The 108,735-nt window shown below is 41.3% G+C and overlaps 1 protein-coding gene across 1 annotated transcript; it reads left to right on the top strand.

Moving 5' to 3' along the window:
• Nucleotides 1-1,619: 1,619 nt before the first annotated feature.
• On the top strand, nucleotides 1,620-58,215 carry LOC136886747 (uncharacterized). Its single transcript, XM_068230939.1, has 13 exons — nucleotides 1,620-1,697; nucleotides 8,397-8,551; nucleotides 15,732-15,900; nucleotides 24,141-24,270; nucleotides 28,974-29,103; nucleotides 30,874-31,023; nucleotides 34,138-34,161; nucleotides 44,913-45,047; nucleotides 48,750-48,966; nucleotides 50,477-50,606; nucleotides 52,702-52,831; nucleotides 57,841-57,987; nucleotides 58,074-58,215. Exons 2-13 carry the CDS (start codon nucleotides 8,420-8,422, stop codon nucleotides 58,113-58,115), a joined length of 1,536 nt encoding a protein of 511 aa, XP_068087040.1. The 5' UTR covers nucleotides 1,620-1,697; nucleotides 8,397-8,419; the 3' UTR covers nucleotides 58,116-58,215.
• The last annotated feature ends 50,520 nt before the right edge of the window (nucleotides 58,216-108,735 follow it).

Raw genomic sequence — 108,735 nt, 5'->3', positions numbered from 1 at the left:
ATCTTAATTAAATTCTCTCTTTTTTTGGTTCGTTTTGGCCTACTAGGGACCACGGGGCTCGTCTTAACTCTTAGCTAAGGTCTTCTGCTTTTTCTTGGTCCAGTATGCTTCATTTTCTGGCTGTGTGCATGCTTCCTTCCATCCGTCCACTTTGGACTGGTGGTCCCTGTACTCTTTTTGCTTGTGAGAGACAGTGGAAAGACTCCCTGTAGGATGGCCTGTCGGTACTAAGATCAGTTCTCTATGGTCTCTAATGTGATCTGCAGTTCCCCTAGGTCTGATTTTACTGCGGTGATCCACTTGGTCTTGGAGGCCTTTCCCCTACTGTGAGGATTCTGTGGGTGAACCTTCAGGGTTTCAGGCGGGTCATGTGCCCGTAGAAAGTCAGTCGCCTTTTCCTCATAAATTCTATCTATATATTTAAAAAATTATGAAAACTAAAGTCAGTCAGTCCGGCCATTCTGTCCGGTCGATTTCCTTCATTCTTTTTTTAACTGAAAGGTATTCATGCACAGGTTTGTTATCAGGTACTATAAATCACTTAACTTATGCCTTCTTCAAATTATTTGCTTTTTCAATTTTTTGTCTCTTCGAAGCAATCGTATCTTTGGTTCTAATTGAGGTATGGAGTTCGTTTTGGCCTAAGAACACTCAGTGGATCAAGCTCTTTCATTTCAGCTCTTAACTATTCAAATTGGTTGATTCTGAGGAAAGTTACGAGTGCACATTCAATTTGACGTGGCATTTCTTCAACATTCTTTCCCATTGAAGCAATCATATATTTCGTTCTAATTAAGGTACACCGTTTGTTTTTGGTCTAAAAACACTCAGTGGATCGACCGCTTTCTTTTGAGGTAACAACTACTTAAATTAGTAGATTCTGAGAAAAATTACGAGTACATTTGTCTCCATGATGAAGATCATTGAAGGACTTTTTAACAGTTCGGCGCGTAGTGTTGTTCCAAGGAACGTTTAATTCAATTTCTTTGTGTGATGTATTTTCGAGTGTTTTGTTGACATAATATTACATTCTATTACCACAGCATATCATGTGCTTTATTTCATTAACTCGAAACTTTGCAAATACATCCGTGAAGATAGTAACGAACAACACCATACTTTGTACATTGCGGGCGGAGCCAGCGGGAAACTGCTAGTTTTAATTAAGTTGATTCCTTTTCAACTATAATAGTGTCACTACCATATGTGTTAGTTTCGGTAGACTGAAGAATCTACAGTAACAGTTAGAAAAAAATGGTCTGTACAAACATCAGGAGGAAAACCATTATTGTCGTCTACAGGGAAACCCTATGGTGTCTGTCACCATTATTAAAAAATGCTCCCGTGCAAAGCCACCAGTCGTTTTATAAACGTCAGTCTTTCACTCGAATAACTCTTTGTATGACCAACATCTTATACGGACGTCCAGTTTTCATGCGTGCCTGGTCTACACTTACATTATACTGTAGGTTTAATGTGATCCTGTGAAAAGACTTTCGAGATCTGCTCCGTTAGTTTTTTTTTTTCAACTCATCGTGGATCACTCTGTGTGTTCAGTAAGCCTACAAAATTGCGAGACCAAGACTGTATAGTTGACATGGGTTATCGTAGAAGTCAAGGTCATGAGTTACAATCTAGTCAAGTCACCCACAGCACTGAACAGTCAGTTCAGTGAAGATCGCAGCGTCTATCACCAAGTAAGTCATAACTTCTCATATACTTCATTCAGTGTCGGTTATATCGTAGGATATTTCTGTGGCTTGGTTCTAAAAGAGCCAATGTCAAATAACCTGTTTTCGAGCTATGAGCATTTGAAGTTTTGCTTATCGTTTTCCAATTATTTTTTTCAACAACTAATTTTAAATAACTTTATCCTTTCTTTGTGGAAGTCGCCTTATTAAACGCTAATTTTTTCTATCGTATTCTTTAAAAATTGCCAGGTCTCTAAACTTTATTGGTAATCTAACATTATTGGCAAGGGCTTATTTAATTAAACTAGTACTTAACAGAGACATTGGCCCTTTTAACATGTTGCAAGCCAGGATAAAACGCGTTTATATCAGTTAATATCTCAATTTCGATAAAAAAAAAAAAAAAATGGCACTGGCCCTTTTAGAACCAAGCCACAGATTTAACCCTCCACTCATTAGAATATCAAGAGCTCTAACTTCCTTTTTTGACATAAATATGACTTACGGCCGAGGATTAGGGTTGCCATTTTTGATATAAGAAAAGAGTCATTTACTTAAAAATACGGGATTTTTCACAAAAATAAGGGACAGCTCATAAATACTAGAAAATCAAACGTTAGGTACCAATTTCAATTAGATTTAGGTAATTAGTTTCATAAACAGAATAAGATAATGATTAAAATTCGTAAAAGAAACTAACTTACACTCCTTTTTTTTTTTTGCTAGTGGCTTTACGTCGCATCGACACAGATAGGTCTTATGAAGACGATGGGATAGGAAAGGCCTAGGAGTTGGAAGGAAGCGGCCGTGGCTTTAAGTTAGGTAGCCCCAGCATTTACCTGGTTTGAAAATGGGAAATCACGGAAAACCATCTTCAGGGCTGCCGGCAATGGGATTCGAACCCACTATCTCCCGGATGCGAGCTCACAGCCGCGCGCCCCTAACCGCACGGCCAACTCGCCCGGTTACACTCTTTTAACAGTACATACAGTGCAATGCATCTGGCATCTTAAGACAGATGTCTTCGATGAACCTTGAAACTTCTCACTTTACGTAGATTTATCTCAAACAGCATGAACAATAACGTTGAAAATTTGAGTGGAAGACCTACGGAAGTACGCGACAGAAGACGAAGTAAAAATCCCAGCAAATGGACATCACGAGCTTTCCTTCTTCTGGGCTAAAAAAAGGGGGAAAAAGAAACGAAAAAAAGGAAGTTTGAAATTCAATGGTGCTCAGATCTAATACGGATTTTAAACGGAATTTATTTTTTACGGCCGCCTCTGTGGTGTGGTGGTTAGTGTGATTAGCTGCAACCCCCGGAGGCAGCGGTTCCATTCCCGGCTCTGTCACGAAATTTGAAAAGTGGTACGAAGGCTGGAACGGGGTCCACTCAGCCTCGAGAGGTCAACTGGGTAGAGGTGGGTTCGATTTCCTCTTCAGCCACCCTGAAAGTGGTTTTCCGTGGATTTCCACTTCTCCTCCAGGCAAATGCCGGGATGGTACCTAACTTACGGCCATGGCCACTCCTTTCCCCCTTCCTTGTCTATCCCATCCAATCTTCCCATCCCCTCGCAAGGCCCCTGTTCAGCATAGCAGGTGAGGCCGCCTGGGCGGGGTACTGGTAATTCTCCCCAGTTGTATCCCCCGACTCAGAGTGTGAAGCTCCAGGACACTGCCCTTGAGGCGGTAGAGGTGGGATCCCTCGCTGAGTCCGGGGGAAAAACCGACCCTGGATGGTAAACAGGTAATGAAGAAGAATATTATTTTTTACGGGACAACAGTTCATAATACGGGATGCAAAATGTTCACCTCAAATACGGCATGTCCCGTACAATACGGGGCAGGTGGCAACCCTACTGGGGATCATCCAAAATTTTGTGTAACGCGACGAGGCAAAATGTGTGGCGGAAGAAGATCCATAGTAACCGTGCAGGCTGTGATGTAAGGCAGCGGTATTCAAAGTGTGATACGCGGACCTCTAGGGGTACTCAAATTTATAGCGGCTTCAAACGTTTTTCAGCTAATAATTCAGAAAAGCCTGCTCATTGTCCATAAAATCTTGTTTTGATTTTGTTTTTGTCTGTCACTTTTCATTCTAAAATATGTGTCAGTTCGTACCTCCCGTTGACTAGGAATTTAAAAATACTTATGCTGTATTGCTTTTTCTTACATTTTTTTGTAATTATTCCACTCACGAAAAAAATAACAACACCTTTCTTCCTGCCTTATGAAGGCTTGCTGCGATGCCTGAGAGGTCGGCAGATGCATCACAAGTAGTCACGGCTAGTCCGTGGCTCTACGCCTCTGCATTCGGGAGACGGGACAGGGCTGGACCTCACAGCTGGCCCCAACCGTTGGCTGTCCTGAGAATGGTTTTCCGTGGCTTTTCATTCTCCACTAAGGCGAATGACGGGACAGTTTCTAGTATAGGCCACGGCCGTCAAACCCCTCACCTCTTTCAGCGTAACAAATCTCCTGGCCTGAGAGACGGCGTTACCGTCTAAAAAGCTCGCCTCCCCCTTCAGGGAAGGAATGAAAAGATTTTAGTAGTTGTAGTTGCCTGAGAATGGCCGTGTCATTAAGCAATGGAAATGTCAGGAATAGTTCTCCGGCCAATGGTGACCGCTCACTTTTGTATACTTCCTCTATGAACTTCACTCCGAAGGGGTTACGATTTCCTTCGCCCAGTGACGTTACATTATTGTTATTACTGGGGAAAAATAAAATGGTGTATGGCTTTTCGTGCCGGGAGTGTCCGCGGACAAGTTCGGCTCGCCAAATGCAGGTCTTTTCATTTGACTCCCGTAGGCGACCTGCGCGTCGTGATGAGGATGAAATGATGGTGTCAGCGAAATTAACCAATTATGGTTAAAATTCCCGACCCTGGCGGGAATCGAACCCGGGACCCCTGTGACCAAAGGCCAGCACGCTAACCATTTAGCCATGGACATTACTGGGGAACAGGGTAGTTAGCCCGGCTGATTACCTGTCATGATTTGATTCCTGGTGTTGCTGGGGTGGAATTTTCAGTTGGAAATCCCGTGGTGTCAGGAGGGGCAAGCGACCTTAAATCCTACGCCACAACTTTTTCATGTCCCATTGTGCGCAGAGACCCTGAGCAAGTGGGATAAGCTGTGGAAGGTGATGATTATAGTTGGTATTATTTGACATCCGGTCCGCCTCTGTGGTGTAGTGGTTAGCGTGGTTAGCTGCCACCCCCGGAGGTCCGGGTTCGATTCCCGGCTCTGCCACGAAATTTGAAAAGTTGTACGAGGGCTGGAACGGGGTCTACTCAGCCTCGGGAGTTCAACTGAGTAGAGGTGGGTTTGATTCCCACCTCAGCCATCCTGAAAGTGGTTTTCCGTGGTTTCCCACTTCTCCTCCAGGCAAATGCCGGGATGGTGCCTAACTTGAGGACACAGCCGCTTCCTTCCCTCTTCCTTGTCTACCCCTTCCAATCTTCCCATCCACCACAAGGCCCCTGTTCAGCATAGCATGTGAGGCCGCCTGAACGAGGTACTGGTCATCCTCCCCAGTTGTATCACCTGACCCAGAGTCTGAAGCTCCAGGACACTGCCCTTGAGGCGGCAAAGGTGGGATCCCTCGCTGAGTTCGAGGGAAAAACCGACCCTGGAAGGTAAACACATTAAGAAGAAGATTATTTGACATCCAGCAACAAACATTTGTTATTTCTGGTGTATGGATGGCCATGAACGGAAGACATATTTAATTTGATTTTCGCAAAGGAAAGAGTGTTTTTTTTTTTTTTACCATTTGCATTACGTCGCAGAGACGTTCTTATGGAGTTCTTAGTTCTTAGTTCTTAGTTGTTATGGAGATGATGGGACTGGAAAGGCCGAGGAGCAAGAAGGAAGATATCGTGACCTGAATTAAAGTACAGCCTAATGTGAAAATGATGCCTCCGTGGCTCAGACGGCATCGCGTCAGCCTTTCCCTGCTGGGTTCCGTGGTTCAAATCCCGGTCACTCCATGTGAGTTTTTTGCTGGACAAAGCGGAGGTGGGGCAGGTTTTTTTCTCCGGGTACTCCGGTTTTTCCTGTCATCTTTCATGCCAGAAACACTCTCCACTATCGTTTCATTTCATCTGCTAGTCGTTAATCATTGCCCCAGAGGAGTGCGACAGGCTTCGGCAGCCGGCACAATCCCTATCCTCGCCGCAAGATGGGGGCTTCATTCATCCCATCCCTGACCCGATTACTGACTGGAAAACAGGTTTTAGGTCTTCATTTCTAATGTGAAAATGGGAAATCGAGAAAAACCATCTTTAGGACTGCCGACAGTGAGGTTCGAACCCACGTGACTCAAACCACTCAGCCAGTCGCTCGGATTCCTTTAACGTAACTGGTATCTCGTCAGAATCCAGATATTTACCATTACCGGTATATTAAAATATATTTTTAATATATCTTGGTATTTATTGATCTGGATTACTTTAAAACACGTTTTCAATCACATAACAGCAAAACAGAGGTCGCGCTGGGCCCTTTACTCTGGGTTGTTTCAAATGACACATTACGATATTTCTTTCTTATTTCTTATTCTGTTTACCCTCCAGGGTCGGTTTTATCCTCTGACTCAGCGAGATATCCCACCTCTACCACCTCAAGGGCAGTGCCCTGGAGCTTCAGACTCTGAGTCGGGGATACAACTGGGGAGGATGACCAGTACCTCTCCCAGGTGGTCTCACCTGCTATGCTGAACAGTAGGATGGCTGAGGTGGGAATCGAACCCGCCTCTACTCAGTTGACCTCCCGAGGTTGAGTGGACCCCGTTCCAGCCCTCGTACCACATTTTAAATTTCGTGGCAGAGTCGGGAATCGAACCCGGGCTTCCGGGGGTAGCAGCTAATCACACTAACCACTACACCACAGAAGCGGTCTGGAATGTGAGTTGCGAGAGAATTCCTAAGGAGACGGCTCGCAACTCCTTCCCCGCCCGCTTTCTTACCGTAGCAGGCAAACACAAAGAGCTGCGTCCTCGACTACCGTTATAAGTAACCTTCAAGGAAGGGTAGAAAGAAAATCTTTCACTTTGTAATCAGTAGCAAGTTCCGGTAGTGATAATTCACCGCACACAATGTCAGTTGTACAGAAGAGATTTCTTTACGACTTAGCATACAAATTAAAAGTTATGAAATACGCAAAATTACATGGTAATAGTACAGCGGGTCCGCCTCTGTGGTGTAGTGGTTAGTGTGATTAGCTGCCACTCCCAGAGACCCGGGTTCGATTCCCAGCTCTGCCACGAAATTTGAAAGTGGTACGAGGGCTGGAACGGGGTCCACTCAGCCTCGGGAGGTCAAATGAGTACAGGTAGGTTCGATTCCCACCTCAGCCATCCTGGAAGTGGTTTTCCGTGGTTTCCCACTTTTCCTCCAGGCAAATGCCGGGATGGTACCTAACTCAAGGCCACGGCCACTTCCTTCCCTCTTCCTTGCCTACCCTCTCCAATCTTCCCATCCCCCACTAAGGCCCCTGTACAGCATAGCAGGTGAGGCCGCCTGGCCGAGGCACTGGTCATTCTCCCCAGTTGTATCCCCGACCCAATGTCTTAGGCTCCAGTACACTTGAGGCGGTAGAGGTAGGATCCCTCGCTGAGTCCGAAGGAAAAACCAACCCTGGAGGGTAAACAGATTAAGAAAGACGGAAAGACAATATTGTACTTTCCTACTGGTAATTTGTGTTTGTACACAAATTTATTATTTCTGTAAAATTTTGTTTGAAAAGAAGTGAAATTGTATTTTTCCTTAAATTTTCATTATAATATCAAGGCGTGTCGTATGGTCCGCAGCGTCTTAAGGTCCTAAAAATGCGGTACTTTCTAGCCAGACAATATTGAATGTTATGTCTTCTAAATAAAGTACGCGATGGCCCAAAATTCTGTTAACATTTGACGAGGCCCTACTTCACGGAATATTGGAGGTAGAGAGGTAATAACTGGCACATATGATTGGCATGACATGGGGTTTTATGGACACCAAAAATACATAAAATGACCAGCAGATGGTGCTGGTCAGCAACACATCAGGTACAAATGCCACACACGCTTGATATAACATGCAGTTTTATTGCCACCAACAACGAGTGCACAAACAGGCCAACAGATGGCGCTGGACAGCAACATGTCAGTGATGCCGTAGGAGATCTGTGTACGGTATAACAGGAGCTGTCGTGAGAGGGCGCGTCAGATGAGCCTGAAATCGCGGCATGTCATGCTTGGCCTCTCCGGTCTCCTGACCTCAATCCATGTGGGTTGTGGGGTTACCTGAAGTCGCAAGTTTACCGCGATCATCGGACCTCATTAGTGATGCTAAAAGACAACACCAGACGGCAATTTCTCACCATAGCTACGGATATGTTGTACAGGGCTGTTCGCAATATTGTCTCTTGACTACAGGTGTTGATGAACGACAGCCGATATATTGAGCATGTATTATAAAGAAGATCGTCTTGTTTGTAACACTAATTACTGTTTGATATTGTATGAAGCGCCATCTGTTGGTCATTTTGTGTACTTTATTTTGTTTCCAATAAAACCCCATGTCATGCCAATCATGTGTGTCAATTATTTCCTCTCTATATCTAATATTCCGTGAAGTGTTGCCTCGTCAAATGTTAACGGACTTTTGGGTCACTTGATCTATTGTGCAAGTACCAGTTTTATATGTGCTCTGTTTTTCAGTTAAGACTTAACCAAAGCAGGCCATGGATCGCTGGAGGAATCGTGTTGCTATAGTAACGGGAGCTAGCGCAGGCATTGGAGCTGCTATAGCGAAGACATTGGTGCAAAAAGGAATGAAGGTGGTTGGTGTCGCTAGAAGAGTGGAGAGAATACAGGTAAGATCTTTGTTCTCTTACAGACTGGTCGGAAACTACGAGAATCAGTTATAGCAGCGTTAGAGGGTTGGTCATACTTATAAATAATTTGAGAAAGATAGATAATTAGATACCTCCTGCTGTTGTCATTTTTTCAGTTGCTGAAGTTAGCCAGTCAGATCGCTTCGAGGGCGAATTCAAATGGAGTTTGCGGAGCCGTGTTGTTAAATCTATACGTGGCTTAAAACGGGCTTCACCGGGTGAGTTGGTCGTGCGGTTAGGGGCGTGCAGCTGTGACTAGCATCCGAGAGATAGTGGGTTCGAACCCCACTGTCGGCAGCCCTGAAGATGATTTTCCGTGGTTTCCCATTTTCACACTAGGCAAATGTTGGGGATGTGCCTTAATTAAGATCACGGCCGCTTCCTTCCCATTCCCAGGCCTTCCCTGCCTCATCGTCGCCATAAAACCTATCTGTGTCGGTGCGAAGTAGAGAAAAAAATCGGGCTTCAGAGCACCGATCCAAAAAATACACACATGGCGGTGGCCTGTCACTATTGTAACGGCCGCAGTGTTTTAAGGGTTTCGTAGACTTACTTATTAGAAACTGTGCACGATATATTCACAACGACAGCTAACCTCCAACTGACCGCGTGATTCAACACAGCGCCATCTTCTAACAGAGTATGCGTGTGACGTCATATATTTAGCACAAATTTTGCCTTACTTTGAAACGCTATTTCAAGATACTACGTTTCAGATTTTCATATTTTTCTTGCAACAAGTAGCCTTTTTTTTCTTTTACAATTTGCTTTACGTCGCACCGAAAAGTGGAAAAGGGCCATGAGTGGAAAGGAAACAGTCCCAGCATTTGCCTGGTATGAAAATGGGAAACCACGGAAAACCATCTTCAGGGCTGCAGACAGTGGGGTTCGAGCCCACTATCTCCCGGATGCAAGCTCACAGCTGCATGTCCCTAACCGCAGGGTATATTCAAACACTAAAAGCGTCTTAAGAATTATTTCCATGCACCTGTTGTCGAGGAACCTAAGTCTGTGTTAAAGGAACTTCTCCAGGGGAGGCATTTGAACACGGATCTTCACAAGCTGACAGGGTCGCGCCATGGCAAGTACGCTACGGTGACACCTGCTGAACCCCAGAGTGTATTTGTTTATGATGTTGACTCTCAAGCCACGCGCAAATTTAGTAACATCGCCTCGAAAAGTCCATTCCCAATTGGCCCGCGCAGCGATCTGATTGGCTAAATTTATCAATGGCGCTAGATATCGGTTTTTCTTAATTATCTATCAGTATGACCAACTCTTTTACGCTCATATGCCCTGCTCACTTTGTTTCCCACCGCTCTATGTAATTATTCTTTTGACGTGTATATGTCTGTGGTCTCGTTGAATCTGGCACGAAAATGATAGCCTTTACATCTCAAACGCTTATACATCGACAACCAAACAAGGGTTCTTGAACAGTTTTCAGTCTTTGCCCTGAAGGGGTGAGGCAGGCCGTTTATTCCCTCACTCAAGGGACGAGCAAAGGGCTACCTGGCGGGAGACAACAGCTTCTTTGTCCCATTCTCTGCCCTGTAAGGCTTTGTACTTGAACTCCTGAGATACGTGATTTCCTTGACGCGCTCAATTGAAGACCTTCCCGTAATAAGGATGTAACCAACAAATCAGTATTTTTTCAGGAGAGAGGAAAATTATTTGGGGGGTTTATTTCATGGTATACGTCCGCCTCTATGGTGTAGTGGTTAGTGTGATTAGCTGCCACCCCCCGGAGGCCCAGGTTCGGTTCCCGGCTCTGCCACGAAATGTGAAAAGTGGTACGAGGGTTAGAACGGGGTCCACTCAGTCTCGGGAGGTCAACTGAGTAGAGGGGGGTTCGATTCCCACCTCATCCATCCTGGAAGTGGTTTTCCGTGGTTTCCCACTTCTCCTCCAGGCAAATGCCAGGATGGTACTTAACTTAAGGCCACGGCCGCTTCCTTCCCTCTTCCTTGTCCATCCCTTCCAATTTTCCTATCCCCCCCCCCCGCAAGGCCCCTGTTCAGCATAGCAGTTGAGGCCGCCTGGGCGAGGCACTGGTCATCCTCCCCAGTTGTATCTCCCAACCCAGAGTCTGAAGCTCCAGGACACTGCCCTTGAGGCGGTAGAGGTGGGATCTCTCGCTGAGTCAGAGGGAAAAACCGACCCTCGAGGGTAAACAGGTTAAGGAGAGGGAGGGGATTTCATGGTATACACTACCGGTACTTGAAGCAATTGTACTGTATATGTCAGTGTAAAAATGAGTTCATCTATTAAAAACAATATTTTATTGTTATGACTTAAGATTTAAAATAACGTATGGATTGGAAGTGATTCAATGGAATATAATCTGCAAGTATGTCTTACATTTGTATATAACAGAAGAGAAATCCTGAACATGCAATTGGAACAAAAATGATAGCAAATAATATTAGTGTAATATCAAATCAAATCAAATCAAATCAAATCAAATCAAATCAAATCAAATCAAATCAAATCAAATCAAATCAAATCAAATCAAATCAAATCAAATCAAATCAAATCAAATCAAATCAAATCAAATCAAATCAAATCAAATCAAATCAAATCAAATCAAATCAAATCAAATCAAATCAAATCAAATCAAATCAAATCAAATCAAATCAAATCAAATCAAATCAAATCAAATCAAATCAAATCAAATCAAATCAAATCAAATCAAATCAAATCAAATCAAATCAAATCAAATCAAATCAAATCAAATCAGAATCTCTTTATTTGCAAATGAGGTGTCTACCTCGGTGGCAAATGGTACACTAAAATACATTATTGTCAAGCACTAAATATTAAATATTAGTTGTAGTGTCATATGGAGCGGAAACATGGACATTAAGAAAGAAGAAAAAGAAACAAAGTATTTGAGATATAGTTGTGGAAAAGAATAGAAAAAGTGAAGTGGACACATAGGGTAAGAAATGATGAAGTGCTAAAAAAAGTACGAGAGAAGAGACACCTAATGAAAACGATAAGGAAGACGATAATATCCTGGTTGGGTCACATCCTGCGTAGGAATTATCTGCAGCAGAGGGTGATGGAGGGAAAAATAAATGGAAGAAAAGGAAGAGGAAAAAGGTTTGGAATGTTAACAGATGTCAAACAAGGGAGAAACTGAAGAAGAACAACTGAAACAAGATGCTCAGAACAGAGGATCATGGAGGATGTCCAGCTGACACCTGTTTCAAGACAGATTCACAAAAGAAGAATATTACAAATAACAACAATAGAAATGTCAAGAAATGTTTCAAAATATAGATGTAATTTCGTCTATGGCCCATATGTAAATGATGTATTATACCAACACAATCACTGTCCACCATCTTGACTGATGTTCCACGGAGGTCAAAGCTCTTTTGGCTGTAAAAAATCTTGAAGTTCAAATGTAAGACATAAGATTACACCACAGCATAGAGACGTGATGATACACCCTCTTTCTACTAAATTCTCATTTTAAAAAATTTGTTGGTTACATACTTATTCAGAATATAATACTCCCATCCCCTAGTTCCGGATCGCCAAGAACTGGGGGGGGGGGGAGTAATCATTTATTGCAATCCAGATTATTTGATATATGCATGATTTTATTACAACAATTTATCTATTACTACCTTAAAGATTACAATTACGCCTACTCACTACTCACTACTGATCTCTAAATTGGAGTTTCTAAGATTTTTATTTTTGTCTTAGACGTTAACATTGTTCTGTAGTCTTGGACAACATGTATCTTACCCTTATTAATTCGTGTTAGTACAAGTATTTAATTGTGTCACAAGTATGAATAGTGTTATCCTTACGGGTTAGCTTACAATAGACATATGAATGAATGAATGAATGAATGAGTAAATGGATGATTTGTCTGATTGGGCTATATAAGTACCAGTGGCGTGCACTGAACCCCAGCTACCCCAGCGAAATTTAAGGTCGCTTGGGTGACGCATGCACTTGAAGCTTCATCGAGGTGGAGCTATGCCCCCTCCCCGACAGCAATTTATGGCGACAGGCCAGCTAGCTTAGGTAAGGGGTGTTAGTTTTAATACTTGACACTCGAAGTCTTCAGCGCCACACACTAGAGACTGCAAGGAAAATATCAACAGCTTAACAGTATAGCCACTTGTACATCGTCTTGCTAATAAAAATAGAGCCAGTATATGAAATAAATTGTAATATAGAAGAATATATTTTAGTCTTGGGTTTCGGCATGTATACAGTTTTTTTCGAGCAATTCATTGATGGCACGAGTAGAGAATGTGTTCCTATAGCCGCAGAAAAATATTTACCTTGCCCAGCATGAACACAGAGTTAAGCGCGAATGGTTGTCTCTGATGGTGGTATATAGTTAATTTTTCTAGTGCTCCTCTTGGATTATAGGCAGTGCCGGATTAAGGTGTTTGGGGGCCCTGTGCTATTTAAAAATGTGGGGCCCCTTCTTCGTAACATCACATAAGACTAGCATACTGAAGTCGTTATAGAACTACTTCCACTTAAATTAATGAACAGGGAAGTGTTGAAATAGACTACAGTTTTTCTCTGTTCTTCATGTTAATATTTCATAATGCCAAGACATATTTTACATTTGTCTCATCACTATTAAATCGACATACAAAACAGAACTTACGTTTTTTGGCACCACTAGGATATTTTCTATCCATTTTACAAGAACATTACAGTTGTAACTTAAGAATGGTTCAATAATCAGAGGTGAACTGGAAGTTCTCTTACTGATGCAAAGATATAGTACAGCATGCGCATTCCGCCATGCTTCCCCTGTCCCCTCCCGCTCACTTCCTAGACCTCTTCCTCATTTCCCCTCTGCCCGTACTCGCAAGCTGCCAGATTTAAATTTTTGGCAACAATAACCTTTACAATAATTACAGTGCGTGAGTAGCGAGGATTCGTGTCTCCGGACGGTAACTGATTCTAGCAGTGATGAAATATTAACGCGGACAGCTGATAAGAAGGAAGGAAGGAAGAATGCGTGTTCGATATTTTGCGAGCATAAATATTCATATACATCCACGGAGGTGGAGCAGCAGGCCTCTTTATACAATTTTAGGTTCGGCCAAGGGCCGGGGCCCCTTAGCACGCGGGGCCCGGGGCTGCAGCCCCTTTAGCCCCACCGTTAATCCGGCCCTGATTATAGGTGAAGGTTTCGCGAGTTCTGTGGCATTCTTCATGAATATAACATGTGTTATACGTCGTGGCAAATATTTTCCCTCGTTTGTCGTTGACGCACACTCATTATGCGAGTGGAACTATAAAACTTCAGCGACGGTAAAATACCAGGGAAATTTTTCTGATTAGTCTAGATTAGGCTTTTTAAGTAAAAAGCAAATAGTGTTGTATGTCCGTCGCTCCCTTCTCGATCCACCAGCCAGCTACACGCGTGCCAGTGTGTTATTCTTCGAGCCTCGACGCGCAGCCCTCAGTGCGCGTGCCTGGAACGTCGTGTGTGCTATAAAAGGGAGCTCCTAGCCTGTCCAGACGCCCCACTGACCCCGGTGTCCAGCTCCAGAATACACCCTACGTCGAGCACGGAGGCTACTCCTCTTGAAAATGTGCTTCGGCCAGGTGGACTGAATTTCTGGCAGTAAGAGGTCTCACCTCGGGTCACCGCTCCTCTTGCCTGTTCCGCTGTCCATGCTCAGTCTTACCATTATATGCCACTATCATTCCCTAGCTAATGCAAGCTCCCATTATAAACTTAGTTTCGCTAAGTAGGAACTCTTCAGTCATTGAACTTACGTTAATGAACTCAGACACTTCAACAAGGAAGGACTCTCTGAGATATTTACGTCAGTGCTTCTGATAGTTTTCGACTATCAAGAACTTTTCATGTCACAAGGACTATCTTTCCGAAATAGTAGTGAACGTGAATACTCCAACGTGTATATAGTGTACAAAGACAGACTCTTTCTCCAAATTCATAGTTCAATTTGCTTCGAGATAACTTTCAGTTTTGTTAGTGTAAATATTGTAATTTTACATGTTGAAGCAAATAAAGAAGTTGTGTTTTTTGTAAACCCAACCTTGTTTACAACAAATAGTTAGTCCCAGTGTATGTTTGCGAAAACCATGACTGTACTATCACGAAGCGTCACCGGATGAAGCTGTAAGTGCATTGTTTAAAATCTGCTATAGATTAAGTTATGATTGTGTCGTCACTGCTGTGGATATCAATTTTGAAGTATGTGCGAGCGTGTGGTTCAAAATATTCTTGAAAGATCTTGCTCAGGTAGACCGTTCCACGAAAAATGCAGCCTTATAAAATGGTTATGTTGACTTTAGAGAATGTAGTGAGGCTACGATTGTTTACATTTAAAACACTTTTTTTTGTAGATGGGGTAATGAATATGTTCACCGCACGCCACTGATTAGTACACTCCATGATGAAAGAAGGAATGAATACATGAATGAGTAAATGGATCATTTGGCTGATTGGGCTATATTAGTACACGTTATGATGAATGAATGAACGAGCTGAATGCTTTTAGCCTACATCTACGGAACTCCAGCACATAAGGTGAGAACATTCCATATGGATGAACGCATGACTGAAGGAGTGGATCTATGATTATAGCATGAATGCGGGAGTGAATGGATGAACATCTTTATTTCGGGGAGATCTTCAATTATTGTGATTATAAAGAACACAGTAACAATATTATCCATCAGGGTTAAGTACACCATTGGGTAGCGAGCATTTATTGATGAAACATATATTTTAAACAAATGAATCGTGTGCTAGGTGTGTGTGGAAATATTGAAAACGATCTTCGGACAGTTCTACAGCGGGAAACAATAACGTACGACCAGACTTTGAGGACATATTCCTCACTCATAGAAGAAGAAATTGCATAATATACGATACTCATCGGTCCGGAAACGCCTAATTTCCGTGTTAGAACTCATGTTCTACAACTATACATTAATCTTGGGAAACACACAGGAACAGAACATACACATAAAACTCTTTCTTATGTTTAAAATGCCCTCATTTGCACTGATAACAGGCTTCAACCGGCCGTCACAGTGAATCCCCAGATGCGCTGATACATACTAACGGAGGGCGTTTTGAATATTTCATGTGATTTTAAAAAACTCTTAACTGGATCTCTTTCGTCTTCAGGAGATGGCAGAAGAACTTAAGGACGCGCCAGGAAAGTTACACGCGATTAGATGTGACATCAGAAGAGAATCCGAGATCTTGGAGGTTTTCAAATGGATTGATAACAATCTGGGTGGAGCTGATGTTCTTGTCAACAATGCTGGAGTGCTGGGAGACTCCAGTTTAACAAGTAGGTTAAATGTTCTATTTTCTTTTAAATTGTAACATTTCGACATTAAAACCCCTTCAATTTATAACATTTACCTGCCATCAATTACGATTGATGTATGTATATTTTATAAAGTGGTATATTGGTATTTTATTAAATATTGTACATGTTAGAATATGTTTAAGTATCGTAACTGACTGAGATCAGACAGCATATTATATGTGTATTATTTTTGTAAGGGGTTAGGAATTGTGCAAATTATTGCATTCTGAGACGAAGGAAAGCACGTACTGCTTGGGTTATTCTATGACTCAGATGGAAAATTTGTCTGCAAGAAAACATGCACTAGACAGTTGGGTTGCACTAGATAGCTCTGCAAACGTAGGGCGTGGCCGAGTATATAATGGGGGAGATGTAACTTTTCAAAATTTGCTTTACGTCGCACCGACACCGATAGGTCTTATGACGATGATGGGAAAGGAAAGGCCGAGGAGTCGGAAGGAAGCGGCCGCCACCATAATTAACGTATGCCTGGTATGAAAATGGGAAACTACGGACAGCCATCGTTAGGGCTGCCGACAGTGGGATTCGAACCCACTATCTCCCGAATGCAAGCTCACAACTGCGTACCCCTAACCGCACGGCCAACTCATCCGGTGGAGATGTAATAAAGAAGAGACTTAAGATATTGCAGCAATGAATGGGTGAGGTGGTAATGTTGCTCACACAGTATATTTTTCTTTGTAAAACAGTGCAGGAAAATGTGAGGCGATGATAATGTCTAAAATCTATTACAGTATTGTGTGAATTCGTATTGTTTTTAAAGCATCTTTACGTATAATCTAATTTCACAGAGTGGAGATTAGTTTATTGTGAACTGTTCTCATTTATTGAAATGTATAGTGTAACGGCAGTGTTAACGGCGTTCAGAATATGCAATTAATCTTCAAGGCTAATACCTAGTTCTGGGACAACTTAACAACAATTTAAGAGGAAGATGTTCGAGTCAAGCAGGTGGAACGAAATGCCAATTATTGTGTATCTGGTGTAATACAAATTACTAGACGACTCGAAGATCGAGAAATGTGGGAGAACAAATGTGGGTCTGCAACACGTGAGTTAAAAGATGTCAGGAATCTACGACGCAAGTACAGAAGAGAAGTATACGAAATTTAATACGTATTATGACTGCCATTGCGATTGGATTCTGTTGATTATTATTTATGGTATGCATTTTGAAATGTTCATTTTAATATATTTACTTTTCCAAGCTTGTTTCTCAATTCTTCATGGAGAAGTATTTGTGGCATGCTATTTTTCAATTCTATCGTTTTTTGGGAGGTATCTGGTAAGGCCCAACAACAGACTAGATTTGCAGTTCTTGAACGCAACCTGCGATGAGATTTTCATTTGCTCTACCACAATTATTATTATTATTATTATTATTATTATTATTATTATTATTATTATTATTATTATTATTATTATTATTATTATTATTATTTAAATTTTAGGGATCCCCTGTTGAACTCCGGCGCCCATTTACACGCATCTCTGGATAATCCATACCTATAAAATCAAAAGTAAGTTTGCTTCTTGGTTATACACACCTCCACAGATCAGTATCAACATTTGCATCAAGCTTCATGAGGCATTCAGATAGGTCGTAGAGGAAATTACGAAGGGTGATCAAATTTAAACGGGATTTTTGTTCCTGAACATCAACAGCTGGTAGGACAGGCCCCGCGCTTCTGCTATGCTTAGGCGGAACCGTTAGGAGTGGAGAGAGCGTGCTGTCAGATATTTCCCACCGTTTCGTCAGTAACGCTCACGATGTCGGATCAACAGTTGCACCCCTCCGCTGCGCAACGCATAATTATAAAATTTCTTGCTCGTGAAGGAGTTACAGCGGGGAAATTTACCAGAGATTGACTGCACAGTTCGGTGATCAAAGATTGTCAAGGATGCGTGTGTGTAAGGAGTGGTGGAGGAAAGCAGAGGCAGCAGCCACAGAAGCCAAGACTCGACTGTCAGCTGACAAGGTACTTCCAACCGTTTTCTTCGATCGGCGAGGCATTTTGCTGATTGATTTTTTTTTTGCATAAGCAACGCACAATCAATGCTACTTACTACTAAGAGCAGTTGGACAAGGCGAGGGTTGCATATCGCCGCAAAAAACGAGATCAACCGATTCGACAATGCGCGGCCTCATACAGGAAATGCACTGGACTACACTTGATCGTCCTCCTTACAGACCGGACTTATCCCCCTGCGATTTCCATTTGTTCGGACCGCTTAAGAAGCTCTAGGAGGGCAACGATTTGAAGATGACGAGAGTGCGTAACTGGCTAGTGACACGACCCTGTTCTTTTTACGATGAGGGCATCAAAAAACTGGCCATACACTGCGACAAATTCATTTCCAAAGCAGGAAATTATGTGCAAAAATAAATTGTAATTGACTTGAGTGTTTTTCAATAAATGAATTTAAATACAAAATAAAATTCCGTTTATATTTGATTCCCCCTCGTATATAGTCAAAGATTTAATAATATAAATTTGGTCATAATATGTGATATGCGGGTAGAATGTTTTATGTGTTGACGCCATTTTTCATACCTAAACTCTTAAACGGATAGACTAGACAAACTAATAGCATGGAACTTAAAATAGCAAGAAACGAAATAAAAATTAATGTGAAGAAGGCAGAACTAGTTATTACTGTTAATAAGTATTGCCGTTATATTATAATTAAGACACAAGCGAGGTGCTAATAAAAGTAATAGCAAACGTAAGGTGTTGCAAAGTAGCTTAAACCATTCACAAGTATGCAGTAGGTTATTATTATTATTATTATTATTGTTATGTCCGACTCGTTGGCTGAATGGTCAGCGTACTGGCCTTCGGTTTAGAGGGTCCGGGGTTCGATTCCCGGGTGGGTCGGGGAATTTAACCTTCATTGGTTAATTCCAATGGCTCGGGGGCTGAGTCTTTGTGCTGTCTCCAACATCCTTGCAATTCACACACCACATATAACACTATCCTCCACCACAATAATACGCAGTTACCTACACATGGCAGATGCCTCTCACCCTCATCGGAGGGTCTGCCTTACAAGGGCTGCACCCGGCTAGAAATAGTCACACGAAATTAAATTTGAAAATATTATTATTATTATTATTATTATTATTATTATTATTATTATTCCGGGGTTTCCGTGGCTCAGAGAGGAATAGGAAGCGCCTGGGTTGAATGGCTGGACAGGGAATTACTTACAGCAACTTTTAGTATAACAAAGAACAACTGAAAATTTTAACAACGAGCTCGTCAGGTCTAACAATGCCTTGGACTTAGAAGTCCTAAGTCAGGTACAAAATAACTTGGGAGGAAGTCCCAGTCGCCAAATTTACAAAAGAAAGAGCATAATTGCTCCTGACAGTCACAGTTCACAGGAGTCTCATTTCCAAATTACAAAAGTACAGCCTCAAACAGGCAATCAGATGCTTCTGACACTCTTAATTACACTAGGCAACCCATAGGATGACCCCATTTCAAAGTGTTCATTAGCGTTTGCCCCATGGTGGGCTCATCAATTGCAAGCTTCCACAACAAGTTTAATTACTGTTCCCTAAAGGGAACCAAAACGAAGACACAGTTACCCTGAGAATAATTAAGAATACACAGGGGCATAATTACCCATACTATAAGGCCTTAATAATAAAAAGGAAAGGTTACAATAGCAGGACATTAACAAAAGGCAAGGAGGCGAAACACCTTATAGAAATTTCTGGAAGGACGAGAACCTAAGTAGGCTTAAGTCCCAGTAACGCAGAGGCTAATGCCATACTAAAAAGGGGGACTAAAGGAGGAAACTGTAAAGCCGAGACAAGATATTAAAAACTTAGAGGTTGAAAATTTCAGTCACCCAACTCAAAGGTTGAGGAGGAGACAACTGAGGTTCACCACAATTTCCCAGTAGGGAATAGAACTAGAAACCGAAGGTTGCGCCTAAAGTCCTACATTTCAACCGCCAAAAGACAAAATTATATTAAGAAACGGTTCAAACCTTCCCCTCGAGCTACCCGCAGGCACGATCACATGTTTACGTAAATTATTCCATTACCTTATATCGCTGGACTTCTTCAAGCAGACCGCGCCCCTGCCTCCATAGCCCTTTGTCAAATCGCACTCTCAAGCACTAGAGCAATTCAGACAAGACGGCCCTAAAGTAACCTCCTTATATAGTTCCATAGGGGAAAGTTCTAGATTAAAGTAAACTACAAAATCCTGATAGGCTGAATTTCCATACACATAGTTACAAGCATGTGATAGACGGATTACAATAGAGAAAGGACCAGTTGAAGTGTTGACAAATTCAGTACATCAAAAAAAAAATCCTTTAAAAAGTTTACCAACTCCCAATACAAAAATTTATCTGGCAATTGGTTTGTTTTTATTCCACCAGATATAATTAGCAAATAGATGGTAGAGCCATCTCACCATCGAAGAAGAAAGTTTTTAAAAAGTTCATGTCCGCTGGCATAGATGACCATAGAAAAGGCGCGCAGTTTCAGTATCTGGGAAAGGTGTATCCCTGGTACAATTATTATTATTATTATTATTATTATTATTATTATTATTATTATTATTATTATTATTATTATTATTATTAGGTGGCCATGACTATATCATTACATATATGAGAAGCTCTGTATTAGTACTTTTATAATTCTGTTTTTTTCTGAATTGATATAGATTTGATGCTGTTGTTATGAAACTTAAAAGTCATCTTTGTAATATACACTTACTGGTGTCCTGAATTTTATAGTAGTTTTTTTTGGAAAATATGAAAATTATGGTGCTGTGAAGGATTAGTGACAGTTGCTATGGTTATTATAAACAAGTCTTTTATATTCTTTGAAGATTGAAGTTTCCTTATATGGTGAATATTTTAAAATTATGATATTTTATACACTTTATATGTATTTTATCTATATCATGAAGAACTTGGCATATTACCTATTTGTTATTGTTCTGTATATTATCTAAAATTAACTTTATGTGGAATACATAACCTCTCCTGGCATTGAAAAGGACAGTGAAATGGACAAAGATTGGAAGAAGAAAAATACTTTTAGATGTGCTACCTGGAATGTACAAGGTATCTCACACAAAGATGACCAGATGGACGACATTCTCGCAAAAAAAGACATTTTAATTGCGGCAATTTCAGAAACAAAAAGAAAGCTTCAGGGATCAAAAGAGACAGTAAATTATTTACAGTTTTACAGTGGGGTTGACAGAGATACTAGAGCACAGGCGGGTGTACTGCTCATGGTACACAAAAGATTAAGATCAACAATTGATAACTACACTTTTTGGAATGAAAGGATTATCCAATTAAGACTAAAACTATTCAGGGGTTATCTTACAGTTATAGGGGTTACGCTCCAGTGGAGGGCAATTCAAACGAAAGTGATGGGTTCTATAATGATCTGCAAAAGATAGTCAATAAAATTAACAAACAAGATATGCTACTATTACTGGGAGACTTCAATGCCAGAGTTGGTAATGAGAAAATTCAGAATCACATCGGAATCCACGGAGAAACAACCCGTAATAACAGTGGAACGAAATTAATAGATTTCACTGTCTTCAATCAGTTAAAGATTATGAACACAATGTTCCCACACAAGGACACCCACAAGTATACGTGGTCTGCACGAAATCAGAAATCGATTATAGATTATATAATTTGTAATAGTAAATTGGCAGATTTAGTCTTGGATACAAGAGTCTATCGAGGCCCTGAATTGGAAACTGATCACTATCTATTAGTAGCACCTATTCGTCTGAGGCCTAGATGGTATAAAAGAAACACACAAACAACACAAGAAATTAAAACTTCTTATAAGGTTAACCTATTAAGAGACCCCAGTATAAAATGGCTGTACCAGAACAGACTTAACGAACTTACACAGATGACACCAGTTAGTGACAATGTGGAAATGGAGTGGTCTAATTTGTGTTCAATTTTAAAGCAGTCTGCTTTTGAGAGTTTGGGAGTTAAGAAAAAATGGCAGAGGAAAAAGGGTTTAAGAATCTGGGATGAAGAGATTGAAAAGGTTATTTCAGACAAAAGAAATGCTTATAAATTTTTTTGTCAACTGGCAAATTAGAAGATAAAATAGAGTATCACCACAAGAGAGCAATAGCAAAAAGGGAAGTGCGGAAAAAGCACAGAAAGAGTTGGGAAAACTTTGTTTCACAACTGGAGACTGATATAACAAGACCACAACCACAGACCTATAAAATACTCAAGAAACTAAATAATGATGTAAAAGAAGACATACGCATTAATGCAATACCTCTAACGGAGTGGCTCATTTATTTTTGGAACCTTTGGAGAGGTTCAAATATTGAGCCATTTCTTCTGCCAACATCTCTTAACAAGTCTTCGGAAATCATTACACTCGAAGAACTGGAGCTAATACTCAGAAAACTTAGAAATGGAAAAGCATCTGGAGAAGATTCAATAAATGCAGAATTATTCAAGTATTCCAGTGACATCTTCAAGCAAAGATTTCTCAAATTCATCAATTTAATTTAGAATGGCAACAGACCACCAGAGAATTGGCAAAAAGCTATAGTTATTCCTCTTCATAAGAAGGGCAGTGTGAAAGATTGTGGAAATTACAGAGGGATAAGTATACTCAACTCAGGTTACAAAATTTACTCAAATATTGTCAGAGAAAAATTATTCAGGTATTATAAAAATGTGATTGGAAATGAACAACATGCATTTCGAAAGGGACGCTCATGTGCTGATGCTTACTTTACCTTGAAAATCTTAGTCGAAAAACGCAGGGAATTTAACTTGGAAACTCACATAACATTTGTTGATTTTAAGAAAACCTTTGACCTAGTTAATAGGAACAGACTTCTTAATATCTTAGCAGAAGATAATGTCCCACAACAGTTAATAGATAACATATACAACATGTACAGTGACAACCTTATTGCAATAAAATTAGGTAATCATCAGACTGAATGGAAACCGATCAGCAGAGGTGTGAGACAAGGTTGTGGACTTTCTCCTTTGTTGTTCATAATCTATATGAACAACATAATACAGGAATGGAGGCATGAAAGGCATGGATCAATCCCAGTCAGCAGATATCTCACACATCTAGATGCCATACTCTTTGCTGATGATGTTGCATTGGTAGCATCATCAGAAGATGATCTTCAGTGGTCAGTATTTAATCTCCAGAAAGTCTCTTCAAAATTCGACATGATCATTTCACCACAAAAGAGCAAAATAATGGCCTTTAAGGGGAAGGACCCTATCCCAAGTAAAATCTGCTTAGATAATAAAATTTTGGAAAGAGTCAACGAATTCAATTATCTGGGATACAATTTATCTTACCAAGGGGAAATTGATATCTCTGCAAAAATAACCAAATTTACCAGAACAACAGGAATCATAAATCATATCATGAAGCCATCTCTTGTCCAAAAACACACTCGCTTACGTCTTTATAACACTTTAGCCAGACCAACGCTTTGCTACGGCAGTGAGGCATGGACAATAAGAACTCAAGACATTTCCAGAATTACAGCACGTGAAATGACATTCATGCGCAGAACAGCAGGCTATACGAAATGGGATCGTATAAGAAATGAAGATGTGCTTAAGGGACTGAATGTGAAATCAGTAATCAATTACATCTATGATTACCAAGAAAACTGGAAACGTCATGTTCAAAGGATGGAATCTGGAAGATTACCAAAGGAGATCCTACGCTATCAACCAAGAGGACAGAGATCTATAGGACGTCCAATGAAGCGATGGAAAGAAAATGCAAGACCGTAACAGGCCACATGGCCCAGTACTTGGAAGGATGATGATGATGATGATTATGACATAACCTCTCCTGCCCAAACGCCAACCTCACCTTCCCGAGATGAAAAAACCTGTTCCCAGCCCTGTTGACAGAGTCACGGCGGTATAACCGTTACATCCATTATGGAGAAAATGCTGTGATTTCAGCTAGTCCATTAGCTGAGAGGTGGCAGCCCCACCAATGGTCTTACTTCCTTCAGGCTAGCAACCCGTCGGAAGGACATTTGATTGCTTTCAAGTCTTGCAAAAAGTAAAATGCAAGACCGTAACGGGTCACATGGCCCAATACTTGGAAGGAAGATAATGATGATGATTATTATTATTATGTCGCCTGCTTAAAATATGGTTTATTTCAGCGGCGAAAACTGAAGAGTGGAGGAAGCAAGTGGACGTGAATATCATTGGACTGTCGATTTTCACAAGAGAAGCAGTACAGAGCATGCGCAGTCGAGGTGTAGATGATGGACACATCATTCATATAAACAGGTAACGAACATCTTCTTGTAGTTATAGGAAAATTAACTCATTTACTGCCAGTTTTTTCCTGTAATTGAAAACGTATCCTAGTTTTCTTAAAGCATCTAGTAAGGGAGGAGTGAGGGGGGGGGGGGATAGTTCCAAATACAGCATGTTATTCAGCACAAAGAAGACGATTGGCGAAGCATCTAAAACTGTTAATAAATACAAAAAATGTGGGTTACCGCATTTCACCGATCAATATATTTGATTCATTTCAGGCGTAACCCACTTCACAATAATTTCCTTTAACACAAATAGCATACACTTAAAAACATTCTCATATACGGATGTTGTCGATAATCAATCAATCAATCAATCAATCAATCAATCAATCAATCAATCAATCAATCAATCAATCAATCAATCAATCAATCAATCAATCAATCAATCAATCAATCAATCAATCAATCAATCAATCAATCAATCAATCAATCAATCAATCCACTACTGATCTGCATTTAGGGCAGTCGCCCAGGTGGCAGATTCCCTATCTGTTATTTTCCTAGCATTTTCTTAAATGACTGCAAAGAATTTAGAAATTGGTAAGTTATTCCACTCCCTAACTCCCTTTCCTATAAATGAATATTTGCCCCAATTTGTGCTCTTGAATTCCAACTTTATCTTCATATTGTGATCTTTTCTACTTTTAAAGACACCACTCACACTTATTCATCTACTAATGACATTCGACGCCCTCTTTCCTCTGACAGCTCGGAACATACCACTTAGTCGAGCAGCTTGTCTCCTTCCTCCGAAGTCTTCCCAGCCCAAACTTTGCAACATTTTCGTAACGCTACTCTTTTGTCGTAAATCACCCAGAACAAATCGAGCTGCTTTTATTTGGATTTTTTCCCAGTTCTTGAATCAAGTAATACTGGTGAGGGTCCCATACACTGGCTCTAGTTGGGGGTGTTACCTGAGATTGATACGCCCTCTCCTTTACATCCTTACTACAACCCCTAAACACCCTCATAACCATGTGCAGAGATCTGTACCCTTTATTTACAATCCCATTTATTTGATTATCCCAGTGACGATCTTTCTTTATATTAACACCTAGGTACTTACAGCGATCCCCATAAGGAACTTTCAACCCATCAACGCAGTAATGAAACCAGAGATGACTTTTCCTATTTTTGAAACTCACAACCTGACTTTTAACCTCGTTTGTCATCATACCATTACCTACTGTCCATCTCACAACATTATCGAGGTCATTTTGCAGTTGCTCATGATCTTGTAATTTATTTATTACTATATACAGAATAACATCATCTGCAAAAAGCCTTATCTCTGATTCCAATTCTTTAGTCATATCATTGATAGGCCTATATATAAGAAAACATAAAGTTCCAATAATACTGCTTTGATGAATTTCCCTCTTAATTATTACAGGGTCAGATAAAGCTTCGTCTACTCTAATTCTCTGAGATCTGTTTTCTAGAAATATAGTCACCCTTTCAGTCACTCTTTTATTATATTTTAAGAAGAAAAATAATACATAATTGTATTGAAATGTAACATATGAGACCAGGAATTTTTATTCAAATTGGGCCTTTCGCTTGCATCCCGCGTTTTGTGAGGTTTGGCAGCCGTGAATTAGTTTATTTTCGTGCGGAAGATTTGAATGAATGAGTTGATACTGGTCAGTAGCAAAGAAAGAGTTGTGGGGGAGAAAGTATGGCCTGGCCGCCCCCTCTCCCCGCCACCTGAGAGTCCACCGGCCGCCAATGCTTCACAATAATTTCGCCTAACACAAATAGCATACACTTAAACTCATTTTCATACACGAGTGTTGTCGATACTCTATCGGTGGTGGAGAATATAACGTGGAGTATCAGTGAAATACTGCTTCCAATTCGGTAGTAGTTGTAACGGTATAATAATTACTTTATTAATTAATTAAGACATTAAACAAAGTTATACATCACAGCAAAATTAGTTCTATAATTTTGTTTCACTGAACATGAAATTCAAAGAGAGGTGTGAAAAAGGGTTCGGAAGTACGTAAGTGCTACCGTAAAAGTGTCTGACGGGACGTCGCGGCAGCTTGTAGGTACGGCACGACTAACAGAAACTACACTTTTAGCTACAAACATTAGTCGGAATCAAGGCACATTCCTTATTAAACTGTTCATTATGCACTACGTATTCATTATAGATAATGTGTAACTAAAGCACAATTGCACTACCACTTTGAAACCATTTTGATTCGCTAGGGCCACCACGCAGGGCTTGAGACTTGAGACACGCGCATGCCCGGCAGCCATGCAAATGTATTTGAACAAGGCGCTGTTATCTACCCTCTCTACAGTTGTACCGGTGAGTTGCATAAATTTTAGGGGGTTCTGATAGTTGAAAACCTCACTGCAGAACCGTCATGCGGGTAGCAGACACTTACGCCTTGATTGAATACGTTTGCACTCTAACTCAGGGCCTCTCAAACGCCCAAAATCTCACGCGTGCAAACTGAGGCGCAGAGTTCCTGTGCAAAGTGCATCGGTCCCACTCGACTCGGTTCGGACCAGCGCCTCGTCTCGGGGTGACTCGGCTAAGCTCGGCTCAACTCGGCTCGGATTTGGAGCGCTACAGAGCAAGTGACGAAGAGGGAGACAGCGGAGCGAGCGAGAGAGGCGTGGAGAAACAGAGAGACAGCGCTATTGTTCCAAATCGAGGAGTCGGGGTCTGCATTCTGGTCAACCAAGCGAAGTCGTCTTTTGTACCGTGCACAGCGCAATTCACTGGTGCATGCACCCTGAGAGGCCCTGCTCTAACTTATTCGTACCTGTAATTCCCATCTCTAATCATTACTCGGCAATGTTATCCACGTCTTCAACTCCTTCGTCCGTTTCCATCACCTCGTCTGACACATTATTCGTCCTCGGAATCCCCGATATTCCTGATGATAATGTGAAGGACTTCTAATAGGGTTACGCGGAGTTATCGCGAAATTATTTGGATCGTTGAGGAAGAAATTCAGCAGATTACGTCAACATTTACGGTGCGAAATTGTCACAGCAGTGCTGAAGAAATCGTCATCATCATCATCATCATCATCTGTTTACCCTCCAGGTTCGGCTTTTCCCTCGGACTCAGCGAGGGATCCCACCTCTACCGCCTCGAGGGCAGTGTCCTGGAGCTTCAGACTCTTGGACGGGGGATACAGCTGGGGAGAATGACCAGTACCTCGCCCAGGCGGCCTCACCTGCTATGCTGAACAGGGGCCTTGTGGAGGTAGGTACCATCCCGGCATTCGCCTGGAGGAGAAGTGGGAAACCACGGAAAACCACTTCCAGGATGGCTGAGGTGGGAATCGAACCCACCTCTACTCAGTTGACCTCCCGAGGCTGAGCGGACCCCGTTCCAGCCCTCGTACCACTTTTCAAATTTCGTGGCAGAGCCGGGAATCGAACCCGGGCCTCCGGGGGTGGCAGCTAATCACGCTAACCACTACACCACAGAGGCGGACTGAAAGCAAAGTCATCTCCGTATAGGCCATGAAGGCCCTTGGTGGAGTGGAAGGTAAAGGCTTCCACTATTGTTAACCTCGGCATGTGATGGGGTAGAGTGGTCAACTCTACGCCCGGCCGCCTTTGCCCCCAGGAATTAACCTGGTACTCATTTTTTGTGCAGGCTGAATGAACCTCAGGGCCATATGCACCTCCGGAAGTGGAAATCTCGTTTCTTAAATGTTACGAACTGATTCGAACCCACGTCCTTCCGGGCGAGCCGAGCACGCCTTTACCGCCTCGGCCAGGCAACCCCTTGAAGAAATCGTACCAAATTATAGTCCATCACTTTTAATAATAGAAAGAAAACTACTATTCGTTATAAACGATTTTTTTTTTTTTTTTTTTTTTTTGCTATTTGCTTTACGTCGCACCGACACAGATAGGTCTTATGGTGACGATGGGATAAGAAAGGTCTGGGAACGGGAAGGAAGCAGCCGTGGCCTTAATTAAGGTACAGCCCCAGCTCGTATTTGCCTGGTGTGAAAATGGGAAACCACGGAAAACCATCTTCAAGGCTGCCGAGAGTGGGGTTCGAACCCACTATCTCCCAGACGCAAGCTCACAGCTACGCGCCCCTAACCGCATGGCCAACTCGCTCATTAAAATATATTTTTGAGATTATAGTGAGTCAGATGGGACTATCTCCCATGTGAGACAGTTTTCAAATAAATAAACAATATTTCACAGTTGGAATCGCTATCCGTTCTGTGTACGCACCTGATATTTATCTGGTTGGTCGATTGACGTCTTGTATCGCTCTGTTAGGCTTACAGCATACAAGCAACAGGGTTGCAGCACTTTACTAAAAAGTGTAGAAATTCATGATGCTTCCAAGGATGCAAAACTCTCATTTCCTAAAAAAATGAGGCTTACAGCCTTTTTTTCTGACAACATTCAATATATTTCCACTCATACTGACAGGAGATATAAATGAAACGCACTCACAGTTAATTACTGTTTTTAACTTACTCCAGACCCAAAAGCAATAACACTAATTTCTCCAACTAATGCACACGCTCTTATGACGGGTAAAGTTTTACCAGATCGTACCGCTAGATAGTGCTCACATCTCGCAGAATGTCATGTATTGTCACTACTGTATTTACTTTGTCAACACTAACACAAAACACGATTTACTCTGTTTTTTTTGTGTTCTAGTGTATTTGGGCACAATTTCCCCAACGAACACCAGTTCTCCATGTATGCAGCCACCAAACACGCCGTGATTGTCCTGGCAGAAGGGCTCAGGAAGGAGCTTGCGGCTTGCAAGAGTGGCATCAGAATAACAGTAAGTTACCAGCTGTATATAATAAAAGTCTTTTGGGCTATTCTGCCGTGGTCTACTTCTTTCATTCCTACCAGACGTCAGCCGGACACAGTAGAGTGCACTTCGACGACGACACAGAAGATGATTACCGCAAAAGTAGTTGAAACGTCTGGTAGGAATGGGAGAAGTAGACCACGGCAAAATAGCCCAGAAGACTTATCATATTGACTCCGGCCGTAAAAGCCTTTATACTTTGATTTACCACCTGCAGTTCAATTCTGAACGAAAGGTTTTGATCATCTTGATGTTTTCCTTTTGGTGTTATAATCTGCCTCTCTATGTTATATTAGTTCTTGAAAACACTACAGATGATCATAACGGATGTAATTGAAATAAGGAATGTCTTATGAATTGGTGGTGGAATATGCTATTCTAAGAAAACATCTTCAAAAATTGTCCTCCTATCTTAATTAGTGTAGGATAAAACTTCGGGTAATGTTTTTGAGAAGTCCCGGCACTGGATACTCTCGTCTGCTAAACAGAACGTCAACACAGCTGTGATTTCCCCAGGTCGCCTTCTCCTCCAAGGCTGTGCAATATTCTAGGTCAATGTGTCTTGAGGTTCAGTGCTCTGCGATCTGCAGACGGGTACGAGCTCTGAGTAAAGGCAAAATGGCTTTACCAAATAACGAAATGTGTGATATGATTTTAATTTACAGTAAGGCAAGATGTAATAGAGCAAGGGTGGGACGAACGCATCAGAAACGTTTTTCCAACCGAAGACATCGAAGATACCGAAGTGATTCGGCTTTGGTTGCTGTTGTTCACAGACTTCACACCAGGACTGTCTGTCGAAATGATTTTGTCCTATAAATAAATAAATAAATAAATAAATAAATAATTAAATAAATAAATAAATAAATAAATAAATAAATAAATAAATAAATAAATAAGTCAATCTTTCTTCTACCGCTTTTTCCACATCTGTAGGGTCACGGGTGCGAACTGTTTTACGACCATTTTACGACCGAATGCCCTTCCTAACGCCAACCCTAAATGGAGGGATAAAATCACTACTGTGTGTTTTTCTGTGGTGGTTGTCTGAATATGAAGAGGAGAGTATTGGAACAAGCACAAACAACCAGTCTCTGAGTCAGACGAATCAATCACACGCTATTAAAATCCCTGACCCAGCCGCGAATCGAACCTGGGACCCTTTGCACAGAAGGCCTCAACACTGACCATTCGGCCAAGGGGTCGGACAAATAAATAAATAAATAAATAAATAAATAAATAAATAAATAAATAAATAAATAAATAAATAAATAAATAAATAAATAAATAAATATATTAATTAAATAAATTAACCTATCTGTCTATAATTTCTGCACTTACTACGTAGGCTACAAAGTACTACCGGTATAAATATTCCAATTCGTTATATGAAGTTGCAAAAACAACAACAGCAATAACAACACCAATACGTTTACGTAGGGATTTCACAAGACGAGCACTGCTGTTCTCTACACTTCAGATTCCCATTCGTTGTACTGTAAACTACAATAGATCTTTCCTCTGCACAGCATCACGACTTTTTAATACTTTTAATCTTCAGCTATATATGAATTCTGCCCACATCACGTCTCTCAAAAGATACTTAACGGCATATTAATTAATATAGACCTCATTTGCATAGTATGTTTGCTAAATCATTGATATTATTATCAATGTGTAACGTCATTTGTTAATCACTTCTAGTAATTCAGGGTGTAACACTTTTTCTTTTTTCAGTGTGTCAGTCCTGGAATGGTGGATTCAGAAATCCTCGACACCTGTTCTCATTTTTCTAGGGAGAGCAGAGTTCTGACCAGTCCCCATCTGGTAGGAGAAGATATCGCTGATGCTATCGTCTACGCACTCTCGGCGCCACCAAAAATACAGGTAACAATACAATCATGTAACAAATTTCTTAAATTGAAAGTCAATCCATCTACTTACAGGCCGTTAAAGCGCCTGGAGAAGAAGAAAGTAAATGCACCCACTATTCATAAACTCGGCAGTAAGTGGACATAGTCGTTAGTTGTATATCTTTTCCGTGGTTTCCCATTTTCACACCAGGCAAATGCTGGGGCTGTACCTTAATTAAGGCCACGGCCGCTTCCTTCCAACTCCTAGGCCTTTCCTATCCCATCGTCGCCATAAGACCTATCTGTGTCGGTGCGACGTAAAGCCCCTAGCAAAAAAAAAAGAAGTTGTATATCTGGCCGCTATTCTCTCCTGGAATTAATCAGGTGTTCATTTTCGCTGCAGGCCGAATGAACCTCAGAGTTACCTCGTTAGAAGTAAGAATATCTTGCGTAAATTTCTCAAATTCCTGTTTGAAAATCGAACTTTACAACATCTAACTGGAAGTACCGAATTTGTTAAATACACAGTCAAAAGTAACTCCGAGTTTTGTCTCATACTCGAGGTCCCTTGTTTGATTCTCAACCTGGAAAATATTTCAATTAGGTCTGAATGGAGTTCTCTGAGTTTTGTGAAGAGCTATTTGATATGAGAACCAACGGTTCTAATTCTCAAAGAGCCATCCAAAACGACTGAGCTGCAGGTCAGCTAGTTGGACAGTAAATGCCCTGAATTGACTTCTCTTGTGCTTTCATCTGGTTTCCTGTGTGCCTTCTCGAAGACGAAACGAGAATGTTCCGTCTCTAATCGAGCCCCGAAGATTTTTTACCCCATTACCAGGATATAAAAAGGAGGTTAGTCGCGAGCAGATGGTAGCCGAAGTGGGAAGGCAGCAATGCTATCTGTCGTCAGTGTCCCATTAGAATCAGTGTCGAAGTACCGTTATATTGGAGTGTTGTTGGAGTACTGTGTGTGTACTGCCCTGGAGCACTGTGTGTGTACAGCTCTGAAGTACTGAGCCGAGTACTGCGTTTGTAATGCCTTGAATTACTCAGCGGTGCACTGTATATGCACTGCCATCTGGTACTGTGTGAAGTACTGAGTGTGTACTGCGTGTGTGTACAGCCTTGGAGTACTGAGTGGAGTAGTGAGTGGGTATGTACTGCCTTGGAGTTCTGAGTGGAGTAGTGAGTGGGTGTGTACTGCCTTGAATTACTGAGTGAAGAACTGAGTAGGTACTCTGTGTACTGCCTTGGAGTACTGAGTGGAGTAGTGTGTGTGTACTGCCTTGAAGTACTTAGTGGGGGCACTGTGTGTACTGCCTTGGAGTACTGAGTACTGGAGAAGTAAGCTGGTGCATACTACCTTGGAATACTGAGCGGAGTACTGTTTGTGTACTGCCTTGAAGTACATAGTGGGATACTGTATTTGTACTGCCTTGGAGCACTGAGCGGAGTACTGTGTGTATACTGCCTTGAAGTACTTTGTGGGGTACTGTGTGTGTACTGCCTTGGAGTACTGAGCAGAGTACTGTGTGTATACTGCCTTGAAGTACTTAGTGGGGTACTGTGTGAGTACTGCCGTGGAGTACTGAGTACTGGAGAAGTAAGCAGGTGCGTATTACCTTGCAATACTGAGCGGAGTATTGTTTGTGTACTGCCTTGAAGTACTTAGTGGGGTACTGTGTGTATACTGCCTTGAAGTACTTAGTGGGGTACTGTGTGTATACTAGCTTGGAATACTGAGCGCCGTACTGTTTGTATACTGAAAGATCACTTTTTTCGCTATCTGCTTTACGTCGCACCGACACAGATAGGTCTTATGGCGACGATGGGATAGGATAGGCCTAGAAATTGGAAGGAAGCAGCCGTGGCCTTAATTAAGGTACAGCCCCGGCATTTGCCTGGTGTGAAAATGGGAAACCACGGAAAACCAAGATCACTTTCAGTGACAGTTTAACAAATAACTATTTCGAGGGGAAGTTCAAAACCACTGTCCATTCACTTTATGTACTACCACCAAATTAAGTGTTTTTCTTAATGAGAATCAGTCACTTCATTCCAGATGAGAAGTTTTTAAATTCATGCACGGTATATTAATTGTTAATATTATTGTAAGGTTAATTTGCTCAAGTATCACACATGCAACGGGCCGACACCTATAACGTTAGCGTCCGCTCCTGAATATAGGTCGGCAGGGCATTCTGTTATGACGTCTGTTATGAGGCTGCCATGACGTACACGCATGCACAGAAATGGTGTCTATACATAAACAATCAACACTGCCCCACTCCAGTACTGAAAACGAGGGGACGGAGTGAAGGGGTAGTGTTGAAGGCCACTCCAGTACTGAAAAGATGGGGAGGGAATGAGGGGTAGAGCTGAAGGCCATTGCAACACCGAAAAGGAGGCGACGGAGTGGAGGGATAGTACTGAAGGCCATTCCAACACCGAAAGGATGGGAGGGAGTGGAGGGGTTGTGTTGAAGGCCACTCCAGCACCGAATGGTGGGGAGGGAGTGAAAGGGGTACTGTTGAAGGCCACTCTAACACTGAAAACGAGGGGACAAAGTGAAGGGGTGGTGTTAAAGGTCACTCCAACACCGAAAGGAGGGGAGGGTGTGAAGTGGTTGTGTTGAAGACCACTCCAGCACCGAAAGGATTGGACTGAAGGGGTTGTGTTGAAAGCCACTTCAACACCGAAAGGAGGGGAGGGAGTGAAGTGGTTGTGTTGAAGACCACTCCAGCACCGAAAGGATTGGAGTGAAGGGGTTGTGTTGAAGGCCACTCCAGCTCCGAAAAAGATGGGACGGAGTGAAGGGGTAGTGTTGAAGGCAACTTTTGCACCGAAAAGGAGTGAAGGGGTAATGCTGAAGACACAGTGTGTGTATTGCTATGCATCTGCCACTGCGCCCATTTCAATCACAACAGTCTTGTAGCGGGCTGTCTACCTGCAGCAATGTGTTAAGCGAGGAACTTTGTTTATATCGGGATACCATTTCTGTGCATGCGGGTACATCGTTGACATGTCGAAAACTGATCTGATAGCGAGTTTTATGAATAAACTTTACGAACCCTCTCCCCCAATAACTAAGAACCACCTTATCATATAAGAATGAGTTTTTCTCAGTTTTCCCCTCTGTCTCTTCCAGATCCATGAAGTCATAATAAAGCCAGTGGGTGAAATGTTTTAGAGAAGATTTACGGAGATCGTCCACTGCAACACGGTTCTCCAGGACAGCGTTCGAGGACTTTCTTCAGAGATCAGATTATTATAAATATGTTATACATGTTACAATAAATGGAATCAAGCAATACGCCTAAAAATACAGTACAATGTATTTGTTTCTTCATCTTACCCATCCTTGACTACAGTGATACAGTATTAATAAATAAACATATATCGAGACCGTAACACGTAGGCCATTTTTTAAATAGCTACATTAGATTCTTTTTACGTCTGTGTTGTAACGTACAAAATGCCAAGGAGGGATTCAGTTAGGTGGAAATGTATTAAGCAGATTGGCCTATGCCGACGACTTTGTCTTAATAGTAGATTGTGCTGAAATCCAACCTGCAGTCATTTCTTGGAACGTGAAAATTGGTACTGCGAGTATCCTGTGAAAATGAGCATTTCGAACGCCGAAGTGATGTCAGTAGGGAAGAAACCTAAGAGAATTGAATGCAAAGTCAGGACTACAGAAGTGGAACTGGTAGATCATTTCAAGCATTTAAGATACTAGGGGCGTGCTATAATGTTTCACAGTGCACTTTGTTTTTTATACGTCCAGGTATAGTTCACATATCACTTTTGAACGTGGTGACGTGCACCTAGTGTCTTGTTCCACCGTTTGGTAGCAGCACGCGCACAGGGGCCAACGAATTCGGTCGTCATCTCCTTTTCATAACAACACTGTCAGAGTAGGAGCTAGTGCTGGGGACGGAGCGGAGCGGAGCAGTTGTTGTGACGTCATCACGCGGTAGTACCGAGTGAACTACCGAGTGAATGTCCTGACGCGGGACGTTTAAACACGTTATAGGTATGGCACTGCGAAGGTATTGCATCCCCCTATTAATACCCTTCTCTCACAACGTAACAACTGTAAATAACTGCATATATATTCACTATAATTGTTATATACGTAACTGCTAGGGAGTAGGAGGTAGTATGTGGAATAAATGTTAGTAATTCGTATAGTTAAATCATTCGAATAGTGAAACAAAGTATGGCGCATACCTACCGAAAGGGTTTGTATACGAGGGGATTGGAAGTTAACAGAAAAGTAATGTATTAACAATTATTTCGTAAGTTTATGTGATACGGTACACTGTTAATGAGAAGAATAACCTGAATATAAAGAATCTTATCAGAATATAATGAAAAACACTGACATAGTTTCATCTACAGGATGACAAAAGTAATTTCGTAAATGAACGTTGACTGGAATGTCCTTCTTTGCAAATGTGATTACAAAACGTATCTAACAACATACTACTACACGTCCCAATGCCAAGCAGCTATCAGTAGCATGCTTCTATAAATACAGTTATTATATTATATTATATTATATTATATTATATTATATTATATTATATTATATTATATTATATTATATTATATTATATTATATTTGATGCGCCACCACCCGTCACGTATGTGCGGCCACAAAATTTTCATTTTGCGTGTTTCCTATTATCAGTGATGTCAAAAACTGCCAGGCATCCGACGGTTTTCGTGGCATTTGTGGAACAACGTTCTGTAAAAATGTATTTAAATTCCTTTAAATGTTCTAAAAATATAACTACTATCTACGAATATGTTTAAATATCACACTAACACCACAAATATAATCTAACAGACTTTACATTATCTACAAAACATAAAAAGCGTAGGAAATATATACGTACATTCGAAACACACAGATTGAATACAGGTACTTTCGTACGTGTGTTGTGCGCTACACTGTGCTCAGGTCCTCCGCGAGTACTCGCAGTTGTAAGCGGAGGGGATCGGTGGTGCGCTCTACCGCTACAACCGGATTACTCATCGGTATTACTCGCTCCGTCCCCACCTCTAGTAGGAGCAGACAACATGGAGAGTAACCGTCAGGGACAGCGCTATACGAGTTGGTTCCTATGGAAAGAAGGCGTGACCACTGTAGAAGTTCATCGGCGCTTGGTGGCAGTCTGTGGACAACATGCGCCGTTACAGAAAACAGTTTACAACTGGGTGGAATGTTGGAAAACAGGGCGCACATCGGTGGACAAGGGAACCAGTTATGGAAGGAATGTGACAGTGTCAACACCAGCCAACATCGCCTGGGTCGAACGGGCCATCCAAGGAAACAAATGCATCACATTTACGGAAATGGAGGCAGCCACGCAAATTAGCCGAACTACCCTGCATCGGATCGTGCACGACCACTTACAGTTGGAGAAGGTGTCATCCACGTGGGTGCGTAGACTCTTGTCTGCAGACGAAAAGCAGAGGCGTGTGGACGCGTGCAGAGAAGTTTTGCAATGCCATGATCACGATCTAGGCTAGGCTTGTGACTGGTGATGAGACATGGCTCCATTGCCATGATCCACAAACGAAACAACAATCGATGCAGAATAGGGGCAGTCCACCGCCCTAAGTGCAGAGCAGAGGTGGTGCGACGTAAAGCCCCTAGCAAAAAAAAAAAAAAAAAAAAAAAGATCAGAGGTGATGGCTCCAGTTTCAGCCTTCTCGTTTTTAGCATCGTTCTGGAAGGTAAAAGAACTCGCACTTGGGCGTAGCTCGAAATCATGTCGATCGATCGAACTGTCCGCGTCAATATGACGAATATGGTACAATCAATTCTTTGAAACAAAATATATTTTTCTTTTGATAGTATAAACATTGTGGACCCGAGAAATTCGTTGTATTTTAAATGTAAATGGGAGGTAGGTATGCATATTTGGTGATAATTTCAGCTTCTGAAACGGTGTTGTTTTCTCAATATCGCTGTGAAAGAGAAAAAGAATAGCGATTATATTTAATTCTACTTCCAGAACTTCTTCCAATAATCTGGGATCGCCACATGGCCTTTATCTCCTCATTCTGAGTACCCTCTGACATTCTACTCTGACTACTCTTGCTACTTTCACGTCTGTTACTTCTAACTACCGAGCTCGATAGCTGTAGTCGCTTAAGTGCAGCCAGTATCCAGTATTCGGGAGATAGTAAGTTCGAACCCCACTGTCAGCAGCCCTGAATACGTTTTTCCGTGGTTTCCCATTTCCTCACAAGGCAAATGCTTATGCTGTACCATAATTAAGGCCACGGCCGCTTCCTTCCCACTCCTAACCCTTTCCTATCGTCGCCATAAGACCTATCTGTGTCAGTGCGACGTAAAGCAAAAATAGCAAAAGAAAGTTACTTCTAACTTATCAATAATACACTGACTGACACGGCAAATGCAACACCAAGAAGGAGTGGTCAGAACTTTATGCCAATTGCAGGGTAGACTGACGTCCCTGAGGTATGCTCATGATGTGAAATGCGCCGCTGTGCTGCGCACGTAGCGAACGATAAATGGGACACGGCGTTGGCGAATGGCCCACTTCGTACCGTGATTTCTCAGCCGACAGTCATTGTGGAACGTGTTGTCGTGTGCCACAGGATACGTTATAGCTAAGAATGCTAGACCGCCGTCAACGGAGGCATTTCCAGCAGACAGACGATTTTACGAGGGGTATGGTGATCGGGCTGAGAAGGGCAGGTTGGTCGCTTCGTCAAATCGCAGCCGATACCTATAGGGATGTGTCCACGGTGCAGCGCCTGTGGCGAAGATGGTTGGCGCAGGGACATGTGGCACGTGCGAGGGGTCCAGGCGCAGCCCGAGTGACGTCAGCACGCGAGGATCGGCACATCCGCCGCCAAGCGGTGGCAGCCCCGCAAGCCACGTCAACCGCCATTGTTCAGCATGTGCAAGACACCCTGGCTGTTCCAATATCGACCAGAACAATTTCCTGTCGATTGGTTGAAGGAGGCCTGCACTCCCGGCGTCCGCTCAGAAGACTACCATTGACTCCACAGCATAGACGTGCACGCCTGGCATGGTGCCGGGCTACAGCGACTTGGATGAGGGAATGGCGGAACGTCGTGTTCTCCGATGAGTCACGCTTCTGTTCTGTCAGTGATAGTCACCGCAGACGAGTGTGGCGTCGGCGTGGAGAAAGGTCAAATCCGGCAGTAACTGTGGAGCGCCCTACCGCTAGACAACGCGGCATCATGTTTTGGGGCGCTATTGCATATGATTCCACGTCACCTCTAGTGCGTATTCAAGGCACGTTAAATGCCCACCGCTACGTGCAGCATGTGCTGCGGCCGATGGCACTCCCGTACCTTCAGGGGCTGCCCAATGCTCTGTTTCAGCAGGATAATGCCCGCCCACACACTGCTCGCATCTCCCAATAGGCTCTACGAGGTGTACAGATGCTTCCGTGGCCAGCGTACTCTCCGGATCTCTCACCAATCGAACACGTGTGGGATCTCATTGGACGCCGTTTGCAAACTCTGCCCCAGCCTCGTACGGACGACCAACTGTGGCAAATGGTTGACAGAGAATGGAGAACCATCCCTCAGGACACCATCCGCACTCTTATTGACTCTGTACCTCGACGTGTTTCTGTGTGCATCGCCGCTCGCGGTGGTCCTACATCCTACTGAGTCGATGCCGTGCGCATTGTGTAACCTGCATATCGGTTTGAAATAAACATCAATTATTCGTCCGTGCCGACTCTGTTTTTCCCCTACTTTCATCCCTTTCGAACCACTCCTCCTTGGTGTTGCATTTGCTCTGTCAGTCAGTGTACATCCTGACTCCACCCAACTTTCACTCCTGTACAACAGAGTCGGCCTGAAAACAGACCGAAACTAAATTGTTTCTTACAGAATACTGTTGACCGCAACTGTGAGCTCATTGAATTAGTTGGTGTCCGGACATTTCGTACCACGGACATTCCGTACCACTTAATTTTTGAGGACATTTCGTACCACCTAGGTCGTTATCTATCTGCGAACGGTTTTCCCGTAATCTCCAAATATTTACGTCAGGACAACCCGTACCACTTGATGTCAAATTGGAATTCCATGTCCACGCCAGCGGGCGTAATGGCCCTGACATAAACACTTTATAAATCAGAAACAAAAATAATTTACAACATTTATTGAAGAAAACTTCTATACAATTTTCAATAATAGTCCTTTAAACTATACTTATAACTTATTCTTCTTTTCCTGCCACGTTTTCCCACGAACTGCGTCGCACATGTGGATTTGGCCCTGTTCTACGGCCGGATGCCCTTCTTGACGCCAACCCTATATGGAGGGATGTAATCACTATTGCGTGTTTCTGTTGTGGTTGGAAGTGTGGTATGTTGTCTGCATATGAGGAGAAGAGAGTTGGGACGGAAATATACACCCAGTCCCCGGGTCAGAAGAATTAATCAGAAGCGATTAAAATCGCCGACCCGGCCGAGAATTGAACGCGGGTCCCTCTGAACCGAAGGCCAGTATGCTGACCATTCAGCCAACGAGACAGACTATACTTATCACTTATGTTAACGTAAATAGGCCCTATTATCACAAGAAAGTAGAATTTTTGAAGTAAAAATCCTAAAACAAAACAATGCAATAGAAATACACATCGAGTTCGGGCGCAATGTGCCTGACGAGCATAAGGATGGATAATATTACTATTATCGTGAATAGTTATAAACTCCTGCATTATTTCATTATCAAGTAAAATATAAGATTCTGATGAACTGGCTGGAAGAAATAAAAGCAAACTGTGCTTAACGTACTTAATTACCATTCTCGAAAGAATCCAGATAAAAGTCTCAGCTGGGTGGTTAAAGAAACTGCTGAAGCAACAGGCATTTCTGAGAAGACTGTTTATAAAGTGCGATCAGCAGCCACTACAGGACCTTTGGCTTGAAGGTCACGGGGAAATAGGATACTACTGAAAGGTGGAAGTAGCTCGTATATAGCCCCCTACCCCCCGCCCCCCCGCCAACCAGCGAATGACGAATACGAGATGAGAATTAAGACGTATGTCAGTCAGATCAGTTGAACTTGAACCAGTAGTGGTCACACAGTGCGGAAGCTTCTGCGCCAGTAGTGAACAATGAATATACATATGAATTACATTCTTTAGGATATTGTTTATACTTCGCAATATTTTCCACTCTTTCAAGTGGTACGGAATGTCCTCTCCTAAATATTTTAAAGTCATCGGCTGATACTTCGCAGGTAATCAGACGGTCAAGTGGTACGAAATGTCCGTGGTACGAAATGTCCTAGAACCGAATTAGTTCTGCAACATCTTTATTCATTTTCATCGGACCAAGAGCAACAAAGCGCTTTCGTCACAACTTGTCTGAAGATCATAAGTGTGGACGTTGCGGCGAGCTCGATATCACAGTGCACCGACTTACCTTTTGTCGAAAAGCGCAACCTGTCCGGATATGGACCGTCAATACAGTGCGAAAAATACAAGGTCTGTCTTCTTTATCGAAGACTGATTGGAGAATTTCAACTGAAGGTAAAATAAGAAGTGAATGCTGTAACTTGGTTGCTAGCGGCGGCAGTGCACTGGAATTTGATATCATACGGAAAGACTGGGTGGACGTTGATGGACTTTATCAGATCAATCAAGACTGCTCGTTCGGAAATGGTAAAAAAAATAAAACCTCAATATAGAGATATTTGCGAAAAATATTTTTTTTAAAAAATGTTTTGATTTTATTTTATGTATTTACACGATTATGTATTGAGAGTTGACAACAATGAGATGGCTTTGTATATTTTTTTCCAGTGTGTTACTCTAATTTTTGTATTTCTTTCTCTAAATTATAAAGTGCAGTTTAGTGTTTATATTAATCTCAACACTCTTATACACTCATACAGGTGTGCTTAAGGTTTTCAGCTCACCAACATTTCTTTCAACTGTCATGTTGGTTCCTTTTTTCTTAATTGATTAATTTGAAATCTATCTTCTATCTTAATCTATTTACCCTCTAGGGTAGGCTTTTCCCTCGGACTCAGCGAGGGATCCCACCTCTACCGCCTCAAGGGCAGTGTCCTGGAGCTTCAAACTATGGGTCGGTGGATACAACTGGGGAGAATGACCAGTACCTCGCCCAGGCGGCCTCACCTGCTATGCTGAGCAGGGGTCTTGTGGAGGGATAGGAAGATTGGATGGGACAGGCGAGGAGGAGGGAAGGAAGCGGCCGTGGCCTTAAGTGATGTACCATCCCGGCATTTTCTTGGAGAAGTGGGAAACCACGGAAAAACACTTCCAGGATGGCTGAGGTGGGAATCGAACCCACCTCTACTCAGTTGACCTCCCGAGGCTGAGTGGACCCCGTTCCAGCCCTCGTACCACTCTTCAAATTTCGTGGCAGAGCCGGGAATCGAACCCGGACCTCCGGGGGTGGCAGCTAATCACGCTAACCACTACACCACAGAGGCGGACCAAGCAAAATCACCTCCGTACAGGCCATGAAGGCCCTTGGAGGAGTGGAAGGTAAAGTATTCCACCATTGTTAACCTCGGCACGTGATGGGGTAGAGTGGTTAGCTCTACGCCCGGCCGCCTTTGCCCCCAGGAATTAACCTGGTACTCATTTTTGGTGTAGGCTGAGGGAACCTCAGAGCCATGTGCACCTCCGGAAGTGGAAATTTCGTTTCTTAAATTTGACGACTTCCAGACGGGGATTCGAACCCACGTCCTTCCGGGCGAACCGAGCACGCCTTTACCGCCTCGGCCAGGCAGCCCCTAATTAATTTGAAATGGTATTTGTAATTTGTAATTTTGAAAAGGTAAAGAAAAACAGCCCTCAAATCCAGGTAAGAATCCCTGACCTGGCCGGGAATCGAACCCGGGGCCTGCGGGTAAAGGGCAGGCACGCTACTACTACTCCGCGGGGCCGGCAACTTGGCATATACTTTCATGTAAATAATTTTTTAAAAAATGTCATTAAAATACCTGCAGTCTTTTTGTAACACACATTTACTGCATTACGATAGTATTTTAATCATGTATTAAGGTACTGCAGGGAGCCTCCGTGGCTCTGACGGCAGCGCGTCGGCCTCTCACCGCTGGATACCGTGGTTCAAATCCCGGTCGCTCCATGTGAGATTTGTGCAGGACAAAGCGGAGGCGAGACAGGTTTTTCTCCGGGTACTCCGGTTTTCCCTGTCATCTTTCATTCCAGCAACACTCTCCATTCTCATTTCATAGCATCTATCAGTCATTAATAAATCACTTTGGGAGTGGCGACCCCATCGTACTAATAGCCTATATCTGCTTCATTCATTCCATCCCTGACCCGGTCAATGACTGGAAAACAGGTTGTACCGTTTCATTTTCATTAAGGTACTGAAAAATCAGGCACGTATATACGATTCAGAATTTACCTGAAATTTGTAAATGATCGGAACAAGCATGGTACCTCCTTCGAAATCGCTGCGAGAGGCTTGTAGAGCTCGTCGAGGTCACTTCTTCTGCATCTTAACATCCACTGGTCACAACTGAAAATAACTGTTATAATAATAATGTTATTAGCTCCAGCCAACGGCCGTAGCCGTATTGAAACACCGGGTCCAGTGGGATCTCCGAAGTTAAACAACATTGGGCGTGGTCAAGATTTGGATGGGTTGCCACGCGCTGTTGGTGGGAGTAGAGGGATGGACGAGCGGAAAGGAACTGGCCACCCCGATGGCGTGCCAGATGCGATCGTGCCGCATGCGACCCGTGCCACTAGCGACGGCATACTCTGTAACCGTGCCGGATGCGACCGGCGTTGACAAGCAAATTGTCATTTGATAAGTTGTGTCATCACCCAAGATAAGGTAAGCTAAACGAAGTGCAATGCCATTTCAATAAGTCCTATAAGCAGCTACTGCCCCTACTTTACATAACACTTCTGGAGAAAACTCGTTTTACAATACGAAACATGGTAATGGGTTTACGTCTTTTCCCACCGGGCGAGTTGGCCATGCGGCTAGAAAGCGCAGCTGTGAGCTTGCATCCGGGAGATAGCGGGTTCGAATCCCTCTGTCGGCAGCCCTGAAGATGGTTTTCCGTGGTTTCCCATTTTCACACCAGGAAAATGCTGGGGCTGTACTTTAATTAAGACCAGGGCCGCTTCCTTCCCATTCCTAGCCCTTTCCTATCCGATCGTCGCCCCTAGACCTGTCTGTGTTGGTGCGACGTAATGTCACTAGCAAAAAAAAGGTCCTAATTCTCTGAAATTATTTACGACCTAGGCCTACTTACGTATCGTGTCCTATTAGTACCAGCAGTGTCCGAGGACGTGTTCGGCTTGCCTGGTGCAGGTATTTCTACCTGACTCCCTTGGGCGGCCTACGCGTCTGGATGTGAGATTATGATAATGAAGTAGGGAGAGATGAAACTCGGTTTCGGCAAGTAGCCTACTCCTCTCGAATGTGAATTTTTTCATCCAGCCTAAGTGGCTCAGACGGTTGAGATGCTGGTCTTCCGACTCCAACTTGGCAGGTTCGATCCTGGATCAGTCCGGTGGTATTTGAACGTGCTCAAATGCGTCAGCTTTGTGTCGGTGGATTTACTGGCACGTAAAATAAGTCCTGCGGGACTATTTCCGACACCTCGGCGTCTCCTTAAACCATAAAAGTAGTTACTGGGACGTAAAGCCAGCAACATTATTATATTTTTCTTTCGAACAACGGCACTCGAACCTGCTAACCACGGTGTCAGATTTTTATTTTAGAAAAGACCAAGTTAGCTACTTATAAGCAATCTGCCACTTGGTGACAGCCCTTAATGCAGATCAATTGTAAGTGATTGATGGGTCGCATCCGGCACGGTCGCATATGACACGTAACCGGCCATCCCACCGTACGCAAACTCCGGCTCAGGCACACCTCTGCGGAGGTTCGGACTTGCCTTCGGGCAGATTACACCCATACCTTATTGGCCTAACGTCACACTAACTACTTTTTCGGTTTTCAGAGATGCCGTGGTGCGGGAATTTAGTCCCGCAGGAGTTCTTTTTCGTTCCAATAAATCTACCGACACGAGGCTGACATATTTGAGCACCTTCAAATACGAGCGGAATGAGGCAGGATCGAACCTGCCAAGTTGAGTTCAACCTCAACCGTCTAAGCCACTCAGACCAGCTAAATGACTGTTAATCAAGGGCGTAATTTTAGATACCTTGTGTGTTATGGCGGCGATGGGGTAAGGAAGCGACCGTAGCATTGATGAAGGTACAGGATTTGCCTGGTATGAAACGGTAAACAATCTTCAGGGCTGCTGACAGTGGGGTTCGAACCCACTATCTCCCGAATGCAAGCTGACAACTACGTGACCCAAACCACACAGACATTCTTTCAGCCAGTGTATCGAACTGTATCTCATTTCGTTCTGTACAATGCATTATTATTGGAGACTACACTTTTAAGGGAGGTATTGGTCCACCTTTGAATGCTAATTGTTATCCACTAAATTTCAATAGAATTCACAATTTTATTCATTTATGTGGTACATGTTTCGTCCTCTTTCGAGGACATCCTCTGTTATAATTGATAGCATGTCGTAGTTAAAAATCCAATTCACAAAAGGTGAACATATGGAGATGAAAATAAATGAAAAAGCACATAACATTTTAAGAAGGAGAAAAACAGTCTATGTCTTGACACTCGCCATTCTGGCCTCCCATCATTGAAAACAACATGCGTGAAATGTCGTTGGGTGTACTTGGAAATACTATATCGAGTTTCTTTATCTTAAGGACGATGATATGTCAGCTTCATCGTCAAGGCGGGGCTGATAAAACGGCTGGTTATCTGCATCTCGCAACTAGTATCACTGCCATCTGCAACTGTTTTTCTGCGAGGTTTCTACTTTGTAGTGTAGAAGATGGAACGTTGGACAGGACGTGTTGCCGTAGTCACCGGAGCAAGTTCCGGTATAGGAGCCGCTATAGCGTATCAGCTTCAGGATCATGGTCTGCACGTAGTAGCGCTGGCGAGGAGACAGGAGAAAGTGCAGGTAAGTGCAGGAGGCCTTGGGCACTGTCACACCATTCCAGCGTTAAAAACGAGCTACTCATCTCAGGGTGATAGAAAGGATATCCTAGTCTAGGAAAGACTAGAGGCGAATAAATAAACCAATACCGGTAAACAAACATATAAGCAAACGAAGAAATAAATAAAGAAAAGAACAAATAAACAAACAAATAGCCAAATAAATAAAGAAATACACAACAAACAACAAACAAACTGGCAAATAAATAAGCATATAAATACACAATTGAAAAACAAACAAATGGGCAAGTAAATAAACAAACAAATAAATAGGCAAATAAGAACAAACAAATAGCCAAATAAACAAACAAATAAAACTAATAAGCAAATAAATAAACAAACGAACAAGAGCAAACAAAAGTCAAGGATATAAGCAAACAAAAATCGAATTAATAAAAACTAAACAAACAAATTACCAATTACACAAATTAACAACAACAAACAAATTAACAAGTTACTAAAAATAAACATATAATACAATCTGTATAAAAAGCAAGAAAATAAATCATTAAACAAATATAAATAAATAGAAACAAATACTTAACTAAGTAATAAACAAGTAAACAAACGAACGCAAAAACGTTCACTTGGAAACCCTTAAAATTTTGTATTAACCTGTTCTGTATTATCCCTTCAGATATCCACATTTCCTCCCTGCCTTCCTATATTCCTTGAAGTCACTGATTGCCATGTATTCCTGTGAGCATATTAAAAAAAATGGTTATGTGAGTCTCTTGTCGTCCATCCTCATTATGTGGCCAAGAAATTTTAATCTCGTCATTCGTATTGTATCCGACATGTTTTCGCTTTCTTCGCTCTTATAAGGATCTTCGCCCTCGTGTACTTAAACTCTCCTTTTTCTGATTATAGTGGTCCCCAAATTTTTCTTAGAATCTTTCTTTTCATTTTCTCCATCTTTTCCATTTCTCCTGATTACTCGTATATGGTGAACATGCATTTCGTAAAATAGATATTTCCTGGGTTTATTACAGTATTGTAATATATAATTTTATTCGACAGCTTCTTGTACGTATCCTTAGACAGTTGGTACGCTTGTTCCATTTCTTTGCGCTCTTGATTTGTTGGCTTCCTTTGTCTAGTCCACTAATTTGAGTTACTTCGAATAAGTACTTCAATTTGCCAAATTTGTTGATTTTTCATATTCATTTCTTAACAATTTTAGCCAATAACAATTCCGTTCATTTTACATGAGTGTTGCCTTTATATTTGCTTCGATTACTTTAATTTTTCTCCGCAGCTCTTGGTTTGTATGCATCTTTAATGGTACGAAATTTCAAATTCATCCGACACGTGATTCCTGAGAAAATGATACACAACTTCCGAATTTTCAAGTTTGGAGAATACTTAGGTTTAAGTTTCAGTTTATCGATGTTTTCTTAGCCTACTAAAACATTCCAGGGCCATATTAATCATCCTCCGCTTCATTTCTACGTTTATCTTGTTTTCTTTCGATTTATTTCTTGTCAATGAGCAAAAGACTCCCCTGACAGTTTCTTCCTGGTATGAAACCCACTGCTCGTAACACCAGTGACCTTGCCAGAGTCCCATCATTGCCAGGAATTACTGCACCTTTCATTTTAATATTCAATGTCTGTAGCCCCACAAAAATAGATTTCGGAACTCGTTCCCAGATGTATTCGGACTATAAGTCTCTGCGTGCAAGCAGGAGTTCAGGTCGCTCATCACAAAGAGTTACCAGTAAAGGTTCCAATATAAGTACAATATTCTGGAATTCATTCGGTTATGTTATAAGATGCAGTAAATATCAAATATAGGAAATACTGGTTGAACAATACTGCAGAGCCGGCAGCTGGTTACTCGGAACTGATTACAGTGGCAACTTCACTATAAACAAAACAGAACAGAATTTCTTTACCCAGTGTAGTACAAAATATATATGTTAAATATGAAAAATGGGCCTAAGCCCAGGGTTTAACACAACTTTCAAACATCACGTAATGTAACCCGATAAGGGTTATACATACAAATAATAATAAATGTACGAATGGAAGATCCCAATATATCGACGACACCGAGTAGTTTCCAAATCGGTAGGTTATAGTATTCAGGCCATTAAGTTATGCCAAATTGAGAATAGAGGCCGTGGTAATAACGATTTCCTATTATCAAGATAATAGCATACAAGAGGAACTAGCACATAGCGCAGTGGAAACCGTGCGTAAAAACATTAGAAAGAAAACGGAAGTGGCAAGTGAAATAGGGACATGACGGGTTAAAAATAGATAAGAAAGCATAATAAATTTTGGAGACAGACATATTGAAATAAGCAAACCGAACCTCTTACAAATTTTCACAAAAAGAAGAATGTACAAATGTGGCACTTTCCCAACCAGTTATACAAAATTCGAATCTTCATACAAAATAAAATATCAAAGGGAAAGAGAGCAAATGAGGAAGAACAAGGCAGGAATAGAAAGGAACACGCAAGAAAAAGAAAAAAAATACGCCTATCTGATGAGAAACTCAGAGTAACAAGAAATATAAGAAAAAATATATACACAATTACAAGATCAGAATACAACAGCAAGAAATCTTCGAAGTAAAGTCCAAATATATGTATCAAAACTGCATCAGTTACCATTAGTTACCACACGAATAGACACCAAGAAAATTATTACGCAAGCCGAAATCACAATATTATTCAAATAAAGCTGTTCCAAGACAGTCACATTCAAAGTTAACCAAGTACAAACACGAATGACGAGCACAGTTTACGTATGAGCGTGTCTAGGACTCGCGGAGTTCCAAATACAGCACACGCACAGTTCGAAAGAGAGTTGTAACTAAGTTCTTCAATGGAAACTTAAATAGTTAAAAAGTGAGTGGAATCTTGGCCTGGAAATGCCATGCTCCCTATCGGAATTTCCAAGGAAAATTGTTCCTGGTGCAACTTGAAGTTTTACAGAAAATAAATTAACAGTTTGTCATACCTCATCATGAAATACCGTACGGAGACGACGTTTGGTGTTCTTCCCTCCACACAGGCTGAAGTCCATCACAAAATATAAAGAGAAAGGCCAGGTTTTTATACGGTAGAGTAGAGGGGACATAATGAGGAGAAATACGTCTGGAAGATTATAGATGTTACGGGAGCATGCACAACAAACCAAGCGGTGTCGAATGACGTCAGCAGGTAAGAAGGTAGTCAGTAGATAGCAGATTGTAGACATGAATAGAGAGGAGTTCGTGCAAAGAAGGTGATGTCCAAATAAATATTCACTGAAGTATGTAAGTCCCAGTTGCAGAGAAAATACGGCGTATATCAAGATGAGGGTGAGTCCATATTAGTACTAGAAAAAAAGGTTATGTGCATGGCGAATTTCATAGCAGTAGGTGCCGGTGAAGTGTGAAGTCCGTTACAGTAAACAACCATTATCTCCAATAAGATGCATATAGAATTAATCCTGAAATTCCGTATATTTTTCACTAAATACGAAAATGCCCTATTTTAATATTTTAAATTAAAAGCTTCCTTTTTCCCTTTTAAAACACATTTCATGAAATACGGATCTCAAAATCCTAACAAAAAACTGTCATAGTAAACGTCTGAGAAGAAAAATGATGTTAGGCTTTGTGGCCTGTAGTTTTGCATATTACTGCAATATTGCGATATATTCTGTTTCAGGAGGCTGTGTCTAACGCTAGGGAGGGAGCCAAGACTCGTAACCGCTGCAACCGCTACCACCCCAGTAAAGTGCCTGCAGGCAAGTTGTATCCTAGAAAATGTGATGTTCAGAAGGAAGAAGATATACTGGCTACATTCAAATGGGTGGCCGAAACACTCGGGAGAGTAGACATACTGGTGAATAATGCTGGAGTGTTCGGAGAAGCATCAGTAGCAGGTGAGTTTCATGGTAATGAAGGGTCAGCGATAACGGACTATAATAGTGACCTCGGGGCCGGACGCTGAGGGTGAAACACACCCATTCAGACATCCGTGGCCTTCACGAACTTGGATACCCCACGGCGCCCAACTCATGAATTTCCGGAGACTGTTTCCTTCTTGAAACATGATGAGTTTGCTATCTCGTCATGAATCATCATCATCATCATCATCATCATCATCATCATCATCATCATCATCACTGACGCGACAACCCTTTGTGTGCCTTGGCCTTCTGAAGAAGGTTTCCCTATTCTTTTCTGTTAAGGGGGGAGACCCAGCTTAACAAAGGAAAAACTAGGTTAATATTCATTCGATTGTTAAATATGCTACAATTGTTGTCGACAATTGCTGCACATATCCCAGTATTGGCATGCTTCCTGGCAACCAGAAGCAACTTCAATAATGTCAGAATTTTAATAATTTTAATATTTTAAAAGAAAATGTTCAAAATTTCCCGCCTTTTTAACAGTATATCACGGTTTCCCTTATAAATTCCAAGTTTATAAGAATTTCCGTATTTTCCTTTTTTTAAAGTGTGTATCAAACCTCCAGCTACAAAATGAACCTCAATCATTAACATAGACTGTGATTTGGATTTTTTTGTCACGTTTTTATTCCGAGCACCAGAAAATATTTATAGTTTTTTAAATAAAAATGTTATATAAAATCTAACTTAAATCCTATTGATCTGAACGAGGTACAGATTGTAGTACAACACTATGGGAGGAAACTCTGAAAAATTCATAATTATCCGTGAAGCAGTGATATATTGTTAAAAAGGCAGGAAAGTTTGAACATTTTATTTGAAAATGTTATAATTAGAATTTTGAGATTATTGAAGTTGCTTCTGATTGCTCTGAAGCATGCCAATCCTGGGATATGTGCAGCAATTGTCAACAACAATTCTAGCATATTTAACATTCGAATGAATATTGGCCTATTTTTCCCCGTGTTAAGCTAGGTCTTCCCTCTTAAGTGCAGAGTCCCTCCAATTCTTGATTTCAATTATCTTTACATCCTCTCTCATCCCTTCTTCCCACCTTAACGTTGGTCTTCCAACTTTCCTGATTCCTTCTGGCACTGCATTAAATATCTTCATTATCATTCTATCATTAGCACGTAGCACATGTCCTGCCTACACCAACCTTCTGATCTTTATGTAGTTAGCAATGTTTGGTTCTTTATATAAATTATACATTTCATGATTATAACTTCTTCTCCAGACATGGTTTTCTTCCACTGGCCAGAAGATTTGCCTCAAAATCCTTCCTTCAAATATATCGAACTGTCTTTCATCAGATTTTGAGAGTGTGCAGGTCTCAGCACCATATGTTAATACAGGCTTTACTAAAATTTTATACATTAGGATTTTCGTTTTCCTGAACAGCAGCTTAGACATGAGATGTTTTGGATTTAAGACGTCTTGTATAACTCCCAACCTTATATTTGTTCATATGTCTTAACAGAATGCCCTACAGAAGAATGGACTCGTATCCTCGATACCAACATCTTGGGACTGAGCATTTGTACCCGGGAAGCTGTGAAAATTATGAGATCAAAAGGAGTGAATGATGGTCATATTGTACATATCAGTAGGTAAGTAAATAATAATAATAAAATAATAATAATAATAATAGTAATAGTAATAGTAATAATAATAATAATAATAATAACACCACTGGGTATTTGGAATCAAAAACAAATTGGCAAATATAATCAAATAAACTAAAGGGGACAACCTCCAGGGTGAAGTTCATAGAGAATTGTTGCACCCGTTTAAAATGAAGACAGGCGTCCTAGAAACGGATTAAAGTCAACCAGGCTGTCATGTAATCGTAAGCTATGGATGGATTTCCAGACAATGTTACCTAGCAACCGTGCTGGCTATGTCTTATGGCTGGTGTTCATCTGAAATCAACAGCCGTTGATGGATGGCCATGACCAACAGGCATACTTAGGTCATTTCATTTTCGCAAAGGAAAAATGTTTATTGTGGTTTTTTTTTTTTTTTTACTTTTGCTGTCCTTCGCTCATTTTGTTTACCGACGAGGTCAAGTTTGGAAGAGATGGAATCATAAATTTGCATAACATACAGACGTATGCAGTTGAAAATCCTCATTGTACTGCTGTCGCTAATCATCATCAACACTTTGGATGCAATATGTGTTCAGTTGATCGCCCGAAGCACGCTACCCCGACGACTGAACGGACTAGCATATTAGACCTTCTTTAGGGACAATTTGCCAATAACCGTTCGCCGTACTATGTGGTCCATACACACCAGTCCATTCAGTTTGCATGAACGCCGGTGCTTGGACAAGAACTTCCCACGACAGTGGATCGGGCATCGGTGGACTGTGCAATGGCCTGCCTGGTCTACTGGACTTCTATCAGTGGGTCCACAGTAAAAATGTGGTGCACACTCTTCCAGTTAACGACATCAATGAACTGGAATAGCGTATCAATAACGCCTGCGCAGCTGTTCGGCAAGGACTTCGCCAGTCCATGTTGAGAGTGTTCATGGAGGACACTTTAAGCATCTTCTGTGATGTGGCCAGTATTTAGATACACCCTGTAGTAATCATGAGGATGTCGCTTCTTTCTGTCTGTAGCTTGTATACTGAGGAGTTTCCCCATCTTAGAAGCTCTGCAGTTCGCACTCGATGACGAAAGAGGCAACCTTCTCGTGCGTACCGACTCGTTAAGTTCTCCGCAGTCTATCGAGCCATGTTTCCCACAACACTCACTAATGCAGCAGATTCATGACTTTCTAGACAGGTTGTGTGATGCTGGTAACAGAATCACTTTCGTCTGGCTCCCAAAGCCACACTGGGATTGCGGGAAATGAACTGGCGGAAGAAGCTGCAAAAGAAGCGGTAATTTTCCCACGTAGACCTGCCATTGTACCAGCTGCGGATATTTGTTCTCAGCTACGGTGAACCGTCTTGGCGTCCTGAGAATCGGAATGGCTATCTATCCGAACTTCAGTCCAGCTGGGAGCAATTAAAAAGACAACTGCCATTGGCGGTCTTCTTTCCGACCTTCACGGGGGGATACCGTAGTTTTATGTAGGCTGAGAATAGGTCATGGAATATCTACACATTCCTCATTGTGTTCTTGTGATGCCGACTTAACCGTGACCTACTGTTCATCCTCACAGAGTGTGCCGATCGCTCTGACTTAAGACCGAACCTCCTCGGGCTGCAGCAGACACTTGACCTCTCAGACACGACGATGACGAGAATACTGCTAATCTCGTCATTCGTTTTATATGTGAAAGTCGATTAATCAAGGGCAAATACATTTCAAGTGTTCAGTTACTCAAGGAACTTACTCTGGGAACACGTTTCCTTTCGATGCGCTTGTGACCTTTTTGCCATAATACCTAATACTTCAGTTTTATTTTTAAATTCACATTCAAATTCCTCTGTTCAATACGCTACATACATTGTGATGCCGACTTTACCGTGACCTACATCCTCATAGAGGAATGTTCCCCTTTAATTTGTTCAGAGATAATGATTAACCAGTTGTACTTCCTCTTAAAACAAGAATCACAGCCACCACTTATAGGGGATGTTTCTTCCATTCTACCTTCTCTTTACACAGTAACCACCACAGCAAGCACTCCTAACTAAAGGCAAACTTCACCTCCGAATTTTGTATGTTCTTATCTACGTTTTCTTTTCAGCATTTCTGGTCATTGGCCTCCTCGATCTAGCAAAGACCCCATGTACGCGGCGTCCAAACACGCCGTCAGGGCGCTCACAGAAGGTTTGAGGAAGGACTTCGTTGAACACAAGGAAAACATCAAGATTACGGTAAGTTTTGACACCCCTGGACGGCTGATGCATGGTTAGTCCAAAAGAATGTGACAGACTGCTCCTGAAAAATCTTGCGTGTTTTATCTCTGAATTCATTCATGTCGTATAGGCCATGTTTGGACCACGTCACTTCAACTGTCTACTTCTGACCTTGATGTCTACCCAGTACTACCGCATAAGTTCGCGGTGTCGTTCATTCATCTCATGTGCCCATGCCTTTCCTGTTTTTAACTTTGGTTTGTCTCGCAAATCGTGGAATGCTTGAAGTTTCCTTTTAAGTTCTATACGGTTCTGCATGTCATTACGAGTGATTCCCATTTCTTCAAGGTCTCTATCAACCTCAATGAACCAAGCCCCTTTAGTTTTCTTCTGCTGAAAGAGGCCAATGATGTGGTTGGTCAGTCTTGTTCCGTGCACTCGTGTCACTTGGCCATAAAAGATAATTCTTTCTTTCCGGATGGTATCGGTAATCTTCTCTCCGTGGGTGTATAGTTCGTCGTTATGCCATCTTTTGTACTCACCATTGTCTTTGACGAGACCTAAGATCTTTCTCAAAATTTTCCTTTCTTTAGCCTCCAGTTTCTCGAGTAGGCCTCTTTCGTTCATTGAAAGGCATCCTGAAGCGTATAAGACCTCTGGATGGATGACACATCTAGTAAAGCCTCAGCTTTGCTTTGAAAGATATGGACCTTTTATTGTAGACGCCCTTGGTTAAATGGTATGTCATTTCCATTTTGTTCATCCGTAATGTAAAGGCATATTTCTCTGACAAGTTCGGTGATATCAGTTCTCCCAGATACTTGAACTTATCTACTCGCATAATTTTGTCCTCTCCCACTGTGGGCACTCTGGGTGCCAGCTTGATATTAGTTAAAAATTTTGCTTTCTCAAAGGAGATCTGGAGGCCTGCCTTCGCTGCTTTTGTTTTAAGCTGAAAAACCTGTTTCATGGCTGTGTTTAAGGACTCGGAAAAATTCAAGATCGTCTGCAAGGGCTAGGCAATCAACATCAATATTTTGGCTTTTGAACCCTAGACTAACTCCGATTTGAATTTCTTGAACATTCAGTTCTTTACGCCACTCCCGGATGACCTTTTCAAGTACACAGTTGAAGATTAGAGGTGATGTGACAGTCCATCTCCTCGCCTAACACTGTCTTCATTTCAAAGGCGTCTGTAATTTCTCCCCTGAACTTCACCTTCGAAGTGGTGTTGGTCAATGCTTGTTGAATTATTGTTTAGGCTTTGTTGTCTAGGCAATATTCCTTTTAAATTCCCAATAGGGAGGTGCGATCTATCGAGTCATGCGCCTTCATAAAATCTATGAACGTTACAACAAATTCTTTATTTCTGAGATTCAAATATAAAAGATGGTATTTGAGGTTCAAGATGTGTTCGCTGCAAGAACGCCCTTTCCTGAAACCTCCCTGATATTCACCGATTTGTGGGTCTAATTGTTCTGCTGCCCTCGTTTGAAGGGCTTTCAGAATCTTGTATGTTATCAGCAGGAGATAGATACCACGGTAGTTATTCACATCGGTTTTAGAACTTTACTTATGAAGGGGGTGAATCAATGCTGAAGTCCTCCCATTCGGAAGATCTCTGTTTCCCAAATCTCGCAGATAATTTCTATTACTTTATCCAGAATTTTGTCATCTGCATACTTCCAAAGTTCAGCAATATTATAGAATCCTTACCTGGTGCCTGTAATCCTGAAGTGCCTCAGGCGGCAGCGCGCCGGCCTCTCACTGCTGGATTCCGTTGTTCAAATCCTGGTCACTCCATGTGAGATTTATGCTAGACAAAGCGAAGGGGGACAGGTTTTTCTCCGGCTACTCCGTTTTTTCTTGTCATCTTTCATTCTAACAGCACTCTCCAATAACATTTCATTTCATCTGTCAGTCATTTATCATTGCCCCAAAGGAGTGCGGCAGGCTTCGGCAGCTGGCACAATTCCTATCTTCGTTACTAGAGGGGGCTTAATCATTCCATTCTTGACCCGGTCAAATGACTAGAAACACTCTGTGGATTTTCATTCATTTTCATTTCTTCTTTCGTTGGTGACTGTGAATTGGGATGAATCCGCAACACTTGTTAAAAGGAAATGTGGAATTTGGAACTTCACAGTTCAAAAGGGATTAAAAATAATTCACCAGAATCTGGCAATTGTGCTCATCATTGTGAGCCATTTTGCAGTTGGGGCTTGTGAATTGTAGGCTTGGAGGATCGTTTTGCTAAGATTCCTCTTAAAGGTTCTATAGAAGTTTCGTGTATTGGACTCTTAGAAGTCTTGTTCAAATTTTACTAGCTGCATCTTGACAAACATACGTTTGACCCCACGGATGGTTTTTGGAGCATGTTTTCTGGCGTTCAGGAAGTTCGTGCTGTTAGTATCGTTCTCATTAGAGTTCCATCTCTGACAAGCAAGTTCTCTTTGTCTTACTGCCTCACAACATTCACTGTTCCAACATGCATATTTCCTTGGTTTTGACAGTAAAATAGTCTTCATTGCTGTTCCCAGTTCTCTGAATTCGGAGATTCAAGATTTTGTGTGAATTCTCGGATGGACTTCAGCGTCTCTATATCAAATCTACCAGTCTTTTTCACCCGTGTCTTTCTGGAGTTTATTGGAAGCAGTAGGTTGGCATTTCTCAGAACTTCGACATTCTGACATCATTCCGGGTGACGGAAATATGATCAATTTGAAATTCTCCAAAAATGGGATTAGGGGATGTCCAAGTCTTCTGTTTCCTTTGTAAGTGTTTGAAGACTGTTGATTTCAAGGCTAGATCGAATGCCCTACACCGCTCCACAAGTCTCTGTACATTGCGATTTGTTCTCCTACGCAGTGGGTAACTTCCAACAATGTTTTGCAATTTCTTTTCTTTGACAAGCTGGGGACTGAAATCCTCAACCAGGATGATAGTGTGCTTGTCTGGAACTTTAGAGTTGATATCTTCTAGTTCTTCCCCAAACTTGTCTCTTCTTTCCGGATCCTTCTTATTTGGCTGGTTGGTGTGTGCGTGGACATTCACAATGGTGTACATTTTGTTTGTGCATTGGAAGGAAAGAGAAGAGACTCGACTATACGGGAACTGAAGTACGTGATGGAATTCAGAATCTTCTTGCTGACGACAAATCCCATCCCGAAATGATGGATAGTTTTCACGGCGCGTTTAGCAGTTTTCCCTTTGAAAATCCTATAACCCTATGATTCGAACGCATGTTCATCAGTGAAGGTGTTTCTTGAATGTTTGATTTCTAAAGGTTTAATTTATTATTTATTTATTACGAAGACCAATGTAATTTGGCGGAAAGGTCATCTGTGTTAAATAGTCTCATTATATAAGGTCCGTTCATAAAGAAACGATCCGGAGGTTTTAAAATGAACGCCTGTACCGTTATTTCAAAAGTATTGCCCAGCACTCTTGAGCCACCAATGCTACTGGCACACAAAACGGTGAATGGCCGTCTCGTAAAATTCCTGGGGCTGCGTTGTGAACCAGTTCCGAACGTATTGCTTGACGTCTGTGTCCGAGGTAAATAGCTTGCCCCTCAGAGCCTTCTTTAGCTCACATTGGATTTTTTGGTTGGCGGCGACCCTGCATGCTTCCACTGGAGACTTTGTCGTTTTGTCTCGGGTTTGAAGTGAAGACACCATGTCTCGTCTCAAGCGACCACTCGTGTCAGAAACTCATCCCCTTTCTTGGTATAGCGCAGCAGATGTTCAAAAGAGAGTTCCATTCGATAAGCTTCTTGTGCTGGTTGAATACTGTGAGGCTCCGATTGGGCGCACTTTTAGCGAAATTTCAATCTGTCCTTAATGATGGCGTGAACACACCCGACGCTTACTCTGACCTCTGCGGCAATGGCTGTTACCGTACCTCACCCGTCTTACATAATGAGGGCATCCACTTGCTGGACAATGGCATCGGTAAAACGGTGAGGTGTTCAAGACAGTGCATCATCGGTCAACAACATGCGGTCTTCCCTGAATTGCTTGGCCCTTGCAACGGACGTGCAGTGTTCTCCGTACATTTGTGCCATTCTTCGATGAATTATCGTTCTCTTCACACCTCCTGCTGTCAGGAAGTAATCTACACCCCTTTAATATTAATTTGAAGACTCTATTTCTCTGTTCAGCGCCACTGGGTGCAGTGGACGATCAACGTATGAGCGTGCTGGCTCTGTCGTCACGTGGTGTGCACCCGTGTCCCTCTAGCGGTGAGTTTAGGACCTCAGCGCTCTTATAGGGACCGCGCCTTCCTTCATAGGCAATTGCATGACGATCCTTTCATCAGTTTTCATTTTATAGCCACATGCTCATTTCTTTATGAATGGCCCTCGGGTATCATTTTTATTTATTTTAAGTACTGGTAGTGTCTGTTATTGCTGACGCACTTATAACAAGTACCAAATTGACAGTAGAACATGATCACTGCCATTTTCACGCCATCTCTTGCTTTAGATTGTAAAGGTTGTAAAAAGAGATGGTGTTTAAGTCCCTGCTGAGAACCCATTTAGAGTATGGTTCCAGGATTACTTGATTTAAGAACTAGAACTAGAAAATATCGGAAGGGATAGCAGCACCATTTATTCATGGTGATTTCCGACAAAAAGTAGTGTTGCGAAAATATTGCAAACTTTGGGACGGGAAGATTTGGGAGTAAGGAGATCAGCTTGTCGACTAAGCGGTAGATTCTAAGCTGTCGGAGGAGAAATTGCATAGGTTGAAGTTAGTGGACGAATATGCTTGAGTTCACAACATGAAGTTGGAATTCAAGAGAACAAATTGTGGTAAATATTCGTTCTTAGGAAGAATTAGGGATTGGAATGTTTTCCCCAAAGACATGCTTGATACATTTCCAACTTCTCTGAAATGATTTAAGAAAATTCTTTGTTAAATTTGATAGGGAATCTGCAATGTGGGCGACATCCCTAAATGTATATCAGTGATGACAGATACATACATCTCCTCTGAACGAATTTTCACTTGTTTTGATTGCAGAGTGTGAGCCCAGGAGTAGTGAATACAGATATTTTTAACACTTCTCCCAGAATCGACGCAAATATGTATTATAGCCTTCCGAATCTGAACTCTGAAGATGTCGCCGACGCAGTCATCTACGCCATCTCGACGCCTCCTCATGTCCAGGTACTAAGATTTATTTTTAGAAACCTGACAATATTCTTATGAGCAGAGAATGTGACAGTGATGCTAATCTGCCATTTCTGTTACAGATCCATGAAATCATTATCAAGCCCGTTGGAGAACTATTCTAACATACCAGAGTCCACGGTGGAATCCAGTTCGTCCTATGAGAGACACTGAATGGAATTCTGTAGCCTAAAGATTCACGTAAATAAATACATTGAGAATGTACCATCCATTCTTTCATTCATTTCCACTGTACTGTTTCAGTATTGTTGAAGATAGGCCACCTCGTGGCTATGATGTTTAAGGCGTCAAGTCTTCCGCACCGTGGTTAGCGGTTCGAATGCCGCCGCTGAAAAAAACGTGTCAAAATTCCTGTTTGTAAAATCATTTTACTATAAAAATGCATTTCAACAAATGAATATAAAATGGATAAAGATGAATTTATTTTGATATATCGACTCGTTCTGAGAGACATCTGTATGGAATTTGGAGTCAACGAGTGTAGGATTCAGTGCAATTAAAGAGGAGAAACTGATTTAGGGTCTATCAAATTACACGAATGAAATAATCACTTCTCTAGAGCACGAAGAGATGAGGCACCTTTGGCAAAAGAGCTTTCTGAATGTCTCTCTTCGGTAGATAGTAGGTTCGAACCCCCCCGTCAGCATCCCTGAAGATGGTTTCCTACTTTCACACCAGAATTCATTCACACTCCTAGCCCTTTCCTGTGCCATCGTCTCCATAATGCCTCTCAGTGACGGAGCGACGTAAAGAAACTTGTAAAGGAAAAGTCTCTCGGTCAAGACCATCCATCAATACTTCACTTCACAGTCTGCACGTTTGCTAGGTAACATCCCGTCACACCTTTTGTGTCGTTAAATTCAGATTACCCCAACCGTGAGGCATATTTATGAAAAAATGGACTGGACAAGGAAGCACTTAGCGAAGAAATACGCAAAATTTAAATAGCCTGCCAAACGTTACGCACGATCTACAACAAGAAATCCCTTTCCCAAAACATTAAGATACGTCACTATGAAACAGTTCTGATGCAAGTAGTTATGCATGTAGTCCAAACCCTATCTCTAAATGCCAATAAAGGACTCTTTTTTTTTTTGCTATTTGCTTTACGTCGCACCGACACAGATAGGTCTTATGGCGACGATGGGACAGGGAAGGGCTAGGAGTGGGAAGGAAGCGGCCATGGCCTTACTTAAGGTACAGCCCCAGCATTTGCCTGGTGTGAAAATGGGAAAGCACGGAAAACCATTTTCAGGGCTGCCGACAGTGGGGTTCGAACCTACTATCTCCCGAATACTGGATACTGGCCGCACTTAAGCGACTGCAGCTATCGAGCTTGGTAATAAAAGACTCCTCGAAGAACTGGAGAGAAAGACCACAGAATCATTAAAGGAATCATGGATCCAATCACAAGATTGGCATGCACCAGGAAAGATCCAGCAAAGAAACCTCCAACAAGATATATCGTATGCTGCCCTCGTTTCACCATTGCACCAAGATGTTCGCTTTTTCTTATCTTTATACAGAGCTGTTCCTAGACATTCCATTGCTGTTTCTATTACAGCATCCCTGTATGCCACCCATTCTACGTCTATATACTGATCCTGATTGAAGTCTATAATTTTGAATTTTTTACTAATCATTTCCACGTACTTCAAATTTCCTCGACCTAGGGATACTCTCCTCTAATTCGTTTGCAGACTGATTTCACTTTCTCTATCCTAGGCCTAGAGATACTTACTTCACTACAGTTCAGACAGTGGTATGTAATAAAATGTCCCCGGTATACAAGCATATTCCTAACATACTGTAATAATGAGGTAGGAGAGGGCGAACCCCCATGTCGGCTCAAGGCTTAACGCGTCCATCCGACGAACGAAGCATCATCGTCATCATCATCATCGTCATCATCAACAACAACAACAGTGTCGTATACCCCCACTTCTTATGAACACAGCGGAGGGATTTGGCATTGAATTCAGGCTTTTGGCACGCAATCAAGTGATTATAAATTGTATACCATCTTCTCTTCTACCCTGATGGTAATCATTCTGATGACATATTTCCACGAACCGGATTCGAACGGTAGGCTAGTGTCAGATACATTTTCCACTCCAATAAATTACAACGTGTTTTTTGTTTTTTTGTTTTTTGTTTTTGCAAGTTGCTTTACGTCGCACCGACACAGATAGGTCTTATGGCGACAATGGGACAGGAAATGGCTAGAAGTGGGAAGAAAGCGACCGTGGCCTTATTCAAGATACAGCCCCAGCATTTGCCTGGTGTGAAAATGGGTAACCAAGGAACACCATCTTCAGGGCTGCCGACAGTGGGGCTCGAACCCACTAATCTTCCGAATACTAGATACTGGCCGCACTTAAGCGACTGCAGCTATCGAGCTCGGTGTTCTCATCAGAATGACAAATTATTTCTGAATTCCTCTATATAAATAACACATCATCACATTTTTATTCCACACCCAAGACGTTCATGCAAATGGATTTATCAAAGGTAGAAATTACGAGCATAACTTCGACATCCTTTCGTTCTTGAATCAAGACTTGGAAGATAGCGAGTGCATAATACATGGACAGCCCTAAGTATGCCATAACGACTCGAGTCAAGTAGGAAGTAATTTGATAGGTCGTGTGAGGAGAGAGAGAATTGCACTGTCATGGCCAATGCTTTAAGGAGCTTTGTGCAGGCCAAGTTCTCAGTACTTACAACAACGCTTCGGGTGTAACATTCTTTAATACAATGCAGCGCTGGGAGGGTCGTATTGCAGTCGTTACAGGAACTAGTTCCGGAATTGGAGCTGCGATAACGTATCAGTTACTCGATAATGGAGTGAACGTCGTAGCTTTGGCACGGAGGGTTGAAAAGATAGAGGTGAGTACAGCAAGCCATTTATAAACTGACTGCACAGGAGTGACAACTAATCGCGGCTGAGACAATGAAAAAAGGTCCAATATAATGACGCAATACCAAATATATGAGATATAGAACAGGACAGTCACTGCTGTTATCACAAATATAGCGGACAGGATGACAGTGGCGCTCCTCGTGACAGGACCTGGCAAACTGCCGCCAAACTGGAAAAGTTAATGCATTTCTTATGGAAGCAAGGCAAATATTTAATAACTTCAGTAAATTAAAATATTCACATTTAAGAAGAATTAGTTATCAGCATATTCTATGTGACGATTAAGGAGACAAACCAAAGCCCAAAACATAAAATACGATATTTAGTACAACATATTGTGCCCTTTTCAAGGCAACAACTGCGGTGAATTTCTTCCTTCTTCTGTGCGCCGGCTGCTCCTGTAATAAATGACATTTAAATGATACTCACTGCTGCATGTAGACTCTTCTTCCTCAGTCGCGGTGCGTTCGAAGATCCCCGAAGATAGGCCACCCGTCGATCAGGGAGTGAGGAAATGAAAAGTTGGGGTAAACTAACTATAAATGACGGTACCCAAAGACTGAATTAAAATTTAAATAACAAACTGATTTATTGCCAAAAATGAAAGTACAACTAAACGGGTGAAAAATGTAAACAAAGTGTAATGAAATAGAAATTTAAAAAAAGATTGAAGATCTGCCTTACAATAACTCAAATATCCGCCTAATAAAACTGACTTAAAGTCGATCAAATTAATTATCTTCCAGATTATGTTGACACTGTCTTCAAGACGATGACGTGAATAAATTCAAAACTCTGGTCAGAAAATACCATCTCATTTGAAGTACAGAATTGTATTACGTAGAAAATGTCTCTCAAAGTAAATTAATGTAGTTGAATAATTAATTAATTAGTTACGTCATCAAATCAACACTGACTCAGAGGTATTTATCAAATCTATAACACATGTGACTCAGTGGGGAACACCCAACTTTAAAATAATCGTGGACTGCGCTAACCATGTGTAACAAATAAGGAATAATTCAAAGAAAACAGCCATGAACATCGTACATCATTTACCACATAACCACTGTCACATTCAAACACCTGCTCGTAGTTGCAAAACAAGAAATTATTGAAACATGAACTTGAGTGTTACAATCACTCATTTAATTATTTAAACTTCACTTGCATGACTGTGATAGCCTGGACCTCTTTTAAATATAAATAATGACTAGGCCAAGTGCCTCATATTTACATTTCAAATGAAAGCGATCCTTGTACATTAAAATTTTACTTAATTTGCCGCTGACTGTATTTCATTACGAACTCATAATTTGTGGTACCACCACTAGATGGAGGCAGACCCCATCTTATTTACCTCATTCATTGCGGTTGTTATTATACAACTGGTTCATTAAAGATCGCTTCATTTCCTAATTTAAAATGTAGTGGATTTTTAAAAGGTTTGGTAATTACTGAATGCCTGGTATGAGCATACCACTACTACTCTGAACTAGTCGATGATCTCTTATCCTAACACATGAAATCTTATTTACATAATTAAATCTGTTAATGGAGAAACACTGCTCCAACAAAAGAAAATACAGAAATCAAACTAGCCTAACTACATCTATCTATTTACATCAAATCAAATGCAAATAATTCACGTACGATCACATCCCACAAATAAACGGTAATAAAAGGTACGCAAAAATAATGAATAAATAAATAAACAAATCTAGATCCCAACATCGCTGCCTGCTGAAAATTAATGAAATAAAATGAATAAATAAAATGCGCAAAATATCGGAGTCTACAGAAAAATTTACCCCGCTACGAGTAGCAAAATATTGTGAATTAGACGGCAATCTCTAACCTCAGACGACAAATGTCTGGCCATGACACTATTTAACCTTTATGGACAAGAATTACCGCAATTCCATGTCATCCATGACTCTACATGACTATCAAAATACACATTGATTCGTCGCTCTGCTCACATATACTACGGCTAGCATAAACTGGCCTATTTGCCGAGCATCTACTTTCCCTGGAACTATTTGAAACAAAATACAGGCTTCTGCCTACAATCGTAACCCATGTCGTAACATATTTAACACTCTTGGTTAAATTATTCATCTCTCAATTCTATTTACTCATCATTATCCTCTACGTAGTACTTCATAATACGGCCTCGCTCGTATCCGGCGGGCGAAATATCTGTCGTGCACATTTCTATTTCTTACGACAGTTCATGACATGGTCCAAATATCACATTTCCATTATCAACGTAGATCGTCAGGGATATTATTCATTTAGCTCGATCCCTAGATCATTCTCTGCTTCACATATCACAAAATATCAGAGCTGACTCATCAATGGCTTCCTTTCACTAACTGTTTACTAAAAAAAAATGACGAGATTGCCTCTCAAAACACAGATATTGAAAAATGTGTAACCGCAACTACACACAGAAATAAATACTCGCATGTTCACCAAAAATCGTCGCAAAATACACGGTATAACGACTACCGGAAACGGTCATCTGAATGATGATTCCACAACATGAAACAAGCTGAATGCACAAAATAGCAAAATAAGCATTAAAATCAACAAGGCGGCGTCTACAAGATCACAACTCCAACAGAAATATCGCTCAAAAACTAAAGTTATAATAACATGATTATTATTATTATTATTATTATTATTATTATTATTATTATTATTATTATTATTATAAATCGGCATTACACTCATTGAGATCAAATAATATAGCATCCTAAATTGTCAAAGTGACTTACTACAAATGATCCATAATAATACGCAAACACATCTACGTAAAGGAAGTGCGCAAATAACCCTAGCTGAAAGCGCAAAAATTATTATTATTATTATTATTATTATTATTATTATTATTATTATTATTATTATTATTATAATGATTATTAAAATGTGAATTATTTACAATCCTACCTAACAGTCTAAGCTACATTTGATCATCGATTAGCTCACAATCCTACATATTAATTTATACATTATTTTTAGATGCTCATACCTGGGTGCTGGAGGCATGTTGGATCACCCTCCGGGCTCCGTCATGGTGAATTAGAATTCCATCTTGAAGCTGATGTGGTATTCCGAATTTTCACACACGCAAACTTGATACATTTTATCATGGCGTTACACACGCTTACATTAACATAACACACGCATTTTCTAGCACTTCAGTAAAGATGATACCATAGCTCTGCATAGACTCCTGACGTGAAGTCGAAAGTTTCCTCTCCGCTACCTGGCTGAAAAACACCTGCTGGTCTCCACACCGCTCTCTCAGTTTGTTTACCTAGTGGCTTACCGGTTGTTCACCTCTTCGGAACATAACAGTTTGCTCAAGGTCTTTAACATTGCGGCCTTTCATTAATGAAAAGACATTCTGCTCCCTGTCTGCTTTAACTAGTTTCTCCCCGAAAACATCTCGCTTGCCATAACAGTTTATTGTAAGTGGTAAAAGCAAGCTAAAGTACAGTTTCCAATGATGTGGAGAAATTTATGCTGATCATCTTCCAAAAATGAAGAATAAAATAGCTTTCCAACAAATGTCAAACTACACGTGGATTAGAAAGGTTTTATGCAGCTACGCTGAAATATGGACTTGTCCCTCTCGATTAGTAATGTGAGTTTATTTAAGCCAAGTGTTGAAAGTGTAGCTATTGCCTGTTATCTCTGCATACATTCAAAGTAAAGTAAAAGTTTGTTAAAGTGTTCATTTCTGAAACGTTACTCTCCCAAGTAAAATAAATGGCTCACTCGGATGCCAACAAGTGTCTCTGATCGCTTTCTTACCAGACAAAAGTAAAGTTCAAAGCTGACTAACTGAATTAGCTGACTCACTCTAAACACACTGAAGATTCAACTAACCCACGAACACACTGAACACACAGTCACTCTGAAGATTCACCACTCTGCTCGCTGGTTTTGTAATGCGTTCTCCCCCCACCTTGAAAATAGTTCTGTGGAAGGGATGTGGCGTAGTGATCTAGCACTTGGGAGCGCTTTATCATACATCCGTAGGTTAAAGCTTCAAAAATTATGTACAAAATCTTCCTAATTTCGGTCTGACTTACTTGTTATATTGCGCCGTGGGAAACGATCGCAGGATAATCCACACGACGGCGCGCGTCACGGGCGTTATTTCCTTCCAGCGAATGGCTTCTTCCCGCCATGACAGTTCAATTCCTGGGCGATACTACTCTTCCGTGTGAAGTTAAACTTTATAAATTAGCCAATAATTAACCACACCTTCGCACCGATAAATTTTTAAATATTATTAGGAAGTCAGGACACTGTTCTACACAACTTATCCGGGCTCCAAATAGCGAAATACTGACTGTAGATTCCCGCTATGACAAGACATTCAAATTTGGAATTTTGTGATTGGCTGAGACGTTCGCGCTCTTCAAAGCGTGGATGCTTCCATTTTCTCCCAAGGGTTGGCGGGTGCTATCGTTGTCTCCTTTGTCCTGCTAAGTAGGTCAAGCCTCCACGCGTGATTTTCTCGTGAGAACCAAGTAGAAAGTTGCCACTCCTAGGCGGTACCATAAAATTTATTGGATGCAGTACTCAGGGCGGTTTACAAGTTGCTCGTGCTCTAAGAAGAGTTTCGAGGATTTCCTTGCCGACTGACTGGCGCCAGAATGTTCCTTTGTGACTGCTAGCTCTCACAGCCTACTGTAGTATTCGATATGCGAAATATTCAGTTTTTAATTCATAAATTAATTACGTAAATTCGCTTATGGGTGCAATATATTGGCAATGGAGTAGTCTATTGACAGAATCCACCTGTTACAAATGCATTTATTTATTTATTTATTTATTTATTTATTTATTTATTTATTTATTTATTTATTTATTTATTTATTTATTTATTTATTTTTGCTTTGACGTTTATTGCTGCACATTTCTTGCCATTATTTTCCTTTTCTTCATTGATATAACACTGACTAAGCACGTTCAAACATTTACCAACAAAATGATCGGCACATTATTGTAAATGCAGTTAACAGAATTAATATTAACAGCTTGTATTGATCTTGTTTTGACTTGGCATCTGCCTTCATATAAATTATTATTATTTATCGATATGCCACCTGTGGGCCAGTTTACACAATCTTCCTTCTGTCCCGCAGACTGATGCCCTTCTCTTTACGCTCTCGCAAAGATTCTTGAGTCCTTGACTTCTTCTTGCTCGCTCTTCCACCGAGATGTTCCGTAGCTTCACGTGTTGCTCTTCAGATGCATCCCTCATTCCCTTCTTCCTAAATGATGTCCTTTCTTTTATATCCTCCTCCTTGTTATCTATTTCTGCCAAGTCATTGTGCACCTGTGTAAGCCATCCCGGTTGTTTTTTTTCCACTTTTCCTGCAGAAGATGTAACCTGTTGGCCAATCTCTCAAGGTTAATTATTTTGATATGCCCATAAAACGCCAGTCTCCTTTTCCTCATCATAGTCGTGATTCTTTCTACTGTCTTGTAGAGCTCCAAATTCGATCTTAACCGGAATGTGTTTGGGTCACTCGTCGACTTTCTTGGGTCTAAGATTTTTCGTAAGAATCTCCTTTCTCTTTTTTCAAGGACTGGCTCAGCCATCCTCGTCAAGGTTTCTGCTCGATAAAGGCACTTCGTTCATGTAAACAGTTTAAAAGCTTATCTTTAAATATACCTGCAATCTTATTGTAAAACACGTTTGCTGCTTCATATTGGTAAAAAAAGGCATTGTGATATTGTTAAAACAAAATATGTGAATTTCTTACATCAACACCCGACAGTGTATTGCGACAGTACTCTTATCATGCATAAAGGTACTGCATAACCACGCACGTAGATATTGTTCAGCATTTTGTTCTGAAAATTGTAAATGATGGGAACGTATCCTGTACCTGTTTCGAAATCGCTGTGAGAGTCGCCCACCTCCCCCCTTATAGAGCTTGTCAAGGTCACTCCTCCAGCATCTTAACATTCACTGGTCACAAGTGAAAATAACTATTAAACATGGGCATTATTTGAGCATTTTAACTGGGAGGCAGGAATTACCGGGGAGTCCTTTTGAGAGCAATCTTTATTTATTTATTTATGTATTTATTTATTTATTTATTTATTTTTATTTATTTATTTATTTATTTATTTATTTATTTATTTATTTATTTATTTATTTATTTATTTAGTTAGTTATAAGGTTTAATCGATGCCAGCTTGCGTTAATTTTTTTCTTTCTTTCTTAATCTCTTTACCCTCCAGGGTTGGTTTTTCCCTCGGACTTAGCGAGGGAACCCACCTCCACAGCCTCAAGGGTAGTGTCCTGGAGAGTGAGACATTGGGTGGGGGGATGAAACTGGGGAGAAGGACCAGTACCCCGCCCAAGTGGCCTCACTTGCTCTGCTGAGCAGGGGCCTTGCAGGGGGATGGGAAGATTGGAGGGGATAGACAAGGAAGAGGGAAGGAAGCAGCCGTGGCCTTAAGATAGGTACCATCCCGACATTTGCCTGGAGGAGAAGTGGGAAACCACGGAAGACCACTTCCAGGATGGCTGAGGTGGGAATCGAACCGACCTTTACTCAGTTGACGTCCTGCTCTGTGGTATAGTGCTTAGTATGATTAGCTGCCACCCCCGGAGGGCCGGATTCGATTCCCGGTTCTGGCACGAAATTTGAGAACTGGTACGAGGGCTGGAACAGGGTCCACTCAGCCTCGGAAGGTCAACTGAGCAGGGGGGGTTCGATTCCCACCTCAGCCATCCTCGAAGTGGTTTTCCGTGGTTTCCTACTTCTCCAGGCAAATGCCGGGATGGTACCTAACTTAAAGCCACGGCCGCTTCCTAAACACTTCCTTTTCCATCCGTTCCAAACTTTCCACCCCCCGTAAGGCCCCTGGGCAGGTCAGGCTGCCTGGGCGAGGTACTGGTCCTCTTCCACACTTGTATCCCCCGACCAAAGGTCTCACGCTGCAGGACACTGCCTTTGAGACGTTAGAGGTGCGATCCCTCGGTGAGTCCGAGGGAAAAACCAACCTTGGAGGGTAAACAGATTAAGAAAAGAAGAGAGAAAGGCATTTTTAATGTTTACAAAATAAATTCTGAAACATTCACTCGAATGGATTTATGGCATGAAATCTAATATCTAATTGAAGTCTAATGAGGGGTTTCATGATGATTTTAAATGAAAATAACCGATGGCATACTAGACAGTAAAAAAGACTTTAACTAACACGTTAGTAGGTAAAGGTTTATCACCCCTGCCCTAAGTCTTATGGCGACGATGGGAAATGGGATAGGAAAGGGCTAGGATGGGGAAGAAATCGACCGTAGCCTTATAAAAAGTACAACCCCAGCATTTTCCTGGTGTGAAACGGAAAACTATCTTCAGGGCTGCCGACAGTGGGATTCGAACCCACTATCTCCCGAATGTCTGCTGACAGCTACATGACCCACGCCACGCAGACACTCGATCGGTTTTTCTTTCAGCTAGTGTATCGAACTGTATCTCATTTCGTTCTGTACAATTTATTATTATTATTATCATTATTATTATTATTATTATTATTATTATTAGACAGTACACTTTGAAGAGATGTATTGGTCCACCTCACAATACTATTGTAAATGTTATCCCATAAATTTAATCACAACTTTATTAATTTGTGTAGTACATATTTCGTCCTCCTTCGAGGACATCCTCAGGTACATTTGACAGCATGTCATAGTTAAAAAGTGAAGAAAGAGATGAACATACGGATATTAAAATAAATTTAAGAACACATACTTTAAAAATAAGAAAACCAATTTGGAATGTCTTTCTTTCTACGCCTTGAGACTAGTCATTTTGGCCTCACATCACTAGAAAACAACATGAGTGTTCTTTGAAGCCTTCTCGTTGGGAGTACTTGGAAATACCAAATCGAGTACCCTTATCTTAATGACGATGATATGGCAGCTTCAACGTCAATGCAGGGCTGATAAAACGGTTTGTTATCTACATGCAGCATAAAACTTAATAACTGGTCTGTAGATCACATAATTGATGATATGAGTAACCATGATCTCTTGCTCTTTAGTTTAGATATTTCAAAAACATCTATTTATAGGCCTACTCCCAGTGAGCCAAAACGACACTCATATAAACATATAGATTATGAAAGGACTAGATCATATTTTGAGCAACACCAATTCCAGTGGGTAGATGGTGGGGACATAAATGCTTCATATGCTGCTTTAACCAGATACATTCAAAGTGGTCTTAACTATGCATCGACAGTTAGAAAATTTCATCATCAAAATGCAAACACCATTCTGAATGCATGGTGCACACCAGAACTTGCATCACTCTGCAGGCATAAAGCACTTCTCTACAGTAAATTGAGAAAACACCCACACAACAGTATAATTAAAGAAGAATATAAAAGTTACTGCAATAGAATTACACCCTGAAAAGGACTCTCAAGAAGTCGTACTATGATAATCAATTTAAAAACAATCTACACAACACTAAACACACCTGGCAACTCATAAACGAAGTTCTTGGTAAACCTTCAAAGTCAACAATCAATATTACACGTATCAAGCTAGGGAATGAATGTTTTGAAGACAAGAGTGACATTTGTAATGCCCTGAATAATAATTTTATCTCAGTCCCTGCCACACTATCTTCAAATATTGTTCCACATCCTGAACATACTGCTACAATCAATAATCATCCTAATTCCCTTTTCCTAGAAGCATGTTCTCCAGAAGAAGTGTCTACAATAATCAATTCTCTCAAACATGCTCGCTCAGTTGCTAGTGATGGTATTTCCAGTAAACTTCTCAAAATCTGTAATCGAGCACTCTCTGGTCCAATATCTGAATTTATCAACTGCTCTTTGGCAAAAGGCATTGTCCCTGATTCGTTAAAGATCTCTAGAGTGGTTCCTATACACAAACAGAATGATAGATCCGACCCTGGAAACTACCGACCCATCTCAATACCACCTGTATTATCTAAAATCTTAGAAACTGTTGTCAAATTTAGGCTTATTAGTTACCTCGAAAAATGGAATTATTTTTCCAGATTTCAATATGGCTTCAGAGAAAAGGCTGGGGTGAATCCTGCCTTAATGGACATTATAATTGAGCTTCAAAATTATATTGATAAATGTTACAAGACTGCTGGGCTGTTTATTGATTTTAAAAAGGCTTTTGATACTGTTAGCCATGAACTTATGATATACAAACTGGAAAAGGCAGGTGTGAGAGGTCCCTCGCTGCTCTGGTTTAAGGATTTCTTATCAAATCGACAACAATATGTTCAGATTGGCATGAATAAAAGTGAGCTACAAAAGATCTGCTTTGGTGTACCACAAGGTTCCATATTGGGTCCAATTTTGTTTCTTATATATATTAATGACATAGCCCTGTGTTCTTTTAAGGGTAAAATATCACTTTTGGCAGATGATACTTCACTGTTTTGTTCATCAAATTCTGAAGATGAAATAGTTGCAGATATCCAGCATGACTGTTATATCTTAGATGAATGGGTGAGAAAAAATCTTCTAACAGCCAATTACTCAAAAACTGTCTGTATGATGTTCGATAAATCACAAAATGACCTAAATGCAACTACAAATATATTATTTGGCACTACGAAGTTGAAATGGGTTAAAGAAGTTAAATATCTTGGACTAATAATTGATAGTGCCCTCTCCTGGACACCTCATATATTAAACGTAAAAAATAAAATCTCTGTCTTGGTTGGTATCATTGGCAAGATTAAGTACCTACTAACAATTGACACTCTTCGTCTAATTTATTTCACAATGATACAATCTCGACTTTCTTACTTGTGTTTCATTTGGGGCAAAGCAACCCAAAATAACTTAAATACTTTGGAGGTCTTACAAAACAGGGTTATTAGATTTATGTATGGATTTCATCAACTATATTCTCGAAATAAAATGTACTCTGAAACAAATATATTACCTCTTAAGAAATCTCATTAAACGCATCACTTCTTTTCATAAAGCCTTGCATAACAAAATGTTCACCAACTCTGAATTTCCTAAAGTCACTGACATCCATTCATATAAGACAAGGCAAAAAAATAAATTACATGTTCATCAAAATTATACAACAAGGTTTGGCACTAAGGGAGTGCAACACTTACTAATATCTGAATATAACAGCATTCCTGACAACATAGCACTCATCTCTAAAACTGTGCCATTTCGTAATAAGTTTAAGAAGTACCTGTTAGGCACTATAAATGTGTAACAGTTATTTCTCTGATATTTTCATTTCCAAATCTTAAAAGTCAAAAAGTTGTTCCTCCTGTATTGTTACTCTGATGATAATCCACTTAATATAATCCTATCCATTAGGTAAATTATGATACTTAAAGTATATGTAAAACCACTATTATTACTCATTCACTTTTAGACCTTATGCGTTAATCCGCCATTGTTGTGATTATCTATGTATTGTTCCTCTTGACAGAGCTCTTGCTCTCTGGAACCCTATTTATCAATCAAATAAAAAAAATCTCTCAACTAGTATTTCTGTATACTTCTTAGCTTGCCAACTGCAACTGTTTTTTCTGCGAGGTTTATACACTGTAGTGCGGAAGATGGAACGTTGGACAGGACGTGTTGCTGCTGTCACTGGAACAAGTGCCGGTATAGGAGCCGCTATAGCGTATCAGCTTCAGGATCATGGTCTCCATGTCGTAGCGCTGGCGAGGAGACAGGAGAAAATAGCGGTAAGTGCAGTTCAGGAGGTTTTGGATACTGTTACATCATTCCAGCGTAAACAACGACCTACTCGTTTCAGGGTGGTAGAAGGGATATCCTAGTCTAGGGCGGAGTAGAGACGAAATTGTACTTTCGTAATATATTCGCGAGTCTGAATAAATATACAGGGTGAAGCGTAATTCGCGCACTCGGGCGTCGCAGCGCGACTCCTCACATGCCAGCAATAAAAAAAATCTCTCTTACAAATGTTCGTCTTGCGAGTATATCCGGTAGAAAACGGACGTTGAAGAGTAGCAATCTGGCAACACTGTAACCACATGTAGGATAACTACCTCTGTCAGCAGAAGTTAGTCGAACTGTACAGTTGGTGCAGTGGATAGAGTTTTGGGCTAGCATGTAGGAGGTCGAGTGGTCAATCCTGGGTTGAGGCGTTTGTTTTTTATTTCGTAAATGTAGTCCAGGTGGTATGGTATCTGGCATCTTAATCGTCAACAGCGATTGCAGTGGGTCCTCTAGAAACCATTTGTACTTACATACTACGATCCTAGAAATGGACGATCAATCGTTTTCATTGGTCACCTTTGAAAGGCGCCCTTTCCACGTCGTGGGACGTGAAACAAATAACATTATTATTATACATGTAGTATGTAAATGACAAGTAGATGTTGTGTTATTGTACTGTGCTATCATCTTTAGCATATCGAAAGTGATATTGTTTGTGTAGTTATTCTGTCCTATGACTGGTCATTTGTTTAAGCTGTCTATTTCTTATTAGTCTAACCAGGTATTTGTTGTTTCAGCGTTACAAAATGGTGTAAATGTAGGATACATGTGACCTCAGAAACGGTGTCTTACTGTATTACAGTAGGTAATGTCAGATGGAAATTAGCAAATAAAAATGCGCCTCAACCCAGGATCGAACCATCGACCTCCTGCATGCCAACCAAAAACTCTACCCATTGCACCACCTGTACGGCACGACGAGAACGTGCTGACAGCTGTAGTTACCCTACATATGGTTACAGTGTTGCCAGATTGCTACTCTCCAACGTCCGTTTTCTACCGGATATACTCGCAAGACGAAAATTTGTAAGAGGCATTTTTTTATTGCTGGCATGTGAGGAGACGCGCTGCGACGCCCGAGTGCGCGAATTACGCTTCACCCTGTATATATATTAAGAGAGTCTATTAATCCGTCCGTGCCTTCTACTGGACTATACTACATTCCATGTTAAGAAAACAGTATTGTTCTTATGACAACAGGGTTGTCATATCGAACAGCTGTGCTCAACACCATCACGGGGAAATGGCGGCACATAAATATGTGAAATTCAGTATTTAAGTCATCATCATCATCATCTGTTTACCCTCCAGGTTCGGTTTTTCCCTCGGACTTAGCGAGGGATCCCACCTCTACCGCCTCAAGGGCAGTGTCCTGGAGTTTCAGACTCTTGGTCGGGGGATACAACTGGGGAGTATGACCAGTACCTCGCCCAGGCGGCCTCACCTGCTATGCTGAACAGGGGCCTTGTGGAGGGATGGGAAGATTGGAAGGGATAGGCAAGGAAGAGGGAAGGAAGCGGCCGTGGCCTTAAGTTAGGTACCATCCCGGCATTCGCCTGGAGGAGAAGTGGGAAACCACGAAAAACCACTTCCAGGATGGCTGAGGTGGGAATCGAACCCACCTCTACTCAGTTGACCTCCCGAGGCTGAGTGGACCCCGTTCCAGCCCTCGTACCACTTTTCAAATTTCGTGGCAGAGCCGGGAATCGAACCCGGGCCTCCGGGGGTGGCAGCTAATCACGCTAACCACTACACCACAGAGGCGGACAGTATTTAAGTTCAAGATAAAAAAATGGAAGAAACTAAGCTGCAAAATACTTTTATGAACTACAGCGGACGGGGGATTTACCGGAGCTGTTTTTTTGTTTGTTCGGAATCACAGAGAGAGGCACTGCGCGAGGCTGGTACCAGAGCAATACAGAAGAAGGGAAATGAAGGAAGGCAACGAAGCGATGGCTGTTCCTGCCATTGTACTTCCTCCCTACGAATATATTTATGAAAAAGGAAATGTTATATAGTTATTTCAATAACTCAGGGCAAACATGCCTCATCCTTTTTATCTGTCTTTCATAATACATTACAGAGAACAGTATACTATACCTTAATCACGAGTAATTATGGGGGTCTCAGAGGGGGTGTGTTCACTCCTTGTAGGTCCATAAGAACAATACTGTTTTCTTAACGTGGAATGAGCTATAATTTGCTTCATTCTCTCCGGAATTATCTGCTGGTGAATCATGAGACATTGATAAGTCTCTAAGTTCAGCCAACTTTGAGTAATCATAAAATCAAATCGTGAAATAATCACTCTAATAATTGCAGGCGAATATTTACCCAAAACCGCAATACATTCTGTACTTAGCAGGTTGCTAAGCGACTAACACTTTCATTAATCTCTATAATTATAAAAGGAAGTGTTTGTCTGTCTGTTTGTGTGTCTGTGCGCGATGCCCAGCAAAATCTACAGCACGCAGAGATCTGAAATTTTGAACATAGGTAGATGGAAGGGGGTCCAAATGCATCTCGAAGCCGGAATTTTCATTTTCGCTTTTGTTGGTGAGTTATGAACGAAAAACCATCGGAAAACGTGCATTGGGATATGACAATCCAACGTGCTGTCACCAAGATTAAATGCATAGAGTCGCTGTCGCTAGGCAACGTACATAAGACAGGTAGAGAACACAATATTCAAGGAGCCATTTTACGTCCAGGACGTAGGAAGCTGTTTTTGGTCTTATATGGTGTGAGGGCATATGACGGTGTTGATGATGATTCATCCGTCGGATCGGGACGTGAAGTCTTGAGCTATTCGATAGGAGTGGTCTATGTGCCGGCGGCGGGTTTCATCCTCTTCATTCTTGCTATCATATATCATGTCATTCATTTCTTTCAACAAGCAACTTTTACAAGAATTACCCGATGTTCTACACAGTTACAAGTCTATCGACTACACGGCAAAGCTTCGAAAGACTTGGAGTCTCCTGGAGTACACTCGAACATCTTACAGCGGACGATTGTGGCACCAATTATCCTTCTTAAGAATTAGAATCCTGCCCTCGGCAATGGACACGACTCTGAAACTGGTGACTAAAATTATTGAAGCCATTCTCATGATTGGGCATGCCGCGAGCGAAGTAATATTCATTCCTCGGATTCGAATAATTTCTTCGGATACAGTTTAAGTTTAGATGTCTGCAGTGTTCAAAATAAAATATCTCTATGTAATAATAAAGCAAGCATAATCTTCTTCTTCTTACTATATATAAAAATGGATGTATGCATGTATATGTGTGTGTGTAAATGACACATCTCCTCCTAAACCACTGGAGCAATTTCATCCAAACTTGGTACACTTATGACTTACTATCTGGAGACGAGCACTGTGGGGTAATCCATCCGTAGCTCCCTTAGGGGTGGTGGGTCAGGGGGGGGGGGCGAGGTATAAAAATAATCGAAAAAGGTGCCGAATCCACAATTTTCGGGGTTGCTGAGATGAACAGTGACACTCCCGATTTTTCAAAAGTCAAAGTTCAGCTCCCTTTCGTATGGGGGCGAGGGAGGGGGTGATATATAAAATTAAACGAAAATAATGTCGAATACATGGTTTTTGGGGGTCGCCGAGGTGAATTGTATACTCTGGATTTTTAGTATCAGGAGACAAACCACGTGGGGGTAAGACATCCCAGGAACCCTTAGGGGCGGGGGGCGAGGGGGTCAGATAAACAAATTAACGAAAATAGTGTCGAATCCATACTTTTTGGGGTCGCTGAGATGAATAGTGACACTCCGAAATTTTTAAAGTTCAAGTTCAGCCCCCTTTGGGCTGGGGGCGAGGGGGGAGTGATATATAAAATTAAACGAAAATAGTGTCGAATACATAGTTTTCGGGGTCGCCGAGGTGAATTGTACACTCCAGATTTTTAGTATCAGGAGACAAACCACGTGGGGGTAAGACAGCCCAGGAACCCTTAGGGGCAGGGGGGGCGAGGGGGCTGAGATATAAAAATAATCGAAAATAGCGTCGAATCCATACTTTTCGGGGTCGCTGAGATGAACAGTGACACTCCGGAATTTTTTAAAGTTCAAGTTCAGCCCCCTTCGTGGTGGGGGGCGATGGGAGAGTGATATATAGAAATAATAGAAAATAGTGTCGAATACATAGTTTTCGGGGTCGCTGAGATGAATAGTGACACTCCGAATTTTTAGTATCAGGAGACAAACCACATGGGGGTAAAAATCCCAGGAAACCTTAGGGGCGGGGGGGGGTGAAAGGGGACTGAGATATACAAATCACCGAAAGTAGTGTCGAATCCGTACTTTTCGGGGTCGGTGAGATGAAATAGTAACATTCCGATTTTTTTAAACTCAAAGTTTAGCCCCCTTTAGGGTGGGGGAGGGGTGAGTGAGATATAATAATAATCGAATATACTGCCGATTCCATAGTTTTCCGGATCGCTGAGATGAATAGTAACATTCCGGAGTTTTAAAGTCTAACTTCAGCCCCCTTTGGCATAGGGGGTGAGAAAGGGTGAAAAAATAAATTGTCAGAAATGACCGAGATAATGGACGTGTATGATCCAGTATGACTTTCAAGTATAACTTACTACCTGGAAAATGTCCTGTGGGAGGAAGACGCCCCTAGAACCACTAGGGAAGCGGGTGAAAAATAATCCACACTAATAAATGGAAGTCTGTTTAGCGCGATCTATATATACTGTATATATAAATTACGGCATAAAAATGTAAACAGACGTGAATTAGTGAGACCATTCTAGGCATCCTATAAATTTAAAACTTCGTACCAGATAAGCTGATGACTTCAAGGATCCCTAGAAAAATCTCAAATTCTCATAATTCTCTTAGGGTACATGCTGGGAGTTTCAAACCTGCATCAGAACACAGTCGGTGATATTTATGCAGAACCTACAGGTTTCATGGGCTTAAAAGTTTCCTGAAAGTCCTGATTTTAACCCACTCTCCCATATCAAGATCACAGCACAATCTCCCAGACGAGTTAGTAAATTGAAATTTTGCAAAATTATAGCTTTTAGCATGTAACCGACGGAAAATTTACGAGATGTTTAAAATTTTTATTTTTACTCCCGAAAAATATCAAAATATGGAGGCAATTTTAATGACGTTGCAGTCCTTCCTTTCGATGTATTTCGTGGCTAAACGGTAAGTCGTATCACAAAACGGATGGCACAATCTGCGTTCAATTTGGAGTGATCTACAACTTCGGTCCTATGACCTTTTGTCGTATCTCTATCCCTTATACATTCAATTTTTCTCTATTTCTGGATTTACTTAAATTTTGCACTTTGTACACATATAATTGATGTTTTGATTCACTTATAAGAAAGATGGGATCATCAAATTCTACATGAATATTGGCCCACCCAGTAGCCATATGTGAGCCAAATTCTATGTTTGAAGCTGTCGCATAAGTATCTGAAAAGTAATTCACTGTGTGAAAATCTTACACAAATTTCACCCCATTCAACGTTTCTAAAACATAATGAATTGTGGTAGACAAGTGCACCTGTCGTTATCATCACAACTCCACAACTCGCATTTTACATTGGAAACATCGTCTGCGGACCTCCCTATGCTTTTCTCGGATAACGCCAATTTACATGCAATTTAAATTTATTATTCACTTCATGTACAGTAATTTACTTCGATATCCGTATACAGTCTGAAATACCGTAGCCAAGCACGGGTACAATTGTTAGTATTCTGATATATGATTTTCATCCTTAGTAATGCCATTGCATGCAGCCATGTTTGATTATTACCCGCCAAGCCAGAGAGTATGCATCCCCTCAGCAGATACTTTTGGATTCTCTAACCTTTCCCAGGTTCCAAATATTTTCAACAGATGTCAGGGCGCTCCTACTAAGTTACATGCTGCTAAGAGAGAAAAAGTCTACGTACAAACAGACCTCATCATGACATATGCCTTAGACATTACCTGGGACCACCAATCCAAGGATAACCTAGCTGCATTGGATAGAGTAAAGACCATATATCTCAAAAAAGTTCTCTGCCTGGCAGAGAAAAAAAATGCTGCTTCCAGACTAACCCATGAGGTCACAAGACAACCGTTCTGGATTGAATAGCGGCGATTAAAATACGTCAATAACTGGAGGATAAAAAAGTGAATATATGGATAGATTTTTACCGAATAGGAGGCATGATGGCGTCAGAATGGATGAATTCTGACTACGAATTGCGGCATACCATGACGCGCTTCTTGTTAAATGTTCATAAAAGCCATTGAAAAGGGGAACGCAACACAGTATTACTACGAGAGGCATATCAAGACGAGTTATCTAACATATTTATAACGAATGCTCCGAAGCAGCACATGTCCCGTAGTCATATGATTCATATGATTGTTGACCAGTATAACGGTAATACTATTGACCTGCATTCCTCTCCACAGCCCTAACCTTCCCCTTCTCTTTCGTCCCTACCACCTTCAACAGGACTTGTGTTGCAAGAGCAGCTTAGTAGCCACCCGCGATCGTTACATTGTTGCCACCTAAATGGCCAGTCATTATTAGCTCATATGGAGGAGGTACAGGCTATTTTTGAAGTGAACAATGTACATATTATTGGAATCAGTGAAAGCTGGATGCGTACAGACATGCCGTCATCGGCAGCTAACCTTGACAGATACTCAATATTACGCCATGACCGCACTGACAAAATAGGTGGTGGGCTTCTACTTTATTACAGAAATGACCTGAAATGTAAGATAATTTCCACTTCTGACCCACGACTTACACTGCGACCGGAATTTATGTTGTAGAATTAGACTGCTATAAAAAGATATTGATAGGGATTGTATACAAGCCGCCTAAAATAAGACAGACTGATGATTTTGAAGAGGCATTAGCAAATCTTATCTCGGCATACGATGACGTTATAATCATGGGCGACTTTAACACTGACCTTTTGAAGCAGACTAGTGACGCGAACAATCTACTGAATTTATTTATCGCTACAAACATGACAATTTTACCCCTCAACGCTACTAATCATGTTCATTACTCTGACTGCACAAGTCATTCCTTAATTGATCTTCTTGTGACAAATCAACCTCAAAAAGTAATTAAACACGGACAGATCCCTGCTCCTGGCATCTCTTCACATGACCTACTGTACGTGTGTTATTCTACTCGAATACCTAAGTACAAACCACGCTACATTACAATACGGGACTTACGACATATGGACCGGAATAAACTACGCTACGATGCATATAACTTGCTTTGGGATAGTATACGTAATTTTCAGAACATTAACTCTAAAGTAAACAAATTCAATTCACTGGTACTGGAAATATTTGACAAGCACGCACCAAAGAAACAGGTAAGAATCACCCGCAATTCTTCCGCTTGGCTAACGGCCGAGATAAGATCTGCTATGACCAGTCGTGACAAACTGTACAGACAATACAGACAAACGCATGACACAGATGATTTCCAGAAATACAAGATTCTGAGGAACAGAACAAAGCAGTTAATTAGGAATGCTAAATATAAATACTTTCAGGAACTGATGAACAATAACAGCCCGAGACAAAAATGGAATAAATTAAGCACGTTAGGTATAGGTAAAGCCGTAGAGCAACATGTGCCAAGCATATCGCTAGATGTTTTAAATGATCATTTCGCACGGCCAAGAATAGCCTCTACCTCCTTGCCAGAAAATTCACTACCCTTGTTACAAGAGCAGCCTGTGTATGAGCAATTCTCTTTTAGAAATGTCAGCTCGAATGAAGTTAAACGTGTGATATACGCTGTAACATCTAATGCCACAGGTAATGATGACATTCCTATATCGCTTATTAAGGATATTTTAGGAGCTGTTCTGCCAATACTAACTCATATATTTAACTACTGCCTGACAAACGGAGTTTTCCCAGATGTTTGGAAAGATGCACTAATTAGACCCATCCCGAAGAGCTCCAAGTTGGATTCTCCTTCAGATTATCGTCCAGTATCCATTCTACCACCCTTATCCAAGGTGCTTGAACGTCTAGTTCATACACAAGTTACTGAATACCTTACCAAGCATTCCCTCTTGAATTCCTTTCAATCTGGCTTCAGGAAAGGACATAGCACTGCGACAGCTTTACTACGAGTGACAGATGATATCAGACGTGCAATGGACCAACGGGACGTGACTGTATTGACATTATTAGATCTCAGTAGTGCCTTCGACACTGTTAATCCTCAGTTACTACTGCAGAAACTTCGAGAGCTAAATTTTAACAGTGTATCACTTCGTTTCTTTTTATCTTATCTTGAAAATCGCCGGCAACGTGTAACAGTTGGAAATTTGAGTTCAGGATGGCAAAGGAAGACCCTCGGCGTCCCTCAGGGGTCGGTTCTTGGACCACTGCTATTTATCATCCAAATTAATGATATATCAAAAGCTCTTAAATTCTGCAAATTGGAAGTGTACGCGGATGATATACAGATTTACTATCATTCAAAACCGAGTGATACTGATACTGCAATTACTAAAATAAATTCTGACCTTCAACATCTTAGTGACTATGCAAATAAAAACAGTTTATTAATGAATCCAAATAAGACTCAAGTTATTATTATCGGTACCAGTAAAAACCTTTTATTCCCTCAAGCAACAGAACATCCCCCCAATAATTTTAAACAATAAAATCATACCCTACTCTACTTCAGTGACCAACTTAGGAATTATCATGACTGAGACTCTAAACTGGACTTAACAGGTGATAAGCACATGCAATAAAGTACATAAAAGCTTATATCCCCTGAAACGGTTCGCTAATATATTCTCTGTTCGACTTAAAGTACAAATAATTCGCTCTCTTATACTACCTATATTTGACTACTGTGACACTGTGTTGACTGGAATAACCTGGGACAGTAACAAGAAACTGGACCGGAGCCTGAACAGCTGCATAAGATATATCTTTAATCTGCGATATAATGCTCATATATCACCTTATTATAAGGAGCTGTCGTGGCTTCGAGTGCACCAGCGCCGTGAACTTCACATGCTATCGCTTCTGCACAAAGTTATTTCCACTAATACTCCCGACTATCTGTCTTCATCTTTTTCTTACCTCTCGTCCTATCATGAACACAATACAAGATCTGGTTCCTCTCTTGCCATACCTATAAACCGTACTGCTGTGTACAACCGCTCCTTCATAATCTCTGTGTCTAGGTCATGGAATTCGCTACCTGCGAACATTAGAGAAAATCCTTCTCATCGCAAGTTTAAAGTGGCTTGCCGGGAGCATTTGCTGGGTAGATCCCGCTGATTTGCTGGATAATTGTTGAGTGAATGAAGGAATGCATGGGATGAATGAATGGATTACTGCAGTTAAATAATTTAAGTGTACGTTATTTTGTGTATTTTAAAATTAAGGATTCTTTCATTATTATTATTATTATTATTATTATTATTATTATTAGTATTATTTGTTTTATTTGTATTCGAAATTATAAGTTATGTATATGTATACTCATCTAGTGGTTAAGTGTAAGAGAGGGCCTTGAGCCCTAACTTCGCCACCAATAAAGGCATTATCTATCTATCTATCTATCTATCTATATATTAAAAGAGTTTACTAAAAATAACTATGACAAATCCGTCCGTCCGTTCTACTGGACCGATTTGCTTCATTTTTGTTTTATTTTCTCCGGGATTATCTGCCGGTGAATTAAGAGACACTGATAGGCCTCTAAGTTCGGCCAAATTTGAGTAATCATAAAATCAAATCATTAAATGATCACTCCAATAATTGCAGGGAAAGACTTACCCTAACCCGCAACATATTCTGAAATTAGTAGGTTGCTAAGCGACGAACATTGCCATTAATATTCTGATAAGGTAGTGGATTATTGTCATAAAAGTGTCATAAATTTAAAATAAATTTCAGTTTTGAAAGAAACTGAAGTGCTGCGTTTTTCGTGCCGCTCAGTGTATATGTGATTTTCATCCTTAGTAATGCCATTGCATGCGGCCATATTTGATTACTACCTATCAAGCCAGAGAGTATACACTTCCTCTGACCACGGAGAATAGTATTCCCTGCTAGATACTCTTTGATTCTCTAACTTTTCCCAGCTTCCAAATACATTCTACAGATGGCAGAACGTTCCTAATACATTACATGCTGCTAAGAGAAAAACGCCTACGTTCAAACAGACGGCAAGGTATAAAGCCAACTACAATATCAAACCATAATTCAGAATCCAACATGGCGATTATCTTGGGCCACTGCCCTTAGCGTAGATGTAGTCTGCTGTGAAGCAAGAGTAAAGCGATGGACGCAAGTCCTAGATAAAATTATCATCGCTGGTAATGTTCATAATTTCCGTAGAGAAGAACTATTATATTTAATATTTGCTACGTTTAAAAAGTGTAAAATCATGAAATAATATTATTTATCGTTTAAAAATATGTAAATCATGGACACATATTCGAACCACGTAACCCCAAAAACAGCAAAATTGAAAATCATAAACGTTTACCAACATCTATCACAACGGCGTAAAATAGATTTAGAAGAAAAACACAAAACACGGACTCAAGTACCATGAAGTGTCATTATCAATACTATAAGTAGGTTTACAGCAGCCAACTTAAAATGTACACGTAATGATGTATTTTTAACAATAGTAACTTTCAATGGTATCACTTAAAATCGAGGGAATGGAAATATTATTAAGCTGACACGTTATTTTCCGGCCCCGCGGTGTAGGTGTAGCGTGCCTGCCTCTTAACCGGAGGCCCCGCGTTCGATTCTCGGCCAGGTCAGGGATTTTTACCTTAATCTGAGGGCTGGTTCGAGATCCACTCAGCCTACGTGATTACAATTGAGGAGCTATCTGCCGGTGAGATGGTGGCCCCAGTCTTGCAAGCCAAGAATAACGGCCAAGAGGATCCGTTGCGCTGACCACACGACACCTCGTAATCTGCAGGCCTTCGGGCTGAGCAGCGGTCGCTTGGTAGGTCACGGGCCTTCGAGGATGTTGAGTCATGTTTTTTTTTTTAAAAAATTGACGCGTTATTTACTAACGAAGATCATTTGCTGACAAGTTTCAGTAATTAGCGGCGATTGGGAATTAAAAGGGGGGGGGGCACAAAATGTATGGACAACAAAAAGAGCCGGGTTCGAGGGATATAGCGGGGGGCGAGGGTTACACATAAAAATGAAAAAAAAAATTGCTATAAAATGGTTTTCGATGGTCTCTGAGCGAACTTTGATAGAGACGTAAAGGTTAACCAACTTAAATGCGGTAATAATCGTACTATGTCCGTCTCTGTGGTGTAGTGGTTAGCGTGATTACCTGTCATCGCCGGAGGCCCGAGTTCGATTCCCGGCTCTGCCATGAAATTTGAAAAGTGGTACGAGGGCTGGAACGGGGTCTGCTCAACCTCGGGAGGTCAACTGAATAGAGGTGGGTTCGATTCTCACCTCAACCATCTTCGAAGTGATTTTCCGTCGTTTCCTACTTTTCCTCCAGGTAAATGCCGGGATGGTACCTAACTTAAGACTACGGTCGCTTCCTTCCCTCTTCCTTCTCTGTCCCTTCCAATCTTACCATCCCCACCACAAAGCCCCTGTTCAGCATAGCCGGGGCGAGCTACTGGTCATCCTCCCCAGTTGTATCCCCAACCCAGTGTCTCACACTCCAGGACACTGCCTTTGAGGCGGTAGATGTGGGATCCCTCGTACCATGCAATAAAACGTACACCAAAGGAGCAATATTTACGCATCTGAAAATGAAAACCTATAACCTGTTTTCCAGTCACTGACCGGGTCAGGGATGTAATGAATGAAGCAGATATAGGCTGTTAGTACGATGGGGTCGCCACTCCCAAAGTGATTTATTAATGAATGATAGATGCAATGAAATGAGAATGGAGAGTGTTGCTGGAATGAAAGAGGACAGGGAAAACCGGAGTACCCGGAGAAAAACCTGTCCCACCTCCGCTTTGTCCAGCACAAATCTCACATGGAGTGACCGGGATTTGAACCATGGTATCCAGCGGTGAGAGGCCGATGCGCTGCCGTCTGAGCCACGGAGGCTCTATTTACGCATCTATTACAGTTAAATAGTAGTATTTTTTTAAAATTTTTCAAGTTGCTTTACGTCGCACCGACATAGATAGCTCTTATGGCGACATGAAAGGGCTAGGAATGGGGAGGAAGCGGCCGTGGCCTTAACTAAGGTACAGCCTGGTGTGAAAATGGGAAACCACGGAAAAACATCTTCAGGGCTGCCGACAGGTGGGGTTCGAACCCACTATCTCCTGAATACTGGATACTGGCCGTACTTAAGCGACTGCAGCTATCAAGCTCGGTAAATAGAAGTTGGGCGTGATTATACAATTAAAAGTCATTTAGTATTTAACTACACACTAACAAGGTAACGGACACATTGCGTGTGATTGCCAGACTGACGAATGCGCGCGGCTAGCGTGTGACTTTGGCAAAAATATACCCCTGCTACCCTGCGTCGCAGAACACGCTACACATTACTCCGCGGTCCTTTGCTATTTGCTATGGCGCTGCAGAATTCGGCTAGCGGCGACGAACGATATTTTGCATTTTGTGCGTGTTTCCACTAAGTATTTTTCTTAATAACTGAATAAATTAGAGGAAAGAATTAGCTGAAAAGTCAACAAGGTTTATATACTTTTTAAAACAATGTTTCTCCCAGTTACAGGCTGCTAGAACGGAATAAAATCTAACCTTTTCTCCACAAAGCAGGCCCCGTAGTGTAGGGGTAGCGTGCCCGCCTCTCACCCGGAGGCCCCGGGTTCGATTCCCGGCCAGGTCAGGGATTTTTACCTGGACCTGAGGGCTGGTTCGAGGTCCACTCAGCCTACGTGATTAGAATTGAGGAGCTATCTGACGGTGAGATAGCGACCCCGGTCTAGAAAGCCAGGAATAACGGCCGAGAGGATTCGTCGTGCTGACCACACGACACCTCGTAATCTGCAGGCTTTGAGGCTGAGCAGCGGTCGCTTGGTAGGCCAAGGCCCTTCAAGGCTGTAGTGCCATGGGGTTTGGTTTGGTTTTCTCCACAAAGTGAAGGGGGGTTGACTGGCCCCACTCGCCCTCCCCCCCCCCCCTTATCTCCCCTACTGTTCGCATTCCTACTGTTCACAGTTAGGCTTGCTTTCTTCATATTTTTCGTCTGGAGGTCCTTAACAACCTTCATTGAAAAAAATAAAAATAATAAACCTCAACAGGATTTTTGTAATTGTTGATAAAATTATTGTTATTATTTTACTTTCTAGACAATTTGGGCTGCCACACGGACAACATTCCACGCGAAACGAAATAATTTTAAACTAAAACTTTTAAATAAACACACAACAATAACTACAAAATAGTTCGTAAACACCGAGCGAATGGTTGCGAGGGTTGGGTCAAGTAGCATGCGGGGGATAGTGGGTTCGAACCCTACTGTCGGCAGCTCTAAAGGTGGTTTTCCATTTTCACACCAGGCAAATGCTGGAGCTGTATCTTAATTAGGACCACAGCCGCTTTCTTCTCACCGAGCGAGTTGGCCGTGCGGTTAGGAGCGCGCAGCTGTGAGCTTGCATCCGGGAGATAGCGGGTTCGAACCCCACTGTCAGCAGCCGTGAAACTGGTTTTCCGTGGTTTCCCATTTTCACACCAGGCAAATGCTGGAGCTGTATCTTAATTAGGGCCACGGCCACTTTCTTCTCCCTCCTAGACCTTTCCTATCCCTTCGTCGCCATAAGACCTATGTGTGCCGGTGCGATGTAATACAAGCAGTACTTTTTTTTTTTTTTTGTAAATATACAGTCAACGTCACAATAAATGATTATCATCATCATAGGTTGTTTTGCCATCCGGCAGGTCCAATCAAGGCTGTGACCTCCATATCTCTCCATCTTGTGCCCTTTCCTTCACTTCTGCATAATCTTCCTTTCTTTTTCTAATGCTGTCTAACAACTGTTTCAGCGCCATATAGAGTCATACTCCATATGTAACACCCTGCAAGACTCTTCCTCAGATCTTTCTCTAGCGGGCCACAAAACAGTTCTTTTCTTCTTGTTGAGGCTTTCCTTGGCTAAGGGAATTCGAGCTTTTATGTCTGTTATATAGTGAAGGTCTTCAGTCACAATACTTAGAAGATATTTAAACTTATTCACGTGTTCAATAATGTCTCCCCCTATCTTGATTATCGCTTTTTCACCTTTACCTCCAAGTATCATGGATTTAGTTTACGTTTTGTTTATGCTCATTCCATACTCTTCACACTTCTTGTTGAATTCTCTCAACATTTTGTGGAGGTCCTTCACTTTTTCAGCTATATCACAATAAAGAAATCTACAAAAATACACTTCACACATAACTAACAGGTAATCAAATCGTAAAATTTAACGTTCAAAATAGTACCCGGGCAGCGCATGGAGCAATTTTATATCTGATCTACAGATCTAGCATATTGTTTAAGTCTCATGTTCAGATTGCCCTACCTACAAGATTAACTGCCCTGTATACGAGACAGCAACCAGTAGCGTGGTCAGTTATGTCCTCACCATGTCAACGATGTCCGTCCTTGGTACACTTTGAAATAAAACTCTAAATTCATGAATACTTCCATTGTTATTGCTCATAGAGTAAAATCGCATCAGGTATAAAAGATTGGAAATCTGATTTTATATACATTTTGTTAGTAAAATTGTTCAATAGAACTAATATTTCCAAAGATATTTTGAGGTTTACAAAAAAATTATTTGAAACATTTTGTCAAGCCGTGACGTCCGACTCGTTGGCTGAACGGTCAGCGTACTGGCCTTCGGTTCAGAGGGTCCCGGGTTCGATTCCCGGCCGGGTCGGGGATTTTAACCTTAATTGGTTAATTCCTACGGCACGGGGGCTGGGTGTATGTGTTATCTTCATCATCATTTCATCCTCATCATGACACGCAGGTCGCCTACGGGGGTCAAATTGCAAGACCTGCACATGGCGAGCGGAACCCGTCCTGGGATATCCCGGCACTAAAAAGTCATACTACATTTCATTTTATTACCCGTGACGTCGTAATTAGCAAACAAAGGCAATAAACAATTACACGAATAAATAAAACAATAAACAAATAAATAAACAATATAACACACACACACACAACAAATTAACAAACCACCAAAAAATAAACACATTAAAAATTGACAAAAGTAAGCTAACAAATTAACAAATAAAGAAACAAATTAACAAACCAATAATTAAGTAAATAATTAGAAATTAAAAACAGATAAACAAAATATACAAGAAGCAAAAAATAAATAAAGACAGTAAATGAAACAATCAAATAACTAAGTAATAAACAAATAAAGAAACGAACAAACAAACAGACAACAATTGAACTGAACCTACTTTCGACTTCAATGAACCTAATCCTATTTTAGAAAACTAGCTGGGGTGTAAATTTTCACCAATAAGTACCGTTTGAAAGCAATAATGTTACTTTTTTCTTTTGTCGCCTTTCTTGTTTCAGTCTTAAAAGAACCGGGTAATGTGGATTTGCCAACAATGTAACTGCTTAGTAAAAGATTCATTATTAAGGGTGACCATGGCAACTAGACACTTCAGATTTTCAGAGCTCAATATCATTCAATGTCGTGTGCTGATAATGTACCGGTATTCTAAAATTTTACAACACATTTGAATAATTATGGGCATGCGATGAAATTAAAAAACTGAAAATTAAAATACCTTCTCCTAGTTAGGTACACTTTTCTCTGATGTTACTACAGATAATTGTAATTGGATGAAATTTGTTATTCGAATTCTAAGGCTAATGGTAAAGCTTTTACAGCAAACTTATCTTTGATGGCCATTTGGTTTAGATTTTATGATATTTTTATTTTGTCAATATTTTTAGCCATCATTCTTCTTCTTCTTCTTCTTCTTCTTCTTCTTCTTCTTCTTCTTTCGAATTTGGCCATCGAAGGACCACGTAAAGTAACCCATTGCACTCATTTGTGTTATTTTATTCCCGCTTCTTTTCTCACGCGCCAGTAGTTGGAGGTAGGAGAGTAGAGTTTATAAGATTTGAAGATGATATGGTTGTGTTGGGAGAAGCGAACGTGAAATGACAGAAATGTTAGATGGACTCAACAAGAAACTAAAAGAATATGAAGTGAGAATTAATAAGGGGACCAAAAGTATGATAATTGGAGTAAGAGGTAGAAGTTGTATTAGTACAGGGGGAGAAGAAATAGAGCAAGTCAGTAACTTTAAGTATTTCGGAAGTATGATCAGAGATGATATGTATTGCACGACAGAAATTAAGAGAAGAACTGCCATGGAAAAACAGGGCTTTAAGAGGAAATCGAAATTACTATGTGGGCCACTAAACAAATATTTGAGGAAAAGACTTGCTAAGTGTTATATTTGGAGCATAGTGCTGTATGGCGCAGAGACTTGGACATTGAGAAAGGAAGATGAGAGGAGATTGGAAGCGCCAGAGATGTGGGTGTGGAGAAGAATAGAACAAGTGAAATGGGAAGACCAGGAAAGGAATGAGGAGGTATTATGAAGAGTTGGAGAAGAACGGAGTATGTTACAAATCATTAGAAGGAGAAAAATGAACTGGATCGGACATTGTTTGAGGAGGGACTGTTTACTGAGAGAAGGACTGATGAAAGGCAAACGAGGAAGAGGAAGGAAAAGATATCAAATGTTGGACAGTAGCAAAGGAAAGAAATATTCGGACATGAAACCTTGGCACAGGACAGGTAAAAGTGGAAGAGGTTCGTCCCATGACAAGACCTGCCATAAGGCAGAATATCTGGGTGATGATAAGTAGTTCTTCATTATTTCGCTTTATTGGTTTCCTCGCTCTTCCGTCCAAATGTAACTTCCTTCCTTGCTTTTCGTTCTCCTGGGAACCCTTAAAATCTTGTATTAACTTTCTAAAGGTTGTTCTGTTCTGTCTTCAGTTATCTTAATAGCCCCCCCCACCCATTGGTGGCAATGATCCTCAAAGCGTTGAAATCTATAATGGTCTGTCACCGTAGTTAGGTGGTTCGAGTCCCGTTCGTAGAAATAATTTTCACCATCAGAATGCTGGCCGTCAGGGAAGGAGAGTTGGTGGTGTACAATTTCTAATCGCTAGATTACGTGCCAAAATCCTGGATTAAATTCCAAACCTCTCCGCAGTGCTCATATGGAGCTGTTGGTGGTGATTCGTCCGTCGGATGGCGACGTTAAGCTTTGAGCAGACGCTTTGGTGTTATTCGACAGGAGTAGGCTACGTGCTAACACCCGGTTTCGCCCTCTCCCTATCTCATAATAATCATCATCTCACATCAAGACGCGCAGGTCAAATAGAAAGACCTGCACCCGGCGAGCCGAATATGTCCTCGGACACTCCCGGCTCTAAAAGCCATGCGATGAATAAACAAATAAATAAGTAGATAAAGTTATTCTAATTCCTTTCATGTCTTTCTTTATCCCTTGAATCCACTGATTACCATTCTTACTCCTGTAAGTATGTTTAAAAATTTGTTAGGTGAGTTCTCTCGTCGTCCATCCTCAATATGTGGCCAAGAAAATATATACTCTCTCCATTCTGATTGACACCGGATCCCGTGAGATCTCCGAACTTAAGCAACATCGGGCGTGGTCAAGATTTGGATGGGTTGCCGCGCGCTGTTGGTGGGGGGTAAGGGAATGGAGGAGCGGAAAGGAACTGGCCACCCTACCGCACATAAACTCCGGCTCAGGCACACCTCTGCGGAGGTTCGGACCTGCCTTCGGGCAGAATACATCCTCACCTCACCTCAGCTCACCTCATTCTGATTGTATCCGACATCCTTTCCCTTTCTTCGCACTTATAGAGGTCTTCGTCCTTCCTGTAACTTCGTCCTGAACAAGGATTTTAATTTATGTGCTAATTCGTTTTTTAATGGTGTGTTGATTTGCTTTTCTTTAACTGTGTTAGGAAATATTCGAATATATATTGCTGTGTGCCTTTTTTGTATTCCTGTTTTCAGTGGTCCCGAATTTGTTCTCAGAATCTTCCTTTCAATTTTCTCTACCTCTCCCATTACTGCTGATTTTATGGTGAAAATGTATTCTGTAGCGAAGCGAGTTTACATTCTGTGAGCGATGTCTTGCTCGACAGACAGACACACAGACAGAAATTAAGATAAAATTCGATTCGGCTTCTACGATGTATAATACATGAAATTATGCCAAAATTTCACTATTCCAAGTAATGTACAGACACAAATATTATTTTATTCATATAGATAGTATAGTTAGTTTCTTTTGAGTAGTATAATGCAGGGATTCAGGCGCCTCCTCCGCCGCACGCCTCCTCCTCCGCCGCCTCCTCCGCCGCCGCCGCCGCCCGCGGGAAATTTGAATTTTGGCGGGAAATTTGAATTTTGGCGGGAGATTTGAATTTGTAAACAAAGCCACGTGCTTTTTGACAGCTGTCATCGACAACAACGCATCGCTAACCTCACTGCTGCCATCTTCACGGGCCTAAACCTCACTAGTGCCAACTTAACCTAACTAGCGTGAGGTAAACAAAGCCACGTGTTTTTTGACAGCCACGTGCTTTTTGACAGACAACAACGCATCGCTAACCTCAGTACTGCCATCTTGACGGGGATAAACCTCAGTAGTGCCAACATAACCTCACTAGCGCGAGGTAAACAAAGCCACGTGTTTTTGGACAGCCACGTGTTTTTTGACAGATTTGTAAACAAAGCCACGTGCTTTTTGACAGACAACAACGCATCGCTAACCTCAGTACAGCCATATTGACGGGCCTAAACCTTAGTGGTACCAACTTAACCTAACTAGCATGAGGTAAACAAAGCCACGTGCTTTTTGACAGCCACGTGCTTTTCAACAGATTTGTAAACAAAGCCACGTGCTTTTTGACAGCTGTCATCGACAACAACGCATCGCTAACCTCAGTACTGCCATCTTGACGGGCCTAAACCTTAGTGGTACCAACTTAACCTAACTAGCATGAGGTAAACAAAGCCACGTGCTTTTTGACAGCCACGTGCTTTTTGACAGCTGTCATCCGCCATCTTTAAACCACAGTGCACTGTGCTGCCCTCTATATCGCAGTAGCTGCAAAATTCGTCACCTGTCATCGGCAGTGCTGCCATCTTGACGGGTCTAAACCTTAGTGCTACCAACTTAACCTCACTAGCTCGAGATAAACAAATCCACGTGCTTTTTGACAGCCACGTGCTTTTTGATAGCTGTCATCCGCCATCTTTAATCTATAGAGCACAGTGCTGCCCTCTTTAGCTACTTACCTTTGAAATGTGGTGGCGGATAATTTGAAAAATGCTTTTCGACAAGCAGCCATCTTTAATCCAGAGAGAACAGTGCTGCCCTCTATGTGGTGGCGGCAAATTCCACGTGTTCTTGTTTGAAAACAAACTCACGTGCTTTTTTGACAGCTGTCATCTGCCATCTTTAATCTATAGAGCACAGTGCTGCCCTCTTTAGTTTGAAATGTGGTGGCGGTAAATTCCACGTGCTCTTGTTTGGAAACAAAGCCATGTGCTTTTTTTTGACAGCTGTCATCCGCCATCTTTAATCAACAGAGCACCGTGCTGCTATCATGCGGGCAATTTCATCACCTGTCATCCGCCATCTTTAATCCACAGAACACCGTGCTGCCCTCTTTACGGCTACTACCTTAAGCATGTAGTAGCGGGCAATTTGAAAAGTTCTGTTAGCTGTCAGCCGCCATCTTTAATCAAGAGTGCACCGTGCTGCCATCTTTAGTTGAAATGTGGTGGCGGTAAATTCCGCGTGCTCTTGTTTAGTAAACAAACTCACGTGCTTTTTTGACAGCTACCATCCGCCATCTTTAATCAACAGAGCATAGTGCTGCCCTCTTTAGTTTGAAATGTGGTGGCGGCAAATTCCACGTGCTCTTGCTTGGTAAACATAGCCACGTGCAGCTGTCATCCGCCATCTTTAATCCAGAGAGCACCGTGCTGCCCTCTTTATCGTAGTAGATGTAAATTCGTCACCTGTCATCCGCAGTGCTGCCATCTTTAGCTAGATACCTTTGAAATGTGGTGGTGGATAATTTAAAAAGAAAAATTCTACAGCAGCCATCTCTCGGCGCTAATTGCATAAGATGGCGGCTATACATAACTCCTTAAGTGTGCTTACGCAAGATGGCTGCTATACACAGGTTCTTATGAGACGCCCTTGGGATGCTTGCGCAAGATGGCAGTTATACATGGCTCCTTATGAGATGCCCTAGGGATGCTTGCGCAAGATGGCGGTTGCTCTTATGAGGCGGCTTAAGGGTCCTTGTACAAGATGGATTGAGACGCCCTAAGGATGCTTGCGCAAGATGGCGGACACAAGATGGCGGCTATACACAACTCCTTATGAGACGCTTTAAGGGTGCTTGCGCAAGATGGTTGCTACTCTTAGCTTAGAGGCTAACGTGTCGTGCTAGTTCGATTCATTAAATTTAGGGCTTAAATGCAAAATGTTAAATATCTCGAAAACGGTGCACCGTAGAGCAAAACGGACAAAATTTTTCTGCCTAATACCCAGGTTCACAGTATGAGGAACAAGTAAAACATAGTCTAATGATGGGATCAACGGTTCGGTTCCTACTTAGGCCCTTTGGCATTTGCTCTGTTTTAGCTTGTATTGAAGCGAGTCTTCGTAACATGATCAGGTCTAACTATGGTAGAGAATATAACGTACCGTGCTGGTTCGATTCATTAAATTTGGAGGCTTAAATGCAAAATGTTAAATATCTCGAAAACGGACAAAATTTTTCCGCCTAATACGTAGGTTCGTAGTATCAGGAACAAGAAAAAACATAGTCTAATGATGAGATCAACGGTTCGATTCCTACTTAAGCCCTTTGGCATTGGCAGCTATCTATTTCTACAAGATGGTGGCTGCTCTTATGAGACACAAGATGGCTTGAGACGTCCTAGGGATGCTTACGCAAGATGGCGGACACAAAATGGTGACTATACATAGCTCCTTATGAGACAGCCTAGGGGTGCTCGCACAAGATGGCGGCTACTCTTATGAAGAAAGCTAGCTTAGAGGCTACTGCGCAAGATAACAGCTGCTGTTATGCATGCGGTGGAGCGCAATTTGAAATTCTATGTGCTTAATCAACAGAGCACCCTGCTGCCCTCTTTAGCTGAAATGTGGTGGTGGATAATTTGAAAAATTCTTTTGACAGCTATCATCTTTAAACAATGGCGACTATATATAGGCTGTTAAGGCCTCCTCCTCCTCCTCCTCCTCCTCCTCCTCCTCCTCCTCCTCCTTCTCTACCTCCTCCTCCGCCTCTTATGTCAAGGCATAGCTTTATATCGAACAAGTTTAAACCTGCATCGCGAAGGCAAGCGTGTGCAGCGATAACATTATTGTACATGTTTAGACTTTCGAAACATAAGAAGAGTAGAATCAAACGCTGTACTCGATACGACATGTGATCAGAACATTGATTGATGCGTTCAGAAAACAAAATAAGTGATCAAGACTAGAATCGAACACTGTACTCAATACATCATGTGTTTAGAATATGTCATGGGATACCCTTGTTCTATGAAGATCAGATTGAAACATAACAAGACTAGAATAGAACACTGTAATCGATGTTGTTAACTTCAACATGTGATCAGAACATTGATTGATGTGTTCAGAACACAAAATAAGTGATCATGACTAGAATCGAACACTGTACTCGATACAACATGTGATCAGAACATTGATCGATGTGTTCAGAACACAAAATAAGTGATCAAGACTAGAATCGAACACTGTACTCAATACAACATGTGTTTAGAACATGTTAGGGGGTACCCTTGTTCTAAGAAGATCAGAATGAAACATAACAAGACTAGAATCGAACACTGTAATCGATGTTGTTAACCTCAACATATGATCAGAACATTGTTTGATGTGTTCAGAGCAAAAGTACAATTTTGATGATTTGCTTAGTGTAAAATCAAAAACTATGGAAACACACTGTGCACATATCGCGTAGCTAACTCGCTCAGTAAGCAATATTGCAAAACTACAACTTCAATGATTTGCATAGTGTAAAAATCAAAAACACACTGTACCCATACTGCGCAGCTAACTCGCTCGGTAAACGATATAGCCAAAGTATAACTTCAAATTATTTACCTTCCATCATTCGTCTTGTGTGTGAAAATCAGTCGAACAAGTTATCGCATAAACATGGCTGAAAAAAAATCGTGATAGGGTATGGAACCCAGGGGTTACATCTTATCAGAAGGGGCAAAAAGGATGAAAGGACTCTTCCTCCTCCTTACCGCACATTCCTTGTAGGGCTAATTGGCTGAAGGGCTAATGGGCAAAAGGGCTAATGGGCTAAAGGGCTAATGGGCAAAAGGGCTAATGGGCTAAAGGGCTAAAGGAGCAACAACCTCATCGATCGCTATCAGCAAGAACGCTTGTACTTTGTTAAGCGTAGAAAATTAATCTTTATTTGGAAATGGTTTCATGTTCATAACAAGGAATGGAACCTAGGGGTTACGTCTTACGTAATAAAATCCCCGAGGTGCGACGTGTTTCGTTTTTTTAACTAGTGTTTGGAACACTGAATTTTTCAAGATGCCAAGAGTGAGGTTAGCAATGTTCTGTTGTTGGATTATAAATTCCGCGCTACAACATGCATAAGGTGGCAGCCTTGAGGTTTACTGCCGTAAAGATGACAAGAGTGAGGTTAACAATGTTCTGTTGTTGGATTTTAAATTCCGCGCTCTAACATGCGTAAGGTGGCAGCCTTGAGGTTTACCGCCGTAAAGATGGCAGCAGTGAGGTTGGCGACGCTCTACTGTCCTTCAAAGTGAGGTTAGGGTTCGTCAAGAAGACAGCTGTCAAAAAAGCACGTGGCTATGTTTACCAAACAAGAGCACGTAGCCGTGACGTCACGGTCACGTAATCAATCCTTAGCTCGACGTCGTTAAGAGCAGTATTAGGGTTAGCTATGCTTAAAATTCTTGGGAACAGAGCAGCAGTATGAATTGCTATGTTTCAAAGCGTGTACACATGACCTATCTATTTTACATGCATCGACCATCGAACTAAACTTCATCCGCTAGATCGTGCTGCTATCTTAGCATGACTTTAAAGTACAATGAACAGCCATGTCTCAAAGCGTGTACACATCACCTATCGATTTTGCACACATCGACTCTCGTACTAAACTTCTTCCGCTAGATTGTGCTGCTATCTTAGCATAACCTTAAAGTACAAAGAATAGCCATGTTTCAAAGCGTGTACACATTACCTATCGACTTTGCATGCAACAAATATCGTACTAAACTTCTTCCGCTAGGTTGTGCTGCTATCTTAGCATAACTTATACACATGAACTTAAAGTACAAAGAATAGCCATGTTTCAAAGCGTGTACACATTACTTATTGATTTTGCATGCATCAAATATCGTACTAAATTTCTTCCGCTAGATTGTGCTGCTATCTTAGCATAACCTATACCTATGAACTTAAAGTACAATGAATAGTCATGTTTCAAAGCGTGTACACTTCAACTATCGAATTTGCATGTATCGACTCTCGTACTAAACTTCTGCAGGTAGATTGTGCTGCTATCTCAGCATAACTAAGACGCATGAACTTAAACAACAAAGAATAGCTATGTCTCAAAACGTGTACACATTACCTATCGATTTTGCAAGCATCGACTTTCATACTAAACTTCTTCCGCTAGATTGTAGTGCTATCTTAGCGTAACCTATACGCATGACCTTATGGTACAAAGAATAGCCATGTTTCAAAGCGTGTACACATTACCTATCGACTTTGCATGCAACAAATATCGTACTAAACTTCTTCCGCTAGGTTGTGCTGCTATCTTAGCATAACTTATACACATGAACTTATTGTATGAAGAATAGCCATGTTTCAAAGCGTGTACACATTACTTATTGATTTTGCATTCATCGAATCTCGTACTAAATTTCTTCCGCTAGATTGTGCTGCTATCTTAGCATAACCTATACCCATGAACTTAAAGTACAATGAATAGTCATATTTCAAAGCGTGTACACATCAACTATCGATTTTGCATGTATCGACTCTCGTGCAAAACTTCTTCAGGTAGATTGTGCTGCTATCTTAGTATAACTTATACACATGAACTTAAAGTACAAAGAATAGCCTTGTTTCAAAGCGTGTACACATTACCTAATGATTTTGCAAGCATCGACTCTCGTACTAAACTTCTTCCACTAGATTGTGCTAAAATCGTGTAAGTGTTCTGCTATCTTAGCATAACCTATCGATTTTACATGCATCGACTATCGCAAGCATAACTAAGACGCATGAACTTAAAGTACAAAGAATAGCCTTGTTTTCAAAGCGTGTACACATTACCTATCGATAATGTATGTATCGAATATCGTACTAAACTTCTTCCGCTAGATTGTGCTGCTATCTTAGCATAACCTATACGCATGACTTTAAGGTACAAAGAATAGCCATGTTTCAAAGCGTGTACACATTACCTATCGACTTTGCATGTATCGACTCTCGTACAAAACTTCTTCCGCTATGTTGTGCTGCTATCTTAGCATAACTCATACACATGAACTTAAGGGTCGTATTCATGAACGAGACTTTGACTTAGACTTAGACTTAGAAGGCGGTAAGTCGCCATTTCCATTTCATGATCGCTACTTGGAGGTAAGTAAACTTAGATGGCGACTTTACTTCCAAGTCGCCGATGTTCCGTACTTAAGTAGACTCTGAGATCAGAAAAATAATAAAATGGCAGATATATTGCCGATGCAGTTAATTTTGTAGACGAAATTGAAGAGATCCACGAAATTATTCAGTACGTTGTGCCTAATCCTCGGCGTATTATAAGAGATGCACGAAACCCAGTTCAATTTTATACAGAAAATGAGTTCAGAAAACGATATAGATTCGATAAACGTACAGTATTAGATGTACTAACGATGTTTGAAGTCGAATTACAGAAACATAATAATCGAGGATCACTCATACCTCCAATGATACAGTTGCTAATTTCGTTAAGATTTTTTTTTTTTTTTGCTATTTGCTTTACGTCACATCGATACAGATGTCTTATGGCGACGATGGGATAGGAAAGACCAAGGAATGGGTAGGAAGCTGCCGTGGCCTTAATAAAGGTGCAGCCCTCCAGCATTTGCCTGGTTTGAAAATGGGAAACCACGGGAAACAATCTTCAGGGCTGCCGACAGTGGGATTCGAACCTACTATGTCCCGGATGCAAGCTCACAGCCGCGCGCCCCTAACTGCACGGACAAATCGCCCAGTCGTTAAGATATTATGCTACAAGTAAGAGTAAAATTATTGTTACTATAGCGCACAGTTTTTGCACTTTCTACTCATCGTGTTATCTAGTTAGGTTAAGGGATGATCAGTACAGATTAATGCATTCTTATGGTAAATACAATAGCCTTTCACACACTTCCATGGTTTTCAGGTAAATTCCAAATTGATTCCGCTGCTTTACGAGGAGTAAGCCAGCCCTCAGTATGTAGAATAATCAGAAGAATATCGATCCTGACTGCCCGAAAGAGACCACAGTTTGTTTCGTTCCCAAATGAAGCTGAATGTCGAAATAATGCGCGACGTGTGTATGAAAGATCCCGTTTCCCTGGAGTGGTTGGAGCTATAGATTGCACCCATATACCAATAATAAGTCCAGGTGGCAACCATGCTGAGGTATTCCGTAATAGGAAAGGGATTTTTAGTTTCAAATGTCAGGGCATAGTCAACCACGAGATGAAGTTTTATTGATTTCGACTTCAACTATAGGCTACCTTTCTTCTCTTTCACTAGTTCTAGTAACACCTCCCTTTCATAGTTGTTGAAGGCTGGCAATTTTTTTTCTTTCCATCCATCGTCGAGAAATAAAAATTAACTGTATTAACTGGATTGGATTGAGTTTAGAGTCTATAACGCGATCTATAACGCAGGAAACAGCTGAATTTCTTCTTCTTCTGCCTCTTTATTAAGAAAAAACATTGAGTGATGGGAGATGCTACAGTGCTCTTCCATTGTTTTCATTGCCAACTTCATATCTAATTCTTCACATCGTAACTTACTAAAGTCTACTTACGCCAGAGTCTACTTTGTAAAAGTTGCGTCTATGAAACAGACTTCCACGAAACTCAACTAAGTAAACTTACGTAAGTCGAAGTCAAAGTCTCGTCCATGAATACGACCCTAAAGTACAAAGAATAGCTATGTTTCAAAGTGTGTAGACATCACCTATCGATTCTGCATGCATCGAATCTCGTACTAAACTTCTTCCGCTAGATTGTGCTGGTATCTTAGCATAACCTATACCCATGAACTTAAAGTACAAAGAATAGCCATACTTCAAAGCGTGTACACGTCACCTATTGATTTTGCATGCATCAAATATCGTACTAAACTTCTTGCGAGAGATTGTGCTGCTATCTTAGCATAACCTGTACGCATGAACTTAGAGTACAAAGAATAGCCTTGTTTCAAAGCGTGTACACATTACCTAATGATTTTGCACGAAACGACTATCGTACTAGACTTCTTCCGCTAGAGCATGTAGCAATCGCTTTTGTGTATCCCTAATCCATGTGCACGAACTTAAAGCACAAAGAAGAGTTATGTTCTAAAGCGTGTACACATCACCTATCGATAATGTATGTATCGACTAATGTACTAAACTTCTCCTGTCAGAGCGTACGAGTATCGCTTGTGTGACTACGAACTTAAAGCATAAAGAATAGCAATGTATAAAAATCTTGTAAACAAAGCAGCAGCACTACGTATAGTCAAGTTTAAATGCGTGCACACATCATGTATCCATGATGCACACAGTACTAAACTTATTCTATTAGAATGTACAAAGTTCGCATGTGTTTGTGCTGCTATCTTAGCAAAGCCTATGTTCATGAACTTAAAGCATAAAGAATAGTTATGTGTAAAAAATCTTGTGAACATAGCAGAATGTTTACTACGTAGGTGTAGACATTAAACTTTGCATGCTGAGGCAACATACTACGTGACCGTGACGTCACGGCTACGTGCTCTTGTTTGGTAAACATAGCCACGTGCTTTTTTGACAGCTGTCTTCTTGACGAACCCTAACCTCACTTTGAAGGACAATAGAGCGTCGCTAACCTCACTGCTGCCATCTTTACGGCGGTAAACCTCAAGGCTGCCACCTTACGCATGTTAGAGCGCGGAATTTAAAATCCAACAACAGAACATTGTTAACCTCACTCTTGTCATCTTTACGGCAGTAAACCTCAAGGCTGCCACCTTATGCATGTTGTAGCGCGGAATTTATAATCCAACAACAGAACATTGCTAACCTCACTCTTGGCATCTTGAAAAATTCAGTGTTCCAAACACTAGTTAAAAAAACGAAACACGTCGCACCTCGGGGATTTTATTACGTAAGACGTAACCCCTAGGTTCCATTCCTTGTTATGAACATGAAACCATTTCCAAATAAAGATTAATTTTCTACGCTTAACAAATTACAAGCGTTCTTGCTGATAGCGATCGATGAGGTTGTTGCTCCTTTAGCCCTTTAGCCCATTAGCCCTTTAGCCCATTAGCCCTTTAGCCCATTAGCCCTTTTGCCCATTAGCCCTTCAGCCAATTAGCCCTACAAGGAATGTGCGGTAAGGAGGAGGAAGAGTCCTTTCATCCTTTTTGCCCCTTCTGATAAGATGTAACCCCTGGGTTCCATACCCTATCACGATTTTTTTTCAGCCATGTTTATGCGATAACTTGTTCGACTGATTTTCACACACAAGACGAATGATGGAAGGTAAATAATTTGAAGTTATACTTTGGCTATATCGTTTACCGAGCGAGTTAGCTGCGCAGTATGGGTACAGTGTGTTTTTGATTTTTACACTATGCAAATCATTGAAGTTGTAGTTTTGCAATATTGCTTACTGAGCGAGTTAGCTACGCGATATGTGCACAGTGTGTTTCCATAGTTTTTGATTTTACACTAAGCAAATCATCAAAATTGTACTTTTGCTCTGAACACATCAAACAATGTTCTGATCATATGTTGAGGTTAACAACATCGATTACAGTGTTCGATTCTAGTCTTGTTATGTTTCATTCTGATCTTCTTAGAACAAGGGTACCCCCTAACATGTTCTAAACACATGTTGTATTGAGTACAGTGTTCGATTCTAGTCTTGATCACTCATTTTGTGTTCTGAACACATCGATCAATGTTCTGATCACATGTTGTATCGAGTACAGTGTTCGATTCTAGTCATGATCACTTATTTTGTGTTCTGAACACATCAATCAATGTTCTGATCACATGTTGAAGTTAACAACATCGATTACAGTGTTCTATTCTAGTCTTGTTATGTTTCAATCTGATCTTCATAGAACAAGGGTATCCCATGACATATTCTAAACACATGATGTATTGAGTACAGTGTTCGATTCTAGTCTTGATCACTTATTTTGTTTTCTGAACGCATCAATCAATGTTCTGATCACATGTCGTATCGAGTACAGCGTTTGATTCTACTCTTCTTATGTTTCGAAAGTCTAAACATGTACAATAATGTTATCGCTGCACACGCTTGCCTTCGCGATGCAGGTTTAAACTTGTTCGATATAAAGCTATGCCTTGACATAAGAGGCGGAGGAGGAGGTAGAGAAGGAGGAGGGGGAGGAGGAGGAGGAGGAGGAGGAGGAGGCCTTAACAGCCTATATATAGTCGCCATTGTTTAAAGATGATAGCTGTCAAAAGAATGTTTCAAATTATCCACCACCTCATTTCAGCTAAAGAGGGCGGCAGGGTGCTCTGTTGATTAAGCACATAGAATTTCAAATTGCCCTCCACCGCATGCATAACAGCAGCTGTTATCTTGCGCAGTAGCCTCTAAGCTAGCTTTCTTCATCAGAGTAGCCGCCATCTTGTGCGAGCACCCCTAGGCTGTCTCATAAGGAGCTATGTATAGTCACCATTTTGTGTCCGCCATCTTGCGTAAGCATCCCTAGGACGTCTCAAGCCATCTTGTGTCTCATAAGAGCAGCCACCATCTTGTAGAAATAGATAGCTGCCAATGCCAAAGGGCTTAAGTAGGAATCGAACCGTTGATCTCATCATTAGACTATGTTTTTTCTTGTTCCTGATACTACGAACCTACGTATTAGGCGGAAAAATTTTGTCCGTTTTCGAGATATTTAACATTTTGCATTTAAGCCTCCAAATTTAATGAATCGAACCAGCACGGTACGTTATACTCTCTACCATATTTAGACCTGATCATGTTACGAAGACTCGCTTCAATACAAGCTAAAACAGAGCAAATGCCAAAGGGCCTAAGTAGGAACCGAACCGTTGATCCCATCATTAGACTATGTTTTACTTGTTCCTCATACTGCGAACCTAGGTATTAGGCAGAAAAATTTTGTCCGTTTTGCTCTACGGTGCACCGTTTTCGATATATTTAACATTTTGCATTTAAGCCCTAAATTTAATGAATCGAACTAGCACGACACGTTAGCCTCTAAGCTAAGAGTAGCAACCATCTTGCGCAAGCACCCTTAAAGCGTCTCATAAGGAGTTGTGTATAGCCGCCATCTTGTGTCCGCCATCTTGCGCAAGCATCCTTAGGGCGTCTCAATCCATCTTGTACAAGGACCCTTAAGCCGCCTCATAAGAGCAACCGCCATCTTGCGCAAGCATCCCTAGGGCATCTCATAAGGAGCCATGTATAACTGCCATCTTGCGCAAGCATCCCAAGGGCGTCTCATAAGAACCTGTGTATAGCAGCCATCTTGCGTAAGCACACTTAAGGAGTTATGTATAGCCGCCATCTTATGCAATTAGCGCCGAGAGATGGCTGCTGTAGAATTTTTCTTTTTAAATTATCCACCACCACATTTCAAAGGTATCTAGCTAAAGATGGCAGCACTGCGGATGACAGGTGACGAATTTACATCTACTACGATAAAGAGGGCAGCACGGTGCTCTCTGGATTAAAGATGGCGGATGACAGCTGCACGTGGCTATGTTTACCAAGCAAGAGCACGTGGAATTTTCCGCCACCACATTTCAAACTAAAGAGGGCAACACTATGCTCTGTTGATTAAAGATGGCGGATGGTAGCTGTCAAAAAAGCACGTGAGTTTGTTTACTAAACAAGAGCACGCGGAATTTACCGCCACCACATTTCAACTAAAGATGGCAGCACGGTGCACTCTTGATTAAAGATGGCGGCTGACAGCTAACAGAACTTTTCAAATTGTCCGCTACTACATGCTTAAGGTAGTAGCCGTAAAGAGGGCAGCACGGTGTTCTGTGGATTAAAGATGGCGGATGACAGGTGATGAAATTGCCCGCATGATAGCAGCACGGTGCTCTGTTGATTAAAGATGGCGGATGACAGCTGTCAAAAAAAAGCACATGGCTTTGTTTCCAAACAAGAGCACGTGGAATTTACCGCCACCACATTTCAAACTAAAGAGGGCAGCACTGTGCTCTATAGATTAAAGATGGCAGATGACAGCTGTCAAAAAAGCACGTGAGTTTGTTTTCAAACAAGAACACGTGGAATTTGCCGCCACCACATAGAGGGCAGCACTGTTCTCTCTGGATTAAAGATGGCTGCTTGTCGAAAAGCATTTTTCAAATTATCCGCCACCACATTTCAAAGGTAAGTAGCTAAAGAGGGCAGCACTGTGCTCTATAGATTAAAGATGGCGGATGACAGCTATCAAAAAGCACGTGGCTGTCAAAAAGCACGTGGATTTGTTTATCTCGAGCTAGTGAGGTTAAGTTGGTAGCACTAAGGTTTAGACCCGTCAAGATGGCAGCACTGCCGATGACAGGTGACGAATTTTGCAGCTACTGCGATATAGAGGGCAGCACAGTGCACTGTGGTTTAAAGATGGCGGATGACAGCTGTCAAAAAGCACGTGGCTGTCAAAAAGCACGTGGCTTTGTTTACCTCATGCTAGTTAGGTTAAGTTGGTACCACTAAGGTTTAGGCCCGTCAAGATGGCAGTACTGAGGTTAGCGATGCGTTGTTGTCGATGACAGCTGTCAAAAAGCACGTGGCTTTGTTTACAAATCTGTTGAAAAGCACGTGGCTGTCAAAAAGCACGTGGCTTTGTTTACCTCATGCTAGTTAGGTTAAGTTGGTACCACTAAGGTTTGGGCCCGTCAATATGGCTGTACTGAGGTTAGCGATGCGTTGTTGTCTGTCAAAAAGCACGTGGCTTTGTTTACAAATCTGTCAAAAAGCACGTGGCTGTCAAAAAACACGTGGCTTTGTTTACCTCGCGCTAGTGAGGTTAAGTTGGCACTACTGAGGTTTAGGCCCGTCAAGATGGCAGTACTGAGGTTAGCGATGCGTTGTTGTCTGTCAAAAAGCACGTGGCTGTCAAAAAACACGTGGCTTTGTTTACCTCACGCTAGTTAGGTTAAGTTGGCACTAGTGAGATTTAGGCCCGTGAAGATGGCAGTAGTGAGGTTAGCGATGCGTTGTTGTCGATGACAGCTGTCAAAAAGCACGTGGCTTTGTTTACAAATTCAAATCTCCCGCCAAAATTCAAATTTCCCGCCAACATTCAAATTTCCCGCGGGCGGCGGCGGCGGCGGAGGAGGAGGCGGCGGAGGAGGAGGCGTGCGGCGGAGGAGGCGTGCGGTGGAGGAGGCGCCAGAATCCCTGCATTATACTACTCTTTTGGTTTCGGATTTTGGATGACGAATTCAAACCTCTCCTACAATCCGGATTTGAACTAGTTACCAGAATTCCTCAGTTATATAACTGCAAGTCTACTCTGCATAGACAGCGAAGGGATGCTCGGGGAATTCAGGCTGAACCCAATCATCGAGATGAAGTTGAGTTGGATTCAGAACGTTTGAAGATGGCAGATGGAAAGAATGTCTTACTAGCTGACGACTGTGGTGGTGAGAGGATTCTTACATTTGCCAGTTCCACAGAAAAAACTGTATTATAAGAATTTTTCATGGATGGCAACTTTAAGAGTGTTAGCAAACAATTTTCTCAGTTGTACACTATCCATGTAGATTTAGGAAGCTCTGTTTTAGAAACAAACGTAACCTCCGTAGTTTTCGCATTACTTCCTGACAAGAGAAAGCCAACTTACATTCACCTGTTTAACGCCATTCATCGGGTGATTCCAGACTGGTCCCCTGAGACAGTAAACGCAGATTTCGAAGCTGGAGTGATCGAGGCAATCAACACTGTATTTCCTGCCGCAGATTTTCATGGGTGCTTTTTTCATTTTTCACAAAGTCTATGGAGGAATGTACAAAAACTTGGGCTTGCCAAAGATTTCAACACACGCCAGGAAATATGAGACTCCGTGAGAATGTGCGCTGCTCTGGCCTTTTTAAAGACGGCAGATGTGGAGGAAGGCTGGCTTTACATCCACAGTGTTGCTGTAGCACATGAGAAACTCAATGAGTTTTTTGACTATTTCATTGACCAGTGGTTACAAAACCCTCATTTCCCAACTGATGCATGGAATTGTACCGGTAGGCGACATCGTACCAACAATGCTGTGGAAGGATGGAACCATCGCTTGAATGCAATCATTGGCAAACCACACCCTCGAATAAAACATCTAATTATGGCACTAAAGAAAGAAGCAGATTATTCTGACACGAAAATCATCAGTATTGATCTAAATTTAGAAGGTCTAAAGAGGAGAAATAAGTACATTGCAATGGACAACAGAATAGAAAGAGCTATTGAAAAATTGGAGAAATCACGAGACATTGTCAAGTTTTTGAGGAACGTCTCTTGCATAATTAAAATGGATTAAGAGGAACAAGAAAGTTACTGATTTGCATCATCGGAAAACGCATAAGCTGCTGCATACATTGTACACACTGTATATTTTTGTAAATAGACACAAAACTTGACAGGCTGAAAGGCGGCTTCTTCCATTGCCAGATTTGGTTTGTGTTTTTAATCAAACCTTTGTAGTAATGTGAAAACTGGCTGAACGTAACTTCATAGCAGTCTCGAGGTACGCAGTTTCTTCTTCTTCTTAATCTGTTTACCCTCCAGGGTCGGATTTTCCCTCGGACGTAGCGAGGGATCCCACCTCTACCGCCTCAAGTGCAGTGTTCTGGAGCTTCAGACTCTGGGTCAGGGGATACAACTGGGGAGGATGACCAGTACTTCGCCCAGGCGGCCTCACCTGCTATGCTGAACAGGGGCCTTGCGGGGGGATGGGGATATTGGAAGGGATAGACAAGGAAGAGGGAAGGAAGCGGCCGTGGCCTTATGTTAGGTACCATCCCGGCATTTGCCTGGAGAAGTGGGAAACCACGGAAAACCACTTCCAGGGAGGCTGAGGTGGGAATCGAACCCACCTCTACTCAGTTGACCTCCCGAGACTGAGTGGACCCCGTTCCAGCCCTCGTACTACTTTTCAAATTTCGTGGCTGAGCTGGGAATCGAACCCGGGCCTCCGGGGGTGCCAGCTAATCACACTAACCACTACACCACAGAGGCGGACTTATATTTAATTCCCTTATGAATTTTTTGTCCAGTGAACTAGCTTTTATTATAAGTCCGATTTTGATGCTTTAGGTGTCAAAATAAAGGGAACTTTCCCTAGATGTTTCGAAAGGACATGATTTCCCTAAATTCCCTTAGGACTCCATACTCAAAGGCCTTCGAAGTCCCTATGTAATTTTAATGAAATAAACAAATATTCCTGCTTGATATATGATAAGATATTTTTTTAAACAGATGTGTTAGTAATGCAACTTTGGATATATTTTAATCATCACCTGATTTGTGAAAATATTTGTTTTTATTCTCACTATGTTTACATTATAAGCAGTTCATTGTAAAATATAGTTGAATGGTGGTAAAGGAGCGGAGCGAATAACGTCCATTATTACAAACATCAAAACGTTACCTATTTCTAACAAGGAACGCAAATGAAATGAAACAGTTATTGTAGACCTGTCAAACTGTCAATCATACGTGTTTGGACGAAATAGCACTTTTTACGAAATGGCACGATACGTGCTGGACATGCTTCTGACATCCTTTGGTAAGAGATTCCATTGTCGGGCTGCAGTAATGGTGAATGATTTCATGTAGATTGTTGTTCTATGTACAGGAAGGGATAAACACATGGTATTGTAGGATCGGGTATGTTTGTTATAATAATTAATAATAACAATAATCATCATCATCATCAGCATCATCATCATCATCATAATCATCATAAGGGTATTTGGTAGGGACGAAATTGTTGCACTTTTACAAGCCCCGTGTAGTCCCTCACTCTGTGAATCGCCGGCAGCTCACTTCTGTAGTGAAGTCATCCACATTATTTATTTTCTACGTGTGAGTTTTTAGTCTTTAAATCAGTGCGCACTTCTCTTGTGTTGAGTGTTAGTTGTATATTGCACAGTATATACACTTCCTCAAAAACATAAGAAATTACAATTCCTATTTTCAGATGACTTCAATCGGCGCTAACGTTATTGCAGAGTCTTTGTTTCCTTTTCCAGCAACAATCATAAATTTCTCCAAATCTATTTCATTATTTCTATTATTTTCTTACAGTACAGTTAATGAAGATTTTGGTGTTGTGGTGTACAGCGATACGTAAAGGCATAAATTTTACTGATAAAAACATTGCCGAGCGTTTTATGTGTGCTTGGTTTTGTTGTTTAGCTCTTCTTTCTTTAGAGCATTTTAATTTTACCACATTTTTCACGATCACATTTGATTTTAATCTTTTTGTGAGCGATACGACAGCACAGTAGTACCCCGCGTTGCATGGGAAAATTTATTAAAAGCAATTAAGTGCACCCCTCATCCCTTGCGCCCGTAAAAGTATTATTTTTCTATTTTCTCCCCCAAATTTGTCTTAAAATTAAATGCTGAGGTTTTGTGTGTGGCGTAGCTTACCTCTGATTCCGTACAAATTAAAAATAGACCCTGTAAACACCCCGTCCCCTTTAGTTCATAAAAGTAACTTGCAGTTTACTGTCTTCCACTTTTTATCTTGAACTTAAATACTGAATTTCACAAAGTTTTGTACCGCCGTTTTCCCTTGATGGTGTTGAGCAGAGCTGTTCGATATGGCAACCCTGTTGTCATAAGAACAATACTGTTTTCTTAACATGGAATGGACTATAGCTCTCACAATATTGACGGTTTGAAAAAAAAAAAATCTTACTAGCTGCAGTACCCGTTGTTGAAGGGAAAATTATGCAGCCCAGAGGTGTTCGCGCTGGACATTTCGCCCCGAGGGCACACAACACTGTAAGTGAGCGTGACGTTGTGGTTACATCACAAACCGTGAAGTCTTGGTGGAGTTCTCCCAGCCACACTCGATCACTGCGGCTATACCCGAGTTTGAAATGGAGGCAGAAGATAGTGTGATGCTGTCGGATCTGCGTGAGACAAAACAAGCTTCCGGCTTGTGAGATATTCAGTAATTATTCTGGACGAAGAACTACGTTTAGTTCAAGTCCATGGCATTTGGTACAAATCTGTATAGTATCAGTAGATTAGCTAAGTTGGATTGAGATTTCTGCTAACATGTAAAAATTCATATCTATGAATTTTCTCTTCTTACGATTCAACGCTGATCAATTTTCACAAGTATAGGGCCAATGTCTAATTTAAAGACTAGGAAATTAGGGCGTGCTAGTCGAGATAGCCCAAACCATATCACTGAAGGAAGGAAGGATGTCCATGGAGCCAATTCTACAACGAGAAGAGGAGAACGGGTAACCACGGAAAATAGATGACCCCAACGGAAGCTGCAATTGGTGAGCTTCAATTATATAAAGCAAGCAACAGTTAATTTCAGTAACGTAAATTCTTAAATCCCTCCACGCTTAAAGGAACTTTTCCGATTCATCTCATTTTTTTGTATAATAAATTCATTTGTATTTTATATTGCGTTAAGTTTCTTTCTTAAGCGATACTTAATGGTTAATTATTGAAAATCCTACCCCTGTGATTTAAGTATAAGTCTCTATGCTAGTAAATATAAATTTTGCTTTACAGTTTTGTTTAAAACTGTAACGCTGGCGGCCAAACATTACATATAGAATGGAAAACCATGGAATGATAATTGATTCTATTTGCGTGGCAATTTGCGGGCGAACTACATATAATTTATTTTATATTCATGTGTCCCCAGGTATTAACTTTCGTCTCCTCTAATGTGTTGGGAAGAAAACCACGTCATTTTCAATCTACGTTGTTAGAAATAAGTTATTTCTAAGGCCCGGATTTTTATGGAGTAATAATAATAATTTCGTGTGGCTATTTCTAGCCGTAACAGGTTAGATTGCAAACTAATGTGGTTAGTAGGAAGTGTCGGCCACCCGCTCTTCCATAATGTAGCAAATTATGAGGGTTCTGATGGGCCGTACCCCTAATGAATATGCAAACCCCGTAGCATAGTCGTTGTGAAGGTAGTCTATACTTGTTATTCGCTTCAGAAGTTTGCATTCTAACCTATCAATGCATAAAAAATCCGGGCTGTAGTTATTTCTATTCATTGCAGTTTACGTATTTTGGCGGATACAATAAACAGCTACAACGTCAAATATTTTTGTAATGTACGTAATGAATTACAGTTTTCACAATTTTATTTTAAGGTGTACTTCAGAGACATTTTCTAATATAGTACGGAGTACAAATTGTGGCTTGCGACTGCTTGGGTTTAAATTATCTGATAAACTCACCAACAATCCGATCATGCTTACCGGGAATAAAATTATTTATTTGAAGACGTACTGTGTATCTATTTGGTAAATGTATTTACATTGTCATACTTTATATCTACGTCCTCTTTCGTGAAGAAACTCCCTTGCCATTTAGAGACTTGCTACTATCGTCCAACGCCTGTT

The sequence above is a fragment of the Anabrus simplex genome, chromosome X (genome assembly GCF_040414725.1).
Source record: "Anabrus simplex isolate iqAnaSimp1 chromosome X, ASM4041472v1, whole genome shotgun sequence".
Lineage (NCBI taxonomy): Eukaryota > Metazoa > Arthropoda > Insecta > Orthoptera > Tettigoniidae > Anabrus > Anabrus simplex.
Note: the sequence above shows the minus strand (reverse complement) of the source record. Positions and strands in the feature narration are given on the sequence as shown.

Excerpts from the sequence above, each read along its gene's own strand:
- LOC136886747 (XM_068230939.1), top strand. The coding sequence starts at position 8,420 with ATGGATCGCTGGAGGAATCGTGTTGCTATAGTAACGGGAGCTAGCGCA. Across the intron at positions 50,607-52,701 it reads CATATTGTACATATCAGTAG|CATTTCTGGTCATTGGCCTC; the intron begins GTAAGTAAATAA and ends TTTTCTTTTCAG. Across the intron at positions 57,988-58,073 it reads CGACGCCTCCTCATGTCCAG|ATCCATGAAATCATTATCAA; the intron begins GTACTAAGATTT and ends TTTCTGTTACAG.